The 144,179-nt window shown below is 40.4% G+C and overlaps 1 protein-coding gene across 2 annotated transcripts; it reads right to left on the reverse strand.

Annotated features, from left to right (window-relative positions):
* Window positions 1–40,515: 40,515 nt before the first annotated feature.
* pcdh17 (protocadherin 17) lies at window positions 40,516–96,066 on the reverse strand. 2 transcript variants are annotated; one of them, XM_070958824.1, is made up of 5 exons: window positions 95,386–96,066; window positions 91,773–94,574; window positions 73,579–73,637; window positions 72,927–73,099; window positions 40,516–45,323 (listed from the first exon to the last, which is right to left on the reverse strand). In XM_070958824.1, exons 2-5 carry the CDS (start codon window positions 94,266–94,268, stop codon window positions 44,626–44,628), a joined length of 3,426 nt encoding a protein of 1,141 aa, XP_070814925.1. In that variant the 5' UTR covers window positions 94,269–94,574; window positions 95,386–96,066; the 3' UTR covers window positions 40,516–44,625. The 2 variants fall into 2 exon arrangements, with proteins under 2 accessions (XP_070814925.1, XP_070814933.1); XM_070958832.1 differs by having other exon boundaries at window positions 42,436–45,323; window positions 91,983–94,574.
* Between the last annotated feature and the right edge of the window lie 48,113 nt (window positions 96,067–144,179).

Here is a 144,179-nt window from a genome sequence, read left to right on the forward strand (position 1 = left end):
GAGAAGGCCCCTTGTGGTATAAGTAGCGTCCAGAGAAGTCAGTGTCCTGCTCCCAGTGATGAAGCGCGATAGCTCTGGATCACCAAGGACAGAAAACTGCAGTTGTACTGTTCTCTGTAGGCTGATATTTTCAAGCATGTTGAACTACTGACCACACCTCAATCAGTGGTATCAAAGCTGTTAAAAGCTGATTGAAAACACCTGCATGCATTATCAGTTATTATGTTAGTACACTTGTGCGCAGAATGGGCTGCGTCTGAGGCTATTTTAATACCTGTCATTACACACATTTCTCTGCAAAATTCAGATGGCCAAGTAAAGCAACAGCAACCCAGTAGATTTCAATGCCATTAGCCACCTTGCTCAATAATCAGCTTCATTTGCTAAGAAAACAAACTGGGGCCAGATGGCGAGGCTGATGAGTGTTCATCGATCTGGGTCCCTCTTGCATACTTGCTTAATTTTGGAAATGGAGGGGATGGCCTTCAGAAGGGTGAAGAGGGAAACTCTGGGGCAGATGTGACTTCCCTCCTCAATGCTAAGCACAACACTCAAAATATGAGTGGTATAAGAGGTTTGGAGCAGCCCTTTGAGTTTAAAACAGCCCCACTAGTGAGCCTATGTTCATTTCAAACTATCTAGGTATTTTTAGAACTGCAGCCAGTTAAGAGTGCTAAGCCTGTGTGAAATAGAACTTCTCATCATATGAACATTTTAAGAATAACCTTCAATTTAATGCACTTTTTTCTATTAAAATCTGCAAATAATGTCTTAATAGTCTCAAAGCCATATTTGATAAGTCATATCTGATAATAAAAGCAGTGTTTGATGAGCTCTTATTTCTTAGGTGGAGGAGATTGATCTCTCATCTAATCTGATAGTGGTTTTATTCAAGAAACATTTAACCGGCAGTCTGACGTTATGTCACCTCTTACACTTTCATGTTAGCACTTAATTATTCATGTTATATCATATTTTTAATTAAATAAACATTTGTGCAACCATTTACATTGTTTTTAAAATAAAATATTTGAACAAAATGGAAGTTTAATTTTTAACAAAGACTGTGTTTCATAATATAGCCATTATCTTCTCACTGTAATACCACAGAATGAGTCTTAATTTTTCTTTTTTTGTTTCCCTTTCAAGTTTCAATAGATACTGAAGATTTCAGAATTAAAAGTGTGCAGCAATTTCATCTGAATTTGACCCAAGTGACCTTCCTACTTAGGCTGAGATATTAGTCTCACATTCCTGTGAGATAGAACAGGCAGCTTATTAAAAACAACCCTTCATTACCATAAGACATAGCAAAGCACTTGGCTTCCTAATCTTTGGGAAGCTCCAGATGAATATCTATCCATGACCCAAAAGTTGTTATGGACATTGCAGCAGAATGCAGTGTTTGCCTGAAAGCAGAAACTGGTCGTTGCTGTTGATTTTTAGCTGGTGTTGTGGCCAAATGACTATTGTCTCTGTGAAATCTTGTTTAGTCATGCTATGATTGTCCTTTATTGGTGGGGGCATGGATGTTGAATGTTGGTGGCTGTGAGCGGAGGAGGCAAAGCAGAGGGAGGAGACAAACAGATGGTGTCAGCGTCAGGTTTGCTCACATTTATTTGAAGTTAACAAAAAGAAAGAAAGAAAAAAAAGGACAGAAATGCTTTGGAGACAGCCGGGACTATTAACCTGTCCATTTAGCTAATTTTCAAGAAAGAAACAGATATTAGGAATTTAATTACGATCTTGGACTTAGAAGTGACCAGAGGCACAGGAGAACCTGAATCCATGCCAGGGTGACAAACGCAGGAAGGCAATGACATGCTGGGTGAATACCAATTGATCTGGATACAGTCAGATGGCCAGTGCTGTCGAGAAGAAGAGCTGGCAAGCCTGGTTTCAACTCTACCGCTAGCAAGAGACCATGAAACAAATTGAGCTGATTGTGCTGATTATGTTAACAGGAAGAGAGACAAGCAGGGCTGATAGCGACGAAGGAAGGGGCTTTGGCTCCTTAATGAACAATTGACTTATTTGCTGGACATGCAAGTAGATGGAACCATTATGTTGATATAAGCTGCTTATTTTAATGGATTGACTCAGGTGCCCAGGCTTATTGTGGGATTTTGTTCTTACATAACAAGTCAAAGTCTAATTATGAATCTCAATGAGGCACAGTATATCTTTTTTGCAAGACATTGGAGAGCTTACACCTAACTGGTGGCACGATGGCATGGTATCTGTTTCAGTCCACTGGACTGTTATGAACAGTTCAGTTTGGTGTAGTATGACTGCCTCGAGTCTGCAGAGGTTGCTTTGTGGATGAAAATGTATCACATGGCTGGTTAAAACAGTATGTTCTGAATTGGTTTCCTAGGTCATTATACTGCAAAACATAGTAGGAACAAAAAAGTATGAAAAATTTCCATTGAGAGAGAAAAAAAAAGGAAAGAAGCACGATCTGAGTAGCCTTGGCCAATAGTATCTTTTGTATGATTTAATTCAATCATTTACATCAGTCTTTTGTGGTACTGTACACACTATCGCAAGCAGCAGACTTTCATTTAAAGAAAAACCAAATTGTTTCTCTTCTGCTACAGAGAATGTTTACAGGCAGACCAGCAGCTTTCCTTATCTCCTCATCACTTATGTTACAGATTGGCAGTAGATTAAGATAACTAGCAAACTTGTTAAATATATTTTTCATTATATGTAATGCATACACACCTGCTACAGCCCACCCAGGAATGAGTTTCTGAGAAAGACAAAGCTTGTAAATTTCCCATTTCCCAGTTTCCCATGTTACAGAGAACTGAAAAGACGTTCTGTTGTCGAGGCAACCTGAATGTAAATGATCTGGAAATTCAACTTTATGATACTGTTCAGCTGCAATGCCTTTGAAGAAACTGTTGTTGAGAAGCAGAGAGAGTATAACGAGATCCTGTGTTGCTTTTTTAAAACTCTGTAATGATGTCAACCGTAATGTAGTTGGATCATAATCCAATGTTTATGTAAAATTTGCTTCTCTATCTGTAATTCCAGCTTAATCAATTAGCATTAAAAACAAGTGGATATGCAGAGCTCTCTGAGTAAACAGAGCTCCCATATCTGGCCTTGTAATTGAAGGAGAAGAAGGAAAATATGATTTTCAAACAAAAACAAAGCCTCTCATTTTCACAGTGTTGTTGTCCTGTATTCAGTCTCCTTTTCACAGAGCACTGTATTTAAATTGGCTTCCATACAAGTTGTGAACTGCTTTTAATCCATATCTTTTAGGTGGGCTGGTGTGGATTGCTACGGAATCAGAGGTGGGCGATAGAAAAGCTAAGGCTTCAACAGAGAACATGGGGTTTTTCCTGTTCTTCCCCCAGCTTTAATGGCTGGAGCATTCCTATTACCTGCTCTGAGCCCTGAAGATGGGATTCCTGTGGTGCAGGCCGGGAGCTGCTGTGCTGCGCTGCATTGTGATGAGTTCTCCACTGATGTTTTCCTGCTCTTGCTCCTCGCAGCTCTGCCAGTCCTACTTTTCTCTCCCGCCTGTCTTCAACCATGGTGTTGTAGCTTTCTCAATATGTCTAGTACTTTTGTGCTTCTTTTTTCTATCCTCTTGCTGAATGTATGTGTATGCTTTTTGAGTGTGTTCTTCTTGAGTGTGTGTTTGTGTGTGCACACCTTTTCTTACTATGCTGCATCTATTGTTACTATTCGTATGATGACACTACTACTGTGGATGTGACTTGAATAATATCAACAACTGCAGTCAAAGCTGAAAATTGAATCACTGTACATTTTCGGGTGGGCTATGAATAAAGGTATCTGGTTTTAAGTGTCACCCTCTGAATCGGCCAAGTTAGGATACAAATCCATAATTGTTACAACCCAAGTCAAGCTATCGCCACCTTCAACAGAAAATGTGCATCACTGAGAAAGAAAAGACAAAATAAGTTGTTTTTTTTTAGAAGAGAAATGTTATGATGTATTATGTGTTAAATCAGTGAAATATCTGAAGAAGACTTATCGTCATTATGAAGCTAGAAGTAGAAAAACACAGTGAATTAATACATTATATTTAGCACACAAGCAAGGACAAAACCATCTGAGAGTTTTACCTTCAGAGAAGAGGACACAAATTACAAGCTATTTGGTCCTTACTGTCAGTTTCTCTCCTTATTTTCAGCTCCTGTCCTCTTGCTCATTTCTCTCTTTCTGCTAATGCTTCTCTGTGTTGTCACTCCACGTCCTGCTATCAGACACCATCGTCTCATCTGTTCATACTCTTGGGAACCCTGTTTGTCTCCTTATTCTCTCCACATCCTCCTCTCCTACTCTCTCTTTCTTCCCCAGGAGTATCCTGTCACCTCCTCTGCTCCCAGTGGTACATCTTGGAACAAACAACCCAGAGACAGCAATGTAATACGGACAGTTAAAATGAGTGTAGACACCGGAGGATCTAGAATATTGCATTGACAATGAGATGCTTCACTGGTATGTACAGTAAAAGGTTGTGTCTGCAACACTCTTCTAATTAAAACTTGGTGTGTGTGCAGATGCTTGTGTGTGTCTTTGGGTGTGTCTGTGCTTTTAAAATATGTCTACCACAGATGGACTTGATAAAGCAAAGATGAAGTCAATATTCCCCAAACAGACCCTCGCTGCTTCCCCAGGCTATTGCCCCTCCTACTTTCCCCAGCCGTCCTGGGGGTAGTTCTGGGAGCCTCTTTTTCTGTGGGGTTGACAGGAACCAATATCTCCCCATCTGAGCCTGCATGAAGTCTGGGTCTCTCGTCACAGAACTGGCTGCCTGACAGCTCATCCATTCAGCCTAGCCCCACTAGGCTTTACCCCAGTGCTCGCTGCCTTAACTGCGCCTGGGTAACAAACCTCTTCACCATGTGGCCTGTGGAAAGCAAAAGGGTATAGAGCTTGTATTGTGCCCTGACCTCAGGGGCTGAAAGGTGGTTGACATGGAAAGGGTGGAGGAGGAAGGGTAAAGGCAGTGAGATAAGGAAAATGAAGTAAGGCAAATTAAAGAGAGATGTTACAGTCTGTAACCTAAAACAGCAGTGGTGGGCAGACCAGGCATTCCTCTTCTCATTCCCTTGTGGTTTGCACAGCGAGCCATTTTTCAAGTTAAAAGAAGGATTTGGGTTAGATGTGGAGGCCCATGAGAGTCAATGTGGCATTTGCACTGTGAATTGGATACCTGCTGAAAAAAGACAAGAAAGCTTACTGTAGAGCAAATAGATAGATAGATAGATGTCCTGATAACTGGTTTGAATGATGATCTGCATTATATTATCTGCATTGTATAACAGCTGTGATCATATAAAACTGCATGGCTATTAAAATGTGATGTATTTCTTTGTTTCTAAATACATCTTCACTGTCCATGACAACTGACCAAACTCCCTGATGAAAGATGAGGCTGAAAGCTAGTAAGAGGACCTTCAGTTAAGGTCTCTTTTGTCAAATAAAATTTCTGAGGTCAAGAATGAATCTTGAAGCTCAGCATGCCTTCATGAGTCTCAAACACATTTATAGTCAGTTTAAATGTTTCAGTTTGGTAGAAGTCAGTGAGAGAATATCAAACAACAATATAAACACACCTTCAGTGAGAAGAATATGGGCACAAGACACTGTTTTAATCACTTAGACCTAGATACTGAGGAACTCAACCAAAATAGCTCTGTGTTCCGCCCCGCTTATTCCCTCACGTCTGTGTGGGTGCACCATTGCTGAATAACCTCCTCCACACTCTGATGGTGGCCAGCTTCTACTACAGATGGAGGGAAATTGGTTGGATAGAAAAAGAAATAGAAATAGGACAAGCTAGGCCTGAAGCAAATAAAACAGAAGTGGGAATCAATTTTATCATCCAATTATCATTTTGGCCTGACCCCTGTGCACTCAATATTACTAGTTTCAATAATAGATTTAAAAGTGCTTTCCCTACATCCTAATTAGAATTACTACATAGCAGTGGAGATGGCCATCTTATTAAATCACTATCTCTCAAGTTGCATGTGTATAGGTTCTGCCATAATACCCATGCCAGTTAATATCAAATTAACAATATTTTTTTTCTGAATGCATATATTCTATTTCCCCAAAATATATCAACAGACTCAACATGAAGCCCATCACTGAATCAGCATGATTAATCATATCATGCTGAGAAATTGTCCACCTGTCAGTGGCCAGGAACCATCACAAGTACGACAACTTGCTTACTGTTGTTGTAGAAAAAATATTTTGTTTGAATGTGCAGACAATCTGGTGCCACACGAGTTCGCTGATAGGACCCTCACACAGCAATCTGCATAACTTGTGTGCTAGATTAAATGCCACCCCCATCACCAGCTAAATGTCTACATTTTGACTTATTTTAATATTCAAAGTATAGTTAGGGGAAAGTATTCATCAAACTGTCAGAGAGCCAAACTTGGGAAAAAAAACAGACCCTTTGCAGAAGTGCTGGCACAGCGCAACAATTCCTGCAGAAATTAATTGTAGAGATGTAACTAATGCAGTGTGTGGCATTAATGGACACAAGTTACATGAAATGATATCACATTTTCCAGGTTTTCAGTAAATCAGTGACAATACATAGAATGCACTTTGGGCAATTAACTCGACACTTACCTCCAATTTAATGACTGGGCCCTAAAACTGCTCAAAAATTATTTTATTCCTATTTTTATAGAAATACAGTCACTGGATCACAGTTATCAATCATACGCATTTACCATATTTACATACATTTTAGTAATTTATTCAGTATTTATATATGAACTTTAAACTGTCAAGAGCAGCATCTACAGTGGGTTCCTCCTGGCAAACCTTTGCGCTTTTTGCTTTTCTTCTTATTTTCATGTCTTTTGGTGGCATATGAAGGAATGCGTGCCAAATATGCTGGCATGCAGTACTGGCATGCTGTAGCCTACTGCTAGCTGCTGTTAAAGTGGTTGTCCAGCTGTCAGTTGTCAACAATGCAAAATTTTCTCAATAGTTATTCTCTGACATGCTGCTGGCATGTCAGTGGTTTTGTTGCCAGACAATCGATGGTACAAAAAGAAAAAAAAAAAAAGTGGATCCTCGCAGTTAGGTTCAGAGTATGAACTATGCCAATATTTAACAATTCTTAAGTTAAGATAATCTTGATAGTGTAGTACACTAGAAATACAGACACTTGATTTCTTGATCATAATGGAATGTTTTAGTACAGCATCAAATTTCAGATACATAATTTTTTGTGATTCATTAATCTGAAGCAAATCAATTGTAATCAGTGATTTTGATGACAGTAGTATGAGACGTAGGGGTAAGATAGAACTCACACATACCAAACAATTTCACCACTGAAGACAGAGAAATTTTAGGCACCACAGGCCTAGAAAATACTGTCTGATGTATTATATGTAATAGCATTTCACTCCCCTGTTGCACAGTATGCAGACAGCATGCATGTTTGTTGAATAGCAGGGGTTGCTGACCTTTGGCCTACATGAACTATTCGTGAACCATGTAGGCTTGTTTATGTGCCCTTTGTGCGTGCTTCTGGCACTCCTGGACAATCCAGTGGCAGCCAACAATGACCTCTGCCAGCATGTCACAGACCTGAGCTGCTCTCAGGATAATAGAGAAATTATGCAAGCTGAACGAATACAATGAACAGGTTCCATCTTAACTCCTGCTTCCTCCTTTTCTCTGGTGATGAAGATGTGATTCCAGTTCAAAATGCTGAGACAGTTTCAAATCTCTAATTCTCACATGCAATCTAAATTGGACAATTGCACTTTGAATCAAGAAACATGGTGACCTTATGTGCATGTAAAATTGTCAAAGGTTGGGCAAGGCTTGGCACTTTTAGGATGGGGTTTATTTAACTGTGTGTTTGAATTCTTTATGTTGGAGGTCCTTAAGTATCAGGAACCATCTCCAACTTCATTTGCTTTAATGGGGTGGGATGGGATACATCTGCTGCATGGGATGGTAGCACTTTCACCACTAAAATTGATGAATTGATAAATAATTTTAAGTGTGCCAGGGGAGACACTGCACAGACACAGGCCAGCCCAATGTGGCTGAGGTTAGTAATAAAACTTAAAGTAATAGTACCAGTTTCCATAGAGATGGGTAGTAATCCATATGGGAACCTTGCAGAGATTAAAGCTTTTGACCTCAGTATGGACCATTGTAGGCAGTCAGGGCCAGCAAAGTTTCATTTAGTTGGATAAGAGAGGCAGGAAAGGAACTCATTCAACTAAAGGTGATGACTCGACTTTAATTCTTCTGCTCCTCTCTAAAAGCCACTTTAACAGCATGGTTTAGTGCATGTTTTAAGTCTGCGCTTTTTCCTTTTTCGGCATAAAACAGCATTTAATTTCTGTTTTGTCATGAACATATTTCTGAAATCATTTCTTCAAATCTTAGATGCCACCAAATTGTTTGAACAGAGGAATAGAATAGAATGTCTTGCTCAAATTTACTGTCATGAAACCTGCAGAGATGTCTGTCATTTCTGTTTTCATTTTATCATAGTGACGATGTCAATCTAAAGATCCTTTCCAAACATGTTTTAAGACATTTAAAAATAATCTGCTGTGGATAATATTGATATCTTATTGATATCAGACATGATATCAATAAGAAGAAGACTCAGCTTGCTGAAAAGCTGTTTTCATTTAAAACAATGAATGAGCCTTTCCTCCATTTTAAACACTTCAGACTCTCATTCTATTAGAATCATTAAGCTATAATGAATTCAGAAAAAAATAAAAAAATAAAAAATAATTACAGATAATCTGATTGATGTGAGGCTAAAACCCTCCTGCTGTAAAATTATCTTGCACCTGGGCTGGGCTAACACACATGGTGAATGCCGTCTGACCTACATGTTGATAAATTGGCCATGAGTTTGTGCAATTCTGCTTTTTTTTAATTTGTGGGACAACATTCCCTATCTCCTGTAGAATGTGAAGAAAAAAAAAAAAAAAAAAAAGATACCAACCCCTGTCTCACTCATTTTCTCTCTGCTTCATGCTCACATGCACAGATTAACCTGTGCTGGAGGCTCGTTATACTTCAGAGTTTTCCAACATACAGTGTGTCAAGTGTCTGCTCTTGCATATACTATATGTGCGTATTTTCTTAATCACTTGTTTTAAGTAGAGATTACGTACATGCACATAACACTTGGACACAGTGCTTGTATTTGTGACATGCATATGCTTATTCACTTTGTAAATCTGTGTCAATGTGTGTGCGAATACCAGCACACTCATCTGGCAGACATCTGGCACTTGAAAGCCACAGAAGGTGGTCAGCTAAGAGAAAGCCAAAATGCAAAGAGACCAAGAAATAGAGACAGAGACTGGTAGGCATTCATCCATCAACTCAGACAAAGGTTAATCTTGAAGAAACTCTCACTAACACAGAAGGCATAAAAATCCCCGTTCAGAGTAACAAACACGCTGATGCACTTTTTGGGACAGGATTTGTGATGCTGCTTTTTTGTTGTGTTTTGGATCAGTCAAAGAAATGTAAATAAGATGCAGACACTGTCATCCCCAGATCACAAATCCTGCTGTGGTATAGCAGTGCATACTGACGTACAGTATTCAGGGGAGGATTACATAAGGGTACCATGATTGCACCGGCCAGATGGCTTCGATGAGTAAGTGCCAATTGATATAACAGTGCCACTCAATGGCTCTGCCACCAAACCCATTTTGATTAAGCCCAAGGTACTGATGTGAGACAGCAGCAGTGCTCTCCACCCAGTCTGATGTGTTGATGACAGGATCTTCAGTCCCCAGTATGAAACAATCACTCCCACACAGGTTCTGTCTGGAGCCTTGAGACAAGGCCTCATGAGTAAAAGAGAAACTGAAAATATGGTGTAAATTGTGATGAGGAAAACAGATTTTCTGAGCAATATATGACAGTGAAACAAAAGTACAATGCTGTTTTTCAACCTCTATGGAGAGGCTGAGATATATTTCTGTTATCACAACAACACCTGCATTTGTACAATACTTCCCTGTTCACAAAAGAGACTAATTGTTGAGAAATTGCATGTTTGTCATGACAACAGTTTGAAAAATTAATTTCAAGCGAGACATGTCTGAAATAAAAGCCCTGGAGGGATATTTTATTTTGATCATTTTCTGTGTTCTTCTACTACAAATGGCTTACGTATGTGTGGTATTTTGTGCACAAATGTTTGGTGCAGTAATAGGAAATTAAAACATTGCCTCAGAGCAGGAGGGGAAGGAGGAGGAAGTCCTGTTTGAAGTTTCTGTTTCAAGGAAGAGAGCAATTGTGTATTATACAATGAGCTCAATAAATATTTAGACAGTGATACATTTAAGCTCCATGCTCATATTTTATATGTGAAATGACAATAACCACTGGGCTAAGTGCACACTTTCTACTTTAATAAGAAGGCAGTTTAACCCATATAAAGCAGACTGCTAATGAAAACTACACTAATACACTGAAATTACAATTGTGTGAAGTAATAAATTTAATCAACAGTTACGCTGAACTTTGACTTGTATGCAGCAGCGCATGAAACCAGAAAGGACTTGAGATTTTCTCCCATTATCAGGTTTGAGAATTACACTTATTCAACTTTTTTGCCAAGCCATAGTTAAAGAGGCCTATACCTCACACTGTGTCTACACAAGAGGCGTAAGGTGAGCAGCATGGTAGCAGAGCAGCGGCGGCAGCTTCAGTGCTACCTCTGTTTGTACAAAGGATGCGTTCAGCCAAAATTTTGAGTATAGGTCTCCTGCGATTGTGCAGCACTCAGATCCCAACACACAATCACTGTATTAACATGTGACAGGCGACTGAAAAATGCAGCAGAAATGCTCTGTCTGTGGGCATGCCTTTACAGTATGTCTGTAAATGAAACTAGCAGCAGCAGGCACTTAGCTTAGGATAAATACTGGATGGGGGAAACAGTTCAAAACATATAGAAAAAAAAAGAAGCTACCAGCATATTTAAAGCTACCCAATTAACATATTACCATTTATGTTTTTGTTCTGGACAAACCAAAGTGTAACAAGGTGGTTTCACAGGAAGTGTGTGCTGAAACCGTTACTTGTGTGCAGTGACTACCTGGAGACTTGTCATAGTCGTGAGGTTGCAAGGCAACCAGCAGAGGCTCCAGGAAATCAATGTTTACTCCTGTTTCTAGGTTTAAGCTTAAGCTAAGCTAATCACGTGCAGTTCTAGCCTAATATTTAACAGATGGTTCATTGTTCATTCTCAACTCCAAAGCCACTGGGGATTATTAGTATTAAATGGTAATTTAAACGTAAAGTATAATCAGCCAAATCAGTGAAACCTGACTTTTGAAGTAATGCTAGCAAAGGTGATGCTTGTAGACTGCATGTAGGCCCAAACAGCAGAAAAAAACAGAGGAAACGTTTTGCAAAAAGTTCACGTAGGCATGCACATTCAGACATGTTAAATAGCAGGTGCTGTATGGAATCCAAAAACAGAACCCACACACTGGTACAGAAAAAAAATGAAATGGGACCACCATATAGTGTGTAAAATTAACTATGAAAAAAAGAGTTTATGAAAATCACACATTAGTAAATTTTGAGCATCAACTAAAAAAAATGTCTAATGAAGTCCTTTAAAAGTGCATGTGAGTGTGGCCACATTTTGCCATTTTGGTGGAACTGGAGCCCTGCATGGTTCAACTGGAACACAGGCCGAACCAGAGTGAATACCGTTTTTGAAGGGAACATTTTATAAGCACAGAAAATTGAAGAGGTTCAGTGACATCAGCGCATTTTATTGACTTTAAAAGCAGCAATTCTGTAATGAGCAGGTGGAAGAGTCAAGGCCAACTTGTAAAAGAAAACTAAGCAAAAAAGGTCCAAAGATGCAGGTCTCCAAAAAGTTGCCATGGAGGACTGAAGTCCCCTTCCAAGCCACATTTATCTTAGAGCACCCCACATCACTGCTACCAATATTTTTTAGTTTGATTTTTATATGACAGTGATGTGCAGTTAGACAATAACTACGGTCACATGTATAACAGAATACGTTTGCAATTAAAGTCTTAAACTTCCTCATGTTGTGCAGACTGACATTGCAAAGAAAATGAAGATGCCAATGCTTTCATACAGACAATCACCCATAGTCATATTACCAACAACACATGGACTTAATGATTGCAGAAAACCTATCATTTAAACATTAAACATAAATTCAGTACAAAGTGTTGTCTCCCTTGTTCCTCTTTTATGCTTAAAATACCAAACTGAGAACATTATATCACTTTCCTCTTAGTCAATTCCAGGCATTGACAGGAGATCAATAAGACATGCTGGTCTCCTCTCATGGTGTTTGGAGATCGTGTCAGGATGGAGTGATGAATGGCAGAAGAAAAGGCTCAGCAGTCGGGAAAAATGAGCTGGACAGGGAACAGAGGGTCAACAAGGTTAATGATGTTGGCCGTGATTATTTGCAGGTGTGAATGATCTGAAATTAATCATTTAGGAGCAAGGCTTGAATGACAGGAGGTGAGAAATGGCAATGATCAAACTGGTGGAAACAGTCATGAGCTCTACAAAACCTTTAGCGAGGTCGACCAACAAGATGAAGTAAGCGAAAATAATGCAGCTGTCCACGCTCCACTGTGTGTGTCAGGACTAATGCTGAAGAATTGCAGGACGGCATGCACTCTGCAACTATGTTGGGACTTGAGACCTTTGCTCATTGTGATGACTAAACCAAAACACTAGATTGTGTATCTTTATAATAGTACTGACAATCAGTTAAACCCAAACCCAAATAATAACAAAAGTATGTATGTAGAAAGTAATTGATTAATTAAGTATGTATATTAAATAAACGGGCATTATTTTACTTAAATTCGCCTGCAGTTGATCATCAGTGACCTACTTGAGATGCATAATCATATTCAATTCGCATCAATATTCTTAAAAATCGTGCAGTCCACAAGCCAGTGTATCATCAAAAAGTCAGTGTATCATCAAAAAGCCAGTGTATCATTAAAAAAATCATCAATACAACATTCTGAATTTACCGGATCTGTTTGTGGAATTATCTTAATTGTACAAAACCTATGAATCTGCATACTTTGTTTCTCAACAAGAGAAATAATCTCAGGTACATTCATAGGAGGAAATACCCAAGCACTGCACTCTCTGTGACATGACAGACATGTTTCGCTCAGTTGCCTGACTGGGCCAAAGCAGATTACCCAAGGCTCTGACAAGAGGAGATACATATATGTTTTTAAGACACACTTGAGAGCACCAGAAAGCAGCTGATATAGATTTATCGGCTCTGTTTAAAATGCATCGGCACGTACATCTAGAGCCAGCTGTCTGTGTGGCGCAATCAGCAGCAGAGTTCTGGGAATACTATTGCAAGGAAGATAATATGTGAATACAGTTCCAGAGGGAACATACACTTCCAGAAGTGTGTGTGTGTGTGTGTGTGTGTGTGTGTGTGTGTGTGTGTGTGTGTGTGTGTGTGTGTGTCTGTCTGTCTGTCTATCTATCTATCTATCTATCTATCTATCTATCTATCTATCTATCTATCTATCTATCTATCTATCTATCTATCTATCTATCTATCTGTGTGTGTGTGTGTGTGTGTGTGTGTGTGTGTGTGTGTGTGTGTGTGTGTGTGTATGTGTGTGTGTGTGTCATCATCATACCATTCCTGCAATCCTGCAACAGATCTCTCCCATCATGTTAGAACTGTTTCATTACAGGACAAAGATGATCACTCAGAACAACTTTGTATTGATTTGCAGTGACCCTTCCATCTCACAGGACAAGTAGACTCAGGCCATGGCAGCAAAATGCCCCACACAGCATTAACAAAGCCACCGGATCACCTCACTGCAGGGGTCAAACATTTTGGCCTGTTCTTGGTGTATGCCACACATGCACTCGTCTTCTTGTTGAGCATATGGTAAAGAATGACTTATCGCTTTTTTCCACATCTCTGCAGACCAGTGCCTGGAGTTTTTGCACCACTGAACTCTCAAACGTGCATTCATCTTTGTAATGAGGGGTTTAAATTCTCCCGTAATTTCCCTCTCTATGTAATTGTTGACAGACTGTTCTTGCCCACACAGTGTGATCACGTCCTGCATTGACATTCTCAGTCACCTGAGGAAGAGCAGCTCTTATGTTTTTCCTTAACATCAAATATGCAGTCTACCACAGTTTCCACCCCTATTTAATGTCTTCCCAATAGATCTAAATGCAGATGTCACTGTTCCTATTGAAAAACTAGCAGGTTGAGCAGTCTTTGTGACTGGAGCTCCTGCCATCTGTGCCCCATCAGTGAACCCTCTTTCAGTCGCTTATATCTTTTCCTCTTGCCATCTTGATACAAAATTCTGATTTAATTGGGATCTCTCACCATTTTTAAACATGCCACAGAGCATGATTGCAAGTTAACTGCTCAATTGTACCATGCAATGCACCTGTGCGGAGGCATCGTTGTGTTTCTCAACTCATTTAATCAGCTTTTTCCTTTAAATTGCTACCTTATTTTTGTGAGAACCCAAGTTAAAAGAGCCCTGTGGAGTTTTCTAGATATTTTACAGTCAGTGTTACTTACCATATCGAGATGTATTGTATGTATGTAACAAACATGCTGAGGGCATTTCCTTCACAGTAAAATATTTGTAAAGCCAATTTCTTAACGATTTTGAATCCAGCAATTGTAACATTCATGTTTACTTGCCAGCAGGCTTCATCTTTCCTTCCTTTGCTTGCACATTGAACCTTTTCTTGGTGTGTCCATGTGCACATGGATGAAATAACCAAAGTGGGGACACACTCAGACAGTCCATATCACTACTAGGGGTCTGAAACGCCACAGGGAATGCCAGGGAGTTGTAGAGATTGAGAGTGAGGACAGTGAGGATACTTTGACTTAAAGGAGCTCTTTGAAAGCTGTCTAAGGCGACTTTCACACCTGAGGTTGTGTTCATTAAGTCTGGACCAAGGAAAAAAAAAGATCCATTCGCTGCTTTGTAGTTCTGGTCCAATTAGTGTTCACACTGGCTCGTTAGAAATGGACCAAGCAGAGTAAATGTAGAGTCATATGGATTGACAGATAACTCATTCACTGGACAGTTTTTGTGACAGTCTTCCTGCATCATCAGCACTACATGGACAAACGGAGAAACACATTTCCAGAAACTGAAACTGTGCTGGATCTAATACAATTATTTATATTCTCCTATGTCAAAAAATCTTTCCAAGAAATTAAATCCTGTGGTTGGTCTGTTTTGCTTTAACACCACAAACAATCAGCTTGGCGTATACTGAGATCCATCTTTTCAGGCAGTCTCAGATTAGTTGTTTGGTCTGCACCAGAGTTTGATTGACAGTTTTCACACCAGCCTAAATGAGTTGAGCCAAACCTGCAAACACACCAGAGGTCATTTGAACTGAACCAAACAGGTTGGAAGTGACAGCAGTCTTAGATTTAGTGTTACAATTACATGGCTTTGTATTATGCTTATAGGTTTAGGATTTAGATAATGCTTGTCAATGGTCATCCTCACAGGTATAAAAATAAAAACATGTATGTGCTGTATGTGTGAGTGTGTAACAAGCAAGAGAGGGGAGAAAGCTGAAGGTCTACGCTGACTGTTGACATGCATACACTAACACACCCACTCACATATGGAAACACAACTGCATAATTTTACAAACATCATTTTTTCATGTACATGCCTAGGCATTTCCCATGATAGTTCAAAATCTTGTGGTGATATTTAAAGCAACATCTGGCATTTAATTTAATGCAGACATTATTCATCATCTGTGGATATATTGTCCATGAGTGTCAAGGAGTAAATATGTAGATCGCTTCAGCAATAGATGCATCAGGCTAAACTCCTGAGGATAACATGATTTGTCACATGTATCGCAGATGCTGTTTTATTCTGCAGCATTTGAATTATTGTAATTTAATCATTATGACAAGGTCCATTTTCATAAGGCGAACATTTAATCACCACTGGCGTGATTTTTGCTGCCTCTAGTCTGTCATTGTGGTAAGAGACACAGCATGGGTCTTAAGCTAATCAATGAAGTGACCTCCTACAGAGCTGTTTTGCATGTCTTATGCATTTGGCACATAATCAATTGATAAAAGTGGAATTATAAAGTTGAATCAATCAGCTGTTTCATTCAGGGTCACCAGCAATTCATACATGAGCTGCATGACTGAGCAGCATACTTTAAAAATGATGGAAACTGAAGCAAGGAACAACATAAAGACCACATCCAGTCACAAATCAGCAAGCAGAAAATGCAGACATCAAGCAAAAACATATTCATAAGAAAACAGATGTGATTTAGTAATTTAATGCTCGCTAAATACTTTGGACTCAGACATTTGACCTTTGTATTTGCATCTGTGTATATCGACGCTTGTGAAGATGGATCATTTTCATAAGCATCTGGAAATCTTGATGGCCTTTGGTATCATGAGTTCGAAATTTAAAAAAAGTCTAAATATGCTAAAATAACCGTTTATTGATCCCCATAATTCTGGCAGCACACAGACATAAATAAGTAGAGATAAGTAGAGAACTTAACAAATAAAAAGTAGGAACTTCCTAAAAATAAGAAGAAATGGAAAAAAATGGTAAAAACTAAGCAGAGCAATATACAGTAGATTTATTTTACAAAGCAAAATCAAACTATGGCAAAGTAAAATCAAAGGAGAGCGAAGACAGGCTGACAACCATGAGCTTGTAGGGTAATCCTTTTAGGATTTGTTAGGCTCTCCAGTCTATGGTAGATGGCTTCACATTTTAGGACCACAATAGTGGACAGTTTAGGAAGACAGAGAAGAAGACATCCTTTATTGTCACACCACATAGTACATGCACACACACACGCGCCATGCTTGCGAAATTTCTTCTCCGCTTTTCACCCATCCTGGCAGACCAGGGGCGGTGGGCTGCCATCCGACCAGTGGGGACCCAGTGTCTTTTTCGTCACCATTGGTCAAGTGGTGATGCATGTTTTTTAGAGAGGGGTTTCATTTTATGGAGGATCCCCCAGGTGAACACGGGTTAGGATTAGGATTAGGGTAGCAAGCACCGAAGGCATTGTGGAGGACACGCCCTCAGTGCCCCAGGTGGGAATCGAACCCGGGACCTTCTAGCTGTGAGGCGACAGTGTTGCCACTGTGCCACCGCGCAGTGCATCTTCATGATTAGTTGTGATTGCACATGTGTTTCTGTATGTGAATTAGTATCTTCCACACTGTGAGTGCACATTATTATTGTAAAGCAGGAGTGGGGGACTTCTATGCTCTCAAGCCCAATTTCAGTTTTTATAACATCCTTCGAGGGCCATACTAAATAATTGAACACATGTATCACACTAACCTTTAATATGATAGTTGAAGCTGCTTCTCTTCGGTGGGGTGTCTTAGGTCAGACGATAGAGATGATGCTGTTACTCGCAGCTGGTTTTCAAGGGTCAGTCAGTTTTGAGCAGAACTGTCTTTGCAAGAATTAGTTATGAAAACAGCTGCTCACAGTGTGTATAGCTCAATGATTTCATGTGGAAGGTTGTCAGGACTTCAGCTGGTTCCACAAGCACATAGGTTCAGTTCCTTTTGTTTTCTTTTCATATCTTGAAACCATGAGTTTTGCAGACTCACCAGTATATTCAGATGTCACAGCAGACACTATGACATTTGGAACAACTTTGCTTTATCCAGCGCAAGCAATGCTGCAAAAGCAACAAGGCACTCCTTCACAAATTCTCCTTCTGAATGAGATTTCAGCTTCTTAGCCGTTAGCTTGCTCAGCACAAAACGTGCCTGCATAATATTGTCTCTGTCAGAATGTGGTCAGCTGAAAGCTGCTTGTTGGGTATGGAAACTCCACTGAAGAGCATTAACTTTATCCCAGAGTGTTTGTCCTTCCAACTTGTCCAATTTAGCATGTTGTGAGGCCTAATGATGCTTGAGGTGGGCCTTTTTCATCAATAGTTGTTTCTCCATTTGTCTCGGAAAGCAAGACCCTCCGCATCTACTTTTGTTTTGTTTTTGATGCTACTGCAACATCAACCACTACGAGCATGTGCAGATTTTTCTATCATTCATTTAATCTTTTATTACTGATAAAAGTAATTGCTTTCTAGTTATTATTATTTTTTTATTTTATTTTATTTTATTTTATTTTATTTTATTTATTTATTTATTTATTTATTTATTTATTTATATTATTGAGTTGCTTTTTTCGTAGTATTCTATGGCCTTGCGGGTTGTGTCAAATGGTCTTGCGTGTTGTATATGAGGTTCCCCACCGTTGTTATAAAGATAGGGTGAAAATGAGACACAGTCTGTCCTTCCCAGTGAAATTGGCGTGTCACATTTTTGCACCTTGCAGTTCACTTTACATTTTTAGTTTCTTTCATAAGTTTCTCTCAAGGATAAGGATGTCTGAACCAGACTCTTTGTGACAGAAGGGTTGATCCACTGTAATAGTGAGTGTAATGCTTTTCGTGGGAAGAAGAGGACTAGATTTAATTGGCCATATTAATTGACAGCCCTGTCAACATCTAAAGATAATGTATGTCTCCAGATCCAACTATGCTTTTGCACTTCTGTGCAAAAGACCCTGGACTCCCAGAACAAAAAGACATCATGACCCACAAGCCCATAGTTTTAGACAAAAACAATAATGAGGTGATGGGTACTCACATTAATTTCAGTGCAGGTTGCACGTGCTATGAAACAGTACATCCTTCAAAGGACCTGAGATATTTCAGAACTGTACCCAGACATGGTCAAAAAGTGACCTTGTGAAATGAGGGATAGGCTGGTTTGAATGTGCACCTGTCCTGAGAATCCAACATCTCAGGGCTCTGTCGCTCTTAATAAATTGTGCAGGCAAGAGCGAACAGGCTGTGTTTGTGCTAGTTCCACATCCAGAGGCACAGTTTGACACTGGGTGGGATTAGGAGGAAAGCATAATCAATGGAGGTGGTAGGGGTTGACATCAGCCTTGACCTATTAATTCACCTGTTTTCATTTCCAATAAAAGCAGTGCACTCAGTAGAGCGGTTCCATTACAGATGTTTTTCTCAACACACGCGGACATGCCCTGAGTGAATATAGTGCATTTTAATTTATAAGCTTGGGAGGGGATAACACATTTGGTTCATTTGTTTATATGGTCCAAGGTGAACCTTCTCTCAGTGAAACAGTTTAGTGGAGTAATGTGGCACTAACTGTTGGCACTAGCCCACTGAACATGTGTATATTAGCCAGTGTGAAGCATTATTTCAGAGGATAGAAAAATAACAATTAATTATGTTTATTAAGTAAAATATTTAATCGCGATTAATCTCATGAATGTCATAGTTAACTCGCGATTAATCACAAATTAATTGCACATTTTTATCTATTCTAAATATCCCATTAATTACCATTTTAATACTCTTGTCAGCATGGAAAAGTGGATAGGCTTGCTTTGTGCAAATGTTTTTTGTTGAAAACAACGTGTAGTGTTATATTTCTCACTAACATTCTCACTTTGAGCAGTCAAATCAAATGAATCAAATCTCTCACAAGTTAACACTGTCAATAAACAGATGACAAAAAAATAAATACTTGGTTAAAAAAAGCCCCTCAACAACCCTTTCTAAGGGATCAAAACAGGGTGATCCAAAATAAAGTTACAAAGTGCACATCATTGTAAACTAGGACTCAGGCTATAGTGCAGTTAAACCATGGCTTAAACTTTCCTTTCTTAAGTTTCCTTTGAACATAATAGCATCCATATGCCTCTGTCAAAAGTCATCCATTGTTGCCTGGTTTTGACAAGGAGGCAGCGGAGAATTTGCATTTGCTGTGTGTTTGGCCATCAAGTGGTATTTCAGACTGGATGTGCTGCGGTGATAACTCAGTTCACACCAACAATACACACAGATAACTTTGGTCTTGTCAGTCGACCCATCTGGCAACTTTTTGAAACTAAACTTTCCATTCAGAATCTGGTTCGCAACCAATTTGGCGTTTCGCGCTTGACATCCACACAAACCAGTAGCCTACTCTTTTACAGCTAGCGAGCAGACAAGACCAAACACGTGCGTGGGGTGTGCCTATTGTTTTGTTTCCGGTTTACAATCGGATCCTGTAGTTTTTCTAACATTACTAGCAGTGGCCACAGCTTATAAAAAACTACAAGTTCACTCGGTCACAAGAGCATTAATCACGTGATAAAAAAAATTACCCCGTTAAAATTGATTTGCGTTAACGTGTTAATAACGTGATATTTTTGACAGTACTAATTAAAATATAAAAATCTGGTTTGGGATTTTGGCACCCATAATTTGGCATTGTCTTGCTTTAGCATTTGTATGCAAATATGAGAGGAATTCATCATTTGAAAACGTGCCTTCACTTTATGTTCCGTCATCTGGGTAGTGAAGCCAAAGAATGACTCCCCAAATTTGGGCAATCCTTCTATCAGCTGCTTGTCTGCTTAGCCAACAGGATAAGGGAAGAGTTCTTTTTCTGAAATAGCCTAACTGCAACATTCACAACATGATGGACTATCATTGTATGTGCAAAGTCTTCTAAACAAATTAGAATTACATTTACAGTCAGTATTCTGACTTAAATGGAGCAACACAGGCAATTTCTACTCATCAGCATGGTAGTAAGATATTTGCGGCTTGTTTGAGCTACATAACATTTGAAAGACAAACAAGTTGTTCTCTCTCATGTTGTCAAATGTTTGTTTATTTCTGAAAAATCATTTTGATTGTGATGGCGTAAAGGTGTTTGGTGTTCTTTGTGTTTTTGTATTAAGCCTTCCATGAATGATAAAATGGGGTTAAATCATTTGTAAAGGCCCTGTCATAATAGCTATTATGAAAACCTCATATCAAAAATACATTGAAAAGTATATCAGTAGTAGATTCAGATGTACATATATTTAAATTGCATCATGTTCAGAAACTGGTTGTGATTATAATAGGTCTAATACTGATCTGACCCATAATTCTGAAGATGATTGGAGTGATTCATGGCAAAAAAACAAAACAAAACAAAAACACTCCACACACACAGTACTTCAAAATCAGAAGAGGTGCTATAGATATTAGTATTCTGTTGTTTTTGTTCAGTCTTTTTATAAGCATATCAACAATGTCCTTGATGCAGAGCAATCCAAATAATATTGCTGTTAACTTCTGAGACTTGTACCACACTGAGAGTGAAATTTAATAAAGAAATATTCCAAACTAAATTGTTCATTAGTATTCTGAAGGTAAATTCGAAAAGAGGCCAAGTGCAGACTCAAAACGACATGTTTATGCTGTTGGAATCCTAAAAACAGGAAGCACACTGGTATTAAGTTTGCAAATCAAGGAGCTGAACTCACCTCTTATAACGGGCACAGATTACCTTGAAAAGATAACCAACAATCCTACTAACAATACCCTGTATATTGTTACTTTCAAGTACGACATCAACTGTCTCTGTCTTGAAATCACCTGAGGAATTAGTAGACATAATCGTTCACTTAACCAACTTGAATCTGGAATATTGCTGTCAAACACAGATGTTGTATATAATTAAAAGTAAAACTACAACACCACAATAGCTTGCACATTTTATCAGGCTATAGATTTTCTCAATGGTGAGATTCTGACAAAGTGTGAGAGTTTGTAAATCTTAAGCATAAGACCATGAAATCCCTTCCAAAATGAGTATTCTTAAGATGTCTTTGGCACCAAGTTCTGCCTGAATGGTTCTGACTGTGTAATATTTCAGGCTGATGTTTTCTTTTTAGCACAGATCTTTAACAAATCATGACAAAGCTTCTCTTTCCCATGAGAAGGCTTTCTTGAAATGGTGAGTGCCCGTTGCTAACAAGCAGTGCCACACAGGACAGACAAACAATTTTCTAAAGTGATCTTTTAAAGGCTATTAAAAATAGAACTAAAACGGAGAGCCACAAAATGAAAGTTTGATCAGCTGGCCTCAGAGATGCAGTTTTGAGAAGGACATTTCACAAAGGGCAAAAAATTCAATGTTCCTTGATAATGCTCAGTGTGAATTGCAATAAGGCAGAGTGACGGACATTAAAAAGTCAGTCAGAAAACCTCTGCGCCTGTCCATTAAAATCTAGAGGTCAAGGGAGCCCTAAAATAAAATATTACCTTAAAACACAACACAATATAAAACATTCTGATTCATTCCAGCGGGAGTGCCAGGGTTACGGGCAGGCTCACCCTCCTTTCCCTCCTCCTCCCCACTCTCACTAATGAGAAACTATAAATGAGGAGGTTTGGATAGTGTTTATCTATGTTGCTCTGAGGGGGCCAAGGTGCCCTCACACACAGCAGCGTGTAGAGAGGGTGACTGCTGGGCATAATACTTCACACATCAGCTGCCTCTCACATATGGCTGTCCTCGTCTGGCCCTGGCTCCTGCCCCATCTGCCTTCCCACCTCAGTCCCCAAAGTTTGTTTTTCCAAACGGTGATTGGCTGCCTCTGAGTCCTTATTGTGTTGCCACGTCGCCCCCATAGCCAACCGTTCTATCATTCCATGCCCTGTTCTTCATTGTCATGTGCACATAACAAATCTGCCCTTCTCCACTTAATGCAAGCCTAGTCACTCTCCTACCACCATAACCTTCCTTCCATCCCTCCCCCCGGATCACTGCCCTTGTCCTGCCAAGCTTGGCGTAGGGTCACATCTGGAATGGAGAATTATTGCTGCCCCATCCCGGCCCTCCCTTCCATCTATTCACAGATGGCCTGTTGATTTTAAGCCCTCTACTGTACAGTGAATGCAGCCTATTGGCATATAGATGATGGTTAATGTACAGGGTAAGCCTGTCAAGGGCTGCAATGCCCAGACTGCTTTGTGGAAAACAGATGCAAGAATTATTAGTAAAAAATTCACACTTTTTTTCCACACTAATTTATACCAAAGTAATGATCTGCTCAGGCGACCATGGGAATTAGCCTGCTGCTTGGTTGGGCCAGACCATAATGCCCTGATATATTAGATAACTGAGCTGGACCAGGCTAAGATGGTTTGGATTTATGAAGCAGAGTATGACCTGTTTGGCTACAGTTAGACCAGGGAGGGATGAAGTTAAACCTGACATATGTTGCTTTTATCAAATAGTGAGGATTCACTGCCATATATTTCTGAACACTTGCAGTCTTCTTTTGATTTTCACACTGCTCACATTTTTGCTGTTTTTGCTAATAAAATGAGACCAAGGGCTCTTTTTCCTGCAGTTGAGTCATATATTGTATGTTTTTCTACACTCTATATTGATTGCATAGTCTTGAAAAAAGCACTGTCTGCACAAATTAATACATGCACAAATACTGATCGCAGATAATCTCTGCACTACAGGGACATAGAGGATGTTATCAAATTATCCACAGGGTTTTGTATTCATGTAAATAGTATCTTGTATTACATTTATTGTTGGTGTTGAATTTATGTAAACATTGCATTGTATTATTTTTGCCTTTATGTTAAAAGAGCCTGGGGATGGTATTTTCCAGGCAATTATGTGCATCAGGGATCTATGAACAGCTGCTGGATGCTCTCAGTTGAGGAAGGTGTTGGCGTTTACACTGACATAGTATGTGATGATTAAAAAACAAAAGCCACAAGTGGTAGACTCCATATTACTTTTTGTCTCATGCCTCTTTATTGTGCTGCTGCTTTGACTCTACAATTTAAAATATCAATGTGTCTAATGCTGTGAATTTACAAGTTTAATTTTCTGTGCAATAAAAATGCTATTTAATATAAATGAATACCATTATATAGTTATTACTTATTAACTACTGCTTAAACTAGCATACCTCAAATGAAGCGCATTTAAGTGGATTTAAGCGGGAAACAAAACACAGTATGGAATTTGTTTCTATTTATGAGTTGTAAATGTCTAAAACCAGTAGTATTCACTGATGCTCTGCTGGTTTGGGATTTTGGCACCCATAATTTGGCATTGTCTTGCTTTAGCATTTGTATATGAATATGAAAGGAATTCATTTGAAAAAATGCATCACTCGCACTTTATGTTCCGTCATCCATCTCTAGCCAAAAACCTATTACTTTGAAACTGCTTACAGCTGTTCTTGCTCAGGAGTTTGGCAAATGCAGCCTGTCACCATCAACACACCGCCGAAAGCCAGAGGGTTGATAGTGAAGCCAAAGAATGACTCCCCAAATTTGGCCAATCCTTTTATCAGCTGCTTACCAACAGAATAAAGGGATATTTCTTTATCTGAAATAGCCTAACTGCAACATTCACAACATAATGGACTATCATTGTATGTGCAAAGTCTTCTAACCAAACTAGAATTACATTTACAGTGAATATTCTGACTTAAACGCAGACATTTTCTGCTCATCAACACGGTAGTAAGATGTTCAAGTCTTGTTTGAGCTACATGTTGTAGCACTCTAAGAAAGAGGATATGGAAGGGGAAAAAACAAGTTGCTTCCTGTCATCATAACAAGGTTGCCAAATGTTTCAGTACAATTTGGTTTTACTTAACATACTAATGTCACTTGCAATGTTTTCCCTCTGCTACGTGCAACATTGTCCTCTTGCTATTTAAAAGTAGGCTGTTAAGGCTGTACTATGACTTTGTGCATTCATACTGAAAGTAGAACACAGGAACACTGGGAATAAGCTGCAACAACAAAGGGAAAAAATCTGGATTTGCAGGGGAGATGGCTGGTTATAAAAACAAACCATAATAGAAAAAACCAAGGTTGCTGGAGTTGTTTTAAAGGTTTAGACTTCCAATTCTAAAATATGTTTTACGTTGTATGCCACTGGGTCGTAACTCTGCTGAACTGCTTTATAACAAAAAACTGGAGAGGAGGCCACACTTTTCCCTCTAATCTCAGATGATTGCAATGTAGCAACTTAAAAAATGTGTATGCCCTTTTGTAATTTTTCTATACAGCCATCCTTGACAAGGCCAGTTTGATTCGCTTTCCTTATTTCATGCTTGAAGAAAGGGAAGCAATCCTGTTATGCTGGCACTTCCCATCCAAACAAAGGCATTGTGGCACACAGGAGGTACAGTACATTAATAATAGATTTAAAAACACAAGATGTCAAATGCAGGTAAATATTGCAAAATGGAGTGCAGTTCAGTGTTTCCATTAACCATTGTAACTTGATTCATCTGCACAAGACTTTTGTGCACACCCAGTTGGCCTGGGGACTCTGAAATCACATTTGGCAAGCTTCCCTTAAACACCTCTTTTGCCTGATAGCTCTGTGCTGGTGGATACTCGCAGCCCAGGTCTATCTATATTTAGTATCAGTGATTATCTTAGTATTACTGGCAGATGTTTTATGATGCAACATGTGTAATATATTAAAAAGATACAAAAATAGGAGGATAATCTTTTAACACTGACTTGCACCTTGTTCTGCCCTCAAAACAGGCTTAGTTAACTGCTGTGCAGATGGTAAAAGGTGATGAAAGTGTCAAACAGACATGCTGGTTCATGCTGACTCCTATATATATGAAGCAAAGGAGGAAGTCAGGTGATGTGGTATAAAGAGCGAAAAAGTCTGCAAATGGAGGAAGGTGGGGTGGATAGATGAGTCAAACAAACTCAGGACTTTCAACTAGAACACCAGATCAGAAAGATTCTGCGGTTGAGCAGTTTCTTTGAAGCCAGTGTGGACTGATAGGGTACCATCTTGCTCAAAGACATTTAAACAAGTTGGATGACTGCATTCACAGGGTCCTGAAACTAGGCCCTCTAGTTGAAGGGTGGCCTCCCTGCTTACGCCAACCTGCTGCTTATTTAATAGGGCCTTCTGACAGTGAAGGCAGCAGTATGTTGAGTTTGTCATGTTTCCTGACCAGCCATGGCCTTGAGGTATGTGACATTAGCACATGTTATAAAGATGAGAGATGGAATGATTATTGCAGTCTGGCAGTGATTTCAGTAGACCCTACATATCCATGCATCCACTTTGGTGAGTCATGGCCTGTTGTTAATATGGAAACAATGGGCTGATTTTAGGATCCCCATTCTTTTCCTCCCAAAAAACCACAGAAGTAGGGACAGAAAATCAGCTGATGATATCAGGTCATTATTGGCAACTTACAGCAAAGTGCACATTCTGTGTCGTGCACAATTATAGGTAGGGCTCTTTTTTCAGTTTTCTAGAAGGGAATTATTACATGTATTTTGAACAAACAGACAAAAGCTATATGCTGAGCTGACTTTGCCGCATGAGAACCTCATTTTCTGTAACCTGCTGTGGTCATTTTCTTCTTGCAGCAGGAAACTGAACAAACTTATGAGTGGAAACATGATTTTTTTTTATTATTAGATGTTTTGTTACGTTTTAACAGGGTTTACAATAAGCAATGACTGAGCTCAGGTGAGGCAGAGTCTCTTGTACTGAGCTGGAGGGTTAACAGATCCAATCTCCTTGAGAGAGCAGACAGAGTCTTCAATGAGGGCAGCTGACTGCTCAGACTTCCTCTGCGAAAGCAGACCAGCAGAGCATGGCTGAAACAGGTAGGGGCTAGGCACTTGAGCACAATAGGGAAAAACAACCAATAAGAAATACAAAAAAAGCAGGCAAGACAAAAACACTTAAGCTTCAGGTCTGGTCATTACCACGCAGCAAGGCAGACAATATAACGAATACTGGTTGTAACCCTGTTGCTTATATACTAAGCAAGCAGCTGAGTCCAGATTGAGGATTGAGCACAGGTGCTCAGGAGGCCGGTCCCAACCTGCTGGCCACACCCTGCAGCAACAAAGACACACACTAGACACACACTAGACAGGTGGGGGAGAGACAGACAGGAGATACAAGGAAGGGGAAACACTGGAGTACAGAGAGAAAGAGGGGAGACTGCAGATCTCCAAAACTGGCAAAATTTTCAAGCAGCAAATTGTACAAGTGGGATACTTTCTGATTTCTTTGGACATCCCTTTGTCTGAAGATTGACTGAATTTAGTACTTCCATATATAAAACTAAAGACAATAGTCAATGCTGACAAGGTCACAAATGTTTAGAGACATTGCAGTGTAGCAGCAGTAATGGCCAGTGCTGCTAAAACATCAGAAACCATAATGTGTCTATTGTTGCTTCTAGTGCAGTGCGCCTCTACTAGCCACCACTGATAAAATAACCCAAGGACAGCCTCTGGGCACAGTCTGTCTAGCATATGCTTCTAGCCTGTTTCTTTAACAGCAAGGAAACCATTAAAAAAACTGCCAATGGCTGAAGCTTGTTCAAGTTCAAGTTTAGTCATTTAAATAGCCTTTCATCACAAAAACACAGTCTGAGCATGTTCAAGCAGAAAAAAAAATGAGAGAAAAAATGAAAGAAAAAAAAAAATCTAACCAAACCCAAGTAAACATAATGCAAAGTAAAAGGTCTGCATTGTTAGACGTAGTCAGCACCAGCCTAGTGGGTAACCTAATCTGGCATCACTAGGCATCCCGCCTCTAAACAAAGTGAAGCATTTTCAAAACAAGCTTTGATAGTTTCCCAGGATCATGCACGCATGACTCCAGTAGTAGCCTGGAGGTTAGAGAAACAGCATTCTGACTGAAAATTTGCCAGTTCTGGCCTGACTACAAAAAGCTGAGTAAATAGCATTCTCACCCTCAACAGCTACCATCAAAGTGCAGTTGAGCAAGGCACTGAACCATCAGTTGTTGCAGGGTAGCCGTATACTTGCCAACAGAGAAAAAGCCATAATGGCACTGGGCAAGTGTGAGTGAAAAACCTGAGTGGGTGTCAGACTCTCCAGCTGGTTTGTATAGGTAAAAATAACGACATCAGCTCACTCGTCTTGTTAATTCAACATCATAAAATCAGTTGTATTGTGTTAAAAGAAAAACAGCAACACCACTGAGGTCTCCTTGGAAATCTGCCTCGGAAAATACACTAACCATGAAAGTCAATTTTATTATTCATGACATCACCTTCCCTTATTTTTTGTATCATTGTGAGAACAGCAGAAAGTGTGAGATGACTACTAATTTACCTTCATTTTGCATTTGAAAGTCACAGCGATTTGTGTTATTACAGCTCTGTCAGGTTGATGGAGGCGGGATTGATGGAGCCGCTGAGCTGTTCCTGAATGCTCATATGAGAATAGAGGTTACAGTCTTTTTCTCATCAACACCTATGACACTGTGATGAGCGGAGGCTTGTAGTTTTGATTGACAACTAAATGCGGAGGCTTGCCACATACTTATATTTGGATAAGAGGCAGCATGTGACTCTAATTTCAGGAAAACACTGCAATCCATGAAGCACAGCAAGACGTGGTTATAGAGTTGTGTGAAGAGAGACAATATAAAGGGAGGGGGAGGGCAGGGAGGGGAGAGAAATGAAAGAGGAGTGAAAAGTTAACAGAAGAGTGTGAACTGCAGAGGAGCAGACACAAAAACAGACAAAAGCTGGAGCTAAAATAAGGAGGGAGGAATATAACATGAGTTTGTAGCATCAACAGTGCGGTGCATAACTTTATCCACTTATTGCTGAGGGACCAGCCTCATTTTACACAACAGCAGGCAGGGACACAGACAGAGGCTAACAAAAACAGGTCCAGCAGCAAAAGCAGGAGCAAAGAACGCTCATGCACCTCTTGTGCTATCCTAGCGGATCTTGGCTACCCAATTGACCCTGATGAAAAGAAGGGGTAAATAAAACCGGTGCAGCAAAAGGTTTTGTCTGTAAGAACTGAGAAGTGATGACTGGCACAGCAGTGAGTACCGGGTAGGGAAAATTGGACTTTAGTGGCACAAATGGAAGCTTGATTTGGTCCAGGTTTCTTTTTTTCCCTTCCTCTAACAGACAAGGGAAAAAAAAACATTCATTTTCCAGATAGAGATATAATTTACATTATAATGACTACACTGATAGTTAGCCATGTTGGTCAAAAGTTATCCCAGTTTTGTACAAAGGGGCCAACAAAGCTTGACCTTTTCAATGTCATGTTGTTCATCTGTTCTCGCATCTGTTCATGAACAAAACGCCAAAGAGAGAAACAAGCATTAGGACTTGTGAGGAAGACTGATTATGTGGCCTCTCTCTCTCTCTCTCTCTCTCTCTCTCTCCCCCTCTGTTTTGTTTACATGGTGGATTTATGATGATGTGACCTCTATGATAATCAAAAGGGACAGGCAGAGGCTACACCAGACGGTGTAAGAAAACATATTGTCAACATGATCCAGCCATACAATTCCACCCTTTCATCTCTTTCTTTGCTTCTCTCTCAGTCTAGTTCAGTCTTTTTGCATGAGTGCCTGTATCACAGATCCCAGTCCCCTCTAAAGCAGACATCAGTTGGCAGTTTATCTAACTCCACAGGCCTCCTTCATCACAACAGACCTCCAGCTGTCATAGTAGACATCCTTCCAGCCACCACACTGAGGGGAGAAGAGGTTCAGCCCAACAGAGCTGCCTGGGTTCCTCTCTGACACATCAAGCCCTCCTAGGAAGTAGGAAGCAGGAGCAAAGGGAGCGTTTCCTCTCCCCTGTGGCTCAGTGTGCAAAGCTAGTTATTATTGGTAGGAGGAGGTGAGGGTGCACCTTATGAGGCAACAAGATGCCGAATGAATGTATCTCTTTCTTCCTTTCCTTCTTTCTTCTTTTTTTTGTACGCACCCTACAGTGTGTCTTCCTTGCTGTGCTTCTTTCACCTCTTCTCTCCTCTCCCCATGCCTTCCTCTCTGCTCCTTCTCTACACAGCTGACATCTACACAGGTAATTCTGACTAATGTGACAAAAATACTCTTCTAATCTCAACAAAGTGGCTGTTGCTTTCTCCTGTGCATTCATCTGTGTTAAATCAAAGGTTTTATGCAAATAAAGGTTTTTACAGGGTCTTACTTTTCATCCACATAAGCAGCCATATCAGGTTGTAAGCTGGACAGCTTTGAACTTACTGTGTAAACAAGTGTCAGGCGTCGTGCTGAAATGCAAACCTCCCCGACGTTCACCTGTCAAAAGCAGGCTTTTTTTCCGAAATTACACCTTTTCTAATGAAGCAACATCTTCTGCAGAGAGATTTAAGTTTTTAATCAGGTGTGTCTGGTGAGTGATTCACCTGCTCTGCTATTTGAAACTCCTGTGACCTTAAAGAGCTTAGCACAACATCATCATTTCCACAGTAGAGCCTTACTGTATATGCAAAGCTTTAGGCTGTCAGCTGTGCAAACTAGATAAATAATGTCGGTAAATGCTGCAATTCCACAAGTAAAGTCGTCAGATTTGTGGGTCTATGCAGCCTGGTCAATCATAGTCCAACTTCACCGAATAAGTTTCACGCCCTAAATACACCTTTTTTTTTCTTTTTTTCCATTTCTCCATCTTTTGCTTGTGGGGAAGTACATTACTGTGTTTGCTGTTGGCATGGCAGTGGAGGCATTTAAACATTAACAACAATATGTCAGGATATATGGGGCCTGTCAGCGTGTATGCTGGGAAGCGCATTGCCAAGGCACAGCTGTCTTGTAAGCAAGGATAGGTTCAGTGCAGCAGAAAGACAAAGCGTCACCCTGCAGTATTTATGAACAATTTTTAGAGGGGTGGTGCTGAGTGCTCTCCTTTGTACTCGCCAGTCTACATATCCTGACCTACATAACCTATGTGTGACAACAAGCATCGTCTGTTGAGTGCTGTCTGCTCTCCAAGGGAATGCCTTGTTTTCTTTAAACATTGGCAGCACCCTGTACTTGGCATAACGTGCCAAACAATTGACTCATTGGAAAACAGGTGTGTCGTGGAAGCTGCAATTCACGTCAGTTCACCCAAATCACAAATAAACCTATTTTCCCACCTTTTCCGAGTGGTATCCAGCCATGTAGATAGTTTTTGTTGGATTTGCCAAGGTTTCGAGATCTCTGCCAATGGGATTTATGCTGCCACCTCAATTCAGTGAAGGTGAATTGCTGTTGTGCTCAAATAATGGAGAATGCACATTCTAAAAATCAACCAACTGTAGACACTGTAGATTGCTCTAAGTAGCAGGGATTGTGTCTGACATTTCTTTGGAAATTTTTAAATGTGTTTTTTTAGTGCTTTGTCCTGTTTTCAAGGGTCATATGAAGGCAGCATGTGTTTTTTCCACAATAGTATCAAAGTCCTTTAGATTATTTTTCCACTGCACTTAGTGATTGCAATATTTCTAGCCTAAAGAATGAATCTGTCCTCTTACCCCATGACCAACTGCCATGGAACACGTGCTCGTGATCCACTGGGCTATAACAGAAGGAGACATGACATCACAGGCCTCTTGATCCAACACACTGAATTTAGGTCAACACATTTGGATAAGTTGAACACTGGAGAGACCAAATATGTCAAGTTGATCTTTTTTCATCCTTAAAAATTAGCTCTACTTTTTAATATATTTTTTATGAAGATTTTTTCCATTTTGTATTTCCAAAATATTCATTTTGTAGTTATCCAGTATCCATCATATGCATTTGACCTGCATGTTAGCTTCTAACAGTCCAAGGGTGCAAGTGTGCTTTCTTTTGGGTGATCTCCTATAATATGATCTCCTGTTATGAACCCTGTCAACAGATCTGTCTCTTGTTATTTCAGACTTATTTTCAGTTTTCATTTATTTTCAGCCAACAACATAAGATTTCCATATTGATACTTGTTAGATGTAAACACTGTTGCCACACTGTAATAGTATACGGTATATATTTGATGATAGTGAAAGTCAATCTGAAGAGCTGTGCAAATACACAACAACATAAACACAGATTTTGCTTACCCAAATACTGTGCTTGAAATGCAACATTCAAACCTGCAATTAAGCCAAATTAGGTTTATTAAATAAATTGCACTTATGAATAAATCATCACTATCTCCTCTATTTGACATTTTATACAGTAGGCATAGGGCAGTTCTTCATGTGACCCTGCCAGTCATCATTGGGCATCAGTTTGTGCCCCAGTGGTCCTGGATGATGCCATCAGGAATGGATGTGGTCTAGATACCACACAGGCCTCTCAGTAGCATGCCAGATGCAGCTTTGCCACCCGTGGCACCATCTCAACCTTTTGAAATTTAACGGTTCATGTACGTCAGGGCTGAACCATCTGGCCCTGCAAAGAGTTTTTGCATGTGAAAATGACTTTGGAGGTGATGAAATGGACACTCTGATCAGTGCAAAATATGCATTGTAATTTTTTTTCTTTCACTTTTATTTTCTGACATTTGATCAGTGGTTTATTGCACCATAAAATCAGTTTATGAGCATGTAGGAGTGTGTCACATCATTGATTTTGATATATCTGCCTTGCCATTTTTCAGTGGTTATCCATCATTTTCCATAGGCTAAGACAGGTCTAGGATTTGAGCTATTACAATAGAAGCAACTCATCATTGCTGAAGTGATCTTGTTATCAAGAACCAATCTGTCCCCTTTTCAGGCTAGCTGCATTTCCACCAGCCTCATCCAGATAATATACTTTTGCATGTGCTCCTTTCATTTATCCTTCTAAGAAGCTGAAATGTGATACTGGAGTTTCAAACGCTCTAACCTAAACATCAAATTGGGTGAAAGTTATGGAAATTACTCAAATCAGGGTTTTCCGATCAGCCACCCCTATGGTTAAGGTGTAATACTACTTGGTTAAGGTAAGATCGTGGGCATGAGGGACAGATCATTTTCACAGTTAAGAGATGATATGCTAACCAGAGGCACTGATGTCGAAGTCACACTCTTTGTTCACCGCCCACCCAGACCTTCTTCCTAAGATGATTTGCAGCAGAATAGCAATGTCACGCTACTCCCTCCCATCTCTTTTAATACTTGGTTGCAAGCAGCTGGTGCAAAGTGAATCAATTATTTCATCAAAGGCTTAATCAGTGGAGCAGTCACTAGATCAATAACTTGATAAATCAATCAGATAAGATCTAGACATGATTTTCAGAAACAAAATAAGTCATTTGGTCTGATCATTTGCCCGAGTTCATATCCTTTGATGTACAACGTGACACCTTATTGTAAACTGGTGTCAGGCACATTGTGTCACACAGGCAGCGGATCTGAGGCAGCACTGTCATTGTCTTTCTGCCACTCAACTGACACTTGAAAACAGGGTGTTCAAATGTGCACTGGGATGTGATCTGAGCTTTAACACTAGCCAAGATGCGCGCGCGCACACACGCACACACACACACACACACACACACACACACACACACAAACACACACACTCATGTCACTTGGTGTGATAGTCTGGGTGGTCCAGAGGAAGAGAGAGAGGCAGAGAGAGAGCAGTATATCTAAGGGAGGGAAACATTAGAAGGGCATCTCTTATGTTTTCCATTAAGGTAACAGAGATGTGATGGCAGGGATGTTGGACCAGATAAGAACAGAAAGGGACATAATGGAAATGGAACACTTTTTTTCCTGGACAACCTAAGGCTAGCATGATTTCATGGTGACTCCAAACGCTCATCTTGTAGCAGAGCTTCAGTGTTAGGTTAGCTTTCTATATAAAACTGCGTTCCTGCGCCATACACAAGGGACTCGTCATGTGCAGTATACTCTAATGTTATATACTGTATGTAGTACTGATTTGTACAGTGGGACTGCAAATGGAGAAAGACAGAGAGAAGCTGGTACCATTGTTGAGCCAAACTGAGAATCCTTAATTTCCCTGCAGCTGGTTAAGTAAATGTCAGATAGCATTCAAACATATCAAACACCCAAACCAGGGAGTCTTTGTGTTATGTGGCACACATCTCTTGGGAGTGACTGTTATTTACACCCTCTCATCCTGTCTAGGTTGGTGCTGTGCGGATGCATCACATTCTCACTTTGTTGTAGATCAGCTTTAGACCGCTTTAACTGTCAGCCACAGCCCTTTAAATCCCTTGAGGCTCTTTCTATTTGCACTAGCCATTAGCCGAGGAAAAGGCCTCTGCCTGTCGCCCAGCTTGTTTTGCAACTCTTTGTTTGTTTTTCCCTTGCTGATTCCTATTTGATCTCTCCATTCCTCCCTCCTCATTGATGCGGACTGCGTGGTGCTTCTTTGTTAGTGTTTCAGTGTATAAGTTGGGGAATAGTTGGGGGAGGGGGTGGGGGTTCAAAGCTCTAAAGGATGGTCTAATCACATGCAGGCATGCTGTCAGAGGCTTTAATCGCCTTTGTCAGTGGTGTGTCTGAGTTCAGAGAGGGGCCGGCGTCCCTGCATGATACCCACTGCTGTGTTCATATTGGAGATACATAAACTTTGAAACAAAGAGGGGAAGGCTGAGGGACCATGCTTTGATCCAACTAAAAGTTGCCAGCTGTTGTTCTTGTACATACTATACCACACAAAAGTTTAGGCTGACTGAGACTGAGTCTTTGAGTAGGTGCCAACAGACAAATGTCTCACAGATTCTCATTGTGGTCAATTGACTCTCAAGGCCAAACTCTTCAGCCATCAAAGTTAAGCATTATCCTGGCAGTAACATTCTTGAGTGTGAGCTGCCATGACTCGACTACACAACAACAGAACATGCCTCAACTTTCCCCTGAAACACAGTGTTGCATTTCCAAAATGTAAGCCTTTCAGTAGCAAAGAAAAACACCCCTTTTCACAACGCATATCTGAACAATTTGAAGGGGTTTTACATTGTTTATTTAGCATAAGAAGTGGGAGAATATAAGAAACACTCAATGCTTTTGAATAAAAAAAAAAGCATGAATATGCATTGTTTTCTTTGGATGACTATAGCAAAGTACCAAGTGTAGGTTTTTGTTTGAAATATTTGTTTTGTAGAATAATAGAAATAAAATTCAGATCCATGATAGAATCTATGGGTCTGACGAATGTTGTGATGCAGATGTGTATTTCTCTACCACTCTGGTGATGATCAAAAATACCAAACAGACAGATCAATCACTTAATTTGTTGGAAATGTCATTTGTGTTTTTGTTTTCACAAAGCAATTCAATATGAGAGATAGAGAGCATAAGCTAGGTAAGTATAATTTAATTATCTGTCCCACTAATTTAATCAATTTTAACATGCAGCAAAAGTGATTGAAGAGTGTGTGTTTTCACATTTCTGCATGCATGCTTATATGAGTGAAACTTATCACAGCTCTGTACATATTCTTTAGCTCTCCAAGAGGAAATTATGCCATGTAAAGTTTTACAAGCTTCCCATTTCAAAGAATGTTTAGCACAGCTCAGGCTATATAAGAACATTGTCATAATGGCATTGTGGTACGGCTCGCTTAATGATGGCATAGCTAATTGATATTAGAGCAAAAGATCAATGCTGCAGCTCTGCCATAGGAGAACAGCCTCAATGATAAGACGTTTGTCCCCAAGGTCATATTCTGTTACTGTAATATTGACCTTCCTGTTCCCTGCTGCCATTCTGTCCAAATCACATCCTGTTGTTATTGTACAGCCATTTAGGTATCTATCTTCTCTTTCATCCAATACATCCTCTCTGCGATGGCCTCTGTGGCAAGTGATCAAAGTCTAACAAGCAGTCTAACAGCAGTGTGAGTACTGACCGTTACAATAAGTGCTATGTTATACTTGGAAAACAAATTAAAATTTTCATTAGACTCACAGATTTACAAATTATTAGCAATAATGTGCTGTAAGTGTTCAACAGGGTCGTTAATGTCGCCTGCTTATGTGATCATATATCCAAAAAACGAAATGTTGAAGCATTTAGAATTAATGAACCACTGCATTCAGTAATGAACCAGCTAATTAATGTATAAATAAAATAATGAATCTGACTCTAAATCCCTGGAACATCTAAGGAAGTAACATCTATGAACATACTTGCCAACTTTGAGAGCTCAAAAATAGGGAGGATTTTGAAAGAAAATTGGGGGGGTTTGCCCCCACAAGAAGAAAGTAATTTCAGAGACTTTCTTTCCTGCATTGTGGTGACATTTTAAGAATTAAAATAATACAAATATTAAGTACACTGCAACAGCATTTTTATGTTAAATACTTTTCATTCTACTTTAAATTCTTCAAAATACAGTTTTTATGTAATACTCTTACCATTCCTGTAAAATCCTGTAAAATTGGCCCAAAATACCTATTCTAGACATCCCCCCCCCCCCCCCCCCCAAAAAAAAAGAAAGGTGTTTGTGAACCATTTGGAGTGTATGCATGATTTTGGTCTCCTTTGAAAAATAACGCTCTTAAATCTTTTCCCCGGCAGTCAGAATGTAATTGCTAGTGGCTTTAAGTAATGGAAGTTTGAGTACACTGAAGCAGAAGGTTTTCCACAAGAATATTTTTTCTGTAACTGACAGTTATTAGCTGGAAAACACAAAGGGAGCGTAGCATTTAGCCTCATCTAGTCCAATTTCAAATTTGAGTAGACTAACACAGAAAATGAATATTTTACACGTTTTCTAAGGGAATGTAAGTTCGGCTGCTCTTGGGAAGTGGTATTATGTTCGGCTTACCTTTCACTATTTGAGTTGCCCACATGAGTGCCGAAACATGTCTTTCACTGACTTATTTATTTCATCACATAAAGTGAAGGGGATGTTTGGTTTGGCCACTGACATCTTAGTTTCAGCATATACTACTGCATCAGCTCTCCCTTTGCCAAACAGGCCTATGACGCTTTCTGGCTGTGGTGCACTGTCATCGCCTTCTTATGTTTGGCAGCCTCTCGATGGTGATTCAAGTCTGTGTGACCCCTGTGCTCGACGGAAAAATCGACATGGCAGATTGTAAAAAATGCATGCCCCTTTAGCTAAAAAAAACAGGAATTCTTCCTTCCATGATGTTGGGAATTTGTGTGAGTGTTTCTTTTTCTTACTTTCTGTTTCCCTCTCTGTCAGAAAATAATGTTTGGTTTAGCTGTACTGTTGCCCAGGTAAAAACAGTAGACTTTTAAAGTTGTAAGGCTTATACATGCTGTACACTGCCAGAAACAAGTTGTGATAAGGACAAGTAAAAATTTGTCATAAAGACATAGAAGAGAATTGTGACTGTATCTAGTTTGTCATTTAAAAGTAAAAAAAATTACCAGCAACGGGAAACAAAATAGATTAATAGAATTGGTTTGAAAGTGCGAGTGGCATTTAATGAAAGGTCTTCATAGTTCCTGAGTGTCTTACACACCAGACATTGGACATTTCTGAATTGATTCAGCAGTGTCAGTCAGTCCTGCACTTTGCCAGGGGCACTAATCCATGTGAAGGAATTCATATGCCTACTTCATATTAAGTTTCCCGTGTTGCTTATTGACCTTTTCATCTAGCATTTTCCCTCACTGATGTGAGTTGGCCCCGTCACAGAAGCTGTCTAGAGCCATTATTTCAGTGCTTTCTATTCTGCTTCCGGTGAAAAACACTTGAATGCCTAACACACTGCTTCTCTCCGAGGTGACTGGGAGGGAGGGCTTGAATGTGAAAGAGAACCTGCAGTCCAAGCTGCTGGGTGCAGTAACAAGTTTCTTGAATGGCTGAATGTAACAAAGCACGTCATTTGCTGTGTTTGTGTCTATATTTTGTATTGATGCATCTATTTTTGTCAGTCTGTCCTCACTAGAAAAAGGCCAGCTAGAAACAGCCATATAGGTCGTCTGTGCAAGGAGGTTATTACGACCCATATTTATGTTTATTGTTAGGTGGACCTCTTGTGGCTGTCGTAGTCTGCATATGGAGGAGGTATGAAACCGAAAGTCCAATTACATAATGTACAGAAGTTACATCAGGTAACAGTACCGATTTTAACACAGCCAGACTGTAACCCAATCACAATGCTAACCATCTGATGGCAAAGATCCAGTACAACAATAGTCCATTACACCTGTAGCTGCTACTCACCAACGGTCACAAATGTCATTTTGGGAATTGTCATACAAGTTGTTCTAGGAGTCAAAGGCAATCAACCTATTCAGGATGTGTTGATTTTTGTCATTTTCTGTAGGTTTTGTGTGCTTTTGAGGACATGCAAACACTTCCCACCTAATACAGACTGAAGGAGGACTCTCTTTCAGACAAGAGAGAATTTCAATAGAGTCTGGATACACATTTGCATATAGTGTCACAAAAACTCTTATCACCATGGCACATTCACAGAGCCGTGCATTATTATTTAGGCATGTGATGTTGTTTGCCATGATTGTGTGTGCCACCATTTCTTCTTCTGTTTGATGAAAAGTGATTCTCTTAAACACCCACTCAAGAACTGTGGCCATAGATACCTATTGTGTTTCTAGTTTTTTTGTCAGTGCCATCAAATCAGAGTCAACACGCATGACTGTTCCTGTTGTGAAACATACATTCATATTTCCAACCTCACTTTTACGCAACCATACACGCACACTGTCCCTTTCACACACTCTTACACACACACACACACACACACACACACACACACACACACACACACACACACACACACACACACATACATTTTTCAATTTGCCTACCTTCGCAAGCACTACCATAAATGAAAGAACACTTGTCCTTTAAATCGAATATGAATACCTTCTCTTCTTCATTCTGAAAACATCTTCTCTTCATTTGCCCTTTTAGCCAGCTCAATACAGAATGCTACTTGATTAAATCCCATTAGCAGTTATTTGGATCAAGGACCTTGATTAAAATGCAGAAATATGATTTTCCTGTCTAGTGTTCCTCCAGTAATATCCACCAAAAGCATATGTATTGCCATGATAATTATGACATTAGCCTCTATTGCATGCATCTGTTGCTGACATAATTCATGTCATGTATTGCCAGACATGAAATTCAACATTTTTTTTGTTTTGTTTTGTTTTTTTCCTCTCAGGATTTGTCACATTATGAACCCGTGGCTGATCATTACCACACAGCAAGCCGTACCATAAGTATTTCACAATTGGCTGCAGTGATCTGCACTGTTCTGTGAAACTATTACTGAAGGTGATTGACACAGTAAGAGGAAGACAGGCTGGTCTTCAGGTATTCTGAAGGTTTAAAGAAAACTCTTACCACTGGGCCAAATGAGACAGCGCTGCACGTAGCTGCTGCAGTCCTAGGAATGGTGTTTTTAAGAGAGTACCTCTGCTATCTTTTTAATTAATATCTGCCTTGAGGCGACTAGTTAGATACAAACAGAAAAAAGCCTTGATGCATACCAGTGGTCTGCAAATCCAGTATGGGGTAAACCATTCCCTCTGTGGTCAAAATGAAAATTAATTTGATCGAGTCCTCTTCGAATGATAAATAATTCCACGAATAATTTATCTTGATGTATTTGAGCGAGTTCTTTTTGAACACATAAAGCACTAATGTTACCATCCCAGTTAATTTTAAAAACTCAGGCGTATTTAGATAGATCTTCAGATAACTACTAACACTTAAGTCATGCGTTGTCTGTCAAATTATTTTAGTTTTATATTTGTATTTTTATACTATATTCAATCTTTTCTTATCATCAAGGAAAATATCCACTGGCAGGTTATGGAGCGCTTTTCTGCAACTGGGACGTGATAGTCCTCAATAAGCATTTTTTGGACTGCAGTCTGGGAAATTACTAACTTTAATCCTTAGACAGCAGTATGCCAATTGATGAGTGGAGTCACAAAAGCATACAGCCATATGTACTTCTGCAATTAAACAGTGATGATGGAATAGTTTCCAGAGATAAACGTAATCGTGTATCATTAGCTTCCATGGTCTGTCATTTGTATTGAGAAACACTGAAAAAGGACATTAAAAACCCATTCGAAAACACTAATACTTTAAGCACCAGTCAGCTCTTAAAAGTTTGTTTACAATTCTTCTTGGGGAACTAAACACCACAAGGGAGGTCACATCTGCCTCTGACAGTGGATGTTCCACCCTTAGCTTCTAACACCTAATAGTCATTAATTACGCATTTAGCAAACCAGATTTGACTAAGCAAATAGGAAACATAGAGTATATTTCTCTAACCACAGGCCAGTGTTGGAGAGACTTCAAATTGGCCTCTGAATGTGAATCTAGCTGAAGGGTGGAGCGCAACATCTTATCTGAGAAGCATTAGCACACATAATTTCAAGCACCAATTTATTTGCCTCTGAGCAATTAGAAAAAAAAAAAACCAGCATGAGCAGTAATCTTTTGTGTGGCGAAAATGTGAACCAATGTAATGAAGGAAGATCATTTGCCCAAAGCAAAATTTTAACTCAGTGTGTGTGTGTGTGTGTGTGTGTGTGTGTGTGCTTGGGAACGAGGTGCATGCATTATGTACATTTAAAACCAAAGAATGCAATTGAAAAAAGTTAATTCTTATCTTTTCCAAAGTAAGCTGGCACTGTCAAAGTAAACAGTGCAATCCCATTCGACAAGGCAAAATTGGCCTTGCAGAAGCTTGAAGGAACAAAAATATCATGTGCCAGGTTATCTCTTAGGAGAGGAGATATTAAATCAAAGCCATGACTATCCATTCCTCAATCACCTCATACAAGGACAGGAGCAAACATTTATTAGTAATTGCTTTTTTATTTGATCTTTTCATCTTTTTTTTCCTTTTTTTAGATAGATCACAATGAACACAGCCTTTAGACAATAGCAGTTGAAATAATCCAAACAAATGAATGTCTCTGGTCTTTTCACCAGTTGCCCATTGTAGCGTGGAGCCCTATGCTATCAGTGTGGGCTTGGGGGAGAGGGGGTGAGGGGACAACACTGACAAACAGTGGGTGCTTGCTTTAACTAACCAAAATGGCATGTTGTCTCTATGTGTGTGAAGCAGTGGCTGTCTGAGTCAGTGTGCACCTGCATCAGTGTGAGTCAGAGACCAGAGGTGGTTAGCCACATCCTACAAGGCCCTGTCCTGATCACTTGATAAAACCAACAGTCTCAAGAGGGTACAGATCACCCACTCTAGATTTGAGGAATGCACTGCCAACAGTGTATGATTCCAGCAGTGTGTAATTAGACAAGGAAAGACCTTACATTATGCTCAATCTCTGTCTGTGTTGACCTCAGCAGCAGCCTCTGCTCTATTAGACAGCAAATAGCCTGAGAGAGGGGGCATGGCTTTAGAGAGTACCTTCATTCCACTGGACCCAGCTCATTTCCTGCCCACAGTTTGTGAGTGTGCAGACAGTGGCCAGGCCAGGGGAACACCATTTGAGGGGACAGCACTTCAGATGTGCCTGAGTTATGACAGTGACTCTTTGTGGCAGCCAAACGGAGTAAAAAACACTCCTGGGGTGACCTCTGCACTTTTTTCTGATTAATGGCCAAATTAAAGACAGACCACAGCTGTAAGGGTTTGATGCGAGTTGGAATGAAATCCATATTACACGGGTGACATAAATTAAATAAGAAGAAAGGAATTGTTCTGTCAAACAATGAAGGCATGAAAGCAAATCAAGCACAGGCGCACAGGCGGAGTAGAGTACGCTTGATCCAGCATGAGGACAATGAGATAAAGAGAAAATAAACCATGAAGATAAGTGTGGAAGGGTGACATTTGTATGGATAGTGTTTTGTCCTCTCTTTCAGCCCTTCACTTTACCTTTAAGGGGCTATGCATTTAAATGAAAGACAGTGTGCCGCTGAATTGCCCGGTTTTTTCTATTTGTGTGGGTCTGCAAAACAGCATTTTTACTGGGATCACAGTTGCAGAGTGCCCCTTGAACAGCACATTTTAACTGCTTGTGCCGTTTGTATGATGTGAATGTCAGGCCTACTTTATTTATCCAGATATTTGAGAGAGATAAAAAAAAAAATCTCATTTAAAAATAACCATAAATATTTTCCTCCTCCATCAAATCTTCCAAGCTCTCTCTAAAAACAGCCTCTGCCATCTCCCAGGAAAAGAGCAAGGGTAAACCGAAACCAAACACTTTACAGACGAAAGAGAGGAGAGCAGCTAACAGTTGCTTTGCTCCTCAGAGGCGAGAAAGCAAACAGCTGAAAAGGAGAAAAGTAAACAAATGAATAGTGAAATAAAAAAAGATGGCAAGCAGGCAAAAGATAACAGCAGAATGGCAGAATGACAGGAGAATGTCCAAACATGTACCTCGATTAAGAAAAAGAAGCAAGAACAGAAATACCAAAATACTCGGATGTGACATGTCTGAAGGACTGAACGCGTTACATCTGCTGTCAAGATTTCAACTCAGCTCACACACACTTTACAGCAAACACACCAGAAGCCGTATGAATGTAAGTCACTGTTCCCTCTCATGGCTGCATCTTAAATAGATTTGGTGATTGTGGACATATTTACCAGAACACATCTAGTCTAATAGCCTACTGTTCCGCTTATTTTACTGTCAGAGAATATTAGAAAAAGCACCTCTCATTCTTATTTCAGAGAGTGGCCGAAATGTGCCAAAATTTTCAAAAATAAATGTCTATTATTACAGTATTTTTTCTTTTTTTTTTTAAGAAAGCCTGAATGTGAAGACACTTGGTTATATAAACCGTGTACCTAAACAGCTAAGACATCAAATTCAAAGTAACTTCAGATAGAATTTCAGATGTCAAGTTTCTCTGCAAAGTATGAGAATTCTAACATGTATAGAGAAGGAGTACATACATAAACAACACAGACTGCTGAAAAAGAACCTCTTTTGGTCCTTTATAGAAAATGCACATTCTGGTGGACCAGGGCTTTATAAGCAGTCACAAGCTCCACAGATACAACAAGCTCTCCGCAGAGACAGTAAGGCAGTTTTATGATCACCAAGGAAACCACTCCACTTTCCATATGGCAGGTTTCTTTTTTGGAAAGAAAGTAAAAACATAATGAACACAAGATACGCATACTAGTTATTGTTAAAGAAAATAGCTGCCGTGTAAAAATCTGCTCAGTAAAAATATTCAAACTGTTATCTTGTGGTTGTTGCTTTTTGTTGGTTTGAATTGTATTCTAGATCAGCTGGCTCATTAAGCGTTCAACAGTTATTGTATTTGATCCGGCGGGATCTCAGGGTAAAAAGAGGCGACATCTCAAAAGCACTGAAGCCAGCCTGCAAAGATGCAGAATAGAGAGGAAAAAAACACCAAGAAAAACCCAAACTAAAGCAAACTCACAGAGTTCGACAGCTACTAAGGCAACTTTTGCCAAATACAATATAAGCCCATGTATATTGCAACACAACTATATATTAATTTAATAAAATACACAATATAGCTTTTGTACACATAACAATTTGGCTCAAATGCACAGAAATTGCAGTAAAATCAACAAAAATATGTCAATTTTTTGATGTAAACACATCTAAATTGGATACATTTACACATATAATGATATTATGTATAGTGATAATGTGAAGGGACATTTTCTTGTTTGTTTATATTTTTGGATATTTGTCTTCGAAACAATGGCAGTGTCCTTTGCAGTTCTTTGAGTTAACACCTCACTCTTGACCATAACTCGAGGACACTTTTTTTGCTGAGATTCCTCATTTCTTTTTTTCTTACAAAATGTATAAATATTTTAATATTTGGACACTATACATAGATTCATACATATAATCATCTATATAATCATATAGATATCATCTTTTCACAGTTGAGGAAAAATGTCCCTTTTTATACAACTTGTGATCGCCTTAAGGCATAGTCACACACATGATAATTCACTGTACACAAGGGACTGAAAGCTGATGATGTTCATGTATAAGACAATTACACAGATGGCCATCGGTGTATAAGCTTTAGTGTGTATGTGTGTGCGTGTGTGTTTGCGTGTGTGTAGAGGCATCGGTGCATGGGAGTGTGTCAGCATGTGTGTGCACAAAGTGTAGTGCACATGTGTAAAATTGGTGCGTGCAACTACACCGGCCAGCAACATGAATGTTTAAATAGAGGCGTGAGACAGACACAACTTACACATGTGGCTACAAATGACAGGTGAAATATGGTTACACTGTTAATAATCCTCCTTCAGTGTAGCATTTAATCCCCTTCAAGCAAGTCCATAACCAACCCCTGCGAACACAGCCCTGATTAACAATTCTCTTCATGTTCAGGATCCACAGGTTAAACACCTATATTAAAGTCAGAAAAGATAAGGTTGTTTTGCGTATTTCGATCTTTCACCGTCCCAAATAGATTAGAATTTGTTTCTCTGCCTCCACATCGATTGTCGTGTCTGACCATAAATAGTCCTTTTTCATTCAGTTTCTATGGCCATCACACATAACAGAAATCCACCTACACACGCTTAGATATGTAGGATTTCACGAGAGACCATGAACAACACACTTATGAGCTGGTGGGCACTTAGATAAGCTTGCGAGGTGAGGCAGAAGCCTCTGCAATTTGCTTAAGAATCCAAAACAAAAAGAGTTTATAAATTCAGCAGAATTCGGATGTTTGTTAGCCAGTTCCTTCTTGGTGGGAGCAATCTCAGCACCAAAACTGGCGCCAAATCATAAATGTTCCCATTGTCCATCCAGTGTTGGTAGTTTTCAACAACAAATAAAGTGAAAAGGGCTCCTATCAGAAGAGCCATTTAACCTTTTTGATTTGTTTTGGTGACAGTGACAGTTTTGGTATGAGAGTTTTTTGGAATAGCGTTATATTCCTCTCTCTACCTCCATATTTCTTTTTGTTGCGGTCCTTTGTGTCACTTCCTGAGTGTGCCAGTGGCCTCACTTCCTCTGCAGTCCTGCAATAATTTGTCGATGTCTCTCACCACCTGGTCAGCGTCCATTCTGTCACGGCTCACGTCGGGCTCCACCTGCTCCAGGACACACTCCATTTCACCTGTTGCCTCTTGGCTGATCCTGGAGCGGGCCTCTGCGAGCACCTTGGCCACGGGGTCTGAGGGAGGCAAGGGTGGGTAGACCCCCTGGTCTCTGCTTTGTTTGGTTGGTGACAGGTACTGACCATCAGGGGGTCCGTAGTGGCCAGAGCAGGTGGCAGGTGGGGGTTTGCCTTCAGCTCCGTCAGCTGGGCTTTTAACTGAGGAGCAGGGAGACATGGTGGAGCAGCCCTTGGTGGGACTGCCAGAGGCTGAGGGTACCTCTTGGAGGAGTGGACTGAGGGCACGTTTTGCCTTCAAGTAGGGCTTTACATTGGCAACCAGGATGGTGTGGTCACGCCTCTCTTTTCCAAAAGTACAGAACGTCTTCTTGCCATTGGGGTTGACAGTCTCGTAGGTCTCTGTCTCAGGCACAGTCTCCATCCCCGCTGGCACAAACATATTGTTGCGGTAGTCGACACCCTCTGCCTGGTTTCCTCCAGCAGGGAACTGGGGCATCCAGCAACGGTCAGAATGACCCAGTACTCTGCACTCCTCCGTACAATTCACACAATCCTCATCTGCAGAGAGAAACAAGGGGAGGGGATGGATGGAGAAGAAAGTGATATTTATGTCACCAGTACCACAGAGGAAGAGGAATAGAATAGAATCATAGTACTATTATGAAACTGAACAGTACAAAGAGTTAGAGCCCAAAGTTAGGGAAGGAGAGCCAAGCCTGGTGAAATTATGTAAAAAGGGATGAGCCAGTCAAGGATGTTCCATTCTAAACACTGTAAATGCATGCACATGTCCATGCACGCACACACACATACACATACTGTACACACACACACACACACACACATTTCCAAGGGACTGGGGGACACCTGCTAGCATTTTCCAAAGCTCTGATCAAGGGGATGGCAGAGCATACAGAAGGGATGGGGAGGGAGCGAGAGAGAGAAAAACAACAACAGTTGAGGTTTGGCAAAGGCATAGTGCCGTTATCATAAATTCATGTCAGTGGGCTTTGAAGCCCTCCCTAGACACAGAGACTGTGCCAAATGGCTTGTGCTTCTTCCCCGTGTGTTTGTGCCTGTTTATTTGTGTGCTCCTTGTTGCTGTGTGTGCACGCATGTGTGTTTAAGTGTGAGTGTGTGTTCCCCTCTTTCATCTCTATTCAGAAGGATGCACACTCTGGCTGATTATGGGAGTGTTCATGCCTGTGTCAAACAGATCCAGAACTTGGTTAAAAAATATATTTAAAAAGGCAAAAAAAAAAGAAAAAAAAAAGAGAGAGAGGAGCACATTTTTTCCCCTCTTGGGCACGAAAGTGAAAAAGGGAGAGAGAGAGAGAAAAAAAGACTGAGCATCTGTTGTCTCATAAATGGAATTTTTCCATGGGTCGGGTGGGATGAAACCAAGAGAAGACAGAATCCCAACATTTGAGACAATATGAATGAAATTGGTACATCTAGTTCCTTGTTTCTCATCCTCATCCTCACATCAGGCAGTGTAATATACTGTCAACACATTTTAGTATTCTGCCTTGACAGGCCTCCATCAATCATTCTGTTAGCTGACAAATTGTAAATTTGACATGGTGCAGGTTAAACAAACCCAAGATTGCGCAACACACCAGCATTTAACACTGCTCTTCAGTAAAAACCAAAAGGTTGCTTGCACAGGCCTCTAAGCAAATGCAGCAGCTTGAGCCAATTTGCATACTGGTTTTGAGATGCATCTCTGCCTGTTTGTGGAGGCAAAAGCTGCAGACAAACACCACACTTCTAATTTCTTACAGCAATGCTACACTTACTTGTTTGCTAAAATCCATTTTTTTGGAAGAGCACAAACTGCAGCAGAACTGAAGCGGCTTTCTTTGTTAAGAGGAATTAGGCAAATCTATTCATAGGAGCTTAATTTTTGCATTGTTGATGTTTGTATAGCCCAATGAAAGTGTCAGAAGCACAAGTGTCAGACAGCAATATTTGAACAAAAACACAGTCGCAGAATTAGCAATTTCACACTTTTCTAATGAACAGAAAACAACTTTCTTGTCACCTTTCACCTCCGCTGCTGAATGATGATGACTTAAACCTTGATTCCTCATGATGAACCCTTGCCCTTGAATTTTGAGTATGGCACCAAAACCACATTTTAAATTAGTGAAATCTACTCTCCTTTTAAGACTCAAAGTCTACGGGTGAAATTTTGAAGTATTTGTTAACAGAGATGTTCTCTCAGGCTTTGTTTTAAATGTAACATTTAAAGGAATAAGAATGAGGCTGCTCTGACCTGTACAGCATTTCAACTAAATGTGAAATGGCAGCATTACTGTTAGGAGCTGTAGCATCACTCCATCACTTCCATTATGTCATGCATAGACCTTTACAGTGCTGCTTTAAAGACCACAAACTTGGGACTAATACAATCTTTTGTTGATGCAAATGAGCGGGCAGAGTGGATGTGCTTGAGTGCACTTGGCTGGGCTGTCTTTGCTGTGTTGCGGGTCAGCAGCCTTGATTCCTAGGAGACTGCCCTCCTAAGCTGTAGAGATGAGCTTAACACTTCACAAATGTTTGAAGAAGCCAAACAGCATTGGCAAAGAGAGCCTGACATTTCCCATGTCGAGGCAGTCATCTGAAGAGGAAATAGGGTGAGCTGGAAAGCGGAGGCCAGACCAGTTTGAGATGGACTCCATTTAAATGGTGTGGGGGTGAGCGAATGCATCTGCATGCACCGAGAAGCATTTATGTGTGTGTTTGCACGCCTGTGTTTGTGCAAGAGTGATTTGAGATTTGAATAAGAAAATATAAACAACACGTCAAAGCCCAAAGATTGATGATATGGTCGAAATCTTGTACATACATAATAAAAACCTGGATACACTTTCCAACCAGAACACGCTATTACTCTAATCCATCACCAAGCCACAAAAAAAACACCATACATGTAACCAAGCCTAACAGCTGGACAGCCACTGCCTATCACATACTCGGCTTGCATGCATTCCAGACACACACACAATTAACTTAGCCCCTACAATGTCTTCATGCTCTCAGAGGTGATTGTCCATTCACCGTGTGCATATTAAAGCATAAATAATCCATGCAGACATATTTCCCTCTATTTAGTTGGAGGAAACCCCTGATAGATTATTCATGTCTCAGCTGCACGTTCAACCTTGAGGCGTTCTCCTCATATCTATGGCTAACAATATGACATATGAGAGCAAGGGTGACATTCATCTCTCTCTCTCTCACTCTCTCTCTCTCCACCATGGCTCCACCAGCTCTTTGGGATGGGCAACAGAAGCCTCCACCAAGGACACATTTGCCTGTGATGATTTGGCTAGCAGGGGCGTGCTCAATGTTCCCTCTCCAGTTTCTCTCTCAGCGCTGTGTATTGCCCAAGATAAATTACAATGATAAGATACAGTGAGTCATCCAATCATTTGTCAAAATTTGATTCACCTCTCAGTCAGTGACGAAATATGGCACAATGATGACAGGCTAACCTGCTTTAGTCATTATTTTTGAAATCAAAATCATTAAGAAAAAGAATCACATTTCAGTTTTGACTCTTATACTATTAGCTTTTGTATTTCTTCATCACTTTCGACTTGCTTTTATTGTCCTCTAACCTTCATGTTTTGTACTGATGACCCCAATCCCTCACGATATTGTTTTTCGTTTTGCAACATCATTGCTTTCATTTTTTGGCTGAAATTCTAAGTGTTTGCTGCAAAATCAGAACATCAAGATCTGATGCTCAAGCCTCAAGATATCAATCTATGTTTACAACAGGGACACAGCATTCTTTATCTTTCACTGTTCACTCTTTTATCAAGTTTGCAATCTTGGACAGTGATATTGTATGGCGAAAGAAAAATGTGTCCTCAAGTCTCATCTCGTATACAAGCCTTGAAAATGGTCGGTATATCTCATAACTGTGCTGGCCCTGAATCAAATGGGAACAAATGAAAAAGACAGGGGACGATGTGGTGATTTGCAGCAAGAATTTTCGATTACTCAGTCTAGAGCGTGATCACAACAACTTGGACATCAGAGAAAAGAGAAGAGGCAAAATTCAGCTCAATTTACAATGAAAGTGTCACTGAAACTCTGATTGAATTGTCAGGAGGCAGGCACCGTTGATGTTTGTATCTTTGCAGCCCTATTGTAGACACTTGACCCGAATCCCTGATTGAAATCAGATATTTATTACACCTCTATTGCCAACAAAAAAGTTTAATTAACTCCAGACACTCTTTTGGACTTGTGAATCCTTTTTTAAAAGAGAGCAGCCAGAGCTATCTTACTACCTCTGGCAGGGTTAATTGCCTTGCTTTAGGGCAGAATAGCAAGACTGGGTAACAATGAGTTAGATAGGACGGCTATGTAGTTGCCAGTTATCTTTACTGCTAGGAGCACATGAAACAGATATCAAAGTACCGAAGCGCCTCTAAGAAATCTTTGAGCAATAGCAAAAGGACACAGTGTCGAAAAAGGTACCAATTCAGAGAAACCCTTAATTCAGGAACATGCCCAAAATATATAAAAAGAAGAAGTGATCCTGGTTCAATGTGCTATTTGTCAACATCAGATATTGCCGTGATTGTAACAGCAGCCGAGGTGACAGAGGTCGGTGGAAGTGAAAGATAGATGAACGAAGGATTTGTTAATTACTTTCTGAACCAGTGAGGTACTTTATCTAAAATGTAAAAATCAGTCCCTACATGTATCTCTTTAAAGTGACTGAGACATTTTTAGAGGCAGTTCTTGCTGAATAAATTATGAATAATTGGAATGAATAATTTCAATAACGAATTCCATTTAAAAGCAGGGTAGAGCCTTTAAAATACAGTGTGTGATGACTGACCCATGTACTCAGACGAAGGCAAGGAAGGAACAACAGAGGGCTAGACTAGACTATTGAAACTGTGTCTGTATGCATGAATGTGTATGAATGAGTTCACATTGTACCTAACTTAATAGTTCTAAAAAAAGTTCCTAAAAACAGAGACCAAACAAAAAAAGGACTTCATTCATCTGTAACAAAGGGGCACAATGAAAGGATAAAAATGAGCCATTTTCATTTGTTCCTAATAGTTTTTTCTTTTGTTGAAGAAAGTCTGATTTTCAATGCGGTCCTTCTCTGCTCTCTGTTAGTTGCATGCCCTGATCTTTCTGGAGCACTGAGCCTTTGCTATGTAGTTGCACTGGATTTACAAGAACAGGACACTATTATTGGTATCTCATTTTTCAACCTACCCTTTTCTAATACTCCTTGAGGAGCCCCATGCAAGTGCAGATGCAACAGAAAATACACAACAAACACTTGAGGATGGCTGGGCATACCCACCATGAAGACACACTTACACGCACTGCACCCATACACGCAATAACCGCTATCACAACTCCACTTGATATGATTCACAACACAGTGTTAGCTGTAAAATGTCAAGATGGAATGAGGTCGATATTAAAAAACTTCACAATCCCAAAGGGGCCAGAAATAAATGCTGAAAAACTTAATACAGTGTTAAGCCCAGTGGAGTCCTAAATTGTTGTGTTCTGCTGTCATTTAGCCAGTAATCATATATAAGCAGAATAGTATTTCAGTATCATGAAAACCTCCCGCAGCCATTTCAGCAGCACAGCAAGTGACGGTGCTTTTTCTACTGAGCCATAAAATGCCTCTAATCTCTTTCCAAATGATAAAAAAAATGCCCCTCTGTTTTCCTTCCAGAAAAAGTCTTTTAATAAATTAATGCTTAATTAACGAGGGCCACGGGCCACATAAAATCACACATACTGTAGGTGGGCAAGGAGACACAGGGCTCTCCCTCAACGCAGACTAATAGAAAGTAACTGGTCACCATCCCCAGAATGCCGAGCTGTTCACAAGCTGTTGTTTTTTTTCTCCTCTCCTCGATTAAATTTTCCAAACTTTCGGGGTGGAAGCTTTCAGTATGGTGTGTGAAGGATGTGCACCTAAACCTGTGAGTGTAAAAGTGTGGCTTGTGTATCAGTGTGTGTCATAAAGCATGGTGTGATTTCCCTAAACACCCTTTTCTCCCTCCAGACGCCTGCCCCCCTGGCCCTACATGCCCATCCCTCCTCGCTTTATTACCCAGCCTTGTGATTAATGTCCCTCTGTCACACACTGTGCTTCCCGAGGAGGGAGGGAAGAACCAAGGGAGAGCTGTACATGCAGCCTATTGCTGGCAAGTAGTAGCAGCAGCAGCAAGCTGAATACAGGACAAACTCATAGTGTGGTAGAGTGTTCCCGGAGTTCAAAAACAAGGCGCAGGAAAGTAAAAAGCTGCAAACACCTAACAATTTAGCTTCCATGGCAGTGGTGGTGAAGCATTCCACCATAGAGTACACCTGGGTAGTCATTAGACAGATCTATGAGCTACCAAAGCAGCCTATGAGGACGGAGGACGATCTGAGATAACGCACGCACGTGTGTGTTTGTGTGTTAACTCTGTGTTGCGGTGAATATCCCCCAACCCACCCAAGGTGGACAGGAGGAATGGCAGCTGACGAATTGCGTCGAGCATCTGTGACAGACCATGACTGCACCTGTTCACCTGAGGGAGCTCACAGTGTGTGTTTGTGTGTGCATGTGTGTGTGTGTGTTATTGTGTTTTTAATCTCCTCGCCTACTGCTATCTGGCCCAGCTGATCCATGCAACCCCCCTTTCCCACATTCTCAGCCAATCAGGGTGGCTAAATATTTGAACTGCACAGATGAGAGAGTCTCCACTCTGACTGAGCCTAATGTTTAGTAAATATCTCAGGACTTCTCAGGTCGCCAGTCTATCAAACAACGGCAGTTAAAAAAGAGAATTTCCGACTTCAGGTCTAGGAGAACAGAGTGTGCATCAGATATTTCAGATTTTGTTTTCTAAGAAATTCGAAATCACAAGGTAGACTAGAGGGCTGATTTGTCCTGGAGCTACATACAAAAAATACGATTAATGAATATGATATTCATTGGTGAGGTAGATATTACAGTAACCACTGCTTCAATTTATGGAAATGACTAGATTTTATAAAATATCTGCTGTTTTCTTATGAAACTCCCTCTGTTGTTTCCTCTTTGGTGTATCTGGTTTCATCATGACATAGATCCAAATAAATGAAAATGTTATACTTCTCATCACTTCAAATATGGAGAGCAAGCTGGTTCATATTCCTTTCTCCTTACACAGCTTTGTTGTGTTGAAAATGAGAACATTACTCAAGTGTATTACTGCACCTGATATTTTTGTGATTCGAAAACAGAGCTGTGCTGGGAAAACAGGCTCCTCTCTACAGTTGGCCAGTCTGTTTTATCAACATTATTTCAAGAGGTTGCAATATAATATAGTTTCCATCATACTGCTGCTTTGGTCTATTCAATATAGTCTTCTATGGGACCTGCATTTCATACTGGCCTACAGCTCTGCTTGAAATCTATCAACCACATCAAATGGTGCCCATGATGTGATTTAAAATGGTATTTTGGAATAAACTGACGATTTAAATGCCCTCTTTTTCTGCTAAAGCTCTCCATCCATGGCATCGGAGCCCACAATCAATATAATGTATCTAAGTAACATCGCTAGATCCAAATTAAAATGTGGTAAATTGTTGGTTACTCTAAAGTTCTACTGACAGTGTGGTTGTGTGTCGAGGGAGTATGTCTGGACTGTATTGTGCAGTGGGTGGCTTAGCACAATGAAAAGGATACTTCTCTCCAGTGTAATAGCTTTTATCACAGTGGGAGGCAAGAGAATACCGATGCATAGCAGGAAATGCTTGGCAGCAGTGGTGGGGGTGCCCGGTGGCTGGCGATACCGAGACTGAATCAAGGACATATATCTCAGGATCAAACACGTCCTCTCTTCAGGCATTCCCTCACAAACTGTGGGCCCCTCCGTCAGTTAATGCCTGGCTAAGTTGTTCAAAGAACACCCCGAGGAGAGAGTATTTATGCATAGGAGAGAGAGGGATAAAAACCCAAGAGGATGAGGAAGAGGAGAGTAAGCTCATATTCAAACAAAAACAAACACACAAAGCCTAATCAATGATGAGCAAGCAGGGATGTGTGCTGTGGGTGGCGAGAAAGGTCTGTGGGTTGTTGAGATGGGGGGCATCTGGACAGCCAGATTGATGTTCTCAAATAGCGCTTTCCCTTCCACACAAAGCAGCAACGAAGGCCCTAAAATGCACAATGTGGTCCTTATAAATAAAAATTTGTTTTCAAGGAAACTACTTAATAACATAAAGGCTGCCTTCTGCCTGTGCACGTGCGTGCGAGTGTGTGTGTGTGCACTTGCTACATAGAGGGCTCTTTGAAGGTTAAGACTTGGTTTTAAGGGTTAGGTTAGAATTAGATGTACGTTATTTTGTTATTAGGTATTTCATTGTGGTGGTTATGGTTAGGGTAAGGGGCTATGGAATGCTTCATGTCAATGAGGGTTGTCACAAGGATGCAGGCACGAGTACAGTGAATGCACGTGTGTGTGTTTGCCTGAATAGAGCAGAGCAGAGTGTGTTTGGTGGCTCAGTGCAACTTGGGGGCATGCTTTCCCTCACACTTATGTACATTTTTACTATATGCTTTAGAAATGAGCTGAGCCACTTGCTGTATGCTATAATTCTCAATTATCAAAGGTTTCTGCAAGCTTTAATTGTTAGTCAAGGTCAGTCTTGAGACAACTGTGTGAAAAAGGGGTGGGGGGGATCTCACAGTTTCTGTTATCTGTTGACCTCTGACTAGAAGAAAACAAAGCCCAACAAACAGGTTTTCAATGGTAATGACTGGCCATGGGAACCTATCCAAGGCCAAAAAGCGCTGAGAACAGGCAAACTGATCTTTATCTGTAACCACATCTGTGACAAGTGTCAACACTCTTCAGAAAATTCCCACTGCTCTACTTAAACTAAGTTTCGAGTGTTCTTAATGGAGATGCTTTTGTTGCTCGAGACAAAACAAGAGAAATGAAGAAAACCATCACAGAGAATAAGTTATTTTTGCATTCTTTCTCTCGCTGTGTGTAAACACAGCAGCTCGGAGCATTCACCGCTCACAGCGGTCAGAGGCACCTAATAAATATTGCAAGGTCAGTCGAGGAAGATCCTTGCTTCAGCCAATCAAAAAAAAAAAAGAAAAGAAAAGAAAAGAAAAGAAAACCCAGAGCGTCTCTTTGACTTAAGACATATAATTCACATTTCCTCTGGCTACAGCTCACTTTTCAACTCCCCGTTCTCTCACTGCTTAAGTGTTCTAATGGTGGAGTAATGGCCAGATGTCTGAGAGGAGCAACTCTAACATCGTTCCTGCTGTCATCAAGCTATTTATACCCCTCAGTCCATTAACATGAAAAGATTATAAGTGGAAGAATAAAAATATACAATTATACGGTGATATACAACAATCTATTCTTGTCTCTATCAACCATATATTGCATTTTGCCATAAAGATATGAAAGTTACAAGTTCATTTTGGGGTATTTTTTGTCAATTTATCAAATAAAAATGACACCGACGCCTATAAAAATGTACAAATATTTACAGATAAACACAACTGTTCACTTTGATAGAACAGTTCAACTTGCTTTTGTACCTTTTGCACTGAAAATATGTATGTCATTGCAAATTGATTTTTTAAAAAATGTCTACAGACAAATGCAATATTGTGTGTCAGCCTCAAATTGGCAATTTAAATCATTTTCTTCTTTTGCTATAAATAAAACATGCTCAGTGTATTCACCAATGAATAAACTTAACATTTCTCTAAAGCTGACCAAAAAGTACACATATACCCTATTATAAAGAACACAGGCACATGGTAACACATACAAAACAAAGCATGTACAAGACTGTGGTTTTATGTACTACTGATGCATGACCTGTCCTATGTTCAAATACTGTGCATAGATTGAGGAGAACAGCTGACCAAACAATTTGCTGCACAGCCTACTTTTAAAATGGGATTAAGTGTTTTCCCCTGTTAGGTGTTGTCTGAGGCAGACGTGTTAGCAGGAAGGAACAAAGAGAGACAGAAAGCCACAGGTCAATAGCATCTTGCCACCTTTACCTGGAGAGAGACATGGAGGGTGGCACAAAGGGCGGCAAGGAGACAAGAAGGGAACTTATTAGAAGATGAGGCGAGAAGCGTGGTGAATCAGTGGCTAATCCTCCGTTTCCTCTAAGCCTGTGTAATTAGGACATGGGGGATTGCACCGTGACAGGGGATGCTTCTGGACCGCCTTGCTTTTTTCCTTCTCTTTTGTTTATTTCTTCCATCTTTAGCCTGGCTTTATGGCAGTTTGTCATCTAAATATAGCATGCTCGTGTGTGTCTCGCGTTACTGTGCATGCATTGCGGCATGTTCCCTCCTAAGCAACATAAACAGACACAGCAGGCCTGCACTATGTTTTATGTCTACTCACTACTACTTACTGCTTGCAGATGTGAACAAGAATGCACTCTTTTCAGCTGCTTTGATCGCTGCATGACACCCTTGGATTGTTTTTGGGCACTTATGTGTGAATCAAATGGGCTGTTTCAATCAAACACTTCCTCCACCACACACACACACACAGACCAAACAAACAAACACACCATGGTCGAGGGGGGTGCCTATAACTGAAGAGCCTTAGGAGACAGAGCACAGTGTGGAGCAGACATGAGACCAGAGACCAGAAAGGCTGATCAGCATCCTTCTGCCTGTTAATAGCCTTAATCTACTTCCTTCCCCCAGTAGACGGTAAGGGAAGTTGCCTTGGCCCATTTAGAGAGATAGTGAGTGCAAGAAATAAAGTGAGAAAGGGAGAGAGAGAGAGAGAGACAGGGGAAGAGAACTCGGAGAGAGAGGAGAGGGAGGGGGCAGGGAATTAAAAAAAATTAAGCCAAGAGAATCTATGACTCACCAGCTCATTACAGAAATCCTGTTACTATCCAAGGAGAAAACAGGTTTAAAACACCCTATTAACTAAAGAATGGAGGGAAACCTTTTGTTGCTAATTCACAGAGGGTCGTCTTTTGATGTGCTTCACTCCAACAAATTTTTACATTTCAACCATTCTACTTTAACGATGCTATTTCCAACACTCTAGATTTGAGGGATCACTTCTTAAACTGATTGGATTTAGTGCCTAAAATGAGGCGCCAAGGCCCTGTCTTCACAACTGGCCTAAAACAACGAGGATAAAACCCATTTAGCGTTGTGGGGGCTTCATTCAGACAATCCATACAATAACATGAGCCACCAGACATCATACAATCCAGTCACATTTGCTGAATTAAATTACTTTCTTATATTGTCTCTCTCTCTCTCTGTCTGCCTCTCTGTTTGTCGCTCTCTTTTGAACAAAGGGATTTGAACAACTCAGGGTGTCATGGCTTTGTGCAAGTAATCATTCCCATGTGTAGTGCTTTAGCAGGATTATGGAAAAGTGCTTCTGATTCTCTCTCTCAACAGAGCCATCACTGTAATACAACACATACAGTGTGTAGTAGCGTAGGGTTGGCCTTACTATTGCATGAGGGACCTGTGGTATCAAATGTCCTTGATAATTTCTAGCATTGATTTGTTGTAAGAAGCATGAAGCTAAGCTCTAAGACAGAGGCTGGAAATAGGGTTGGGCAATTAGACAAATATATCTATGTATCTGCAATTAGCTGAGTCCATTCCTGGTAGGATTGGGTACTGAAAGCCAATGCCAATATGGCACCAGTTCCTATACGACTGGTCTATCAGACCAAGCATGTGTAACATCTAACATAAATTCCCCCAAATCATGCAAAAAAAAAAAAAAAAATGTAAAGGAAAATTCCATAACCTTTACGCTTATGTGACAGCCTTCCTTTTTGTGGCTGAAACAGGTCAAACTCAAGAGAAGGTAGGTAGAACATGTTGAGAGGCATAACACTCAGACAGACATCTAGAAGAATGAAGTGCTCTTGATTGGTCCTGTTTTGAAAAATATTTCAGACATCAGAAAAATCACCCAGTTTGCAGGAGAGTTGAGGCAGAGTGGAAAATGGAAATAAAAACAGAATGCAAACACATGCAAGCAAACTTTGTTTACTGAGAACAGATTTACAAAGTGTTACTGAGTCCATGTATTAATATCCTTTATACAATCATGTGTTCACAAAGTGGTGAACCTCCCTCCATCCTCGTTTTTGAATAACTGAGCCTTTCTAGGATACCCCTTTTATACCCAATCATGATACTATCACCTGTTATCAATTAACCTGTTTACCTGTGAATTGTTCCTAACAGGTGTTTTTGGAGCATTCATCAACCTTCCCAGTCTTCTGTTGCTCCTGTCCCAACTTGTTTGAAATGTGTTGCATCAAATTCAGAATAGGCAGATATTTGCAAAAATCATTGAAGCTGATAATGTAAAATGTTAAATAAATTGCCTTTGTACTGTTCTGTATTGAGTATATGTCCAAAAATAATCGCATTCTGTTTCAATTATGTTTTACATAGAAATCATATTTTCAACACAATTACAAACAAATGAATTCTTAATCCAAGTTTGACTCACTAGACTACATAGAGTCAGCCATTTTCACTGCGTGTTATCTGCATGTTATTACAATTCCGTAGAGTCCACTAAATCACACGAACACATGCATTATTTATTTATAATTTGGCAAATAAAAGAGAAACTCAATGCTGAAGCAAGGTTTTGGCTTAATTAATAATGCACACCATCTTCGCACTTCAAATCACTACCTTTTCTTTGTACCGCACATGACACCAATATCGAGTGAAGTATCAAACTATCAAATAACACTATCATTACCTGCTGTAACGTAATGTGATCACCCTCAGTCTGACTGCCTGCTAAAGAGTGTGATGCATCTGTCAAAAGAGGGAAAGAAGTGTGAAGACACACCACCTGTACGCTACTTGCCGTGCTGCATAACAACACACCACTCTAGATTCACCTTCCTGCACATGTACTCATGAGACTAATATGTGCAATAAAAAAACTGTACACTTTAGCATGTAGGCATTTGATCAATTGTGCCAATGAACAGCAGTGCAGCTCCCCTAAGGATATTGGCGGGTGTTGAACAGAGGCTAAGTGGAAAGGTGGAGAGAGGTAGGTTGAGTCGATGGTGTTGGCTTTCTCAGCCCCGGGGCCTAACACATTTAGAGAGCTAACTGACACACTTTGGATGTATTAGCCACAGTGAGCTCTGCCAACCTCTCCTCTATTTCTGCTGCGCCTCCTCCTCCTCCTCCTATCGCCGTCTGTCTGTCACTGCAATCTCCTCTCCATGCAAGACTGAGGAACATGCCTAGTGTTTCAGCAACATTGCTTTAGCATTGATGTTCCTCCGTGCCCCAGCCAAATTGGTGTTTGCCAGTCTAGACACTGGTTGCTTGTGTCTCTGTGTGGATAAACATAGGCACACACTAACACTCTCAGTTGTCTGTTTATAAGTATGATTAGATTAAAAGAATCTGACGGAAATGCAATAACGGTCTATTAGTCTACCCGTCAGGAGGGATAATCATTTCAAATAGAAATGTGTTTTCCATCTCACTATCTAATTTATACTTTCTTTGCCTCTGCATATGTTTCACTCCTGAGACTGGTGGGTTATGAGCACGAGGCTTTAAAACAGGCTGGGTTCAAGTCCAGGCCACTGCAATAAAACACAAATAAATAGAAATATATAGCAATAAGTGCCGCTCAGACTCGGCTCGTGAGAAACAAAATCCAAAGGCTAGAGAACTCCAGCTCTCTCTGACAAATGTATGCACTGAATTTGAAGGTGAGAAAAACAACTCCTCTCAGTCCATGCTGCCCCATTCTATGTGGTGGTTTAAGATTAGGGTCAAAGATTAGAAGGCTTACACAAGATAAGAATGGGATTAAAAGAGCTCAGAGATGTAAAATTACAGATCAGAGAACTGGTGAAAACACACCTGAATCATAAACAAACTCATAACACAGCAGCCACCTGTCCTGCAGGACAATCCTGGCATCATGGGGTGGCAAAACAATGTATTCCTGATGAGAGAATAGGAAGTGAATATTATGGAAGCAGCATCCAATATTCCAGAGAGGGATTCAGCACACATCAAAGACTGCCTCTGCAGTAAGTCTGTTAGATTTGGGATTAATGGACTCCAGAGGGGCCTGGACACACATGCAGCCACACACACGCATGCAACCACACACACACATGCAGCCACACACACACACACACACACACACACACACACACACACACACACACACACACACACACACGCACACACACAAACACAAAATCCACTACCACAACTTCGCCTGATAAGATTCACAACCCAGGCTAAAGCACTGCAGTGCAGAGTATATCTATTCTAGTAGCTCTCCACAGTAGAGTCTCTACTGCAGCATGATACTGTGCTACAACGTGTTGCAGGTCAGTGTCATTTCTTAATATTCTAGTAAATTTTGGACAACTAATGCTTCAACTGTCCAAGTGGTTTGAGTGCAAGATTTCCATGAATGCAGAGCACGCTCTTTCCAGTCATGTCTACTGGATTGTTTGGACAAGTTCTTTATTTTGCTTGTCAAATTACGAAGCACAGGCCCAAACAGACACACACACACGCATGCATGCATACGTGCACACACAACCGTAAGTTGCCTCCAAGCTCCAATGAGTTCATGCAAATTACAAAAATGCAAATTCAGGTGGTAAGGCTCAGCTGTCCTCTGATGGATTTTGAGGAAAACACGACAAAACTGGGGAAAGTCAACAATGAATCTATTTCTTTTAATCTCGACAGACAGAAAGACAGCCTAATCCCAACCCTGACTGCCTTTCCACCCCAATGCCCAGCCTCTCGCCCATGCTGCCACCCCCCTCCTGCATCTCCTGCCCCCTGGGCTAAAACCACAGGTGCAGGCAAATGCAAACCACTGGGTGGAAAATGCTCGTTGACAGCATTCTGGTGTGTTTGCGATTGGTCAGTGAACAATGAGGGAGTTTCCTGAACCACTTGTCGTGCTGATGGAACAGCTGGACACCAACACCATACACGGATCAGGGTGGGAAGAGACCATGCGGAACAACAGGGAACTTAAAACTAAAATGAGATTCAGCGGAGCTTAAGCTCACTGTCATTTCACAAACTGTGAGCTGCAAAGAAAAAAACATCATAAAGAACACAAACAAACCTAAGTCATAGTTATTTGCAAGAAATTCTCTACATTTAAATGATTGGATTATATTTCACACTGTAATTGTGTGTGAAATAAGCTTCTGCACATAGCGGGATTTGTCTAATTTTACTGTCACTTGGAGATATTGTATGTATATAAGATGGTAGCAATCACCTGTTGTCCGATATGTCTTGAATTTTGATGTGGTTGCCTGGATACAGCAAGAGTATGTGTATTTTCACATCCGTCTGCGTCAACTAATTCACTGGCTTGCACTGCTATTGTCTGCCTCTCGTCTTTTCAGCACCACCACACAAGCACGAACTCACAGCCATGTGCGCACCCAAGCCCGTTCTCATCCACATGATCATCCTGAGGAGCATTATCACAATCTAGGGAACTAGATTATCCCTGGACTCAAAACTTCATCCTCTTTGATCCCCACTTGGGTGGGGATGAGAGGCAGCACAGGGGAACATCACCCAGATTTCCCACTTGTTAATCATGGCAGATTTTGATCACCTTCAGGGACAGATGGACAACTGTATTCAAAACATCACCACACAATGGGCATTATGCTATCAAGGATACTTCCTCGAACAACCTCACACTGTTTCTGAGATCCCATGATGTCAGTAATGCTTTTTTCCCAAAACTATATCAAATATAGCTGCAGATATTTTTTATTAATATGATGCACTGTGTGGTGCCTCAGACAAGTATGTGTGCACCAGTGCTCACCCACATTCAGCTAAATTAATGCAATGCTACACTCTATAGCGCTTAAATAAATATATCAAACTTCGACAACTAATTCCAACAATAATAGCTATAAACATGAGTGAATCTGGTGCTAGCGTGAGTAACATGCATAATTTGATCAACTGAGTGGTGCTCTCTCTCAAATCTGTTCCCAAAAAACAAAACAAACCACACATCTGCAACACATCCAACCTCGCCGTGGTCTGAATTTCAATGAAGTGTGTGCAAACCAAAAGAGGAGGCGCAAACACCCATAAGTACTGTATAAAGATCCATCACACTTAGTTGTTTACACTGCAAGCCCTCTAAATCTCCATAATAGATCTTTGTTGTGGTTTGAGGTGGGATGGTGAGGTCAGCTGTTAATTGGCTGCTGGTAATTACAGATGCATCTTAAGCTTGCTGACACTGTCCATGGGGCTTTGGAGACTCGCAACTAATGCACTGCAGAGATTACTGCAATGTACAGAAAATTATACAACTGTCACTCATGCACACTGGAGAAGAAATTAAACTCTTCAACTTAATTCTGACCTGGTTCTCACCCTGTCATTGAGTCATTGTAGCCATTACATTTTAGGTATAATGGTTCAAATTATTGGCCCTGCAATCGGCTGGCGACCGGTTCAGGGTGTACCCCGCCTCTCGCCCATTGTAGCTGGGATAGGCTCCAGCCCCCCGCAACCCCGAAAGGGATAGGCGGTATAGATAATGGATGGTTCAAATTATACTAAGTTTGAGTAAGGCACGTTGCTTCTGTACATTTAAGAACAAATCAACCCCTCTTTGCTCCATGCACGGCACTTAAATGTTCAAGCCTATCATTTCCTTCAATTCTTCCATCCTTTGCCACTAGCCATGAGGGTGTTTTTCCCCTCTGTGGGGCTGCTTCCCGGGGAATGGAGGTAGTGCGGGGACAATAGCAGCCACCCAATTAAAGCTGTGTTGGCCTCGCAATTCCTCAAGGTATTGCCATGTGACAGTTTAATTAACCAAGCCCCTTATCTTAATTTAGCAGGATCAAAAAGTAACAAACTGAGGTTATCAGAGAAAAACACTCCCAGTTGCCATCCTCACATACACTCATCAAGACGCACACGTGCACCTATTCTCTCTCTCAATCTCCGTCAGTTTGGGAACACTATAGTACAGTGCCACACGTGTAACAGAGATATTTGATGCAATTCTTATAGCCAAGCTTGTTCTGCCATCTGCACAGATGCCACAAAGCAATATTCATAGAGCAAATGCTTTAACGCATATTTATTATGGCTGTAGGGGTCGGCCTAATGACAGTCTTTTTATGCAGCCGCAGTGTGCACAAATGTGTCCCTGAGTGTGTGCGCATGTGCCTGTGTTCAGCTGTGTCTTTGCAGTGTGTGCGTTTACATTGACAGCTTTCTCTTTTGAATTTGAACTCAGTGACTGCAGGAAGTCAGGCGCCATGCTACTTGAGCAAATCTCCATCCATCTCTCATCTGATCACTTATCAAATGGTTGCTGTCCCTTCCTGTATTCCTTTCTTGTGGCTCTGTTTCTTTGACTGTTGTGCATCTATTTGACTTCATGACTATTTACATCTATTTCATATATTTCAGCTCTGCTACTGTTGCTCTGTATACTCTTTCATATAGCCCATTTTTCTTCTTTCCTGACATCTCTGATCATCCCATCCACTGTCATCGCATAAACCATATCCCCTCTCTTTGTTTTAGCGTTTCCTCTTCTTCAGCTACTCCATTATCTATAGCACTGCAGGCACTGGATGAAAGGACATTACTAGTTATGGTTGAACAGAGAAGAAGTCCTGATGCCTTGGACAGGCCAGGCCCCATTTATCTCTCTGGTTCCTGATGCAGTGTAACATGGGGAAACAATGCCCCAGGGCACCACAAATATTCATTCACATCAGCCAAGGAAACAGCCTAGACGAAGGGGCGCTTCACTTGTATCTTACCGATTTAGTGGAAGTTGTGCTCAATTTGCTGTCTTGGGAAATTCTTACCAGACATTTCATTTTCAAATAATCAAAGCTGAACAATTTCCCCAGTTTGCAACTGCCTGCACGGAATTGATCAAACAATCTGTCACTTGGTGTTTTTGTAATTAATAACGCTGCTGCATCTAGTGAAGCATTACTGGGCACAATACAAGTCAAACCACTGCATTGTGTGATCCAAACATCAGCTGATTGTGTCTCTTCCACCAAATCCATACAAAAACATATTATTATAACTGCTCACTTACAGACAGCACAGTGTGGACAGAGAACAGTATCCTGCTGTTGAGTTACATAAAATATGAAAAGCGCACCACCCAATTTGCTAATTTAAAGTAGCTGCTCTGTTATTGAAAAATGGCAGTAAAATGCGCAGGTAACACTTAAGACAAGAATTCATTAAACTGAGCTGCGAGTGAAACGCTTGTGCTGAGATCAAGTTGTGTGAAAAAAAAAAGACCTCCCACAATATTGTTACCAGCTGACAAGAGAATTAACACCTCACCCCACCTTATTGTGACAAGAGACTACAAGTGTCATACGTAATCCATCACTTTAAATGATATTTCATCTGTCTCCTTACAATAACAGTTAGTTCTACAGTTAGGTTAAAGCATGTAATAACGGCCTGTGGCATAGACAGTACTTAGCGTGCCACTCCATGTAAAACTTCTGTTCCACTCGACAGCATTTTACTACAAACAAGAACACGTAAAAATGCAGTAATACAAGTGCAGCTAACAGAGCCTTAATTTTTATTTTGACCCCATACGATGAAAACCAAACCTCTATCGGTTACATGTCATTATTTGTAGCCTTTCATTGATTTCATGACATGGACTCTTGGAAGATTTCTTTGATCTGACAGAAATCCAACTCTAAAAGCTACTGATGGCAGTACTGCCTTTACTGCTAGAATACCAACAGAAATCTATGACGGCGCAAAGCTGTCGTAAAGCAACTACTGATTATCAATACATTTTTTCCACCATTAATCAACTCACCATTTGCCTATAAAACATTGCTACCAATTAACTGACTGATTTATTCTCATTTCACTTCAGTGTATGATGAATTGAAAGAGAGTAAAGCAAGCAGCACTTTGCATTTTGCTTCACTCCTCTCCAAAGTGGTGACTATTTGGTGTTCTTACTTGATAAATTGCTTGAACAATCATCAAATTTGAAACCAATGAAGATTTCAAGGCCTGCGAATCAGTGCTGAAAGAGATGAGAATGATAATGTATAGGACTGAAAAATGATGAAGAGGCTAGGAGAGCATATGTAAAAGAGTGTGGTTAAAGTCTATAATTACACACACACACACACACTTAAACACACATACAAATGCACCAATGCCTGCCCTGCTGTCCATGGACAGAGGACAGATGGCCGCGGAGTGGCTCTGGTCCAGGAAGTGACGATGTTCTGTATCATTATAATCTGCTCCGTAGTATCCTCCCTACTGCTGTGCTGGACAACATGTTTCACCCACTGAGAGCAGATACTGGAACAGCTCTTCTGCTGCTCTGTCACACATACTCTTAAAGAGGTGCTGTGACAACAAACTAACTTCTATATGTCAGTGCTCCTTCGCTTAACCCTTAGAAATTTGGAAAATGGTCATTTCACAGCCCACAACTCACATTGATTTCTAGATGCAGCAAAGAAGCATACACAAGGACAGCGCAAATTTATACCAACAGCATGTTTGAAATGCATCAGTTCAGCCCTTTACAAATCAGTCTTGGACAGCTCACACAAGTTATTTCTGTCAGTCCGTCTGTGTACCTAATCAACACACAGACACGAGCACAGGCTGTGAAGCACTGAGTCTGATTCACCGTTCAGGCTGTTCACTGTTTCCAGTAAAATCTCACTTGGTACCACCCATAAGCTGAAAACACATCTCCACTCTCTGAATCTAGAGCCACAGCTTCTATCTTAAAATATCTCAACATCAACAGTTATGATAACATCCTAATTGTGTGTGCTGTTATCACAAATTCAACTAAGCTTTTCAATTAGAGGTTAATGCCTGAAAGGAAACAAAAAAAGAAACAAAAATGTAGGCTGCACTGCCATGGGGCTCAGCCACACAATGTTAATTAATTTCATTTATAGCACAGACACCACATCTACAAGGTTGTTGTTCATGTGATTACAAAGAGAACAACTGGGAGTAGAGGCATGTCTGTCGTGATGATGGAGGAGATAAATACACTGGATTTTCTCTCTAGCTGCTGCTTTGAGGGAATATCTTACGTGTGTGTGTGCGTGTGTGTGTGTGTGTGTGTGTGTGTGTGTGTGTGTGTGTGTGTGTGTGTGTGTGTGTGTGTGTGTGTGTGTGGTAGAGCAAGTTTAGCGAGGGGGCTTTTGTTCACTGTCACCAGTGTGAAAACAACATAGCTTATGTAGGTTACTAGTGTGTTTACAGCAAGCAGGTCTGTGTGCATGTATAAACTGTCAACATGAAATATGCAAACTAATCAAACTGCCTGGCCTCACTTTCTAAATTCTATTACACACAAATGAGGCATTAAAACAAACAAATTCAAATTCATCTGCAGGTGAGGTTCCTGATAAGAACTACGACAAAAACATCTCCAGTCCGACCATAAACAAGTGTGTTTAATAGTGTGCATGTCTTCCAGAGAGCTGAATAAGCAAAAAAACAAAACACACACAAAAAAATAATAATAATAATATCAGAGAGGTTTTACTGGACCTGACAGTAGATGAAACTTTAACAATATAGCTGAAGAGTGATTAACTTTAAATCTCCATGACTCTGGACTAATCCTCATATTCAGTGCGCCTACATTTTTTAATGGGCCTTGAATAACATTTCCACAGCATTTAATGGCTTTGTGTGTTTTTTCAATGTCTAATATGAGTGAGCACACACTTGGATTAATATCCTGTAATGTTCTCATTACAGAGCAGCGTGAGCAGAGAGAGCTGGGCAACCATAAGCTTTTAAGGACAGCAGCTCTTATTGGAAGGTGCAGGAGGAAAGCACTCAATGGGTTCGAACGCAGACTATTTTAAAAGATGAGAAGTCCAATCATGCTATGATGAGAGGTTGTAATGGTACTTAGAGTGAAATAAGACATATTTTTACTCTTTGCTTCCATAAACATGCCATAATTATTCACTGCGGCTACCGGGGTGAAGGGATAATGTCAGAGATTTACAGCCCAAGTGGTAAGTCCAAGATATTCATCAATCCTCTCCAATGCTGTGGTGCCACAGTACTCAAGATAGGCTTCACTGGCTGAATGAGGATCAGGGGTGAGCCGCCATGCAGGCGGGCTGAGGTTTAGAGGTGGAAATCACACCCCACAGCTAGGCCAGTGCAATATCACACACACTCAGCACAAGAGGAAGGACACAAGAATGGACATTGCCCTTCATGAACCACAATCAGAACAATGGAATTTAATAAAACTTCATGTATTAAAGAAAATAGACTAATCCCTTCAAATCTTCCATAATGAGAGAGAAGAAATCCTAAGACTGTGATATTTCCCCTCCCTTCACCCCACAAGATTTTAGGCTTTCCACAGGATTCCACTAGCTTAGCCGCAAATCGCCTCACTGCTGTGCGATACCGCCACATCCTCTAAGAATGGGGTGAGCACACGATCTGGCACATGTGTATAGGCACGCACACACACACACACACACACACACACACACACACACACACACACACACACACACACACACACACACACACACACACACACACACACACACACACACACACACACACACACACACACACACACAAATCTTATTTGACTTTGAGTGATGTCCAGATTGCTGATGGTTCTCATTTTCTCCACCAGGAAAGTAGCTGGTGATGTTGCCATGAATCAGGCTATCAGCCCAGCCAGGGACAGGCCATGGATAGCTGAGAAGATGAGGAGCACGAAAAGATGAAAGGCTCAAAGACAAATCCTCCCTGTCCAACGGCTCGTACAAACAGTACGAAGAAACATGAGCATCTGGCTGCTGTTTTCAGATGTTGCATGTTTTTCTAATCTTTTCCCCAAGGCCATGTTACAGACTTTTAGATTGATTCTTTAAGGTTTGATATCAAAACATGTGACAGACACTACATAAAGAGAAGTTCAAAATGATGGCGATGTTTAAATGAATGATTAATGCAGTCAGTGAGCTGTTAACCAAAGAGGAGCTCACTAACACATCAAGTCCTGTTGGTGTTGCTGTGACAGAGTTCACTGAAATGACACATGCACACGTCTCCACTGGAACAACGGGTGTAAACACACTCTGATGGCCGCGATTAATCATGTTTAAACAGGCAGATGTGATAGCATCACACGAAACCATGACTCCTCCATATGCTACCTGTTTCGAGTAATGTTTGTAAACTAACTAATTACAATGCTCTCAAATGAAGCTCCACTCTCAGCAGATGTTTGTCCATTAACCTGCAGAACAATTAAGCATCGTGTGAAGAATCGTACATTAACAATGCCCTCTCTGCAATGGAGAGCGCACCCCGCAAAACACTTGAAACACGTTTGTTGTGCTAGCCTGCCAACAGGAGATATTTGGATAAATAATGATGGTTGTGTTGTAGCTTTGAAAAAGTTCTTGCTGTATTGATTTATGGAAGAATAAATATACATTTTTCAACCACTCCATTTTTCATTCATGTTTTTTCTAAGTGTAAATCAATGAGAAATTATTGTGCTGTATTTGTTGTTGTCAGCGATGATATATTCTAGGACTTGTACAGACTGGGACTGAGAATTATTTATGGAGTATTGCAATAAAGCCTCTTGATCACATGGTCTTATGGTATGAATATTCTATATTATAATATTACACATAATATCAAACATACCATGTGCACATCGCATGTATGAAAGTGCCATGGTGAATTGTTATGTATGAAATGTGTCATGGGGAACTTTCCTGCACTTCTCATCCTCATAACTGCAGTAACTGATGAATAAATGAAATAACAATAAAAGTCAGTTTTTCTGTTTGCAAGATAGGATTGAGTCATGTTCTGACTGTGCTGTAGCTCCATCACATCTTCACTTTGGATCCGATGCCCACTGGAAACGTTTCAGGAGAAGTGCGTCTTCAAGCAGCCTGCCTGTCAGCAGCCAGATTTTGTGTTGCTTTGTTCATTTGTTTGTTGGATTCAATTGTGTGTCTGAGCAGTGTGTTTCATTCTTTCTCTCTGTCTTTCTTTTCCTTCAGCTAAAAACTTCATTATTAATAACTAGACTATAAACAATAATTTACCCCTAAAAGGAAACCCACATAAAGAAGACTATTATAAAACAAAGGAAGAAGCATCTTTAGCTATGAGACTGACTTTGATGCACTAATGCTAAACTAAAATTATACTAGATAGGTAAAATTTGTCAGCCATAATAAAAGCAACTGATATTTCTTACACGTTAAAGGAATTCTAGATATAAATATCCCCAAATTACACATCCTTGCATTATTAATTGCTACCATAATTGTAACATATATCATCTGTACTGGCCTAAGTGCACTATTCGTAATGCAAATGACATCCATGTCAATAATAAACTCATAACAGGCAGACAGTGCTGCATTTTGAATGCAAATTCAGAAGCATTCAAATTACAGATGTAATACGGATCTACCCAGCCTATGAAAAACGTGTCTGCATTTATCTGTCCATGAAATATGAATGATGTTGAATGGAATGCCCTTTTCCAATAGTCAGATAAAGGTTTATTGAAGGCCGGAGTGAGCAGGATAGAGGTTGCCATGGCTACAAGTGTGAAAAGGGCATCTGATCTGACTTCTGACCAGTCAATTAATCTTGGAATTGCATTTTTTTTTTTTAATCAAAGATTCACTCTCTGAGATTCAAAATTAATTGCGGTGAACAAAGCGAACGACTGAAAGACTGAGATTGTTGGGACTTGAAACACTTTGGAAAAGTACAGCAATGCTAGAGTCTTAAGATTAAGACTGCCACGAGGGAAGATGGGTGAATATTTAAGATGGATTAAAGTCTGAATATTTAGTTTGTTTGGTCTCAGTGTGTGGTGGTAGAGAAAACCTATTTTTCAACAAACCAAAACATAAAGACTTCATTTTCTAATGATTTTACAGATGAATAATTGTCAAGCCACGTCCTCTTCTAGCTTGCAAGTGTCACGATGCCAAATTTCAATTTTCACATTTCAAAATACATACTGTGTTTATTGTTTATTCATCAGCTTTATGTCCAAATAAATGACTGGGCTCTTATGAACGCTCCAAGAAACACATTCACATGAAATCCTTACACTTAGATATCCTGTGATGTCGTTACGTAAACAGGGCTTCCTATGTGACACGTGCTATTGTGGGATGTAGGATGACCATATTGTCCTCTACCCAATGGCTATATCAACTTAGACTGCAGAAAAAAATGCAGCAAAGGATTAGGTAGAAAATGCTCAATGAGCTCTGCTGTGGCTGCAAAATCTCACTATGTACAAGTTATTTAAATAGAAAGTGTTTCTTAATTTCAAGACAGATTAATACAGAACCAGTTTTTTTTTTTAAGTCATGTAAACTAAGATCTTAGACACTTTTTAAGCTGCTGTGCTACCAGATAGAGCGATTAACAGATGGCATCCCTAAAATCACACATTTGATATATAACTGTACATGCATCCAAGTTCAGAGGACTCACTGACAACCTCAGCACCATAAATGACTCAACACCTATAGACAAGACAAGCGTCACATAAATATAGGGTTTGGAGAGCAATAATTAAACAAATTGTACTGCCAACACCATCATTTATTTGTGTACAGTGTATATTTCTGTGTGTGCTTTTATATCACTGTTTGGGTGTGTATGTGCCAAGAGTTTGCATGTGTGAGAGCAACTGACAAAACATGACATTTCCCTTATTTAAGCTATTCACAAACTGTGGTATGATGTGGGGGTGGGGATTTCTATCACCTAGCCACAAATAACAGGGAAAAATCAGTTTCATTGCCTGTCACTGCGCTGTCATAGGAACACATCTCGTGCCATCTCTCCTTACAGTATCCACGTTGTCCTTGTAGTATCGCATCCCCCTTCCCCCCTCCTCTTTCCCACTCATGCCTCCCTCTTAAAGCAAGGCAGGAGGCCACTTGATTATCACACTCCAATCGCAGCTAATTAGGATAGGTCAGCTGGTACAGACAAATAGTATCCCTGTCAAACAGTGTCCCTCCATGCTCTTCCTCCTCCTCTACCATCATCCCTCTCTCCCTCCATTTTCTCGGACAGCCCTATCAGTGGGTAACATCTCCCTACACCACTGCCGCCTGTCTGTTCGTGATAGCGACTATGGCAGTCATCTCCACAGAGGCGAGCGATGTGCTGCCAGCCACTCCGCTGGAGCCAGACAAGCCCGTATCAACGTCTGCTGCAGGCGCGCTGGAGCATCAATTAATCGCCGTTTAAAACTGGCAAAAAATGCATTTGATATACTTAAGCTTAATTAATACATTGCTACCAATTTTGCAGGGCTAATTAATCAATTTGAGACTAGTCCCTGGTGCGAAGATGTCCAGATTATGTTGTCTGGAAGGATACCGCACTCAACATCAGAGGAGAAGATGAATTACAAGCACGGAAACAGGGAGCTGTGTGTTTCTTCTATCAATGCATATTGCCAGAAGAGATCAGAAATAGTGAATTTCAGGGGAAATTAAGTATAATGAGAACAGGCCAAAAAAGATGGCAAAATCAGAAACAAAAAGGAGAGAAGCACACAGTTGTGTACACACTATATGCTACAACCTAGTGACTATAAAGGCTAAGAACTGAAACAGGGCTGGGGATTGATTGGGACTTGAACTACATGCTTTGTGCACTTGTAGTTCTGTTTATACTGAGCCAGTGAATGAGGCCACAGTGTCCTGGCAGGCAAGCAGAGAGAGCTACAAAGAGTAATTGGGAGGGCTATGCTTGGAGAGAAACAGAGGACTTAAGATGGGATGAAGGAGCGAAGGAGGGGGGGAAGAGAGAGACCTATGAAGTAGATGCTAAGTGCTGAGATGTGAAGAAAATAAGCCTGCAGGAAAACGACCCTGGGGACAGTGACCAATGACAAGCTCCCTTTTCCTTTTTTCCATCTGATAATAGACATACAGTACCTGTGTGGTTCCATGCGTGCAGTTCATCTGTGTGAGCACAGGGAGCTTTATTTAAACCACAGAAAGCAACACCTGAGTGCAGAGCAGCACATTATACTGTATTGTCTTTAATAGCTCATCTTTCAGTCCACTTTTTACTAAGCCTCATTAATTAGCCATAAAATTACTATAATAAATTACATGTACATGAGTGGATCTGCTGGAGACAAAGTAGCATATGGGACTACTCTAAGCTTACCAGCCAAAAGGTAGCATCTTGCAATTCATCTCAGACAGCAGGTGAACATTAAAGAATAAAAACAGACCTTTCTAAGCAGATGACATTGTAATTTGAAAGGCAGAAGATCACACTAAAAACCTGCTTTCTCCTGTAAATATTAACACAGAGTGAGGTGTAATTTCCTGCTTTTGAACACTCAATACGGATGCAGTGGAACACTGCCAGAGTGATGTTCATCGTCCCTCACTCATCATCACTGCTCTTGCACAATGCCTTGGCCTTCTGCCCCTGCCCTCCCCCACAGCTTAGCTAAGCCCACATGTTATTGGCTAAACACAGCCAGCTGCAGCCAGTTAACTGTCTAATCTCACATCAATCGATTTCCCCAAACAAGGAGAGGTGGAGAAGTGGAACGAAAGTCATGGAGCGGGGGTGAAAACACAGAGGAGGGTGAGAGTAAATGGGAGGCCAGTGACGAGTGACAGGCAAAGGCAGGTTAGAGCCTTTCACTGAGTTTCCAGCACCACCCGAGCTTGTCTGTGATGTGTGTGTCTGTGTGTGTCTGTTTGTGTACGGGCACAACAGTCTCTTGTTCGAGTCTGTCAAAAGGATACTGATCGAAGGCAACACACAGAAAGGTGGATGGACAGGCTGAGGTTGGCACTATCAGGCAGGAGTAGCACACATCCACCAACAATGTTGCACTGGGACAGTTTTTACCGACTGACTACTGCCCAACACACTCTCAGCTCTCTTTCTCATGTGTTTTGTGTGTAGAAATGTGATTCTTTCAGTCCCTCACGGACAATTAAATGGGAACATTTTCAAAATGAGAAACATATGGAGCTTTTTAATTGGCCAATTTCTCTTGCCAACGTGTGTGGCTTTTTTTCATTCAAAAAAGCAATGAAAAGGAAAAAAAAAATGCTATCTAGTCAGACATGCATATTGCAGCACAGAGTGTTGCACAAATTGTCATTGTCCTTCCGCAAGGAGTAAAACAGCCCTTCTGTTCCCTGGATTAATAGCACCATTACAGAGGATCCATGCTCAGTTTACAGCACATGCATACATGGTGGTGTAGAGACTTCAGTGAATTTGTATTTCTACGGGAATATCTGTTTTGCCAAGCAGGTAATGGCCCACACTGAGGTACACGACTGGTTGAAGCTGCAGTGAGAAATACACCATACCTCCTGTTCCATTACTTCTCTCTAGACCTATGTATAATCTTGGTTTCTTGCCTCCCCTGACCCTACACTAATCATATGAGGTGGCTAGGGTGAGGAGAACTGCAACAACTCATATCTGGGGAGTTATTGTTCTACACATGTCATGTGTAATCTGCCCGACCCACAGCGCTTAGAATAATTATTCATATTTAATCACCACACTACGAAGCTACATCGCCTGCCGCTCACTAAGTCATTTTCCATGTTCCATTATCAAAGTTTCAGAGACGGGTGCTCAGGGAAGGGGGACTAAATGGAGAGGCTGAAGTAGTTGGGCTTATAAAAACATAATGGGCTTGTCTGCTTTGATAAACTGAGGACGTGTATAGAATGCACACTTGCTCACACCCTCAAATACACACATACTGTAGGCATACACACGCCACACACACATTAAATGAGAAAAGTGCTGAGAACAAAGTAGGGGAGAATAAAGTAGCCAAGTATAAGTTCAGATTGTGTGCGTTCGGGCAAGTCAGGAGCTCAATCGTTAATACAAATAACTGCCGCACAGAAAACGGATTGATAGTCATTTGGTTTAAGTGTGTTTGGTTTGCACGGTGGCTTTCATTTCTCATGCAGTCGAATTCACCGATGAGGGCTCACCTTGCTCCAAAGGTGGCGGTTTCACGCCTGTAGCCTTCAGCTTGAGGGCCTCTTTTGCAGACATATCGCAGCAGGAGCCTTTGTTGGTGTCCTGGTCGCTGTCAGCCTGGTCACTGTCACCATGACCACTGTCTCTGAGGCTTGCTCGTTCGGGGTCTTTGAATGTCGAACTACTACACAAAACAAAGCAAAAAAGAAAAGAGTATTAGTGTGCGGCATATGGCTGATAGTTTGTCAGTTTTTTTTGTTTTTTTTTTACCCTCAGTGTAAGTTTAGAGACTGAATGAAACATTAATGAGTACCCCTGAATGATTAAACAAAACAAGAAATTTTTTAATAATAGGATTTAAGATGTAATAAAATGCCTCTAAAAGCACTGCAACAGCAGTACTGCCTGCTAAAAGAAAATTACAGATGAAACAAAAAAGAGTGGCTCTTCTGCATTGTCATATTTTATGTATTATAGAGAATACTGTTACACCACTTTTAAAACTAATTGAATGTACATGCCCTTCCTCTCCCTGATATGACTCTGACTGAGTGCAATTCATTGTCAGTCCAGTTACAGATGGGAAAGTACTGTGTTGGGACTATTATAGAAAAGAATACAAAGGTCTAAGATGCAGTGATGGTTATAGATCCCAACTCTTACCTTTGAACAAACTGTTGTCTGCTACCCATATAATTAGGCTCAGTGGGGAAATTGTCCGTCTGTGGAGAAAAGAGAGAGATAAAAGCGTGTGGTAGGCCATACAGAGTCCTGCTGTGAAACAAGATCTCCTAGTGACATATGATTAATTATGGAGAAAAAAATGAGGTAGAGGACAGAGTAGGGGCGAATGAAATACTGGGAATGAGAGGTCTGTGTCGTTTAGGTTGGAACATTTCATTAACCACATAAAGCAGGCTAATTAGCCATTGGAAAGTAAACCGCAGAGCTGAACATCAAATCTGGCAGACATAACATAATCAATAACTGCTGGGACAATAGTCTTGATGAGCACAGAAAACTTCGCAGCTGCTGTGTTGAAGTGTCAGCTAAACATCTAGTAACCAAATTACAGCACTATTTGTGCAGAAATTAAAATGCAATTTGTTATTTCCTTTCACAACATTTCAGTGACAAACTGTTCACTCTCTGAGTCTCCAGATATTTCTCCTTGCAGAAATGGAGAAATTGTTTGCAAGGATCCAGGGCTTGTATGTGCTGAACCATCTGGTGTTTACTTGATATGGGGCTACCTGATCAAACATGGGGGGCTTCATGCTATGTGGATCGATCGGAAAAACACACATACGTGCTTGTGCACACATGCATGGACACACTGATGCTGTAAAGTCTAACATATAGTCACACAAAGAAACAGCATGGCATGTATGACAAAATACAAGAGCATAATGGAATACTGGTACAAACCCTATACTGCATAAACTACACAAACACTCAGCAGCATGCAGCAGTGCATTACAGACTGGATCAATCACATTGGCACTGGAAAATACTCTGCCTTTCCCACAGTCTGTCTCTCTCTCTCTCTCTCGTTAATCATATCAAAGTATGGTATATGAGGGTTTTTAATCACATCAATTGAGATGAAAGGTCACGAGGATCCCAGTTTCTTTCTGGCATTTGCAAAAGTGTCTGTCAACATTAATGAAAACAGCATAAAAAACAATTAGATGCATAGACTTCACGTGAAGTCACAGAGAACACAGGAAGACAGAAACTAATGTGTTTATATTTTAGGATTATTACAAGAATATCTCAAAGTCCCTGTTGGTTAGAGGTAGGGAAGGTGGAAACAAATGCCTTCAAGAGAAATAGCTTTCATCCGGTTGTAGCGGTATGCATCACAGTAACACAAATAATTACGCTGTGTAGTGCACAACTTTCTGTCTTGTATTGATAGCAGTAAAATGTCATGTTTAGTGAGTAATGTCTCCTTGTGCCAGGCTTTTTCACATGCACAGCTTGACTCACAGTCGATAGAGTATTTCAATGTCATCCGTGCTCTGCGGTGGCTCAGTTTGAAAAAGGGTGTGTGAAGGTCAGACAGGCCACCTCAGTACTTTGACCTTCCATGCTTTTGCCAACACCTTTATCTCTACCTAAACACTCTGTTCCACCTCAGCCTTCACCAAGATTAAAAGAAAACACTCACAGAATGTATCAAAGGCTGGAATCTGACCACAGGGTAAGAGAAGAATGAATGTTTGAAATAGTTTGGCATTGAAATGATAACAGCCTAGGTTTTTCAAGAAGGAGAGATGTAAGTCTTTATACTGATGTGTCCCTTCTGTACTTTCATGACCAGGGACTCGTCCTTGGACATACTTTTCAATCAACTCGGCTCTGTTGGCACCGACAGGATGAAAGGATGTTAACAGGAAAATGTTTTCCTTGATTGTTATATTTTTTAATTTACTTTCTGCACCTGTGCACATTGAATAAATATCTAAATTGCATCCTTATGCCCAGAGCTATTTTCTCTATTACAATAGACTGCAAAGGTTCATATTTTGTCACCCATTGTAGTGTTTGCCATTATGAAATGCACTTGAAATGGCAATGGTCTTCTGTGCTTTAGTATAAAAACTGCTTTGATAGTTTGTTAAGTGGAAATGCACTCCTGAATTCCATAGCATGGAGTTCATAATTGTAGTGTTTTTCTTGTCGCACTTAAAGTAGCATGTGCTCTACATCCCTCCATCACCTACCCCCTCTTACAAGCCAATAAAAAGCACATTACGCCACTTCATAGAAACCTCTTTCCTGCCAATTAGAGTTCAGGCTGAGCTTAAGCCTCCATCTCTTCCTGTCTGTCCATACTGCCCAGGCCTTTCACTACAATGGGCCACTTTCCAATTAATGGATCGATAACAGCTAGTATGGGCTGCTTTGTACTTATCCAGTCTGAGCCCACAATGAATACAGGATAATTTGAGGGGGGATGATACATACTGGCTAGATGTCCAGTAGTTTTATTAGTCATTATTAGGCAGTGTATTATACAGTACATAAATTCATTTAGCATCGCCAGTATCATTTAGTATTTCATGTTGCATGCCCACATTTCTTGCCTTTTAATTTCCCCTTGTGGGACTTCTTAAACTGAACTGAACTGCACTGACCTCTTGTAAATTGAATGGACCCGAACTGTGGAATCTGTATATTTGGCCTTGAAGGTCTCAAAATCTGACATGCTTATTGACCTAAAATATGAGTCTTTGACCTGAAAGGTTCAGAGAGGCACTGAACCTATTCAGTACACAATGAATCCAAGCAGCTCTGAGTCATTGCACAGTTTTGTCGGTAGTGTGCTTGAGAATTGCAAAAGCATGTTGTTGAATTGTATTGAATGATGTGATGTATCTAGTCCATGCAGCAAGGCCACAAAGGTCAGAGAGATACTGGGTACAGAGAGGCTGAGTAAGTGTAAAAAGCTGCACTCTATTCTGTATTCCCATTGAGACCCTAAGACTGACCAAGCAGACAGCAGGCCGATTGAGACAAATGGGACGAGCCTATTGGAGTGCTATTCTTCTCTCAGGCCTTGTTGGTGAATTTTAGGGCAGTGTTCATTTCTATGGGTATATGTTTGCATGTATCTGTGTGTGGAGACTCGTGTGTTTGATATCTTAGGTAGGGGTGGTGAGAAAGGACAAATTGCCGCTTCTCTTTCACACATCATTGGACAGTTCCCTTTTATTCACAGGAACGAGAGTACACCACCTCCCTCTACCTACCCTGCTAGGTATGATACATGCATTTGTCCTTTACTGTCTTCCAAAAGCACACATAGCACTCACTCTGTGTGCAGAGCATGAGTGCATGTGTTCCTTCATGTCAGAAGGTGTGAGCAGTTCCAAATCCAGCATAACCTTGTCAGCAAGCCAGAAGGATCTGGACCGCCGTTCTTAATTTGATAAAGTATGTCTTTGTTGTGTGCTCGTATGTGTGTGTGGCGTTACCACTATGGGAACTCTAGTTTTTTCCTTTTGGAAAACTGTAAAAGAAGCTCAGCAACAGCTGAACGGGAAGAGAGGGTAACAGATAAAAGAAAGAAATTGAGCTTAGAGGAAAAAAAACACATTGCTGAAGGGGGATGCAACAAAAGCATGAAATAAAAGCTGAAAACAGAAAAAGGAAAGCAAAACAACAAAGTGAGAGGATGATAAAGGAAGTAAGGAAAAGGGGGCGGAGAAACAAGACAATAATTAGACTGAATCGATTACCTAGTGGCTGAGGAGCAATTGTAAGTGATCAAATCTAATTAGCTCGTCCTATACGTCTTCCTGGAGATAACACACCAATCAATCAGGGGGCTTGAGTAAACTTAAGGCCATCACAGTCTACTGCCTGCTAAATATCTTCCACTATCTTCCAAATAACTTTCAACAGATCCAGTTCAAACGACTTTCAGACAAGTAAGTGCCACCGATGCGAGTAAATGGAGACTAGACAGATTGCAACCACAATGAGGTCTTATCAGTCCAGATGGACATCTTCTTAATGATTCTGGACAGTACTTAACAATAAAGCAGACTCTGAAAGAAGACATCTTACATATTTGAAGATAAGTTTGAATTTCAAGCTGACAGGATTGTTTGGACAATGTTTATGTAGTGTTGGCAAGTGATGCAGGCTGATGATATGCAGTCATAGAATTTATAATGTCTTCTCCATATTGGGGGTTTCTCAGCGTTATTATTTGCCATTCTGATGGCATGACAAAAATGACACAGGCATTAATTAATTCTTTATAACTAATAAAGAGCCAATATGCTACTAATATACATGCTAATAAGCATCTACTTAATGGAGAATATGTGTACCTTAATGTAAAGTGTGACCAGAATAATTCAAAAAATGCCATTGCTCTAAGTTAGTCAAGATTTATTTGGAGGATAAATATATGTTGCTATATTTGGATAATTTTCATTTATACCACATTACTTGTACACTGTTTACAAATTATACTGCAACAAAAAATGTTGTAAAATAGGTAAAAAGAGTGCAACGTGTGTGTCAAATGATGATTTTGAAGTATGTCAGTGACATTCAAACGCAATCTCTTGTATAATTCCAAGGTGCCCCGGTGAGCTGTGTTGTGGAGAACGGTACAAATTGGTAGTTGAACTGGCACATTCCAAGTGTGAACAAGTGCAGCTGTATAAATGACTGAAGCACAGCTGAAATTGAGCATGCATGCTGAGCAAACCTCTGGATAAAGTTTGAAAACGACTAAAAAAGGTTTCTTTTTGCAGTGCACACAATCATCTGCAAGGGAGCATTCGCACCCAGTCTGTTAGGTTATTCATTTGAACCACACATCTTCAACTGTACACCTTAAGCTCTGTGAGTTTCTGCCAGAGATCTTACAGTTTATCCATTTATTTATTTATTAACATTTTGACAGCAGGATTTATGGCCCACGAGGCAACGTGTAGTGTTGCTGTTTTTCCAAACAAATTAAAAGAAATTCTCTGTTTTCCAAGCCATACTGAAAACATACAGAACTCCAAACCCAAAACCATGGTGCATAGTGAACTGTGCATTTTCTGTAGAGTTACCGTCCTCATTACCAAAAACGTTGAGATGCAGGATGTGTCTTTTTCCGACTGATTTGTATCTATGAGTTACAAAGTCCTGTTGTCTTGACTGACTTCATACATTCATTGCTGGTCAGACCACCACTGAGGATAAATAAAACCTTGCAGCGGTGTTTGTGCAGAATGACTTGTTACAGTGAGTGACCTTCAAAAAATGTGTTGATTTCCTCTATACCACAATGTTTGTCACGGTGTGGCAGCTTACCATTACTGTCATGTGAATGCATGTGCTGGAACTCCATGTGACTTATGCTTAAAGCTCTGGATTTGTTCGATATACTGTAAGGTACTGTAAACTCAAATGGACTTGATGCACATACAATGATGCATCCTTTTGTGGCCGTATGAAAAGCTTTCACTTCACTTTTCACTTTTTTTTTTTTTTTTTTAGGCAGCTGAAATGTGAAATCAGAAATGTCTGCAGCAAAGGATGGAAATGATTTAGTAAAGCAAGAGAACAAGCTGAAAAATTAGTGCCAGTGTGACGATAACACATCACTCGAGTGTGTATTAGAATATATCGATTATTTGTCCCACTCCCAGTAATCAGTCATTTAAAGTATCTCTCTCACTGACAGTCTCTCCTCTCTTCCTCATCTCTAATTGTTCTGCGCTTGACTTCAGTACCACAAATCAAATACAACTCAAGCTGAATGAAGTTGCCCACAGGTACATGCGATAGACTTTCCCACTGCCTGGAAATATTGTGACTGTGTGCTTCATAGGACTATTACGGGCTTTTTTGTAAAATTATCGGTTTACCATGAAGCTGGTGTCTCAGGCAGCTCTAATCCAACTCGATATCCTCATTTGCAAAATCATGGTTTGCCATAATTCATAACATAACTGCATTCCTTTTTGTGTGTATATGTGTTCATTTGGTGTGGAATAGGGCTTTTTCCAGGCTTATGTAACACTTTAGGAGGCTTTTAAACACAGTTGCACAAACAGCATGACCTCTCCCTTGCATATTCACTGCTCACTAGCAAAGACACATTATCCATAACCACTCAGATCAATTACTTTTTTTTTCAATCATCCTCAGTCTCAACAAAATCACTTCATATCCTAAGAAAATGGCATGCAAATGAAAGGGTTGACTTATTTTTCTAGCCACACACTGAACGGGGGACTGAAATGATCAATAGGTGAAAAGCAAAAAGGAAATGCAGACAGAAGGGGTGCACAGGGCAGACGGAGGGCTGAGGTGGCCGTGCTTGCATCTCTTCATGAAGCGGGATGAGACAAAAACACTCCTTCAAAATGAATTCCCTTCAACCTGTGCGGTTACTGCTGCTTTATTATTCCTTTTGAGCAAGAGCCTGAGCATGCATAGATATCATTTTCTCTTCTGTCTTCTAATGACTTTGATCTCATTTCTAAAGTGGTTTCTTCATGTGAAAGTTGGGCAGCTGCATGTGCCTTTAAGAGTAAAAGCTATGGCTAGGAAAGAGTCCATCTGTGTGCTTTTTCGGTTTTCTAAAGAGGTGCTTTTGTAGAGCACATTCGTTCTTTATAATAATGTCTGTCATTTAATTTTGGAGACTAAATTACTTTTAAAGAGCATGAAAAGAAAACTCGACGGGATAAACAGACCCTCCGAGTCTGGGAGATGGTCAACAAAGCGTTGCTAAACTCCACTCTTAAGCCTGTCATTATCATCTTGAGAATCAAATCACGTAGAAAATAATAAAATGCAAAACTCTTGAGAGAGTGCATATCCTTGAACTTGTTTTTCTCTCTCTCTCACTTACATGCACACATACCATTAAAGGTGTTGGAGATCTTAGAGTCTAGCCTATTTTATGATGCATGAAAAATCAAATGATGGGCTAAACTAAATCCCACATAAACAAAATGGCTCAGAAGGCTTGTCTTAATAGGCATATAGTAATACAGAATAATCTGTTTACCTCAAATTACAAAAAATATATAATAATCTGTTTTTTAACGCCTGTGCAGATAATTGATATATTAATAGGCTGATTAAGCTATTATTGAATGAATCATCCTTATCTAACCAAAAAGGACATTACCCATAAACTGTCGTGATGTTGACCAACATCCCCTCGGGTAAAGATTACAATAAGCTGCCACACTGGAACCATACAGCTGAGGCTCTACACCACAGCAAACTGTCAACATATTTTTTATTTTTGCTAAATGGAAGAAAATAAAAACAATTTGACTGTGACCCATTTTACAATGCACCTCCAGTTTCAACTGAATTCAAGAGGAGCGTTTCAGTCAAGGAACCTTTGTGACGAAAATACAACAGTTGTGTAGAAATTTTGCCATATCTCCCAACCATACGGAGTTTGGTTTTTGTGCTGCAAATGATATCTCTACACCCAGATCTTTACTTGGATTTTGGTAGTATTTCTTTTTTAAATCATATCTTTGCATTTGTCAATTAAAAATATTCAACATACAAAAATAACACGACCTAAGAACACATCATTTTCACCAGTGGAACACAGCACACATGTATGCATACACACATGAATGAAATGATTCAGAGATTGTGTGTGTGTATGTGTTATTCCCGAGCCATTATATGTGGTGTAGTCGCACCTGTGTGCAGTGCAAAATAATGAGGCAGTCTGCTTGGGCATCGGCAGTCAACACTACACCAGACAAAGAAAATCATTAAATGGGACCTGGACATGAAAAAAAAAAAAAAAAAAAAAACATTCTGAATCACAGTCCACTAGAAAAAAAAGAGTCTGACTGGAACAAGCTGTGACCCCATCTCCATTTTCAAAAAAATATATATATATATTTAAAAGCTTTTTTTGGTCTCCAGTTGAAAAGGGCAAGAAGAACTCCTCATTCTAATCTTACATAAGAATTCCAGACATGGTTTTATTGGCAATTATCTTTTTCAGCATTAGTTAGTTCTGTACGGCTGCAGTTTCTACCAGCATTATCTTTTACAAGTACAACAACACTGACAACAATTCAGCAGCCAATTCAGTCTCCGCTGCCATCTCTGAATTCTGCTCGGAGGAAACCTTTCTGCTCTGAGGAGGAGGGGCGGCACACGACGGCGTGTTTGTACTCCTATCAACACAATCCACATCTGTGGCAGTTTAGCCCCAGGAGTAAATGATAAATGTAGCTTTTGGCATAGATATTTATTCCAACACACAAAAACCCCTAACACAGCAGTTTGTCAGCTCTCCTAAAATAGCAGTGTCATTTTCCCTCACTACTTGCATTGACTTGGTGTAGACACATTTAACCAGCTGGTCTAGGTGCTGTAGCTTACAGATGGGATCAGTCTTCATTATTGATAAAGGAGATATGTTAACTTTGGGGGGAAAGTGAAAGAGGTGGCGGAGACAGAGGACTTTGCTTGATGTTGAATTATTTGTGCACAGCTGAAACTGTGAGGAGAGCAGAAAAAAGGAAGGGTACAGTGAGTGATCTTGGTCTGTAAGCTACTAATCATTCAGTACTTGCTCATCAATAGTTACAACAGCTTTGCCGTTAACTCAAGTCTTGAGTCAGCAGTGACCTTGCTTCACCCTCATTAATCCCAAGCCAGCTCAGCCCAAAAATCCAAAGCTGTTGCAGAGGTCTGTCACGCTGTACAATTTAAGACATGCTTGCATGAATGTAACCTTATATAAGAACTAGCACAGATGTAGTACACATACTGGGCAAGATGATTACGTAGAAGACTTTAAAGCAACAGATTTGACAGTTTGGTAAATATGCTTGTTTGCTTTCTTTTCAAGAGTTAGCTGAGAAGATCGATACTGCTCTCATGCCTCTACACTAAATATGAACCTCATGGGGACAAAAAGACTCCAGGAAATCACTGCTTCTGGCCAAGAAAAAGGTCTGACACATAAACTCTCATAAAACCACAATCTGTCATTTTACATATCATGGCTAAAAAAATGACCTTGTAAGCTATAAAGGGGATTTTTGTTACCTTTAGACAGTGCTAGGCTAGCTGGCTTGTTTCCAGTCTTTATGCTAAGCTATGCTAACCGGCTGCAGTTTCAGATCAAGTGGTGGAGAGTGGTATCAATCTTCTCATCAAACTCTCAGTAATAAAGGAAATTATTTTGTCAAATGGTGTTTCAAGATAAATGATCTACAAAGTTTTCCCTCTTCAGATGATGGAATTTACTATATATAACTAATAAGAAATTACCACTCAGTGGAACAATATGACCAAACAAACTCAAATTTAGAGATGCATTCGGAAAATAAACTGAACAAGCGTCTGTATCCTTCAGTGTTGGAGTGATATCCTAAATAAGCATGTGTGTCATTTACAGTAAGCCAGTCTTGCACTTTAGGTTCTTTAGGGTGTTTGCAGCCTTGCGAACACAAACTGAAACACAATTAACCTGTTTTCAGGCTGCTAAAAGCACACGTTTACTACACTTTTGAATCATGAAACCCTCTTATCCAGTATTAACATCATATTTGACTAAAGAAACAAGCATTGTACAATTCAGTTTTGAAACAAACTATCCACAAAACGCGGTCTAGTTTGCAGGTTAACAAGAGAGAAGCAGGGAATTTTTTTGAACAAAAACATTAAAGAACAAAATTATTCCATTTGAATTGATGGAGGAAGAGAAGTTCCGTGGATGAAAGGATTTTAGAGATTCCCCAAAGCCCAGAACCAAGGCCAGACATGGATAAATAAACACACAGAACGCAGGCACACATAAGGTCTAATATCAATACATGCACAAGTGCACACACACACACACACACACACACACACACACACACACACACACACACGCACACACACACACACACACACACACACACACACACACACACACACACACACACACCTGCGTTCTCCCTCTCCATCTCTCTATACACACGCAGCAGATGGACTACGTCTACTTTCACTTCAAGGTGACCGATCTACTGTATATGCACCGGGTCAGAAGTATCTGAGCAGGGGAGGGGCCGGGAAAGGAGTACTGGAAGACGGGGAGGATGCTGTCCGTACACCTAGGTTAAAAAAAAAAAAAAAACTGACAGGAAAGGCTTTAGGATAATTCTCTGTTGTCAAAGTGTTGGACGTCAGTTCCTCTCAGTCTCTTTAAAGTGCGTCTATGGTGCATTAAGAATCTGTCAGACCAGCTTTAGCATTAATCAGCTAGCCCACAGAAGAAACAATCGCACATAATCTCGGGCTCTAAACCCTGCTGACCTTCTCTTCAAATGCACAGATAAACTCCCCTTGAAACCTCAGTCCTTTAAAGACACACACAGGCCCGAGCTCCGCCGCTGGTAATTTTTTCCTCCCCACTCTCCCTCCCCTGTAGTCTATTTGACTGGTTCCTCCCACAGCAGCACCCATGTCTCTCCACCTGGGAGTACATCGACTCAGCATGTCAACATGACCTCAGAGAGGACACATTTCAGACAATGTGCGTGGGAAGAGGGGGTGTTTTACCCCATCAGTCTGGAAATAGGAGAGGAGAGGAGAGGAGAGGAGAGGAGAGAGGAGGAAAGGCAGGACGAAAGGAAAAAGAGAGGAGAGGGGCAGAATGCACAAGTTCCATTCATCATCTCAGCAGTGTTGAGAGTGTATAAATAGCTAGATCTGCTCAGAGTTATCATTGAGCCAACGCTTCCATCGTGGTACTTCATTTATTAAGACTGTGCGCAGATCAATACGGCAGACATATACACTCTGTACCGTTGACAAGATAATCTCATCATTATGAATTTGGCTTGGGTCGTCAGTAACATGAGCAATTGCAACGCTTATCTGAGATGACAAGAGCAGAGAGAAAGGACGGGAATCCAAAAAAGGAAGACAGTCAGAGCAAGAGAAAGAGGAGGGGAGGAAGAGAAAGAGCGAGCACTCTTAAACTAAGCAATGCTCAGAGCGATAGATAATGAAATACAGTATTTCAGTACCAAACAGAGCAAAAATCAATAAGAAACGGAGCAAACCAACAATTGATCTGAATGCTAAAGGCCCCAAAAAGATTTCTCTCTAAGACATAAACCCAGTGAGGGGCCAATTGAGTACATCTGTGTAGTACAATAGAAAAAGATGAAACCGGTCAAATATGCGATGCCACTCAGCATCGCCACTGCTACCCTGAAGAGCAGACACAGTCAAATGTTTGATGACAAATCTTGTGTGCCCACCACTTAGTGGGCCTTTTGTTTACGCAATAACATCTGAGAGTGCCGACTCATTCGCCTCTGTTGCCACAAACACATAACAACCACTGCAAAACACAGTGGCTGTCAATTCCCGTCAGACACACACAGGGCTTTAGACATGGGAGTCAGATTTCAAACTGTGCCAAAGATATGAGCAAGAACAGAGGAGACAGTGGGATCTCTCCTATTAGAGTGTCGGACCTTCTCAGACACACAAACGTGCTAACTTACACTGGCGGGATTACACTGTTTGGAGAGATACTCCTCAAATTGCAAAGCAAACTGTCATTTCCGGATTGAGTGACTGTAATGTACTCCGGTGGTTGTGTGAGGGAGAAGAACGTGTTTTACGGCGGCTTGTTTTGACACGTAGTTAAGTGAAATTAGAGCAAATGAGATGGTATTCATGGTATGTCCCTCCAATCAATTAATCACATTACTGATGAAGCTGAAGAAGTGCTGAACTGGAGAAGGCAAGGACAAGGAGAGACGTTCAGGGAGACAGGGATAAATCATTTCTCTTATACTAATGAGATAGAAGGTGAGAGCAGATTCACATAACTCATTCTTTGAGCTGCGTGTTGTTTCCCACATGCCTCGGGGGCACGGTGAAGGAAGATGTGGCAGAAATAAAAGCTCTCTCAGGTTGGACTGGTGCCAAGACACTGCAGAGTGAATTCCACTTTGTTTGACTTTGAAAGTGTTTGATTTACAGCAAGGAGACCCAGCTGCTGGCAGTTCAAAGAATACATCGCCACGCCATGTACGCCTATGGAGCCCTCTGTGTGCTGTGCATCTCAGCGCACATTACTGTCAGGTCACTCGTACATATACCCATCTATTGTTGCAGCTCTGGCAACCTGCTGCTAAAACATTAAGGCTGAAGACCCCAGGAGGGATGCAAGTGCCCTCAGGGGGCAGGCGACCCCTACAGGGAAGCCCATTCCAATCTGAGGGAACCAGCAAGTCCGGTGCTTCAGAACACAGCTGGTGGTAGCATAGGTGCATGTGTACGTCTGCACATGCATACACACACACACACACACACACACACACACACACACACACACACACACACACACACACACACACACAAACACAGACGCAGACACATGGCAGCTGAATCTTAGATTCCTCCACTGTCAAGGTTATGTTTTGTTCTCTTGTTTCTGTGACCTCACTCGAGTCCAGGTGGGATTCTTGTGCCTGAGTTGTTTGAGCATTTACCTTGGTGCCAGAAGCATCAAGGTAAATGATTCACAATCTACTGAGGGTATACAAGCACAGATCTCTTCTTTTACTTTTCTAAAAAGGCATGAATTGAAGGCGTTTCTATTAAAAAGAAAAGACATTACAGTAAAAGGACTGTCAGGTACAAACGCGCAGATCCATTTGGTGTTGCAACGCAAGAGAAATGCAGACAACTTGCAGGATCAGTGGGGTCAGGAAAACAAGACAAACTGTAACACAAGTCATGCTCTGTGCAGCCTTGCAATGACAGAGTAGAAAAGTAATTAAAAGTAGACAAGATGACTTGGTTTGATACCACTTAAATGCCAGTCTGCCTATGGAAGGTAAACCACGCTACACAATGACACTTGCTACTCAACATGACAATGACATGACAGTAAAGCACAATATTTTGAAGCTCTGGTACAGAAGAGTCCTGATTATCCACTTCCCCTCCATCACAAACACACTCATGCACACACAAACACACAACAGCTCGAGAGTGAATGTCCACTGACAATCCACAGTCTTATTATCGTGTCCATGTCATCTCCAATAGGCAGCTTCCTATTGAACCAAGCAAATTGGTTTAATGTGTCCGGCCAGTCCAGCTATCACGGAGGTCAACTTGTGTTCTCATATCCTGTCTCTTTCTCTACAGTTGAAAAAAAAATAATAAATTCCTTTGTTGCCCTGTATCGCCAGGTCGGGAGGTCTGTTAAAATAATGAAATTATGCAGCGCAGATAAGTGCTGCGTGCACATGGATGCACAGCAGCTGGCTGAAAGGATTTCTGGTGGCTGACCAATAAGGCCAGTATACTGTATATATACATTCCTGTCTCCAGTCATCTATCTAGATCTACTTCTGCCTAAAGTTTGACTCTACTGGAGTTTGTTTTAAGTTAGAGGAGGAGATTGTGTCGAGTGGTGGGCAGAATCAGGGCCTACATTTATATTCAATTATTTAGCAGGGTTACTTGGATTTGTGGGAACTTGTAATAAATAAAACATTAACTTCCACAGCTCCCTCCAATCTCAAACAAATTTTCTGTGTGCTCGCAATATCTGCCTGCAAATGGACTATTAATTGTGCAAATCTTTGAAAACCTGTTTAATACTGAGGTTAAATGATAAAGACATGGGGTGGTGTTTATTACGACTGGTGCACATTCTTTCAGTCTTTCTTTCAAAAACTTGAAAAAAAAATTGAATTTCACTACTGCTGGGCTACCTGAGAGGTGACGACAGCCATCTCCACTCGCACGCTTCCTCACATTGCAAACAGACCCAGGAGAAGCAAATGAATGCAGAAAAATAAGTAGCTTCTGTTTCCCACTCACCCCGTGTTCTGCCCTCCCCCAGCCTGTGTTCACAAATATGCTATGTAGCCAGAGACCTCCGATGTTTATCGTGACATCTTCCGCTTCCCTCTGATTTGTTAAACGTTATGATTTATTAATGAAAGAGGATGCAAATATAGCTGCTGTTTTGTGCTGTGCGTTACACTTCTGCTACAGCTCCAAGACATACTAATGTATATCTACTGAAACAAGCACCTCTGCAAATTGAAATGCCAGTAATGTTGGCGAAAAAACACTCAATAACAAAGATTTTTAGATTTTGGTTTTATAGAGATAAGATCATTTATTGCTGTTCCCCAGAGCAACACTCTGTGGTGTGAAGGCACTTCTTCTCAGTTGTATCTATCATACAAGCTTGGGGGAGATGAAGAAAAATAAAACTGCCTATTAATAATTCAGAATTTCAGCGTGTAGTGTTATGTACAGTAGCAGCAGGTTTATTTGAGGAAATATGAAGATACACCCTAAGGCGAGCTGATTATTTATTTTTTTTTTATGTGCTGGCAAGTTCATATAAAACAAATCTGGTCTAGTGGCCCAGAAGAGCTCAACTGAGAGACAAAAGTATATATATTACAAATAGCTTCTTGAACTGTCTCTCATTCCTTTAAACGACTGTTTGTGCATCAAGTAGGTGAGCTGCTCAATCCTGCCTACAAGCAGGCTTCAGTACATACAGGTTCACCAAACTCATTCCATGGAAAGCTCCAGAGGAAAGCAGTTATCTAAAGATGAAGGAAGAGAAATTAAATAAAGAGTGCTTTTCTATTCATTGCCTCAGTGGCCACTGAAGTGTGGGAGCAATTTCAATACAATATACGGCGGAGGCTTTGATAAGACTTTTTGGGAGAATCCTTAAAAACAGCCCAAGCCCGGTTACATGTGCATCAAGTGTTTGTGTGCACGTGTGTGTGTGTGTGTGTGTGTGTGTGTGTGTGTGTGTGTGTGTGTGTGTGTGTGTGTGTGTGTGTGTGTGTGTGTGTGTGTGTGTGTGTGTGCGTGTGTCTGTGTGTGTGTGACAGTGAGTGAGTGAGTGAGTGTTTCTTGGAGGAAGGGTGTTTCAAGGTTCGGACAAATGCAAGATTGTCTCGCTCATAAAAGAGAGGGGCTCTGTCACGGAGCCTGCCAGCTAAAGGCTTAAATCACATGCCTGGAATACACAATGACGTTACACCCACACACACACCCAAACACCACACACGCGCACACACACACACACAGACACACACACACACACAGACATACATACATAAACACACACACACACACAATCTCCCTAAATTATGCACAGTAAGAGCATTCCTGGAAGCATTCATTTTTACCATGTGATCCAGTTACATTGTTGGGATGCACATGATCAACCTGAACAGAACAAAGGAGTGAAAATTTTATCTCCTATTTGGTATGCACGCTACTTAAATCATCACAGTCACATCTCTTATCTGTTTTTATTTTTATTTTTCCAGCCTTCTTTAAAAATCACTCAATAAGTTTATGGCTGCCAGCAATTTCGAGAATCCATTCAAAAACCTTGGTTTATTATAAATTGTTAAAAGGGAAACCTACTTTGCTTTTCTAATTTATGTAATTTAAGTAAAACTGTGGGCAAATTTCAAATATTGTGGATTTAGTCTGCTTGGTAAATCCAGTGACTGTCACTCAAAACAACTGAGGAAAAAAATGCCGTAATGAAGGAAATTTAAGGAAAAATATTCAATAGTCCATGTCTTTGTTACATATTCAAATGTGACATTTTTCATTAGAGCAGTAGGCGCCTCCTTACCAAGTGACAAGTGACAATATCAAGTCAGCAGAGGCGAGAGCCCCTTTTCTCCTTGGCGCCCTCATCTCAGTGCCACCCTACACAAGGCAGAATGCCGCCACCTAAAGGCAGCTTTAATAGCCTTTCAGACTCCCCCATTGCCTCTGTACCACCTGCACCTTGTTAACATGGATGGTCTCCCACCGAGACAGGCATTCCGTTTAATTAGAGTGTCATGGTGAATCAAATTACAACACTCAAAACTTATCAAAACAAATCAATATGATTCATTATGGGACAATTAAAAGTAATGACACGGGAGTCTTGGAATGTTTGGTTACAATGAGGGCCACCCTGAAAAAAAGGTAGCAGAGAAACTTGTGAACCCGTTAGTGGGCCACTGCCTGGCTCAGCCACTGAAGCTAAACATAATGTGGGACAAAATCCTGCAACATATTCAAGACAGAGTGGGCGCGGGCTCGCTCTTTGGAGCGAATTACTGAAATCCCTTCTTCCTGAGCATTGAGGAATTTTGCAGCAGATTGGTTTTAACCTTGATTCCACACTAAGTAATTCCCTTCAACGCCTTAAGCGGAATTAGGCATCATTACGTATCATCCATCTCCTTATCCAAGGAATTCTCTTTAGAAATGAAATGAAGCTCTCCACTGGGCTGGGTGCTGGCATGGTGGTGACAATGATAAGGCCAGCAGAGCTCTGCTGATATGTTCATATTATTCCCCTCTCCCAGCGAGAGACCAAGCCCAGCCTGTCTTCCAGTGCACCACTATAAAACATCATTAGAGGCCAGCAGCAGTGTGGAAAGAGACTGGGAGTTGCAGGCAGTTACAGTAGCCCTACTATGTGCAGATGAAGACAGCAGCACTAAGGTGCCCTTGTGAAACTGACTGAGCAGGCGATATGCTCTCCCACTTTATCCATCTCTTTATTTATTTTTCCTATTTAGCCCCTCAGCCCGTGGCAACTGTAGTGACAGATGGGCTGAGAGGCCTTGGGATCGATGGAAGGGGAATTCTGTCTTTGTTTCCTGACATTTTTCCCATAGCCACTTGCTTCTGACTCAGGTTACTTACTGTCCACACGAACGGAGAGAGACGGCAGAAGCAGAGAGGAGGGAGGAAAGTGATACGCTTCTGTGCAGCCTCTGAAGAAACTTAATGCCTCAGGCCATCTCCCTCTACACAGGTTTCTGTTGAATAATACAATAGAGCACCCTGCACGCCTGATGCGTCGAGGGGACCCTCCGTAAACAAGACACTAAGGAATGTGTTGTTGCTGTGCCTGTTTGTTATCCCTTTGAGAACCTTGAATGGGAAAGAAAAGTGCACAAAATGGGTATGCAACAGCTCGACATAGTCTAATTCATCATCACTACATTAGTAGAGAAACAGCCTGCAGAATAGACCAGCAATTATTCTGTCCCTCTGATTAGGAAGACTTAACGGTCTTTGCGCTGACCCTTGCCCTATGCAGCTGGCTCATAATAGAAGCAGGGCTGAGACTGAAAGTGGGAACAACATACAGTGGCCATCCTCCCTGGTGGGAAGACGTCACATCTGATCACAGTCATCGTCATGTCCATGTCCAGTGCAAATAGTGGGATAGAAAAGACAGCACAGAGCCTTATCAATGGTTATAGTCCAAAAGGATGTAATGAGAAAGAATGTCATTCTTCAACTGTGCCAAATAGTATAAGGTCATAGGCAGAAGGTAATAATAATAAAACTAATTGACAACTCTTTATTATTCCAATCAAATTATATTAGGAGCATAATTTTTTTATTGTTAACAATAGGTAAACATCAAAAAAAGGGCTCACTTTGCTACAACTGGCCATTATCCCCAGAGTTACATACCACTGTCTTAAGCAGGTCTTAATCCTCGTCTGACACGACAGACTTTTAATGGGCTTAAGGCCAAAGACACAGAGAAGTTATCACATTAGAGGCTTATACACCCAAGTACTCCACACAAAGACGTACAAAGTAGCTGTGAAAATAAGTACAATCTGCTTATCTGCAGGAATTAAAATCGCTAGAATTAACCACAAAGAGCCATATTTTTTATTATTATTTTATGACTGATATGATGTTATAAACAGTGGCTTGGAACAGCAAACAAGCATCTGTCATTGGAGTGATTTTACTCTCATGATATGTTACTATAGCTGTTACTATTGCTGTGTATAAGCACATTAATAGAATTTATTATGCATAGTTTCAAAAGATCTAGATTAAGATATGTAAATGTAGGTGGGATAACTGGGTTTAAAATGGAATTGCTTCTAAAAAAAACACATACTTGCTTATAGCCCAGCTACAGGTTAAACTCTTTATTCCACAGAAATGAGATGACAGTGATTGAGTGATTAATGAAAATCTGTACATGAAAACTGATTTCAAAAGCCTTCCGTGACATATTTCAAGCACAACTGATTTGTGTTGATGTCACTGGCTCTGTTCTATGAGAGCACCAGAATGACTGTTTAATCCTTCTAATGCTCAGCCCTCCCTCCTCTCTTTTCTCTCTCTGTGCTCCTGGGCCTCTCTGCCTCTGCCTGTCCTTATCTTCTTTTTCCTTTCATTTTACAAAACAAGGGGCAAATGTTGATAAAGGAAATGGGAGCTTTCTGAGGGCTGTGACGTGGAAATGGTGGCATAACAGTGAAGGAGAGTGCAATTTCCCTTACCTGTATGATGGACATGCGGTTAGTAGGTGTGTCTGTAGTGCTGGTGACTGGGCCTGTGAAGCTGGTGTGGCATCCCACGTGGCCTTGGGGCACGCTGAGGTTATTGGCAGTGGGCTTGAGGTACATGACCTCTGACCTTGGTGAGCTGAGTGGCAGGCGTGTCTGGTAGTCAAAGTACATGGGAGAGGTGGCCAAGGAAGGGCTGCTTACCACGTTCATCACATTCATGGCATCCCGCTCCTCCACCTCGCTCTGCACCAGCATGATGTCGTTCTTGTTAATCTTCTTCTTCTTGCCTTTACCCAGCTGAGGGTGCGAGTACTCTGCAATGCGACAATTATAGGTACGGATTTCCTTGTTTTCCCGTTTGCACTTTATCGCTATGGTGACCATGGCAGCCAGAAGCATGATGGATATGATGCTTAGAGTTACAATAAGAGGCAGGGACATGTCCCAGTTCTGATTGTCCTTCGTGTGTGGCAGTCCATCAGGAGGACGTCCGTCGGAGGCCTTGATGATGAGCCTGGCGGCAGCATTGAGCATGGGTTTGCCGTGGTCTGATACTCGAATGATCAGCTCCACAATGGGGCTCACATCATCCCAGAACGGGTGGGCTGTTCGCACCTCCCCGGTGACCGGATCAATCTCAAAGAGGTGCTCCTCATTGCCATCTGAGATCTCATAGGTGAGCCTCCCACTCTCACCATAGTCATTATCCACCGCCCTCACTGTGGTGACAATATAGCCAACGCCGACATTACGTGGCACATGGATTTCAGCTGTGTCGTTGAGGAGTAGGGGCAGAACTATGACAGGGATGTTGTCATTGACATCCAGAACACTGATGCGCACTGTAGCGTTGCTCTCCAGGTGTGGAGATCCAGCATCTTTAGCAAGAACCTTAAAGTCAAAATACTTTATTTGCTCATAGTTAAAAGATCGCACAGCATAGATGGCTCCATTAGCAGCATTCACATTAACATAGGTGTTGACATCACCTCCACTCACATTGGAGTTGATTATGCTGTAGTACACTGTCCCATTCTGGCCAAGGTCTGGGTCATGTGCCAGAACCGAACCTAGGTACTCCCCTGGGATGTTGTTCTCAGGTATCTGAAGAAGGTAAACTGACTTGGTAAAGCGAGGAATATTGTCATTCTCATCCAAAATCTTTACGGTGAAGGATTTTGTGGAGTTTAGAGGAGGCATGCCATTGTCTTTCGCCACAATGGTGACATTGTACTCGTCCTGCATCTCTCTGTCCAAGGGCCTGTCTGTCACCACTGTATAGAAGTTATCATAGTTCTCCTCAAGTTTAAAAGGGACATTACCCAGCACTCTGCACTGGAGCTGCCCATTCCTGCCTGAGTCTTTGTCTGTGACACGGACCAAAGCAATGACAGTGCCTGGAGGTGCTGCCTCACTGATGGCTCCCTGTCTCACAGACACAAAGCCTATAGAAGGCCAGTTATCATTCCTGTCAAGCACTTTAACAGTGACTTTACAATGGCCTGGGATTGGATTGGGACCTAGATCCTTTGCCTGAACGTCAATCTCAATAACTGGACTCTCTTCATAGTCAATTTCGCCCTGAATCTTTATGACCCCTGTTCTTGAATCTATGGAGAAGAGCTCCCGGATTCTCTCTGGGGCATAGCCACTAAAAGAATAGACAACTTGTCCATTGTTGCCCTCATCAGGATCAGTAGCATTTAAATCGATCAGGACTTTACCAGGAGGTGAGTTTTCAGGAATTTCCACTACGTATGAGGGCTGATCAAACACAGGGCTGTTATCATTGGAATCAATAACTTTAACATTTATCTGCATGGTACCTGACCTAGGATATTCCCCCCCATCAGTGGCTGATAAGATGAGGGTGTGATGGCTTCGTTCTTCTCGGTCCAGTGGTCGTTGAATAACTAATTCTGGGAATTTAGTCCCGTCTCCACGAGATTTTACCTCCAAGGAAAAAAGATTGTAGTCATCGCGTGTTATTTGATAGGTTTTCAGGCCGTTTTCCCCTGCATCTGGGTCATGTGCGCTGGTCAGGGGAAAGCGTGTCCCTGGCACAGCGTTTTCCGAAATGTCAATATCAATCTGATCCGAGGGGAAAGTGGGGGAGTTGTCGTTAATGTCCTGAATATCTATTTTGATCATGCAGATCTCCTTGTCATTGGCAAACACCTCCATGGAGAGCTGGCACTTGGGGTTTCTCTTACACAACGTTTCCCTGTCTATGCGCTGCTTTGTGTATAACAGTCCGCTTTGGGGGTCCACGTCGATGAGATGCGGAGCGGAGTTCTCCAGCACCCTGAAGTTGGCTTTCTTACCCTGTCCTCCCTGTCCAGTCTGTTCAAGTCCGAGTCTGGCATCTTTGGCAATGTTCCCAATCACTGTCCCCGGACCCTGTTCCTCTGGGACAGAGTAATTCAAGTTTTTCAATGTCAGGGCATGAGCCCATAAGAGGAGGAAAAAGAAAATAGAGAGATACATCCCCACTCCGTAAAAGCTGCTGTAATCTGTGTTGTGTTTACACCTCCTCTGACCTGTTGATATTTTGTTCAAATTTGGTATTTCTATTATTCGGGATCAAAGAAAGAGTTCTGTTCATCATGTGAGGCCTTGGCATTTGTCTCTGTGGATTGTCTTTGCTCTGTCTCGTTCTTCTTATGCCCCTTCCAGCAATCTGTGGTGCCGAACACCTAATTTATATTCAGCTGAGCACCCAGACTCATCGGAGCAATAATTGCGATCCAGCCTCCAAACAGAATAGGCATTGTCAGTGCTCACTCATACCACCTAAGAAGGAAAACAGAAAAAGACAAATTTGTCATAGTGTATATGTGGCAATTAGTCACCCAAATGAAAATAGACTAAGCTACATTACAACCATTCTGCCAGTAAGACATCTGATCCACTGAGCCAAATATAAAACAGGGCTCATGTGTAATTCATCTCCACAATTATGGGGGAAGCTTGTCAATTAGTTAACCTTGGGAAGATGCTCAGCGCAGCCCTGATACACAGAGATATCACGATTCCCCTTATAGCTTATTTACTATGTGTATTGTCACAAACACAACATTCAGAATGCAGTTTTTAGTCTATCCCTAATGTGCAATGCACCACCTGACCCTATCCTAATAATGACCCATTCACACATTATAAGAATGTTGACTGGAACTGTAATAGGGCAACTTTAATAATATGGGAACACTGCAGGCGTACAACTGAAGATGGCCTATTGTGGCGGCTATTTGAATAAATGTGTATAAAATGAGCCTCTTACACGCATTAACAAATCCGCATAATCCGGATATTCACAATGAGCCTTTTAAAAATTCGGAAATGAGCTGCCAACATCTCAGCACAGCCGTGTAATTCTCTCCACTGCTGCTCTCTGTCTCTCTCTCTCTCTCTCTCTCTCTCTCTCTCTCTCTCTCTCTCTGCAAGATTCAACGGTCCTTGGAAGAAGCTGTTGCATCCGCATGCAAAGGGGATGGATGTGAAATAACAATCGTTTGAGAATGAGCAACAGACAAGGCTCCCACTGGGAAACTGCACATGCAGAGGAGACCCAGAGAACATGAAAGACAAAATGTAAACTTACCCAAAGAAACTGCTGCAATAGTCCAAAAAAATAAATATATAACTGTGAAAAATCAAAACAGTCAGTTCCAGCAGATTTCAGGGAGACTTTCATGCCCAAAGCACTTCAGTCCTCACCACCCGTACCCTCTTTCCCCTCTGTGTGCAGGGGGAAAGAGCCTCAAGCCTCCGATGCACACACAGGCTACAGTGCAGCGCAGTGGAAATAAAAAAAAAAAAGGAAAAAAAGAAAAAAGTGCTCCAGAAAAGTATGACTGTAATGTCAATGAGCTGAAGTCCTCTCCGCTGTCTGATTAGGGATGCAGCGGCTCGCCTTCTGCCCGCAGTGAGTCACCGTCAGGAAGGAAAACTGTTCGGAGAAATACTGTGTGGATAAAAAAAAAATCCAGATGTGTAAGGTAGATCCAAAGCAGATATTTAAAAGACGATCAGTGTTTTTTTCCCCCGTCCGAAACACAGCTGAGTGACTGATTCCCGTTGTGGCATTTTGTCCTTGTCCGCCGTCCCCGTCAAAGTCCACAGAGAGAGACAGATATGCTGAGGAGGTGGTCAGCAGCAACCCCGCATTCTGGCACAAGGCTCCCCGTAAGGGCGATTTTCTCGAATATGCGCACAGTCGTTATTTAGTATTTTCAGCACGTAAAACACTCCTAAGCACACTGAACGCTTCCTCTCACTGACTGAACTCCGGACACCGCATGGTGCATTAAACATTGTCGCTACTCCTCTGTCAGCCAATGAATTTGAAGAGGTGGGAAGAGAAGGAGGGATTCAAAAGCCGCTTCGGGTGCAGACTACAAATGATTGGTGGCTCGTGGTCCACCGGTGGCGCATCTGTTTTTTTCAAATATCACACTTCATTGTTGTTTACAATAAAGGAAACGGTGCGTTGGACAGCCTCGCCGAGAGACATGTAGGGGCCAGGCTGGAGTGGTTTGAAATTTCAGTTAAGCCATCTATCAAAAACGGACCATAAAAAGCAATCAGTGGGAACCATCACTTAAATCACTTGAATTAACTGAATTTAAGACCTTTTATTCTGAATGCATGCACAACTGCAACGACAAAATGCTGTGTCTAATGTAAAAGAAGAGCACAAATCCAACAGTATTATTAGATATATAAATGAATTGTGAATTTTATTCCACATTTAGTGTGTGTTTGGCATGTTACAGCCATCTATCTACTTTAGAGGTTTGTCTTTGCACCCAGATTTAGAGTTTCAATAGTAACATCTAGTTTAAAAAAAAAAGCTATACCAGTGTCTAGGTTCAATAGGTCCATGAAAATACCCTGCATTATTATTATGCAGGTCTGTTGAGCCACCTGAGAAGCAGCAGTAATTGTGTTAAACATTTTTTTGTGCGCAATTAAAAGTGCTGAAGACCTGGGAAATTATGTGATGGAAAATAATGAAAGATTTGGAGAATGACTGCAGCAGGTATGTGAAGTGACAACAGAATCCTGCATTGCCATTTTCAGTATTACGCTTTCACAATTATAGCTTGAAAGCATAATTTCATCTTGTCTCTGTCTATTACAGTTCCTGTTACAAAGTGAAGAACCAACAGACATGGTCCATTAAAAGTTTTTTTTTTTTTTTTCAGCCCAGAAAGCTGAAATTATTAGTCGATCGACAGAAGATTAACTGGTAACTATTCTAGTAATCAATCATTTAAGTTATTTTTTCAATTTAAAAAGCCAGACATTACCCATTATCCTAGGTGGTGACAATTCAATGCTTTCCTTTGTCATATGTGATTAAAAATGTACTCTCTTTGTGTTTTGAACTGTTTCTTGGATAAAACAAGAAATTTAAAGGCATCACTTTGTACTGTAATTGTAAGTGGAGTTTTATTGCAGCCCAAACTGGGATTTTAGGCAACACAGCGGTTTACGCTGTGGTGAACGCAACAATAATCAATGCCTGATATCCATTTTGCTTTGTCTCATTTTGTATCCATGGAAATGTCAGATCATGGCCTGGAGGACATTTAGTCATCTTTTGACTTCATAGAGTCAGTCATAGAGCTGCAGTCAGAGTTTAACCGTGCCCTTCATTTGGTATTGCTATTCCAACATGTCAGCTTTGTTCAGTATAATCTTGTAGTTTATCCATGTATAAACATGGATCTCAACCTCTTTGACTTTCTCACTGACCTTTCTCTCTGACAGGAGGGAATGACAAGAGTGTCAGAACCATTCGTTAGTCAGATGGCGACCAAAGCTCATTATTAAACAGCAGGTTTGATGTACTAATGTCAAGATGTTGATAACTGATGAAGGTAAATGTCACATCACTGTCTCTATCTCCATTTAGGGTGTGTAAGTGTGTGGGTGTGGGTGTGTGTGTGCAGGTGTGTGTTTCTATTCAAATGTGGTGCAAATTTTGTCCATTAAGTGCACCTTCCTCTGAAGTCTTCAGGTCGTGTGGGTGTTCCCAGAATTATAGAACCCCAGATGAAATGCTGAGTAGCAATGAGCCAGCTGTTTTTAAAAATATGATTAGCAGTATGTGTGGAAAACAATTAGAAAATAATTCAATCTCTCTTCAATGGAGCTGAATTATCTATTATCCTCAACACCACATTATTCCCATCACATTTTTTTAAATTTGCCCAAATAACATGTTTACTCTTTTTCTCTCTCCAACTACGAAATGCTACACACTGAGCTTAAACAATGCCCGGAAAATCACCTGCCTTGATGAAATGTCACCAGCGCTGCTAGAGATAAACCCAGCCATTAGCAGCTTTCTTCATTAGCCCAATTAAACAGCCCTCAGGAAATGCACTGACAGAAAGCGTATTTGGAATGGGCTGCTGCCGAACAGCTGCTTTAAAACACTATTTCGTAAATTAAATTTCAATCTAATGGCAACGGCCTTTCTTCAGGTAGTAATAAGAGAGTGAAGGCTTCTTCCTGCCTACACTATTTAACCCATTTCTGAATTCTCTTTTCCTCCCTTTCTTACACTCTCTGATTTCACTTCTTCTTCCCTCGAGTAATAAAAAATGTGTTACACTCTTCCACCATAAAGAAATTTAAACCATGAAGATGGACCGTGTGGAGTCTGAGTGCAAGCTTTTTCTCTGCTACCTCTGTCAGAAAAAAAGGAAAAGAAATCAGAGCTAAGTCTTACACGTGGAGAGTTATTCCAGCAGCAAAATGTCACCTCTCTCACCGTTACTTTTTACTTGGCTGTTGTTTGTCTCCCACATAAATTTTTCCATGTTGCCGTCTGAATCTGTGCCTCTCTTCTTTCTTTGCACCATTCAACTGTTGGCTGCATTAGAGGGAGAGAGGGAGTATCGCCTTCTTGTTTACTTCACATTGCTGAGGTTCTGCAGTAGAGGAATGCTGGTCTCCAACACACTTTCAGTAACCTTTCGTCTTTGCCTATGATGGCATGAAAGCTGAGACAGTAGCTGTGATGATATTTTTAAAGATATGTGTATCTTTCATTCTTCAAAGACATAAGCCTCCTGTAATGTACATTAGTTACAGCACCCATGTATAATGCAGTCTGACTGCGCTGAGCTATTAATATTAATCTCTTTTCTACAGGTGACCCGCTTATGACACGATTTACTGAAAGTTAGTTCAACCTGCATTTGACCCCATATACTGCAGAATTTACAGGTTAATCCCTAAACATCTAAAAGACACTGCTGAAGCTGTAGCTCCCTACAATTGAATGCCAAACTGAATTGGAAATAATGAAATTACATAGAATAAGACCTACATAAAGTTTTTCAGTTTCTCTTTCACACACTTGCTTATTGGGGTGCTGTCTTTCTATCTCTCTTCATACATCCTCGCCAGTAAGCAAAAGTTTCAGTATACTTCAGATGAACAAGTTTGTATAAAGTGTTGTGGAAAGATAAAAGTGCTTTTACCTGTTCTGAAATGCCAGACTCAAAAGTAGGGTTAAAAGTCGACTGTCAAGGAAAAGGACACCATGAATCTAGAAATATGGATAACAGTGCACACTTTCGGACAGAGGCAAGTGCTAATGTGCATGGTGAGGGTTTACAGTTTGAGACAGGGAATCTATCTATATGTTCATATAGCTTCCCCCTCTTTATTTTCTTCCAGCTCCATTGCTGTCTTTGCAACAGAGCTGCTTAAATCCCTGCCCTGGCTTAGCAGTGTCATTAAGCCTCAAGAAAAACAATGGTCTATTCAAAGAGGCTGATAGACAAAGTGCTATACCACATGCCCTGTCCATGTACATTTTGTGTCTTTTTGTATATATGTTGATTTCTAATGTCTCTTTACATGGGCTGAGGTAATAAACACGTCTTATGCAGAGTTTAGCGGACAGGAAGAACGTGTTTAATGATCAAGCAAAACCTGCATCTGTTTGTGTGCCTGTTTCTGTTCATTTTCCTGCGTGTCTTTGTGTGAACCAAATGTTCACTTTTCGCATGTTCCAAGAAATACTCCCTGATCAATGCTCACTGTGCAACTGGTTCTGCCTCATCACAGTCATCACTGTTAGATTGTGAGCCATAGCAGGCTTCAGCAGGGGGAAGGCGGCATCGTGGATTGTCACAGTGAAAAGGCTTTTATTCATGTTTGTGAAATCATCAGTGACGTGTTTCTAAAATGATCTACTTTGTACAGTTATACAATGATTCATTTTTATACTTTTTTCACAAGACAATTGCTGGACAACCTGTTCTTCTACAGTGACGCCCTGGATGAAAACATTAGTGTAGCTTCATATATTAATGCTCTCAGCATGCTCTTAATGGAATAACCTCTTCTCTTTGACCAGAACATGAGTGAGAGATGAATCATCATCATCTCCTATAGCTTATTAGCATCACCTAGTGCTCCTAAATAGCCAAACCGCATTTGGCCAGCTGAGACTGGACACAGGAAATTGGTGTAGTAATGAGAGGCAGGCTCATGGTTATACCAACAGTATGTCTTTCATTCACCCTGATGTGCAAATAATTACCTCTCCTCTCACCTGCTGAGTCAGGTATCATGCTGAGATGAGATGAAACCAACAGCTCTCTTTGGCATGTGGGTGGGCTTTTAGATGTTAGCCCAATATCAAATGATACACCAAGACGCATAACACCATTTTTGATCATCATCCACTGCATTAAAAATATTAGACTCGCTTTAGCCAGAAACACTCAAAGTACTGCACCTTTGTCTCTTGGGTTTTCAACATCATTTTGTTCTTGATCAGATGAAGTAAAATGATCCAAAACACTTTTTCTTTCATACAACAGTTTCAAAACCTGTGGAAGAAATCAAACTGGGCACTGACAACCTGCGATGCTTTTGTTTATTAATATTAGAGAGATTAATTAAAGCAACAAGTGACAGAGGAGGCCCCCCTGACAAACAACACACAGACAATAGCTTTTCATCAACACTTATTAGCAGGATATTATTCCTGTCCTTTCAGCCTGCCATCAGCCTGGCAATGTAAAACTGCTCAGTCTAATGAAGGTTCATTTTCCCATGTTCATTTAGCAATTTGAGTTATATTAAGTGTTGCTTTACACAATCTCAAGTGAATCCAGTGGACAAAGGACCTGACAAATAGTAATGTATGAAATACTCCGAGGTAGTGTCTCAAGATAAGATAAGATAAGACAAAACAAGACAAGACTTTATTGATCCCATGGCCGGGAAATTTTCTTGTCACAACAGCTGAATAAAAAGGAGAGGTAGAAAAAAGATAGTAGAACAAATAGACAATAAAAAACATACAAATAAAATCAACTATAGAAGGCTATGTGTGTGTGTGTGTGTGTGTGTGTGTGTGTGTGTGTGTGTGTGTGTGTGTGTGTGTGTGTGTGTGTGTGATAAAGAAGGTGATTAAGATGAAGAAGGCAATACTGGCTTTAACTGGTCTAAAATTACAGCTGTTAAAAAACTCAAATCACTTTTTAGAACATACTGTCAAAATATGCTCAAACTAATCTCTTGACTACTGTTTGGTTTCTGTAAAGCAATAAAATAAGCATTTACTTATGGTTTTATGATATACCAACAACAGTCCACAACAAAAGATGTGGATTGGCACTGAAATCTAGTGAAAGGGATGCATAGCCAGAGGTCCATTCAAAAAGGAGTTTTATTAACCAAAACAATGAGTTTCAGCAAGTTTCAAATTAAACAAACACCCAGAGCCTTGCATCCCAATGTTCCCCTAAAAGCCTAAGCCCTAAGGCCACTTGGATTAAGTTGATTTGATCCAGTGTTTGAGTTTGATTTGACGAAGTAAAAACACGTTATCTACATTTTTTACCTTCTGTATAGCTGTGGCACTCAAGGGACCGACTGCGTGATTTGAATGTCTTCCAGGCTCTTTCCTTACAGTGTGGATGAGCGGTCATTGTTAAATAACCATTGTAGTCATTTTGGTTTTCAAAACAGCATCAAACACTTACTTTATTTCTTGTAGCTGCTTTATTTGCTGTATTTTTTAAAGCTTCTAGGCTTCCCCTGCTAACCTGTGCTTGATGTCACTACGCTATGAAATGTGAATTATTCCCTCAGGCAGTCTGCAGAAATGCAGACATGTGGAAAGTATGCATAGACGGCTCAAAAAGTCTGCAAGGGAGCCCTGATGACATGATGATTTGACAGTGGGACGGTCCTAATGCTGCATTCCAGATGCAGAAAATTTCTGACCTCCTACACGAAAAAGAAGAATGGAACGCCACTTAAAGTTGGAGCTTCTACCTGTAAAATCAGGTCAAATCCATCTATCCAGACTTCATGAAGAAACATTGTCTTTCCTCCTCTGTTTCATTCATGTGCAAGTAGGCTGTACTGCAGAGACTTCACTTGTGTGTACACCACCAAACTTTCAACTGGGAAATTTCAGTGTCAAACTTTCTCTGGAACTCAGCGAAGCTCTCATGGACTTTATGGGAATATGCCTCAAAGTCTGCGAGTGTGGACATTGGGGATACATCCGATGTCTCTTATTTGATATTTCCTCATTCCTCACTCATCAGTCCTCGCTTGAACTGGAAATCGTTCTGGTCTGCCATCTAGCAGCCCATCTTAAAGCTCTTATTTCTGGTCCGAGGAGGGCCCTCTGAGGAGCCACGAGAAAAGATACACGAGAGCAGTCCTCAAGGAAGTCTTTTACTGGCTAACACGCCCCTTTGTTGGATTTGAGTAGAGTTATGCAGCCGATCGGACTGATCTGACACATCACAACAGAGTGAAGACAGATATATATCCAATGTATATTTTACATGTTTTCTGATTCACCGTATATTCACAAATCTGTGCAAATTGTAGGTCTGAACAATAAAAGGACAACAAACAACTTTTGTCATTGATGAAAAAGATTTTTCTTTTCACAATCTGTTATTTCCTCCATTAACTTTTATTATGGATACAATTAAAGTCTGAGTAGGAGAGTCTGTCAGTCATTTCCCTTCAGTCACATGTGAGGCTGATGACAGTCAGGGATGTGGGTAACATAATTTCAATTTCGAAAAAACATTTAGCCTAATAAATGATTTCCATTGTTCAAAAGACACCATAATCTTATGCAGGGTTATTAAATAATGATTCCACATTCAGAATATCAATAAATACAGATGCAAATAATGAATAAATAATAAACCCATTCTGTGCCTCTGAGCAGGACACAGTGCACGGTATAAATACAGAATGCAGGTTGTTATTCATGTGCTGGTGTTTGTAAAAGGGGTAACGGAGAGAGAGAAAACACTGCTGCTCTGGCACTGATAGCTGTGTGCCTTTACTCGTATTAGCACAGTGAAACATGCGTGTGGACGCAAATTCATCAAAAGTGTCTACAGCTGTTAAAGTCGACTGACAGCTGATCCAGCTGTGATCAGCTGCATCCGTCATCAGAAACAGATGAAGCCTCATGTGACGCTTCAGAGGAAAGAATGTCACATTTCTCTGAAAACATCTCCATGTTTCTTCTTCCTCGCATGGTTTCTTTGCGTCTCTCCATGCATCCTCAGTGGGAGCAACTAAGACGCAAGGAGAAGACATAAGTGAGGGAAACGTGGATGCCTGGTACTGTCTTCTCAATCTGGAGCCTACCATCTGCTCAGGTAGCTCAGGTGAGCTCAAGTACAAGCCTTTTAAAAATACTAAATAAAAAACTAAATAGTAAGACAGACTTAAAGGCCCAGTGTGTAGGATTTAGTGGTATCTAGCTGTGAGGTTGCAGATTGCACCCAACTGAATACCCCTCTCTTCACCCTCCCTATATGGTGGCCACTAAAAACACAAAAAATGCGAAAGGCGCTCTTGTTGGTCCGTTCTGGACTAGAGAAGGTGAACGGGGCCTTGTGAAAAGCTACCTTTACACATTTGAAAATGCAACACAAGTTATCTTGTGTTTAAAGCACCATCTAACCACCAAGTCTCACCTAATACATAACAAGAATAATAACGCTCAAGGGTATGTCTGTCAGTTCAACCAGACTCCTGTAGGGATATGAATACAGTATTTTTCTGGAATGTTACTGAATAACATCTATACTTGGGCATGCACATACCTGATACACAACAATGATCAGAAATGCCTAACAATCAGTTATATCAAAATGTGCATTTGGATGCCGTGCATGCGTGAGATTGTTTACATCTGACTTTGTGGGACTGACTGAATTGAGTGCTGATCGAACTGCACAAGCCTTAACAGCATTTTACCACAATTAGTGCACTGCACACACCTGGGAGAACTGCACAAAATCAGCTGATTGAAAGGTTCCTTATTGTGAGACATTTAATCACTCCATTGCACGTTACTGCAGTTATATTTACAAAAAAGGTGCAACAAAAAAAAATCTGATGTGTTGAAGAAGTTCACAATATCAGCTGGTCTGCATGGAGGTATGAAACATATGAAAAATAATAGCAAGACTTTTGCCAGAAGTGATAACAGTGACCTGCGGCATTTCTGCACATTTTCAGTGTTTCCTAGCCAGCATGCTTGATATAAGCAACCTTTTGAAGACCACATCCAACAGGTTCCAGAAGGAAAAGTTGACCATTGCAGAACGTACAGATGAACTCACAGTGACCATTTGACAGTTCACACTTTTGCCTGATGGTGAGGGCCATGGGACACATGCTGTTTCTAATGCTGAACAAGGGACAGGGACAAGTCAAACGTTCTCATTTACTTTAATTGGAGAGTTTAAAATCAAATACGAGTCCCACAAATCATGTGATTTTTTTTGTTTGTTTGTTTGTTTGTTCATTTTTGATCCTTAAACTTGGCCTCAGGAAATGTAAGATCTGCTCTGTTTTGGCAACACAATAATGTGCAAGATTCTCCAGAAATACGAGGCCACCTTGCAACTTGACAGAGACTCCACTGTGAGAGACTGGATGCGCTTAAAGCAAACAGGAAAATGCTTGGCAGCATCCTCTGTGTATAATGTGGTCCAAACAGTAAATTCAAGCAATCCAGATTTTTACTCCAACATCAACAAGGTAGTTAAATTCTCTTACACTGGCTCCGAGCAGTGCAGCATGTGAGAGGGGATTTCACATTTCTACATATTAAAAACCAAGTCTACATCTCGTCTGTCTCGTGCTCGTCTCTCAGCCCTGATGCACATTTGCCTGTCAAAGAGACATTTGACCTAAAGCTAGCTGTTGACCTGTGGAGGTAGACAGCTAATCATCTTCATCATCTACCATGCAGGAAGCTGAGGTGGAGGACAGTAAGTAACACACAGAGGAGGATGGATGGGATGAGTACCAAATATCATCTCCTGGTACTCACCTGACAACCTTACTAACAAAGTAATGTACACCCCTGTCTATACTGTACAAGCATGCATAAACTTATTCCTCTGTTTCATTTAATTCATTAGTTTATATGATAAAAGGCAGAAATAAGAACATGGACTACTTTACATCAAAATAGGTCAAAGTGATTTTCTACAGAGGAGATAGAATCATATGGGTCACTGCATTATTTCTGGAAATTCAGAAAGAACGAGTGTTGTAGGATTGTTGAAAATTACAGACCAATTTTATATAGGTGACCTCGTAGAGTGTCTATATTTGGGCTTCCTTGGGCTTACTGTATGTGGAAGGAGTGGATTTGTCTCTCTCTCTCCCTCTATTTCACATCTTATCTCACTTTATCTGGACTTCGCCGTCTTCTCTTTCTCTCTACATGGCTGCCTGTCTGTGTTAGCTGCCCATGTCTGTCAAGGCTAGACTCCTGTAAAACCATTGTAAATGTGCATTTTGAAAGCCACTCACTTGTCTGGAGCCTGTCTCATGTTTTAGAGAATTGGGTACAGGGACTCTCAATTATGCATGATATCAAACAACTAGTCTTCAAGTAATCCCAAAATGAACTCTTAATTGTTTTATTTTACTCAACAACACTAAAAAGCATTGTCATTTTGATTTCAAGAGATATAGGATTTGAAAACAGGATTTTAGATTTCGTCTTTGATGTTTGGCTTGACTTGTACTCAACTGGACCAGCTCAGTTTGTCTTGTCTAAGGCGATTTTGACTCTAGGGATGGTCACAGTCTCGCCCTCTTTATCTCCTTCTACTCACTCATCAACTGTTTTCTCCTGTGTGCACTATATCAACCACTCCTCCTTCTATCTTTCACGTCTCCTTCCCACTTGGTGCCCTCTGTCTCAGTCACCCTGTAGCGAACAGGTGTATCTGTCTCTCTCCTGATGAGTTTATTACTCTGAAGTGTCTCCATAGTCCCCGTGGACCCCCTGCCTCCTAATACGCTTAGCCCTCACAGCTTATGTCAGCCAGAGTGGGTGGTCTGATAACGCTCCACTTGATCAAGCCATCCACATCAGGGTCCATCTGGTCCACAGTCACTCCGGTCAGCTTGTATGTCAGGGTGTAGACACACAGACAGACAGACAGACAGACAGACACCCACACAGAGCAACCTTCCCCCAACCCATTAAAGGTGATGGGAGTGACACTGCACTGTGGTAGCACAGTGACCAGCTTTCCAGACTTGGGGAACATTTCTAGACATCTTTCATTTTTTTTCACAGTGAACAGGTATGGACATTAATGCAGAGTGACTCAGCTTGGTTCCTTCAACCCATCAGGCTGCTGTGCTCTCAAGAGGAATCAGGAGGAAGTCCATTATGTATACAGCAGCTAAACGACTGTATTCACTATTCAATCTCTCTACTATAACATCCTGGATTTAAATAGATAAAGCTTTAATACTGCAACTGTCTTCTCAAAAATCTGAACACTAAAGCATGGTAGTAGGATAAGAGGTAATGGTTTATTTAAAAAAAAATGTATCTTGTTTATTAATCAGTGGAGAAAATAGCTGATTTTTAATTTAAACCTGCATTTAGTTTTTGGATACTTGGGGCAGTGTAAACAAGCTATCAACACAACACTGATATATCATTTCCTTTTAAATTCATTTGGCAAAACCTGTTTGCAAACAGTTGCTTGTTGGCTTGTACTAAGCAACATTAGCATTCATTTGTGTTTATGGCTGCCTAATAGATGGAAATCCAATATTCACTCTCCTTTTAACTCTGGTATGGTCTCCACCAACAGCAGGGGGAAATATCTGGCTGTTTAGCTGCTAAATGAGTCACTATGTTTACAAGCCAGGCTGCCGTTTGGTGCTGCGGAGGCATTGTATAGTGGATTTATCAGAGCCTTTTGCCTGAAAATGAAGCTGGTGAGTGCAATGAGAGTAAATCTAAACAGGAAAGTTGAAGGCATGAAATCCAGAGCTTTCACATTACACATATTCTTTTCATCCATACAATATAATTAATACAAAATATTGATCATAGCAGCTTTAAAGCCATATAATACAGTATATTCCATGGCATGTAATAGATGTACAACATCATAGCATCCCTGAAGAAAACAGACAGAGAGTACAGACAGTTAACAATATGGAATGGGACACACTACTGTGATACAAGGATCAGGATCACATGTCACAAGATGCTGTTATGAGGTATGATGGTTTGTAATATGCTGTTTTACTGGTGGAGTTAAATGCTCTATATATTACCCTTCATTCATTTTATTTATATTATTATTATATTATATTAATATATTATTATTTATATTATATATATATTTCTATTCGCAGTACAGTATATAAATAGAGCAAGGTAGCACATGTACTGAGTCATCCATGGCGGCTTGGTGCTCTGATCCTGGGCAGCACAGGCGAAACAGGAGGCAATGTTTTGCTTCCTATCAACGGCAGAATGATCCCACCTTACATCCACGTTCTTTCCTCCGCTCTCTCTTTCTCTCTCGCTTCTGCAATATTTTTCCTGTCTTTTACATGCAAACGCCTGCCCCCCACTCCTCCACCACCACCACCCTTACCACCAGGAGATATCAAAGGGGTTGAAAGGAAGACAAAGACTCCAACCCATCCCCATAGAGCAGTGCAGTGCCTCTGCTTAGATGTGATCATGCTGAAGTGAGAGTGCAGCACCTGATTCCCTCAGAGCTGCTGCGAGTCTTTGTAGACTCTCAAGGCCTTGAAGTATGCATATGGGTTGTGTTCATCATCAGTCGATGTACACAACAGTAGGAGACAACCTTCTGACTCTGTGATGTGCCTACAGGTGTTACCCGCAATGATGTTTCACATGCAAAATAACCCACGCTGCGGTGCTTACATTTCCTACAAGCATCACAGTTATTTACGGTGCATTACTTGTTGGAGCCTAAGCTGTTTTTCACTCCCATAAGATGAATGAAGTGAGAAGTAATAGTTTATTTACAGTGATATGTTGTATTCAATTCACATTGTTTGCATTATCCATTCCCAGTGTTTTCCACATCCCCACAATCCTCATCAATTGTTAAGAAGTGCCCTGTATACTTTACACCATATTTTAATGTCTGGTTGTCCATGGCAACCACACACTCTTTTTTTCTCCCTCTGTGGTTGCAGAGGATGAACACGGCTCATACTAAGCAAAGCCTTTGCAATGTCTTTTTCCTGTTTTCACAACAGTAGGCTTTTTAGATAAATATGTTTCATTTATGTGTTTAAACTTAAATGGCTCAAGCATTACAAAAAGAACATCCATCTGCTGATAGGGAAGGGGTGGGAAACACATTAGCACCATCTAGTGGTAAGATTATAAGAGTCCCATTAGAAGATCCCACATGCTGTTTTTTTGTTTTGTTTTGTTTTTTTCATATGTGGACAACTCATATTAGCAAATATAATTGTAGCCTTAAAGGGTAAAACATAAATAAATACACTGAAAAAACCATGTGAACACTTTTGCAAGCCATCACTATTATTTAAATTGATAAATATATGTACATGTTGGAATTCATTCAAATATCTATCCATCTGTCCATCTACATTTGTCTGCCTGCGGGAAAATTTGGTAAATTGTATATACTGGTACACTGTCATCACACTTTGCAGATCAAGTGCCCTGATTAAGAGAAACCCCAATCTAGAGGTAATTAACAATAAAGAATTCTGAATGTCAAGTAAATTATGAATGCACTTCCAGGGTGTTCATGTAATCATCTCCAAATGTGTCCTTTTCAGAATCCCAGTTTATCTGTTGGAAAGTGCCGGTGTTTCATGTTGTAAATTACACATCAGGCCATTTGCAGGGACATTTACAGGCTGCTAATAAGCCTTTGTCATGAAAGTCACAAATCCATCTCCATTTAAAATGAAGATGTCAATGCATATAACCAGACAGCACAAATGCCATGGTATGATTGCAGTGTGATTTATAGTGATTTTCTGATTTGTGTCACTCTTAATGGTGTGGATGTTTGTTTCCGTGTCTAAAATTGAAGTATAATTTCATTCCAGTTTCTTTCTCGTACATTTTTTATTTGTCTTTGGTCATAATTTGGTTGTGTACCTGTGAGAGTGGAACCAGTGGGCTGAAGTTCAGCAAGGTAAATTTTGAATCAGTCTGGGCTAATGTTAAACTACTGTCTCACTCCCTCTTGGATGTGCATATTTGGCTTTGTGGCATCCATATTTCATTACACATTCAATGTTTGAATAATTAACGGCCAAATATGTACTTTTTAAAGAATGTAGAATGCTTCATGTCAAAACTAAATGCTTAGAATAGAGAATAGAATAGAGAGCTAATTAGTGTGGTTGGTATATTAATATGATTCTAATTATGGAACAGTACAGTTCGTCCCAATGAGAGATTTACATTTCTTGAATGTATAATGATATGTGATGCTGCAGATTCTATTTTTTAGCGTGACAATTTTAAGGGACACATTTGTTCAGTTTTGTACTTGCAAGAAGAAGCTATTGTTCCTGATATCACTCAAGATGTCAAATATATACACTTATATTACAGGTCTGTGGACATTACCTAAACATTTGATGGCTAAAAATCTGATGGTGAAAAGTTGCATTGTGGTCCCTCTATTTTTGCACATTTTTCTGGGTTGTAAGAATGATTTTGTTTTGATGTTTTGCAGTTTTTAGAATATCAACTGAAGAACTGATTGTTGTGCTGAAATGAGTTTTTTTTTTCCTCAGATGAAAATAAATGCCACCAAATGTCAGATGGGTGTCTTGTCTTTGCAGAAGTAGGAGAGTGACTGTTGTCTTCTCCTGCCAGTTTTCACATCAACACCCCAGTGTTTCAGCAGTTGAGTTTGCTGTTGCAGATTGATGAATCTGACTTGACTTTAAAGGTGCAACAGACAAATTTTCAGCACTCCCTAGCGTTTCCAAGCGATATTATTGTTGCCCCCTCATTCCCAAAGACAAGGATTGCTTTCCGTTTTCGTCAGAACCCAACAACTACCAAAAAACAGGATACACTGCATTGCATATTTTCCCATTTTAATGTACAATCAACACCACTCTGGAAATAAGAGTGAAGAAAGAAGCATTTTCACTGAAGAGGTAATGTGAAGTTGTCATAATTATATATGGAGTAATAACATAGTTTGAGTATTGCATTGCACAAACAAGTAACTAGAGCATGGGTTGGCGTTGTGGTGGAGTGGGGAATCGAAGAAAACACTTTGAGAAAAGACGTGACTTAAACAATCATTTGGCCTTCAATGGAGACATGAAAGAAGATAGAAATGGTGCCAGCCAGAGTGGATGGCTAGTCAGCCTTCATTTTCCCAGGAGATGGCAGACAAAATTGCATATTGAAAGTGAGGCTTATAGAGAACCAATCTAAACACTGATGGTGTCATTATTCTATAGCTATTTAGCCACTTCATAATGGTGGGTTTAAAAAAAACCTAACCAAAAAAAAATAAATAAATAAAACTTGTCTATGGCCAGTTTGTTAGATTTTACTGTAATATTTTAATCTAAACATGAAGTACATCAATGTAATGAGAGTATATCCATACTGTTTGTACCACATTTACCCCTTTTTGCTCCAGGACAGAGGTGAGTTCTGACAGTAGAAGGAGCAATCAGATCAAAAACTTTCTTTGTCAGATACAGTATGACACAAATTTGAATTCAGTGATCCGTGGTTTAATTCTGTTGAGAGCTCACTCAAAACATCAGCAAAGTTATCTCTTACACTAATTTTCTTTTTGAGCTAAACCTGTGGTCACAGTGTTTTCGTCAATGCTCTCACTCATGTTGCTGGTTGTTTTAAGGTTGATAAGATAACCTGCTATGTAACTCAGTTACTTCATAGTCATTTTAGGATGAGGGAGATGTGGGAGGCAGCTTTAGTAGACTAGTGGACTGACTCTGACTGTGTTCATGGAGCCATTTGATGATCTCTCTATCTCTGCTGCTGACTGCATAAGAAGTCTTTATTCAGCCATTCTGCCTGTATTACTTTCTCCACTGTGTTACATGTGAAACATGGGATAATTGGACCCAATGGCCATGTGTGACCATGAATTTGGAGACAGTATCCTCTCTGTAATTGTATCAACAATACTTGATACTGTAACCTGATGAATATTTGTATTACATATGTGTCTTTCTCATCTTCCCTGTTCTCTCTTTTATTTTACCCCCAAATTTCCCATCCCCAGTGCTCTACAACCTGTGATGCCATTTATATACATTCTGTGTAATTGTAGTCCTCTGCTAGGATCACAGTGTGACATTTTTAGGCGCCTATGGACACGTGGAGACAGGAGAAGAAAAGAAAGAGAGAAAAAAAACTGTAGAACATAAAAAACAGTGAATTTGTCTATATATATATATATATATATATATATATATATATATATATATATATAGAAAACGATATATAAAGAAAACAATATATATATATATATTCGTTTTCTTTTATGAATCATCTAAAGTGATGTTTGTGAGGCAGGCTGAGATTTAATTTTAATTTTTTTGGGACATAGCAGAAAATGAGTTACACTGTAGCTTTTGCCTTTTTTCCCCCTATTTTTTTAGGTGCAGCCTTTCATACAGCCTGCAACATGAAGCAGAGGGAATAAATCACATGTTTTACTGGATCAGAAACAAAAACAACCTTCAAAACAACCTTCAAATGCACTTTTGCAACTGCATCAAAAATGTGACAGAAAAGGAAAAAACCACCACCTTTGAAGTAGCTCCAAGTGCATAAAAAAAGTCAGTATGAGACACCACATCAGACACCACACAGAATGCAATGAGGTAAGTCCAGCTCATGGTCTGTATATGTAAATGAGTCAAGGGAGACTTGGGAAATGAGGGGGATTCACATGACGGAAGGAAATACATGGCTCCACACTGTGTGGTACTTACCCCATTCATAGTGTGGGCTTCATAAGTACAGTCTTCTTCATTGTCCTCTGCTTCAGCTTCCTGCATGGTAGATGATGAAGAAGCACCTCCCAGTCCCTTGTTGGGTCTCAGATTAGCTGTAGCTATCCACAGGTCAACAGCTGGCTTTGGGTCAGAAGTCTCTGTGGTCATCTTTGACAGGTGAATGTGTATCAGGACTGCGAAATGAGTATGTGACAAATAAGATGTGTATCTGGTTTTTATTATGTCAAGGTGTGAGAATCCCCTTTCACATGCTGCATTGTTCACAGGAAGTGTAAGAGACAATTTAACTATGTTGTTGATGTTGGAGTAGCAATCTGGATTGCTAGTATTTACTATTTGGACCAAATTGTGTACAGAGGATGCTGCCAAGCTTTTTCCTGTTTGCTTTAAGTACATCAATTCGCTCACAGTGGAGTCTCTGTCAAGTTGCAAGGTATTTTTGTCATGTCATCTAATCCATCAAAGAGCTGTCCCTAAAATTCAGCAAATTACAACTCTGCTCTCAACTTGTCAGTGATAGTTGATACAATGCTCTGCATGATATGCACATTCACTCCTGGCTTCACTCCATGTGTATTTATCCTTATGAAACGCTAGAAAAAAACAAACAAACAAAACATTACACAACATTACATCTCTCACAATAGGTTACTCCACTGTTACTCCAAATGAGATGACAAGAAACCCATGTAGACGAGAAATGTGTATTGATGACCAATGACATTTGCTGCTGTACTACCTCTATATCCTTCCCAATCAACCAAATACTGCAATGACCCCAGCTTTAGTTGGGGTTTTGTTTTAGCCAAAGACAGAGCAGGACAAGATACTCCCTAACTCCCTTCTCTATGGAGGGCCACCAAAAAGTGCTGACACAGGAGGGCAAGTCTCACACCAGGGTGACAGGTCAAATGGGTGGAGTGACCCCTCTGGAGAACAACAGAACACACTGAGACAGGGACAAACAAAATATTAATGGGACCATTACCTGAATCAGGCTGGTCTTGCAGGGTTTGGCATCCACTGGACTCAGTCTCCCAAGAAACAGCAGCAACAGTGCAGGTGGATAGCAGAGAATGGCAAAGGACATTGGGCTTGATGTTGCCAGAACTTGGAGTATAAAATTGAACAGACCAAAGAACAAGACCAACCTGGCTTGCTGAGGGTTCAGGCGTTTGCCATCCGCATACAGGAGAGGTGTTTGTGATCTGTCCACACAATGGAGAGAAGTACAGCATCTTCCAGTCAATGATCCCATTCTTCAAAAAACAACTTAACATTCAGAGGTTCATTGTTACCAATGTCATAATTTCTCTCTGCAGAAGATATCTTAAGAGAAAAGAAAGGAGGGCTGCTGCCAGACGAATGTAGTTGCAGATGAAATGCCTGCAGAAATGAGCAAACCCAAGGAAGTGCTGTAGTTGCCTCAGGTTGGCCCTTGTTGGCCACTTGGTAACTGCTAAGGCCTTGGGGGGTTGCACAAGCCCCTCTGCAATAAAATACCCCCAAAAGGACACAGGTGAAGCATGAAATTCACGTTTCTATGCTGTTCTCCAACAGCCATTGAAGATCTTGACATACATGTTGCTAGTGCACTTCACCTTCCTTTGAGAAGTTTCGAATAGAATACAAATACAGAAGTGTTAGATGGCTTACTCTTACCTGTCCTCTCCTGCTAATGCTCACAGAGGCAGTTATCAGCACGGATCACCAGAGAGACTAACTCATCCAGGTTGCTGGGCTTGTCTCTCGACACCAATTAATCATTGATGGTTTCACACAAAGAGTTCTGGAAAAATCCCGGGAATGCTTCCTCATTTCAGCCACTCAAGTTAGAGAAAACTGAACCACCATTCCAGCAACACTCTGGGAGCCTTGAAAGAGGCTTTCAATTGACCAGGTGATTGACAATCTTTCTCATTTCATCAGTGATCAGGCATTAGGATAAACAAAGACTTGAATCCTTCTCCCACACTACCCTCAGATCTTGGCCCTTTCACTGGTATATGTAAGGGGTTGTTGCTTGAGAACTAATGAGCACTGCACTAAAAAGGCTCTGCAGGCTCCTCCTCTGTTATGGCCACATACAGTTAGGGACTAAGCTACTGCACCCAAGTGCAGACACAGACACAGAGTCAAGTCAGGGGAATGGGGTATGAGTTTGGGTCGTGACAAACAGAGAGGAGTCAGTAGCAGAGCCAAGCAGGTGTAGAGCGAAATCCGGAAGTTGCTGGGCTGAACAAGAGTCTTCAGAACGGTAGCGGGGCACATGAGTTCAGGGGGCAGGAGACAGGATCCGGAGCAGACAAGATGGAAGTGCAGGGAGGCTAGAAATAGGGTAATTTGCAGGTAACAAGCAATGAGCAAATGGAAACTAAGAAAAAGGCACAGACTGACTGATCAGGAGCTATGATCAGGCAGGGTGGATGTGGCAGAGCTGAGTCTTTGTATGAGTCTAAATTACAGGATAGGATGCAGGGAGGCTCTGATCCAGCTGTGGACACTCGGGCAATCACCCACCACACAGACAGAGACAGAGAGAGGCTCCCAGGGAGACCAAAGGTTACTGGGGGAAGATGTAGCAAAGTAGCCTTGTTGGTTGTAATGTTTTAATTTTATTAGGCCTCACTTGGGTCTTTACTGCATTCTTGGATGTCAGGTGTGTCTATCGACGTTCTTGCCTCATCCAAGATATAGAACTAACAAATGATGAAGAAGAAGAAGAAGAAGAATTTTACATACACAATATGCAGAGTTAAGGGGGGGAACTGCACACATGCCATGCATTTTGTGAAATTCTTTCTCCGCTTTTGACCCATCCTGGTCGTCCTTCCTCCACAGCAGACCAGGAGCGGTGGGCTGCCGACTGGCGCCCGGGAACCAGTTCCTTGTCACCGTTGGTCAGGTGGTGATCTTCTTGCATGTTTTTAGTGGGGGTATTTTTATGGACGATACCCCAGGTGAGCACGGGGAGAACATGCAAACTCCACACAGAAAGGCCCCTTTCCTCAAGCAGCAGGCACTGAGGGCATGGTGGAGGACATGCCACCAGTGCCCACAGTGGGATTCGAACCAGGACCTTCTAGCTGTGAGGCAACAGTGTTACCACCTGTACCACCGTGAACTTTTACATATAAGAAATGTTACACTGAATGATTTAATAAGAGGTTTCAGTCAACATTTTTTTTGACAAATTACCTCTTGTTGTCAAGCGCATAATGATTGTTTTCTCTCAGAGGAAAAACGTAGACTACAGTTTCTGAATAACACGCAACTTTGGTTTCTTTCAATCATAACCAGGATCTTCCCTCAACCTTATTAAAAAAAGTTTTAGTTGTGTCAACTTAATTGAAACCATAGAGGTGGCAGATCTCAAAATGCTTTTTTAGTCTTGAAGGTGCTGAGAAACATTTCTTTTTGGTAAGAGGGCTTGTTGAGCAAGTCAATATGCCAATAGGAGCACAAGGTCAGATAATTCTCATATGACTCACTCTGGAAGATGGCCTCTGGCCTTTGGTATGAGCAGCTGTTTTAGTCAACAAGTCCTGGGTGACTACATGGTTTAATGTGTGTTGCACTCATAATGATAGTCCACACATAACCCTTACATGATCCTTATCTCTGTGTTTCATTTAAAGGCACCTAGTAACTTTTGAACCATACACCGTAGTGCAATGGTTTTACATGTGGTTCTGTTTTGTTTGTCTTCTAGAGGTTCACAAGGACACACTTTCACATGCACGTGCACAAGGGTGACGGAATACATCTTCCGCTGCTGTACAGGTAATGGGAATATACCAGCAAAGCCGAGGAAGAAGAACGGAACAATTGCAAATGGGTGTGAACAATGCAGGGTTCAACGTTCATTAGAAAATCAGCCTTGCAAAAGTTTAATGAGGAAGGAAGCACATTCAGCATGTTAGACCTCAGGGATACAGCGCAATGTTGGTGAATAAAATGGAATATGAAAAATGTATCTACAAGGAAACCACAGGGCACCTTGAAATTCTTATGCTGTAGTTTATATGTCAAAGCAATAAGCACCCAGCTAACTGAAGATTGATAAAGGCATATTGTTTTTATTTTTTACCAATTCTTCAGAAAAACCTCGGCAATTTCTTTTTAACGAATATTGGTTTACACTAAATTTGATCAAGATTTTATGTTCCCAAAAAACAGCATTTATGCTATTTCATACAGTGAGATGACACCGTTCCCCATTAAAACGCTGCAGTATGGCCCCGTAATGGGTAGCACAGCTATAAATATATACAATTTGTTTTTAGATCTGTATTTAATTTTCAATAAATGTCCACTGAAAACACCAAAACACATTCATTAAAATTTCAGCTCCCTGGCTGATCAATAAAACCTGGAGTCATGATGAATATTGATAGGATGAAATCCGTAAGGTAAGGAGTTAGTTGATATTGTCCCAGCTGTACAGAAGCAGAAGGAAAACTGGGGGGAGAAAAAGGAGGAGAGGAGCACTTGTGGTTTTTTAAATGGCTCAGTGCTATGAGACCTAAATTTAAGAATGAACCCAAGTCCTGAGGGTTTAACCTCTCATTATCAGTAATGAACCCGCAACAAAGGCTCTCATGCATTGAACCTTTAACACACACAGCACAAACTTTTATATTATTTCTATCTTTTCATAAAATTAATCATCTGTAATTCTCCTATCCTGTTCAAACTGAATATATTGGCATTGTCTTGTAAATCTTTGGGTGTTAGACTCAAATCAAAAGAGTAAGACAATACATTCTCCGTCCTTTCTTTCCTGTTCAACTATATTCTTTTGTAAAGACTTTTGGGAAGTTTTTTCAATGTTGATCTTTCTCTCTGCTTCTGTCTATTCTGATGGTCTGCCAGACAGTTCCTAAGCAACTGAAAACAACACATTATCCCTTGACAGTGACATGTCCTCACGTTCCCATCCCAGTCCTCACAAACACATGAGCGCGCAACTCAGCATCTCTGTTTCCTCAGGTCTTTTCCTGAAGAGGCAGACAATGAGTCTCCTCTTTGATGTTGGAGCATAATGCAAGCAGTGCTGTGAACACTGTATACCATTGTGGTAATGGAGAACAAAGCCCAAGGAGGTGAACGGGTGTGACCCTTGACTTTTCAATCCTCCTTTGCCTCTCTTAATACCACCACCTACAATCACCAGCACATATCATTAAAGGGCACTTCCCATTAGAGTGAGTCAGTCCTTCAGAGTCTCCAACTACAAGGCTTGAGTTATTTCTCATCAGTCCCACGCTGTATTCATTATGTCTTCTCCTCTCCTCTATTCAGACTAATTTTCCTGAAGTGAGACTTGCAAGCCTAAATATAACAGAAAAGTGGTTGTATTTCAAAAACAGTGCCTACATTGAGAAGAGAAGTTAGATTGGACCCACGTAGATAATCAATGAGAAAGTCTGTCTATTAAATACAACTCCAGTATTGATTGAGGCGAAGATCTAGGTTAAAAACAAGGTGTTTTTTTTGTGTGAAAGTTTCCTGCTGGTTGAATCAGAGACACCACAGATGCTTTTGAATGCAAATCCAGGAATACTCTACACTGATAATCTCAAAAGCAATCATGAGAAGCCTTCAGGTTGCTGCCAAGCACATTATTTTTGATCATATAGTGCAAAGTATAAGTCTCACTAGTGACTTAACTTGCCCTTTAACTTAACTTGTTTAGCTTGATCTACATACTACACACTGTATATATCTGCTACATACTATATACAGTATGCTACTTATAAATTTGATTTGTTCAATAATTGTTCAATCAATAATTACATTCCATTGCAAATTTCAACATGTATTGCGTAAAACCTGTAGACAGTGTGGAGGAGAAAAATATGTAATATAATATTCATTGTGTTGAGTTGCATCTTTTTGCCACGCAGGAATGCCCCCTTTCGGCATGCCGTATTTCTGGACAGCACTGTCTCTACATCTAGACAGGCTCCAGTCATCGGGCACTAAGCACTCCTCCTCACTCCTCTGCCAATCAAATCAATGCGCATTACTCCAGGCAGCTTGAGTCTGCCACGCCTGCGATCAGCTGACCACATCAAGGTGGGGGGCCGTGTTATTAGACAAGGAAGTCTTCCAAAGCTTCCAGATTTTCAGACAGATTTCCTTACGAAATCAGAGAAGGTCTCTTACATTACTGTACAGTGCAAAGCTTGTTTACAGCAGTGAAAATGCTGTCAACTTCAAAATGCTCGATATCAAAGCTGAGTAAACATCAATGGCTAAGCTAATGTAACTGCAATCAGTAACAAAATAAAATACCTCCTGCTGCACTATTTATTTATTTACACTGCCTGATTTAAATATTTGTTTTTAGGACTGTTTTTTTGTGCAGTTTAAAACATTTGCTGGAAAAATAATCAAAAAGTTATCAAATTCAACAATTAACAATATTTTGATGAAGTAATTGAAATAGTTACAGTGCAACTAACAGGACAGTTACAAAATCTGTAATCAGCTAAGCAATGTACTGCTGCAGAGTGGGTCAGTAGCTTATTTTAAAACTTATTTTAGCCATCTAACAAAAGGCCCACCTCAAAAAATCAATATCAGTTTCAGAGTACGCTGTGTTTAGAATATTTTCACCCTTTACCTTGGCATCAGACAGCCCTTTCCAACAGGGAACTGACACCGTGATATTGCTCTCTCCAAAGCCATGAGACCCCTTTGAAAAAAAGAAGTTGCCTTTTCTCTGTAGTTTTCAGATAGATCATTTGGTATATAAGCAAAAGAGCAAAGGGCCTAATATTGAACCTTTCGGTACACTGGGATTGCAATTTTGAAGGTTATTTCACACAATTCAGTCTGATGCAAACACAAACATTGATAGTGGATTGATTGATACTTTACTTAAAGGGGGGGTAGCTGTCTTTTACAATGACACCCTCATAATAACACATCAAAAATACCAATGCAAATGATTTGTTTTATTATGTGATAGAGGTTCATGCAAAATATACCAACTAGTTTTGTAACAAGCAGGACAAGGACAACAACATGAGAGATAACACTTATTCAAATGAAATGTCTATTAAAAATGATCAGGCCTTTCTAGTTTTGAACATTTCTCGAGGTTGTTCTATTTGTGTGGTGCACAGTATTCTAGAGGCAGTTTTGTCTCAGTATTGACATGGTGATCCTCGAGGGTCAAATAGTCTTGGGATGTCTGTTTACATCTTTGATTGATTCATTCATTCAACCTTTAGTTCACCTCGAAAGACCATTGAGGAGGTACCTTTATTTACAATGTTGTCGAGATACCAAACAAAACAATAGCAGACAATAAAACAATTCTATACAAATAATAACATGCTATCACGTAAATAATAGAAATAGAGGAATAAAATAGAGGAAATAAATGGAAGACATAATAAGCATCCTTTTTTCAGTGCAAGATTCCTCTTTTTCATGAACTGATGAATCATTTACATATGACAAAAATACTTTTTTGTTTCTTTTCAAAAGTACATGTGAATGTCTGGAATACATTTTTACAAGCGTATTTATCAGAGTATTGCAACATTCATTTCAATCATCAATTTGTAACACATTTATCCAATTTATGTTCTTCAACTCATTTTCAAACTGAGGCATTTTCTACTCTGGGATTCCTGATTATCTGCCACAGTTTCTCAGTATATAGTAGGTCCACAGCAGAAGAAAATGGAACACAGAGGTGCACTCTTCAGTTCCAGTCAACACTTAACAGGTTCAATACAAGTGCAAACTTAATACACCAATCTTAGCTGAATGGGTGTATATGACAGGGATGAAAACAAGAGAGCAGGGTAAATGGGGACCTCAGCTGATTTATAGCTTCTCTTACAACAATGAGAGGCCAGGTGTTTGGATCGCAGTAATCCTCCTCTCTCTGTTTGTCTCTCAACCAAAAGCAGAGGAGCTCTGCTGCAAAGATGGCCTCTTAACCCACCTTGGCCACTATTGGATTACCTTTGCTTTTAAAAAGAATTACGGGTGTTATTGAGTTTTGCACCCATGTTGGTTAGTGATTTGTTTTCTTGTACTTGTGACAACTTTAGTTTAATCTATTGTCTTACCAGGAGCTGAAATTGACTTGCTTCACAGACTCCAGTGTTTTCAAAGTGCAGGTTGACACAAAAAAGGCTCCCCAGGGATTTTCAGGGTATAGGATGAAGTCAATATGAGGCTTCTTGAGAATTTCGATATAAGATATCCATCATTGTGACAATATTGCCAGTGCTCATGTTGGGCAAACCTGTCTGGACATTGTTTCAGGAAATGGAACCCACACAGGGAAGCAAGAAAGGCATCATCTTTGTTTTTCATAAACATTCACAAAAAATCCAGATTCTTTAAAAGAAGGAGTTTGATTCAAGCTGAATTGCCAACTGGGTGTTGTCTCTTCACACACACACACACACACACACACACACACACACACACACATATATTAGTGCTGTCAAAAATATCAAGTTAACGCAAATCAATTTTAATGGCATCATTTTTTTATTGCGCGATTAACGGTCTTTGTGACCTAGTGAACTTGTAGTTTTTTATAAGCTGTGGCCACTGCTAGTAATGTTACAAAACCTACAGGATCCGATTGTAAACCAGAAACAAAACAATAGGTACGCCCCACGCATGTGTTTGGTCTTGTCTGCTCGCTAGCTGTAAAAGAGTAGGCTACCAAACTGGTAGCCTACTTTGTGGATGTCAAGCGCAAAACACCAAAATGGTTGCGAGCAAGATTCTGAATGGAAAGTTTACTTTCAAAAAGTTGCCAGATGGGTCGACTGACTAGAACAAAGTTTCGACAGAGGCATATGGATAACGCAACTAAGAACAAGCTTACTGCAGCCATAGCCAAGTAATGTTCATTCTTTCTGGAGAGAAACAAGAGGCTGGGTTGATAAGCCTCTGGTAAATAAATAGAAGAACATCATAGTCTGACTGCTTGTATGTTCAGAGGAAACTTAAGAAAGGAAAGTTTAAGCCATGGTTTAACTTAACTATAGCCTGAGTCCTAGTTTACAATGATGTGCACTTTTTTTTTTTTTTTGGATCACCCTGTTTTGATCCCTTAGAAAGGGTTGTTGAAGGGCCCTTTTGTAACCAAGTATTTATTTTTTTTGTCATCTGTTTATTGACAGTGGAAAATTGTGTGAGATTTTGCTTCAAATGTGAATGACTGCTCAAAGTGAGAATGTTATCTATCTAGAGAGAGATAGATATAGACACACACACACACACACACACACACACACACACACACACACACACACACACACACACACACAAACACACACACATATATTCTGTCTTCTGTATTGAAAAGGACTGCAGTTTACAGTGAACAATGTCCGCTGGTGGTTATAAGCAACTCAGAACATTGTTCCAGTAAGCAAAGAGCAGGGTGGTGAGGAAATGCATCTGCTCTGCTGTTGATGCTGCTTTTCAACCAGAATCCAACAAAGAATAAAAATAACTCAATTTTGTCAGGGAATTTTGTAGTATTGATTTTAAAGCCAATTAAATCCAGAGACAAAAAACAAAACAAACAAAACAAAAAAATGTGAGTTGAGGTCACAAAGGTTTGCCATTTCCTAAGTGAGGAGTAACATCAATAGAAACTGATCTCAGTAAAGTTGTTATTGCGGCCCAACCTCTCCACACATGAACCATTTGTTCACTATGAAGTGACAGAACAACAGCTTCTAAACATTTTGGCAACAATGGACCACAATGGGCCACCACCACGTTCTGCAGTGGTGTAGTGATTTTTGTAGAATTGCACTGGTAGAGTGATACACAGTCTCTTAGAGTGCGTTTCCACGCACCTGCTTTTTATGCACAGTATAAATTTGGTCGTGAAAAAAAACAACTTGTAAAATCTGAAAAAAAAAAAAAAAAAAAAACATGCTTGGCTGAGGTGGAAATGTTGGTATATTAGTAAAAAAAAGACTAAGACTCATGAGGTCCATGAAGCAAGTGACTTAAACATCCCATGAAGATAAAATTGCTGCAGATGAAAATATCAATTATGTGCAAAGCAACAATGGGACCTCCTCAAACATAAATTCCATATTTTCACAATGGCATCCACATGATTTTTGTTCATTTGATGTTCGACTGGTGCTCTTCATCTTCATCTTGTTGCATTGGTTGACATTATGTGCTTTGTATGGAAATTTTAATTTATACTGTTTACTGCAAACTGCAGCACTACATGGCAATGGGCCACATTGCACAGTGCACCCTTGTATGTGACCTTGAGACTAGTGTGGATGCATGGTGGTCCCCCCTCTTAAACATCAAAGGTCATAGCTTAATCTCATTGTTTATGGATCCTGAAATTTTGTGTGACCCCAGTTTATGATCGATGACCTGTTCTATTCGCACATGGGCCTTGTCAGATATTACACTGGCTCTGTACTGAGGCACTGGCAGGGTTAGGCCAGTTTGATATCCAGTCCAACTGATTCTGACATATGCATTCTCACATACAGCTCCTCCATGGAATTTACAGATAAGTTCAAGGCTGCAGTGCATGTGTGAAAGGGACTTCACACAAGTAGGCCTACTGTGATTTACTGTGGGTGGAGAAGTGTTTGTGAACACCATCTTTTCTACTTTTACCAGAAATTTTATGAGAAAGAAAGGATACTGAAAATTGTGGCTCACAATAGCACAGCATTCTTGCATAATACCAAGGTTGAATTAACTGTGGCTGCTTGTAATGAATTTTCATAGCCAGGGAACATTTTAAGAATGTAAAACTGCACTAATCTAATCTAAGTAAGAACATAGTAAGTCATCTTCATAATGTCCCTCTTGTTCATCAGCACTAATTACAGCAATGATTAATGTGTGATGATGTTTGTAAAATGTGGAGTTGACGTGAATTCCATTCGTCTTTATACATATTTAGTTAATGTAACATCTAATGTGTTTCAAGAAAATTGTTATATTAAAGCTATTTACATCACTGCAAACCATGTTTGTTGAGTTATGTCACATATTCAAAGATTCAAAGATTCAGAAGTCATTTGCTTTTAGGCACAAGGAATGTAGTCAGTGAAAATATCCAATTGGCATCCAAATCATGCAACCCATTTGTGCAAACTGCAACGTGAAAAGGTTTTAAGACAATATGATTCAAGGCTGTTATGAAGGAAAACTACTTTTATGCAAACATATAATGAATACATATGAGCCGTTTTTCAAGATCCAATGACAGCTGGGAGAATTGTGTGGTTTTCTAATGCTACCTTAGACATAGAGGGCCTGACTTTGCAAGGGCAAAGTCGGTAATCCTGTCACATGCTGATTGGTTGGGATGCATTTGAATGACAGTGCTCACCTCATCAGGTATAAGTTCATGTTTGTGTGCACTGCACTCGGGTCTGAGTTGCATTCTAAAGAAAGCCCGATGCTCACATTAGCATCCCCCCTGGAGCCCCGGCAGAGACATCTTGGTCATTTGCATGCAGCACTCACACTTGCCTCCCCTTGCTCAAACTGATTGACAAATATAAACAGGAAGTTATTTTCCATTGGCACAACACTGTATACAGATTTACTTCAAATCTCTTCAGTGACTCTGTCTTTAGGTACCTCATAGCACACATAGCCATCAGCTAGGGCAGACCAGTTAAATTATTTGTGTCCAGGCTGCATTAAACATTTCACATACATTGTGTTAATGCCCAGCAAGGTAGTGCTTCATACAGCATCTTGACTTTCACAAACTCATTTATGAAAGCTTCTTGTGTGTAACTGCTGCAGTGATAAAAAGGCTATTAATGGAATAAAAGGGATATGCAAGATTGTAGATTTTATTTATTTATTTGTGCCTTTGTCTGTGGCTGCGTGTTCATTGTGGTACCTCTGACGATTAATTGACAGAGATGTGTAGAATTCTAAGTAAATAAGCTACACATTGTGTCTGTGCTAGGAGGTCTGGAAATATGTGTTTAGGCTGAAATCTTTGAACTGAATCTCTGAAATCATGCAGAAATTGATATATACTGTAACATGAATAGGTGCTACATGAATAAATCATTATTATTGTTGTTGCTGCTGCTTCAAACACATGACTAACTGTGAAAAAGCAGTCTTATGCAGAGATGTGAGCAAAAAGGAGGGGAAAAACAGTCATACACCAACTACTTACATCAATGCTTTAGTTGGTAGCTAACTACATTGTGTGCATGTTAGTACACTGGCCATTTGGGGTGTAAATCACAGACTCTCTAAACAGTACAGCAGTCGAATTCTTGCAATTAATGTAAATATTTGCTGGCGAACTGCAGTTCATGCTAAGTTCTCTTTTTTGTGTAGAGCGGTGACTCTTTGGTGTCTTATCTTTAATCTCCATACCTTCTTCATTCAGTCTCTGAGTGTGAATGGACAGTTTACTCAGTGATTTACTCAGGAAGCAAGACTGAATGTTTACATTTACATGAGGTTATGCTGTATTGTTTCACCTTCTTTTTCACACTTAAATGGTTCTCATTAATCAGCTTATTAGCCACCAGTGCACTGCCTGATGGCTTTATGTGTGTTTGGTTTAGTGGTCAATGTGTTGTTGCGACTGTTAGCCTTTAACTGGTAATAGATGTTACGATTTGTAGAATATTATCGGTGCGTGTACAATTAGCTTTGATGTAATCAGGCACACACTATGCAGGAAACATATCATTACTGGTGTGATCATGTTGCATTAGATAACTTGGAGCTCATAGTTGCTGAGCACTGTCACAAGCTAATTGATGACTGTGTTTATTTAAGGTTAATGTAGCTTTATGCTAGGAAGACAATGGGCCAGACTAAGTAATGCAATGATAATGTAATGATGAATAGCTTCAATTGTAAAAGTGTTGAAATCAGACTGTTACTTGGCCTGTTAATTCACCTATTTATTTGTTGTTATTGTTTTCACACTCACAGACCACACAGATGTTGCATGTTTACTTTCTCACTTAGTAATGAAGTCACCTGACCTAAGCATCATCTTTCACCTATTCTCTTAATATATAAGAGAATAAGTCATATCCATCCATCCATCCATTTTCTATGCCGCTTATCCCTTTCGGGGTCGCGGGGGGGCCGGAGCCTATCTGGACTGTCAACGGGTGGGAGGCGGGGTACACCCTGGACCGGTCTCCAGCCGATCGCAGGGCACATACACACATCCATTCACACTCACACTCACACCTAGGGGCAATTTATGGTCACCAATCAACCTAATGAGCATGTTTTTTGGTCTGTGGGAGGAAGCCGGAGTGCCCGGAGAGAACCCACGCATGCACGGGAAGAACATGCAAACTTCACACAGAAAGGCCCGACCCAGGAATCGAACCTGCCACCTTCTTAATAAGTCATATCCCTTAATATAATTTCCGTTGGACCCACTTAATTTTGTCTTATTAGAAAACAATATTTTGTTGCAAGGCTACAGTAGAAAGTGCTACTGCTCTTGCCACTTGGCACTGTTAAATGCTGGTGGTTGGCATCAATAATTATATGTCATAATTTAATTACATATGTAAACAATATGGTTACATCATATTTATTTATACACAATATACATATAATAGAATATTGTTTTCCATATTTGGAAAATAAACTGTAAACTGTTTTGATCAGTGGCAAATAAGTAAAAGCAAGTTGCCATCAGCCTTTTTATCTGACTCTGCTGATCAACATGTTCAAAAATGTTAATTTATTCCTTTGAAAATGATGGCGCAATGCTTAAAAATGGCACAAAAATTGCATGAAAATGAAAAGAAGAATATTTTCTCCTTATGTGATTGAGAATTTATGCGCCAAAATAAATTCCAATGTGAGGTACATAAAATGTAAATTATCCACTTATTATGAGATCATTTGTTTATAATGATGATCAAAGTAAAACACAATTATAAAGGAAAATACAATTTTTAAAAAAGCATTATGCACATCACCATTAATCAGAAAAGTTGAAAACGAAACTATTTTTCTGTTTTAATGTCTCATAATGAGAGAAGATGGGAATTTAATTTGTGAGTATGATTTTAAAAACATGTTTATGTTTAATACGTACAATACGATGTACAGGCTGTCTTGCAGGCTTGTGGGAGTTAGCACCTCAGCCAGTACAGTGCATGAATAAAAATAACTACTGACACTCGCGCATTTTTAACTGATGGCTTAACATTTGAATGTAGCTACATGACACTTTAGTTGTCATTAGCATTTAAATAGACACTCCTTTTAATTTAGATTGCAGTCACGTTCACCACAAGAGAAAGGTACTATCTGAGGTGTTATCTTCTGCACTGAAAGGCTTCATAAACAAGAGTAAGGAACCGAGTTTCTCTCCCATCCTCACATCTTTTCCTAAATACAGTGCAGTGCAGAATAATAATAATAATTAGTCACTATGACAAGATTGCAATTACACACTATATTCTGCATCATTTGGTCTGTGTGGCTACATGTTTCTCTTTGTAAATACTTGTTTGGATTTTTTAGTTTATTTGTAACATTTAGAGAACATTTAGAATGTCATACAGAGGTTCCATTCAGTTTTCTTTTCCTGTAAGCTTGCTATAATATGAGTAATGAATAGTATGACAGACCGTTGGAAGCGACATGTGGTTATTTGGATTGAAGGTGATTCAAGTTCAAGTCACAGTAGAAAAGCTAAAACTGCAGCCTGGTTAAGATATTTTGTCATTTTGTACATTTCCGGTACATGATAAAATTCTAAAATAAAATGGGCGATTTGTTGTCTTGTTAATGATTTCTGTCTCCTAAAAGTTGCATTTATATAAAAAATAATTAGCAACATGTTGTAAATCGATGTACCTGACAAAATATGCAATCGTGTAAAGCACCTTCCACTCATAGTGACTGACTGACCATTTTTATGGTTATGTTTAGGCACTGACAGCACTCGGTTAAGGTTAGGGAAAGATCGTGTTCTGTTAGTCTAAAAGATGGCAATGACTAGAGACAAAATATGCAAAGTCACAATCTTCCCCTTACCTTAACCAAAGTGCTTCTGTTCGCTATCCACAGCCTGGACACGAACCCTGGATTCTGGTGTCACAGTCTATAAAAGGTAATGTTTCATTCAAACAAATGTTGACTGTGAACATAATTCAGGCAGCGATTACGTTTTTCAGCATGGCGTAATGATGAATGCAGTTTAATATCCATCCATCGATTTTCTATGCTGCTTATCCCTTTCGGAGTCGCGGGGGCGCTGGAGCCTATCTCGGTGCCTATCTGATGCCACTGTAACTCAATGGTAGCTACTGGGTTACTTATAAAATCATTGAAAAGATAAGTCTAAAAATTCTAAATAAAGTGTTGAAGTAATAACATAAATGTGAATTCAGTCCTGAAACTTGTATTTCAGATCCCTTTATTTGATAATTCACATATTAATAAATATGAACTAATACAAAGCTGCTGAGTAGCTGCTTCTTTATAGATATTTTGTAGGTGTTGTGCAAAATGCAAAATAATAGGGTTGATTTTTCTAACCTAAAAGTTCAATGTATTTGTGAACTTCTTTGCAGGGTTTTTGGAGAGATCTGGTATTGTAATTGGAAAATGGAGTTGAGGTGGAAAGTACTACAAAAAGCAGCAGCAGCACCAAGATCCGTGGAGGTATTAACACTTAACACTGGCATAATTTTGTGTTTGGCACATTGCCATAGTCAGCACGCAACAGCCAAGAAGCAAGGGCAACATTCACATACACACCTACATTCAGCACCTCCTGCATGCGTTGCTCCTTGCTGAGACATGGCTCTTGCTTAAGAGGCATAATCCATTACAGTAAAAAAACAGGCAAATTTTTGGCTTTATTATGATGAAATTTCTGATATACCATATTTACTGCTGACAATAAATCACACAATTTAAGCCAATGTTGTCTTCAAAATGCATCTAACATCCCCCCAGGTGTCTAGAAACTAAATAGATGAGTGAGTGAGACTTGGACCATGCATGCAGGTTATGAGTGTTCTACACTCACGTTGAGTCTGACTACATAATTGATGTACCTTTTTATGTGTGACTGGTTTGACACAGAAGAACATACACAGACACCACTACCAGCCCTTCCACTACAAACCACCCCCTCCTCAAATTAATCCACGCAGCTTGTGCATGACTTGAATCACAACATTGTACAAGGTGCCTTTATTAAACAGCTTGTTACTCAGTCAAAACAATTAGGACTCTACATTATAGAATTGGTATCCTGGCAACAGGGTATGGCAATACAGAAACAGAAAGAGACAGGGAGTGAGATGCCCGTACATGCTGCCATAACTGATTTGTGAAATTTGACTTCATGACTGTTGATCTACTTATTCATTTTGTATCGATGCTGTCTGCATTGAGGTAAGGACGTGGTAAGTTTGTGGTACGACTGAGACTGCCGGTTTGTCCAAGTTGCAAGCAGAGCCACAACTGTGAGTCCAATCCACAGGCTCTTGATAGAGCCAAGCAGCGCTACAGGGACTTGCTACAGAAGATAATTTTGACAGTGGCTGGAGGGCTTTTCACCACTGTTATTTAGTATTCCCAGCACATACACACAAAAGTGCATGTGCGTGTGCATGTCCACGTGCATGTGCAGTCCCTTCTATTTCTGTATTCACTCAAACACACACAGCCACGCTCACATGCGCAGACACAGCCACACAAATACTCACAGTGACACACCACCTATCAGCTCTCTGTGCTTTCCAAGACAAGATTGGTTCTTTTTGATGTGGAGGGTGCCCCTGACAATGAAGCGCAATTAGGCTCCACACTTTACAATACCCTTTGCATTCTGCTTTTTTTCAGCCACAGGACATGCTTGCAGATTAAAATAAAACTTGCATAAAATTCCTAAATTCTTATTTAAATCTATTGATAGAAATAATTTCATAACTGACAAGATGAAACAGCCCATCTACCACATCGACACATGAGATTACTGTTACACTTCACAATCACAGATCTTTTAGAAAATCTAAATAGCTGTCCTTAAACATATACAACACTTACTCCTTTAGGCTGAAGGACACTGTTCAGCATGAACATGTAATCTAATATGATACATAAATGGATGGCATGCTCATGAAATGGAAGAAGAAATGCATGCTAAACAACATTATTTGGCCATTATTTAGATTATTCTTCTGTTCTGACCTTTACCAAAGGGTTAAAATAGATTAAATTTATATTAGGAGGTTAATGGACAATGTCTTTATTGCTAAACTAAATGAAAACACATTAAAAACGACACCCACAGATGTAATGGTGCACAAGCACTCAACATGTGCACACACAAACAGACTCGCACATACGCTACTTTTAGATACACATCATTAACCACAGCAGGTTTTAAAGTGCCAGTTTAGGATGACTTGTCACTCACTCTACTGCCTCCACCTTGCTACACTCAAGGCTGCCAGGCCAGTAATGACAGGAGCAGCAGCGCCGAGAACACTATGCTAACTAACAGCTAAGCAGAACATAAGGTGACATTGACACAGTCATTGCACCAGCTCTGGTTCTACCCATGACATTAGTGTCCTCCAACAGGAACACACAGGATGTGGGCGAGCTGAATCACGTGAGTGATTTGTCAGAGTCTTGGATGTAGTGCACCTACCTGTATACTGAGAAGAGGTGTTGATGCCAGAAAGCTGCATATGACGAGTATCGTCCACAGAGAGACTGAGAGACACAGACAGAAAGAAAGAAAAAGAGGGTGGGAGAGAGAGCCACAGAGCTGTTGTCTGGTTGCAGCACCTGGAATAGGGTACTGAGGTTTTACGCCATCAGTCATGAAGCATCCATAAAGCATGCAGAGATAAGGTTAAACAGCATTTAAAGCACATGGTTATAAATGGCTGACCATGACCTTAAAGTCTCAAGGGAAGAGAAGAAAAAAACAAAAGAGGGAAGCGAGGAGAATGAATGAGAAGTAGAGAGCTGGAGTAATGAATATAAAAAGACATAAAAGGACAAGAAAAGGACGGAAATGAGAGAATGTAAAAGCATGATATAAAAGGATGTTAAAGACATACTGTCCTGAGTGAGGCACAGTGATAAAAGATAGAGTGTCAAATGGATGATACCTTGTATAAAGAGGTTAATAGAGTGCATGAGCAAGAAAAGGAACAGGTACAGTAAAGGAAAAGGCAGTTGACTGTGTATCTTTGCTTTCTTGTTGATTCACTTGTGTTTAATTTCCTCTACACAGGATTATTTTAGAATGCTGATAAATGACCTTAAACGTCTCATCTATTGAACCAAAATTAATTTATCAAATCAAATTAATCAAAAGAAGGTAATTACTGGCCTATGAATCTTTTGCACAAAAGAATAGGGAAATTCTCCTCTAAGTTCTTTTGTCAAGAACTTCCTCTGCTCTCTCTTATCTCTGTTAACATTATGAGCTATAGCAATTATTTTTAATGTATGCGTAAAATGAAATTGTCTCTGTTTTCTGTTTTTAAAACCACCATTCCGACTCATTTAAATAGCACAGCATTCCAGCACACTGTACTTCTGCTGTCTATTTTACCTGTATCTGTTGTCATGGAGTCAAATACAATGTCAAATCTAATTGAGTCGCAAAGCTGTTTTCACAAGCAGTTACAATTGGGGGCGAAGGCTGAGCCGCTTCCATGCTTGTCAATAAAACCCTATTAAAATGAACACATCATAATTACTGCTTCTATTATCCTTCAAGATCTAGGACAGAGGCACCAGCACCAGTAATTGGCTGACTAACTACCCCATATGTGCATGGCCAATAGAAATAATTGTCCTTGTGTGTAGTGCTGACATGTTAGCAGACTGATATCAGAGTTTGTGACTAAAACAATCAATTCAAGGTGCTCCAATCAACATATTCCTATTTGCAGTTATTGATTCAGTACACAGAATGGTGCAAACATTATGAACAAAATGCTGGTAGAAACAGTACAGCTGTGTTTATAGATTTACGCCAACTAAGATGGGTTTAACAATTAAAATAAAAACAGCCTCACAGGATTTGTTTTCTTGTTTCTTTGATTGTGGAAAAGGAAGGAGTACCACCTGTTGTATGCCTTGTCTAAGTAGGTTTAGGGACATAGGACATCCACCAGAGCCTGCCATCTCAGTCTCTTCTGGACCTGGGATGGCCTGCTTGATTCAAGTGAGAATAATTGTTTTTCGTTCAGCGGATCCACATCATTATCACGCTGGCATATGCCTGTGATGCGCTAAGCATCACAACAGTGAGAGTGGCATTTGCATCACCACAACATGCTGGCAATTATTTGTCAATGAAGTTTGCCCTGTAGGACAACATTCTTGTTTGCTTTGTTGCTGCCACTGGCTCACAGATTGCACCCCATTCAAACAGTTTTCCTGGCCCTTGCCATTATGTGTTAAGCATTGCATCATCACACTAAAATGGTGCCAACCCCGTAATCTTGGTTTACAACCGGATGTGTGATTGGCCCAAGCAGCACTTTTTAAGGCACATGCTACCTCTTCAGCATTATTTTTCAGTATGCAGGGTAGTCCAATAGACAGCCTGTTGTCACTCCCAATATGTCAAATGATGTATTATCAATAGCAAGAAAAGTCCACTTATGGGGGAGGTTATGTTGGTTGGATGGGTCAAGCATAGGACCTTCACCCAGAAGACCAGGGTTTGTGTCCTGTGTGAAACCAGTCCACCGGTCCACGCTGCGCTCGCTACCCCAGACCTGGTCAACTGGGAGAAGTTTGGCGTCAGACAGTTTCCTGCGCGGGCTCAGTCATGCTCGAAACTTGCCATGCACCTCGCCAGCGGCGTTTTTAAAGGTGAGGCGAGCTGGTGTCATTGGTGAAGATTGGACTCAGGTGTGTCAAACCCACTCCACGCCTTTTCCCCTCCCTCCTTCCAAGTTGTGCCGCTGGGTGGGACTGAGATGAGAAGGGGGAGGAGTTGCGCCGGCAGCGCAGTGCACGAAAATACCAAAGTCTGTGCCGCCACGCCCCATCGGCGAAGCGGACCTGACTTTGTGCTGCGCCTCTGCCGCACTGGCGGTGGAATCGAAAATAGAGCCCCATGTGTTTATTATTGCTCTTAGCAAGCTTAACTTTGTGTGTTTATTATTGTTAACTTGACTGCAGAACCCCACAAGCTGAAAAATGTTGCTAAATGGATAACCAGTGCCGGTGTAAAATGTGAGCTCAAGGGTTCCTGACCAAATGTCCATATGTGTCGAGTTTGGAGTGAAACTGTGTTGCCCCTTACTATGCCTAAACCTTCCAAGCAGAGGATTACAGCCCCACTCCACATGAGGCAAGACATTACAGCACTGGGTCGTGTACAAGCTATTCCGGCATGTCAAGCCTGGGCAACTCCTGCTAGTGTATGATGAATGCACAGGTGCTGACACCACCATCAGCACAGGACAGACACTAACAGCTTAGCAATCAGCAAACACTGACTGTCTTTTGTGTTGTTCAAAGCAAATTATCCACAATATCTAGACAACTGGATCCTTGATGAGCCACACATTTGATAAACAAGCAAAAGTGGACTCTTGCAGATATGGCATTTCCTGCAATCTTGCCACATTTATAAGCTGCTTGAGCAGATTTTGATTTATTCACCATTTTAACTTTGCGAGTGGTTGTGGCTTAGTTGCACCACTCCTGTTGCCACACACACAAAAAAAGACAAGATTAAGAGACTAATGCTTTTAGAACAAAGTGGAGCTGCCGGTCTGTTGTGAGCTTTGACACTATGCTGCTTCAAATCTGCAGAAATGAAGAGCTTACAGAGGTAAGGATGTAATAATGCTCTCATCTCCTAAAGGAATTAACAGTCCTCATGATGAAGGGGAAAATGAATCTTTGATTAATAGTTTGGATAGGGCTATGCACAGATGTAGATAACATCTTTCTAATCTTCTTCTGATGCGTTACTCCCCCCACTTTTTTCTTCTCTTGTGTGAACAGAATAGCATGAAAAGGCGAGATGGATTGTGCAATGTTTGAAGATAGATTGTTTTGGAAGCCAGCTGTGAACTGCGATGGTGTCCTGCATAAGTTACATACTTAGATCAGACCCCAATGCTTGCCAAAAAAAGATGTGGTCCAATCATCCAATCCCTGTTCTCCCCTGGCTTCCAAAAGGATTAGATTAACATTTCCTGATATGGAGTGCTCTTTCCTTTCTATGCGCTAAAACAAAATCTTACTTTAAAGTTTTATCTTCAGGCACTAACCTTTCAACCAGGGATTTTTCTTGCTACATTTGAGTTAGTCATTATCATTTGCATTGACTTACCTGTGTCTTCAGAATGCTTTCAGACATTAATGTGACATAAATGTGAAATCATTGTGTATTCCTTCCATTATTTTCCATCCTTTGATACAATCAAATAAAAAGGAAAATGACATTTCAGAAAACATCATTTGCTTTCCAAACAGGCTTTTGAATACACAGAAGTACTGGTAAGAATCTCAGAGCCGAGGAATTGCTATAATTGTGTCTCACTGGTGCCAGCAAAGGAGGCTCCAGTTGTCTGCTTCAAACTTTAATTTTGTCCAATTACAAACATTTACTTTCCTGAAAACAGAACACATCAAGTCGTGAAAACATTTTCTTACTCCTTGCTGGTAGTGTAAAGAGGATCTCATCAATAGTCGCACTGATCAGTTACTTCTAACTTTTAATAATAATAAGTGATCTCGAAGTTACTAACTGCTCTCTCTCTCTCTCTGTTTTTTATCTTTTCTCTCTCACCTTCTAAGCATTATTTAGTACACATATTAATACTACAGAGACTACAGTGTGCACCTTAAGGCTTCCCTGAGTTAGGTTTTGGGAAATGATTAAATCAGTTAGAGATCATGAGCCACATGGCTAAAAATAGACATTGTAATTATTTCTTTTTGCAAATAGAAATACAGTCCCCTCAATTTTTCATTTGTACATGTTATCTCTTTTCTGCTGAAGGTCATTTGGTCACAGGTATATATAACGTAATTTACTATTGGTCATCTGAATGTTTAAATTGAACGTTTTCAACCTTGTGCGCACCGTTTATAATTTGCGTTTGCAGGGAAGGCAGCTTGTGTGTGTGTATTTGTGTGTAAGGGTGTACATACTGCAGCTCAGTAAATGGGTGGCCAAGTGATGGAAGCTCATCAACTGAGTGATAATCTAATTACTGGTTCCAGACTAAGATAGATGGACCCACGTAGCAAAACACACATCTTTGTGAGATTTAATTTACGCTGTAAAAGCTACACAAATAATTTAGGGCCTTGCAAGAGATATGAATTTTGATGCATGTATATTAGTTTTCGCAGCTCTCAAATGGGGTCTGTTACATAACTCACAGCATGCCAGCTTGTCAAGACAAACAGAGAGTCTGTCGAAACAAACTGAGAGACAAACTGAGCGACGTTACAGCAGGATCTGATTAAAAGTAAAGCAGAGTGACATTTTCAGAGTTATTGATGAGTGGCGACAGATGTGATGGCTGCCAGTGACGGATACCACTCCGGATACCACTCACACCTCAGCTTTTGTATTCATCTTAAGTTAATTTGTTATCCAGTCTCTTTCTATTTAAACAGGATGGCATATCAGAGAGGTTTCACAAGGACTGAGGAAGATGGAGGTAATGTCTAAGTTATTTGTAGGAAAGCAAAGCAAAGGGAATCTGGGCTGCCTGAAATTATGCCTACTCCTCAACCGATTGATTGCTTGATGGGGGAAAAAAAATCTGCACGTTATCTCTAGATGAAGTAAATTGGTCACAGTGCACTAAGTGCACTCTACATCAGGGGTGGGCAACCTTTTTCCTTTCAAGGCCCATTTTGATCTTTACAGCATCCTTTGTGGGCCGACCTGGGAGGGGATTAATTGGGCAGCACCTGAGGGGAGTATCAGGGTGACCTTGCCCCTCAGTGGCAGCACTCCTGGCCATGCTGAATTATTTAACACATACATCACACTGACCTCTGCACTGACTGAAAGTGTATCTGTTTGGTGAGGTGTCTCATGTCAGATGGTAGTGAAGAAGAAGATGATGATGATGATGATGATGATGATGATGATGATGATGATGATGATGATGATAATCACAGCTGGTTTTCCAGGTTTGGGTCAGTCAGTCTTGAATGGAGCAGAGTATTTGCAAGATTCTGTGCTGAAAAGAGCTGCTCACAGTAGTAGGTTGTTGCTTTACAGAGACGCTGGTTGGAGCATAAGGTTCAGCTCTGAGAGGTATTTAATGCCCACCACGAAGGCTGAATCACACTTACTATCACTGAGTTTCCCCATCAGGTTTTCCCCTCATTATTCCAGACAAACTGACAGTTTAGAACAATTTTACTTTATCCAGTGTGAGCAGCTCTGCACCAGCAACAAGGCACTCTGTCACAGTCCTGCATAGCACTTTCCTGTGCTGCAGCTCTTCAGCTACGCCCCATACCTGCCCATCTGTACACCTAGCCTATTAGGTTCATCTGGGGGGTATTTAAGCCACGCTGTCATTCTTCCCAGTTGCCAGATTGTCTTTGCGCCATGCCAGACTCTCCAGCGTTCTTCTCCAGATTGATCTCCGGTATCCGACCTCGCCTGTTCCTGACTACTCCTTCGGTCCTAGCCCTGTGTCTGCGGGTGTGCAGATCTTACCGCCTCGTGGTTACAAAGAGCACATTCCTCCTCCAAGAGTGATTTCGATCTCACCGAAATCTGTCAGTGATTTCCGCGTTCGATCCGCTCTCCTCACACTAACTCCTTCTGAGCCAGCTCTCTGCTCAGTCCGGCACAGTGTTGCTCCGGTTGTCCGTTGTCCCGTATTCCCCGTAAATCGGCCGCCACTGCAATTGGGTCCTCCATTTGCCCGTTAGACACTCTTTCAGAAATTCTCCTTCTGAATGAGGTTTTGGATTCCTAGCTATTAACGCTCTCACCACAAAACTTAGTCTTGTGAGAGCAGTTTGATGGGCATCCAAACTTCACCAAAAACGTTAACTTTATCCAAGCACATTTGTCATTGCAGCTCATCCATTTTCGCGTAAATGAGATTAGCCTTTTCATCACTGCAAACACAACAAAGAACAACAACAAAAAGTAATTTGTTTTGTAACAGGCACCATGATGCATTGATGTAGTATTACCTATGACATATGTGTTGCGTTCAGGGACTTTTTGGGAGAACATGTCAGCCTATTTTTTTATTTTCTTTGTCACTGTAATAGCTTTTGTTATTTATGAATTGCCTTGTGGGTCAGACCTCCTGGCCGTAGAGGATCCCCGTCCCTGATGGCCCACATGAATCCAAAGTAAACGTAAAAAAGCTATTTTGCAAAACATTAAATTATTTGTAACTTAATTTTTTGCACTGAAATGATAATCATGGACTCAGAGCCGACCAGCATGCACCTGCCTATGTTCACATGATTTCTGAAAATAAAACGATGTCAACTGGTGATCTCAGCAAATTATTGGTGGTTTTGGAGATGCACAGAAATGATGATGGTTTTGTTAAAAACCTGACACTATTTTCATAACATTACTCTCCTGGAAAGAGGTGGCTGTGTGCCTTAATTCCTAGATATGCATTGCAGAATTGCAAACTGTCAGCCAAAAGCCTCTTTGGTCTATTTACTGGATCAAAAATAGGTAATAAATCAAAATTGTAAGCCAGTGAGGTAATTTTGAGCAATCTTTGTAATTACAAATTACAAATCATTGTGTGCCTAGGAAACTTTATGAAATGGCTGCAGTAAAATAGTTCCAAGCCACTAGATCTCTGAAAAGAAATGCCCCTGAACAGTTTTACGTGCCGTAATTTATGCATTTCACTTTTCAGGTCCTTTGCTTGGATCAGTTCAATAATACGTGGCTTACATGAGAATGCTAATATGATGCAATATTATGACCATAATTTTCTGGTTTGAAAGAATGAAGAAAAAGTGGAATAAATAGTATAGTGAGTAATAGGTCTGGTTGAAAATCATATAAAAATATCAGAAAACTTACTAACCAAACAACACTTTCGAGAGTCTTATTGTACTTTTATCTCTGCAGTTACTTTGCCTCAAATAAAGAGGTTTTCAGATGTTTATTACCAGACATTTGATTTGGAATAAGTTATAATCTGTATTACATACCGCCTTATGTTAAATGTTTACTGAGCACCTTTTTTCAATTCTACTTATGTAAATTGAGACTTGCCTGCCAGTTTGTGTATGGAGTAGAGGCAAAAACTTCAAGCTAGATGATCACTGAGTTGGAGCAAAAAGAATCTTCGCAATGTACAAAATCCAGACAGTTGAGAGGTATCATCTGTACCACCACCGGCTGCTTTTACCCAGACTTGTTGAATGGCTGCGGTCCATACACATCTTCATCTCTGGTCTAAACCCTCCACTTGGCCATTTCTTAGCCTCCACACTTTGCTCCAGTCTGATTGTACAACACAGAACTTGTTTTTTAATGACAATTTTAGCTTCTTCTGGAATCGTCCTTTATTTTACTTGAGGGATGGTATCCATCCTATAAGAGAGGGTGCACATATTTCGATGCACAACATGTTATATACTGTCCATAATGCTCCTGCAGTCTATTACCAGGAACAAACTGGAATAAAGCGAAGACATAACCAATTTCGTCCACCACAGACTACAACGGTGAACATCCAGGGCTTGGACATTGAGATCATGGAGGATTAAAAATACTTGAGTGTTCACCTCAACAACAAACTGGACTGGACAAACAACACAGATGACCTGTACAGGAGGGGGCAAAATTGTCTGCACCTAAGGTCCTTTGGAGTATGTACAATGTTAAAAACATTTTATGACTCTGGTGGCATGTGCAGTTTTCTGTGCAGTGGTCTGCTGGGGTCATGGAAGCTCAGAGGGACAGGAAAAAACTCAACAAACTGGTCAGGAGAGCAGGCTCTGTCCCAGCTGCCCTCTGGACACCATCGAGGAGGTGGGTGAGTAGCAGACTGCTGCATCCAGTCTGTAAGATAGAAAGCTACCACAGGTCCTTCATCCCAACAGCTGTCAGACTGTTTAATGCATCATGTGTAACACTGTGTCGATGCTGTCTTTTCTCAATTCAACATCATAAACCCACTTTGCTTGGCACTACTGTTATCAATGCTAATATATGCTCACATTATCCATTTCATCTGATGCAATTCCTAAGTTGCATATTTCTCTCAACTGTGCAATAAAACTATTTATTATCCATATTGCAACAGTATTTTTATAAACTGCAGATATCGTGCATATACATAGACCTAGTATCTCTCAAGTGCAATAGTAGTTCTCAAGTGCAATACAACATATTAGTAGTTTTCTCAAAAGGCAGTAATAGTTGTTTTTCTATTCTGTATCCTGTACACTTTTTTATCTTGACTCTTCTGTGCCACTTTGTTTGCTTTTTGTAATACTTGCTGGCTGTAACGACTGAATTTCTCTGGTGTGGGATCAATAAAGTCTTATCTTATCTTATCTTATCTTATCTTATCTTATCTTATCTTATATTATTGTACAAAAGCATAGTTCATCCCATCCTCCTCTCTCCCCGTTTCTTTAATATGCTGTCAATTACACCAAGGATTATTGGCCTCCCAACCCCCACCGTCCCAGACCTCAACAGCACAGCTAGTGCACACAGAGCACAAAACATAGCACTTGACCCCAGTCACCCCCTCAAGCCACACTTTGTACTCCTCCCGTCTGGTGGCCGTTACAGGTCGCTGGCATGGAAGAAAGTGAAGTTCAGTATTTTTGTCCCCTCTGCCATAACAGAACTGAATAGAATATCCAGACTGTAATGTATCTGAGTTTGTGTGTTTGTGCATGCAAAGTTTGAGAATGTGCTGCAAGTGGGTGTATGTTGTTCGATTCGTGTATGCATCTGTCCAGTTTGATGTACTCTGTCCAGTTTGATGTATTTCTGTATTCTTGAGGCTGTACAGAAGGTGGAAACAATTTTCCTTGCAAAAGGAAAAATAAATCTAAATCTTCAAAAGTGAACTTTGAACGATCAACAATCTAATTAAATCCTGTTACTTCCACCTAACAGACATTACCAAAATGAAATCAGTCTTGTTTTTTCCTGACTTAGAAAGGCTTACTCAGGTCACGGCTTTTTCACATCTGGCCTATTGCAACATGCCGTTTACATGCCTTACCCAATGTTCAGTGGCTGGAGCTCAGCCAGTGCAGAATGTTGCTGCTCCTATTTTACTAAGACCAATCGTAAGCCCCATGTCACCCACATTTTTTCCTCCCTTCATTGGCCACTGGTTAACTTTAGGATTGATTTTAAGATTCTAGTTGTTCCTAAGTCAAGGCCGGTGACTGGAAGTGTGACTGTAACGGCTCTAGTAAACTTGACTGAGGTGCAGAGAAATACTCAGGAGACGGAGTGAGGTTCAAATAAAAATCACTGTCTTTACAAGTCCAACAAAAGCAAATAAAAAAACAAGGAATCCAAAAAGGCTACCAAAAACAGACAGGGAATAAGGCAATCCTTGAAATGAAAAAAGGCAACAGGCAAAGTTCTAAAATTACAGGGAGAAAAAGAACAAAGCAGATCCTAGAAAATTACCTCAAGGGGGACGAAGACAATCTGGCAAAGACGTGAGGAGCTGGTGGGTGTATATATATATATATATATATATATATATATATATATATATATACACACAGGGAAGGTAATAGAGTAATCAGGGGCAGGTGAGAAAATGGCCGCAGGTGTGGTTGATGAAAGGGAAAACACAGGAAACTGAAACAACACAAGAGGTAAACATTACAAAATAAAACAGGAAACATGTTACAGTGACTGGGCTTTTGCCATCAGGCCCCCTCTATGAAATTCTTTGCCTAAAGAGATTAACTCACCAGCACATTTGGTGTGTTTTATTTATTTTGTTCTGTTACCTTTCTTTTTTGTTTTACTGTCATGAATTTTGTGATTACACATTGTAATTTACTGTTCATTGAGCAAAGTTTCACATAAGAAAAGTTGCATAATAACTCAATTATTTCTAAATGATGTACCTGCATATTCAGATATTACCAAAAATATATCATGCAGTTCAGAGTAGACTAATGATGAAATTGTGACTTGATTCTACTTTAAATTAAGATCACGGTAAATGTGAAATTACCTCAGATTTTAATAAAGCTGAAAAATTATGTGGTACTGTAGTCCTTTCAAGCACTGAATCTGATAAAAGAGCATACAAACAAAGGTGTATAGACTAAATGATAGAGTAGTTGCTATTCAGTGTAAAAGCCAATTGTATTTTTCAAATGATTTCTGCGCTGCATAAGGTAAAAAGGTTGAAAGAGGTCTGTTTTCAAGGCTCCTTCTCATTGCTCACCTGTGGACAATGGCGTTAAGTGCTGGCTCGCTGCTGGCATCACAAGACATTTGAGTGGCAAAAGCTGAAACAGCTCCTTTCTCTTCAGACAGAAATCATATCATCCATATCATACATTTCTATCCTGCATTGTAGTATTACCTCTCAAGACTTGCTTGACTTATGAGTTTACTCTGATTTTACTGATTGTGTCAATTACAGGCAGCCATGGCCCAAGACACATCTGAGTCTGATTTAGTACCACATGAGTTGAAAACTTAATGTGCCAAACAATGGATTTCCCTGTTTTCATTTGAGACATTTTTGTCTGATGCTCTGATGCAGAGCAATAAAGAAATGTGCCACAGCAGAAAAGGTTCAAAATGCTACCCCAAACATAACAGGTGGGTAAAATGGAAAGGTCAGGTGAGTGTGGGATTCCCGTGCAGAGCTCAAGGCCAACAGAAATTCATCTTCCTGCTGATTTTCAGTGCTGTCACTCGCTCCCTCAGCCTACAAAAGCAGTTGTTATTTCTCCTCCAGCAGCTTTTTTTTTCCAGTGTTCCACTTCTTACACCATAGTATATTTCTCAATTGTCCACCTCCCTGCCGTTTTAATCCCTTCATTGGAATCAACTGTATTTTCCAAGTATCTTGTTGACAGGCTCAGAGAATATGGTTCTGCTGTGGAGACAACCGCTCATCTGCTGTCCTTTTCATATCCACTGCTCATCTCCCTCCCTCCCGTCTCCTGCTGCTCCATCTCCTCTATTTCTGTGTTGACAGAAGCCCATTTTAGATGGAGAGTCCTTTTGCGTCATGCACCTTTCTCATCAGCAAGAACGAGTTTTTCACATACCCTACAAGGCCCTCTCACCCTCAGATTTATTGTCAGTGTGGAGGCTGAAGTTGACTGCCTCCTCTCTGTGATGTATTTTCACTGACACCCTGACACTCTGGAGTGTAGAGATGAGCTTTTACCATCAATAAAACACACTTCTGTTGGTGTACACATACAGGTAGATGAGTGGGTGAAACAAGGAATGTGCTGAGACATGAAAAGAGGTCAAATTATGAGACATCGTTATGTAAATCTGGGAAGGCTGATTCAATATTCCTCCCCTTCACACAGACATACATCTATGATTTACACAAAGTACCTTACATGTTCACTCTTTTCATATTTTTCTCTCTTGCTTATTTTTTTATCTCCTGCAGATTCTTTCCTCTCCCCCCCTCCACCTCCACTCCTGCTGCACTTTGTCCTGTGACACTTTACCCCCATCTCTCATCATCTCCTCTACCTCTTCCACCCGTCTCCCTCATATCAATGTGATGGGCTGTGTCCTTCACCTTGGCCTCATCTAAGGAACAGATCAATAGGGGTTGAGCAAGGCCAAGCATCACCCTTTCAATGATTTCCTCTTTCCCTTGTATTCGGTTGCACATGCATGTACAGATTCATGCACGTTGATATATTTTTCTGGCAGTGTTCTGTGGGCTAATTCAGGCTCAATTTATTTTTTTTATTTTTTATTTTTTTTTACAAGAATTTCATTAATCATTTTAGTAATATATTGACTAGAGCAGACATCTCTCCATTTTTTCATTACTTTCCATCTATCCTTGGACTATTTTCCTCTTGTGCTTCAGCAAAACTTTTAACTGTATCTAAACTGAACTGAAACAGCCTCATAGCTCTGCCACAAAAGAGTATCTGAAAGACCCTCCAGTGAGATTTATTTAGGTCTTTTATAGTTTATAGTTCAATAATCCTTACAAATTAAATTAAATTGTCTCTCTGAAATATGTATTTTGCATATTCCTAAGAAATGTCCCACAATGATAACATTTCAAAATAGTTAACTATGACATGCTATCAGTTGTAAGTAGTGGTGATCCTGCCTCACTCTCCTCACACATTGCTTCCTGTGTGAACACAATTTTTGGTGTGATGTCGGACTTTTCTGATGAGTCATGAGAAAAATCCAGCATACACAAAAGTGAACTGTACTGCTGTAAGTGGTCAAAAAGTATCTTTATTAATACATCAGGAGAAAATCATGATATGATTTTTTTTTAGGTTGCCATCTTACCACTATACCCTTTAATACATTACACAGGTTAAGTTTGCACCAGAGGATTTAGGTCTGGAGATCATTCATTGAGAACTGATCACGCCCAATCAGATACACATCAGACCCATCCATAATATACGTCAACTCCTGAGCCTTAGGGACAAGTATTAAACCAGCTTTCGCGTGACAGTTTCCTAAAGCTGGACTCAGCGGGTGCAATATGCCTTGTTTCTCACATTTACTCAGAAACTGATATTGATAGGTCAGTCCAAATCTACAACAGGAGAGAAGTGTGGAATGGTAAATGGAAGGTTTATGGCTGCTCTGTATTGAAGAATATTGGTGCTTTTTCCAGATCTCTCTTTTGCATAGTAAATTTGATGACAGCCCTAAAACACCTCAGGAGTTCCATCAGTTTAACTTGAACATTAAGTGGTAAATGTAACCAACTTAATAATGAGGGTACCCTAATTTATTCAACTCCAATATAAATAGTCTTACTTTATTACTAATATTGTCAATTTAAGAAGTGAATTTCAGAACATTTAACTCTGAGTGGTAGGCACGCTTGTGGCTTGTAATGTTCAACTAATGATGTGCAAAAATTCATAGCGAAGCTGCATGCAGATCATTATTCAAGTGTTTATATTCATGGTTACACCCATAGGCTTTAACCTTTGAGCTGTATCACCCACAGTAAGAAGCTCAATTGAAGAGTGTGTTGTTTGTTTCTGTGGGCTTTGTAACCTTGTGTGCCCTTAAATACGTGCATGCATCTATCATGTATATATACTCTTTCCATATGTCAGTACACTTTTCAATTGTATCCCTATTTCAACCTTGATAAAACTGTTGAGAGTGTGTGTGTGTCTTTGTATTTGGGAGTACAGCTTAGGAAGTAGGAGCTGCCACAGAAGATGACTGTGAACATGAGCAGCAGGCCATGGCAGACTTTCAGAGAGGTGCTGTTCCTCCCCCGCACTCTGCCAGAACATTCCTCATTTTCAGACCTAATTGAAAATAAACAGATCACTTGGGACTGGAGTGTAAATCTGATTGGCTGGAAAAGTCCACTACCATTGGTAATGTTTAATCTTATTATACTTCAGATCTGCAGTGAGATTAATTAACCCAATTAGACTTGAGCAAAAGACATACAAAAGTGAGCCAGAGCTTCACTCGTACATATCAAGCAGACAGTTATTATTTACAATTATTTACAATGATCAGAAACATTTCAGCTCTGAGCTTTTCCATTTTTTTTCTTCAGAAATGAATATTGTGACATACGGTTTTCCACTAACTGACTGCAATTTCTGAATGACAAAATGACTCATACACAGCAAATTCTGGCCTTTGGATTAAACTCTCAGTGAGTTCAAATCAACTCAATTTGAGTGTACATGTGAGACCATCAAATTCACTCTAGGACAGAGTTAACGTAACTCCTTTCTAGGAGTTGATCTTTTAGCCCTTTTCACGAGTTAAAACTGAACTCTTGTGGAGTAAAAACTATATCCCATATAGAGTAAAATAGAGCTCTCACC

Source organism: Chaetodon trifascialis, chromosome 1 (assembly GCF_039877785.1).
Source record: "Chaetodon trifascialis isolate fChaTrf1 chromosome 1, fChaTrf1.hap1, whole genome shotgun sequence".
Lineage (NCBI taxonomy): Eukaryota > Metazoa > Chordata > Actinopteri > Chaetodontiformes > Chaetodontidae > Chaetodon > Chaetodon trifascialis.

What these genes read in the sequence shown, in the direction of transcription:
- pcdh17 (XM_070958824.1), bottom strand. Translation starts at nt 94,268, where the DNA reads ATGTATCTCTCTATTTTCTTTTTCCTCCTCTTATGGGCTCATGCCCTG. An exon ending in ACCGCATGTCCATCATACAG is followed by an intron (nt 73,638 to 91,772) that starts GTAAGGGAAATT and finishes TTTTCTCCACAG; the next exon opens with ACGGACAATTTCCCCACTGA. An exon ending in AGACAACAGTTTGTTCAAAG is followed by an intron (nt 73,100 to 73,578) that starts GTAAGAGTTGGG and finishes TGTTTTGTGTAG; the next exon opens with TAGTTCGACATTCAAAGACC.